The sequence below is a fragment of the Leptodactylus fuscus genome, chromosome 6, assembly GCF_031893055.1.
Source record: "Leptodactylus fuscus isolate aLepFus1 chromosome 6, aLepFus1.hap2, whole genome shotgun sequence".
Lineage (NCBI taxonomy): Eukaryota > Metazoa > Chordata > Amphibia > Anura > Leptodactylidae > Leptodactylus > Leptodactylus fuscus.
The window spans coordinates 124,555,390-124,699,568 of record NC_134270.1 but is presented as its reverse complement, the minus strand read 5'-3'; the positions used below and the strand labels follow the sequence as shown (position 1 = coordinate 124,699,568).

Genomic DNA, 144,179 nt, shown 5'->3' with positions numbered 1-144,179 from the left:
ACAGGTAGAAGAGGATGATGACATGGGTGGATACTAGAAGAATACGATTGAGAAGAACCAAACATGAGACAGGGCATCCTTCAGTGGTGCTTCAAAAAATACTCAAAGTGTTATTCCACTCTCAGCAAATTGCTGCAAAAAACACTGAAATTTTGGGTTCATGGCCATGAATCTCCCCAGATCTCAATTCCATAGAGAACCTGTGGTCAATTTTCAAAGAGTGGGTGGCCAAACTGCAAGCACCGATCTAGCAAGGCCGTGTTATCAGTGTGCTACGCTGGTCCCATAGCTTCTTATTCTCCTTTATGGGAGTTACAGGAATAATGTAGAGCAGCATTGGGTCTTGTGAGCTGTTACTCCCATCTTAGCAGCAATTTCTTGGGATGGAACTGACCCTACAGTCTACACCGTGTTGAAACCAACTTGAAATCCAAATCGAATCAAAGTCAACATCTACTGTACATAAGGTTTATCTCCTTTCCCTAAGTGGAGTTTCTCTGTGTGCCCAAATTCTATCACACATTTCAAAAACATAGATGGGCCTCAAAAAATAGCTGGCCATACATATTAGTTTATAGTTGGCTGTGATGCTGCCAATCAATCAAGAGTGAAAGCATTCATTCGACCAATCCCACCATCACCATGACCAACTAAGATGTCTGATCAGGATGGCATTATGGAAAAATAATTCTCTTAGTCTGCACAAAATGGCAGATCAGTCAGTTTTGCACTGATCATGGGTTTTGGCAGATCTACAGACAAAAAATTACAGTCTAAAAGATCATATCTTTTACAAATAAATCTTTAAAAAACTGACTGCCAGGGCTGGTTTATTCACAAGGCAATCTTATGTTCTATGGCCATATGGAACAGGAAGACACCTTTGGAGATGGGTATAAAAGGGGCCGTACGGGATTAGAAAAATATGGCAGACTATCAAAAAAATAACACTACATCTATGTATGGCTTGTGTCTGATACTGCAGATCACTGACGTGAATGGGCCTAAGATGCAATGTTTAATGTTTTTCTAAACTTGAACAACTCAATTAGAATTGTTTCCGAGAGGTTATATGTACCATTACATCATATGATATGTCATAGCCCTGAATGTATCAGTTACCGGAACGTAAATCTTATTTTAAGGTGTTTACCTGATCAGTGAGCTAGGACAGTAACGCAATGATACTTCCCTATCTGGGCCTCCTGGATGGATCTTCTCAGCAAAAAGCAGCATAAACAGTCCCTTCATTAGCCTGACATCTTCAGTGGCACCGAGCCATCTTCAAGCAGGGTCATGTAGAACAATTACAAGAACTGTTAGTGAGATGTATGAACTACGTATGGTGACCATAGAGATGTAGTACTGACAGTATATGGTAGGTGTAATGCAAAGATGATGTAATGGTGCTATGCACTACACAAATGTACACTGGGTAAGCTTTGCATCAGCGCCTGCCACCAGCTTAGGCCTCATTCACACAACGGTACTTTTTATCCGTTAGATTGAAGAGCTCACCACAAGGCGTCCATACTAGAACCCAACTATCATTGGATTCCAAACGGAACTTGAATTCGTTGTTAAAGACAATACATTGTCTGTCCATAACAGTCCAGATTTCTCATTCATGACTCCAATCCAAGTGAAGGAGGTAGTGGCTGTTTCTTAATGGCAGGACACGTAAAGGGTCTAGTCAATGTCTAGTAGTCAATTAAATACACTACCCAAAAGTAGCCTACGAGAGCTTCTTTTCATATGACAGCAATTTTACGCCCTCTTATCCCAGTGTCTAACCAGACCACATCTGTAATCATTTATATATCTTCCGGAGACATAACTGCATGTTGAGTTTCGCAGTAATCCAATATTTCAATCTGGGTGCGGTATTTTTTTTTGTCATTGAGTATACTTCAGTCTCCCATTTCTTCCTCCATCTTATCAGTTCTATCAATATGAAGGAACTTCTTCCCTATGTAAGGATTTGCTATTTCAGTACATATTAACCTAGAGTCTACAGATCAATGTACCGTGCATGGCAGAGAGTAGCACATCACTGCTGGTTCCCACTAATTCATAGTTACTGACCGAAATATTATCAGTAGCCATGGTGCATTGATGAAAAAAATTACAGGTTCCCATCCTGTCAAGCTATAGAATAGTTGTTTTATAAAGGAGCCATCTACAAAACTAGAAATAGACTAAAAACCTACACCCACCATGCCGTGCATGTAGAAATGCAACACATGGACAGAGGTGGCGCTGTTTTAGAAGAGAGCAGACATGTTTTTCTAACTCTGGCCAATGTTTGGTCACTATTAATCTTGGCTGTTTTGGGGACAGATTACAGGCACTAAATTTTGGTTAGCAGAACAATAGGACAAGAAGTTTTAATAATGGTTGCTCCATTGACACGCTTGCACTTTTGTCTCATCCTAGATCCTAAAGGAGTTGATAGCTCTGACATGAAACATAACATCCCGGTCATAAAACGCAGTAACAAGAACCAAATGTTGGATTTGTTATTTCCTGTTTTAGTCTAATTTAATGAAAGGTTACACGTTTAATGTCCTCAGATGTTTGGGGTTCGTACTGTACATGCAGAAGCTCCTCTTTCCCAGAAGCATTGTAGGCGGTTTCCAGTCTCCCATGTTATCTTCTGCACGTCCCGAACAAGGTTAATAGTCGCATAGGGCTGCAGTATTAATGACTACTGGTACATGGCTGCCTTCTGACCAGTAGTAAACTGTGCTGTACATGGCGTTAAGTCTCGGTTTACATTAGAGCTCCTATGTCATTACACTAGCGCTCAGCTGGAGTTTACATAGTGACTAATGTAAATGATGAGTCAACGCATAAATATTGTCTACCTATATGTGATGATAGAACAGCGGCCATATATGGCCCAGGTTAAAGGGGTTCTTAGCTGTCGTTTTCCATACAGTAAGTTGTGTTATCCTATTTGCATACGAATATTCGGCGCCCCCTGTAATGTATAGCTGTGACGGGGTGAGGTGTGAGGTTTATCAGCTTGCCAGTGTCATCTGTACTCTACACCCGCCAGATACTCACCTAACCATACAAAACACTTGCAGACATTTAGACAAGTGACAGGTCTCTGATTGTTACTGATTTTCCATGTCAGGGCACAGAATGGCCTTGTTGTCGGTTGATTTTTCCATGTATTTTTAGAGCGAATATCCTGAGATAACAGAATGAGCGCACGCACCAGACCTCTAGTCCATGGAAAACAAAATAAAGGGGTATTTATTATCACCAGACGAGTAAGGGGCTCTGTAATAACAGATGGGCTGTCCAGGGGAATTCTGCGGTACTGACACTGGAGGGGTCGGGCAGGATGCAGTCAGTTTATTGAAATAATAGCAATCTAATCACGAAAATGGAAAACTAAAGAGAAATAATTTTGGTACATTTTGGGCTAGTCAGGTTAGAAAAACAAAATTTTAAAACCCCTGCAAATGCTATAAAATATATAAAAAAAAATACTCAGTACTCATCTGTCTCTCTGTCACTCTGTTTTTTTGGCGATTCAGCGCTGCCCTTCTACCAGCCCTCTCTTGTATGCAGATAGCACATGGTTGGCTACAGGAAATAAGTGGCCACAGTGCTCAGGTGCCCTATTAGGGCCAGTGCACGCGGAATAAAAAAAAATAAAGTATTTGAAAAAAAATTTATAAAGTTATAAAGCGCCCAAAATTCCCTTTTTTTTTTTTGTTATATAAAAGAACCTAAAAATGATTAAAAGCAATATATATTTGGTATTGTCGCGTCTGTAACAATCTGTACAACAAAACTGAAATAATATTTAATGTACACGGTGAACGGCGGAAAAACCCCCGGAAAAAACCCGCCGAAAGTAATGATTTTTCGCCATCTCACCTTACAAAATATGCTATAAAAAGTGATCAAAAAGTCATATGCACCCCCCACAACAGTACCAATAAAAAGCGCAGGTTGTCCTGCAAAAAATAAGCCCTCAACCAACACTGTCAACCGAAAAATACAAATGTTACGCCTCTCAGAAGATGGCGATGCAAAAATCACTGAATCACTGTCCCCATATGTGTTTTTGTTCTGCAGAATTAGTATCGCATAAAAAATAATACAAATGAGGATCGCCGTAACCGTACCAACCCGCAGAATAAAGGTCACATGTTACTTATACTGTACGCTGCATGGCGCAAAATTTAAAAGGGAAAACTCAATGCCAGAATTATTATTATTTATTTTAAATCCAGCAAGAAAGTGGTAATAAAATGTATTCAATAAGTTGTAGGCACCCAAAAATGGTGTCATTACTAAATGCATCACATCCCGCAAACAACAAGTCCTTATATGGCCATGTCACCAGAAAAATAAAGAAAATATAGCATCTAACAATGTGAAGACAAAAACCCGCAAAATCGCCAGATCATTAGAACACAACTGGGTGTGGCAGGAAGGGAATATATAAGCTGTGCGAGCGGATATCAGGGGACACCCCAGATTTACAGCTTATGAGTGAAAAGACACCGGAAGTGACCCCCAGAGTGACTCCCCCAATCATAGGAGCTACTGGGACATAGTAGGGAATTTGGTGTCTGCAATGTACTCCGCACAGCTTACATATTCCCTCTTCGCCATCCGTTGTGCAGTCACGTCTGAGATACTAATACTCACTACACCCACTGATAAATTCTTTGAGGGGTGCAGTTTTCAAAATGAGGTTACTCCTTTGCCGAATCCTCTTTTCTGGTACCTTACAGGCTCTACAAACATGACATGGCGTCCGGATACCAAACATCTGACTCTGTACTCCAAAAACCGCATCATGCACCTTCCCTTCTGAGCCCTGCTGTGTGCCCAAGCAGCAGTTTACACCCACATATATAATTTTATTATATATAATGATAATACCCCTTGATTCATTCCCTGAGGGGTGTAGTTTCTACAATGGGGTCACTTTTGAGGGGTTTCCATTGTATTGATACTTTAGGGACTCAGCAAATGCGACATGGCACCAGAAAACTTTACGAGCCCTCCAAAACCCAAATAGCGCTCTTTCCGTTCTGAGCCCCACGATGTACCCATACAGCAAATTATGGCCACATATGGGGTATTGCCGTGTTCAGGAGAAATTGTGTAACAAATTGTGGTGTGTTTTTAATTCTTTAACTACTTGCAAAAATTTAAAATATGGAGCTAAATTTTTGATTTATTGGAAAAAAAAGTAATTTTTCATTTTTGCATCTCAATGGTAAAAAAATCTGTGAAACACCTGTAGGGTCCAAGTGCTCACGAAACCCCTTGATAAACTCTGGACCTTACAGTGTGCCCATACATCACTTTACATCCACATATGGGGAATTTCTGTAATTGGGACAAAATGCTTGACAATTTGTGGGGTGCATTTTCTTTTTTAACCCCTTGTGGAAATGCAAAATTTTGGGTTAAAGCAACATTTTATAGCAAAAAATGTCACTTTTCCTTTTGTTGGGCCAATTCTGTTACACTCTTGTAGAGTCAAAGGGCTCACTATTCCCCTTGGTAAATTCCTTGAGGGGTCGAGTTTCCAAAATGGGGTCACATTTTGGGGGTTTCCACTTTTTTGGCACATTGGGGGCTCTGCAAACGGGACATGGTGCCTGCAAACTATTTTAGCAAAATCTGGCCTACAAAATCCAATTAGCGCTCCATCCATTCTGAGAGCAACCGTGTTCCCGTACATTAGGGTACCAGCACATATGGGGTATTGTCGTGTTCGGAAGAAATTGTGTAACAAAATGTGGGGTGCAGTTTCTCCTTTAACCCTTAGTAAATGTGTAAATTCTAGGGCTAAATGAATATATTAGTGACAGAAATTGAAAAATGTAAATTTGACCTCCATTTTGTTTAAATTGCTGTGAAATGCTGAAAGGGTTAAGAAACTTTCTAGCTGCTGTTTTGGATTCTTTCAGGAGTGCAGTTTTTAGAATGGGGTGACTTATGGGTTTTTTGTTTTTTTTGAGAGGCCTTTCAAGTTCTCTTCAATACATTTCCCTGTTTTTTAATTTTTCAAATCTATAAATGGAAGAAGATGAAATTTGTTCAGTTAGGGTTACTCTGAATTGGGATGCATCGCAGTTATGATGTATTTTAGCTATGTTTCAAAAAACCTTTTTGTATTTTACATCTGTGATTATTGAGTCTTAGGTGGAAAGGTAGTGTGGTTCTTCCAACATATTGTAAATTGCAACTACAACTAAGGAGATAAATGACATAGTCTGATTGGCATGTGAGATGGTGGTGGATTTGGAATGTTTCATTTGTTGCTTTGGGGCTAAAACTGTTGCCTGTTTCTAGAGTTTGGCAACATTGACATCTTTTTGTATTACATTTGAAAACTCCTTTGGATTTTTTTATGGATATCTGTGGGTTTTCTGTAGTTGAAGTCTGACGGAGTTGACTGGGGCAATAATACTTTTAATTGTTCTTGCCCTTCTAAAAGTGAGTGCAGGTTTAGGGGGTAAAAATGGGCCTATTATTGGATCGTTTTTGAGAATGTATCAGAATTTATTTAATATGTGGCATATTTGTGTGTGTTGATAACTGGAGGTTGTTAGGTAATTGTAACAGAAGTTTTCACTAGTGTTTGCTTTGTTTTTTGGTTTAAAGCAATCTAGCTGGCTCATGTTTTCTGCTCTTTTCTTTGCTGCGTATATTATTTTTCTTGGGTACTTCTTTTCTACAAAACGCGTGACCATAATTTTGCTTTGCTCTTGGTAATCAGTAAGTTTAGTGCAGTTACGCCTTAGCCTTTTGAACTGGCTGAACGGCATGTTGGTACGCCATTTTTTATAATGGCTGCTTCTAAAATTCAGTGAACTATTGCCATCAACGTTTTTAAAGAAGGTTTTGGTGACTATTTTGTCTTCTTCATGGCTTAGTATCAAATCAAGGTATTCAATGTATGCTGTTGTAAATGTACTTGTGAATTTTAGCCCTCTGTCGTTGTTGTTCAGGTAGAAAATAAATGATTCAGTATTTAAGTGCTTTTATGTTTGTTCTAGGAAAAAGGGGGGCAATTTAAACTTTTAATTTTTTCCTTTTTTTTTAAATTTTTTTATGCATTTATTAGATCCCTAGAGCACCAATCCCAGACATTAGTGCAAGGTGTCTGTTATATAAAACGTTTGTTTTGGTACCGTGTTAGCCAGTGGTTATGAAATATGAAAAAAAACAAAAAAAACTTTGCAAGTCTTCAGTAGGTGATACCTTTTTTAATGGCTAACTCATAATGATGACAGAATATGACGTTTCGAAGCTTCCTCTGAGCTTCTTCTTCAGATATAACTAAAAAACACTTTCTAGAGGCTGCATATTTATGTACAACAGGACACATAGGGATAGGATTACAGGAGGGGAAGAGGCTTATTACTATATACTTATAACAACAAACAATCAATTGCCAGATCCCAGGTTATCTTAATGGCTGTCTTAATGATTTGTATAAAAAGACATAAACCCACGTGAGATGTTAATTCCATTGTCCAGCGTCTGGAATAGGGTCATGGTCATGGTCACGAAGCAAAATATATATCTAACAACAACCGGGACCACTCACCTGTGGATTTGGAAACACCGAACTGTGTTATCAATCTCTCCACTTATGAACCCACCAAAGCAGAATTTGGGGTACTCTCCAGGGGACTCTCATTTTGTCCTTCTAAAACCATGGATAAAATTGAACTGTGCAGCGACATGGAGGATTTTTTCAGGAGACTGCGCCTGAGGGAATATTTTCATGACACAGAGGAGATCCAACCTACCCCTTCAGAGGTTCCAATCTTAGCAAAAAAGGAGACATCTGATTGGACACCTCCAACTGGCCGAAATTTTGATTTGGATAATTACATAGACTGTTTCAGACACATGGTCAAATCCACTATACTGCATACAAATAAAGCACTGCCATCTAACATCACTGCCCAGGAAAGAAGGGCCATAAAATCTCTGAGAAATAATAACGACATCATCATTAAACCAGCGGACAAGGGTGGCGCTATAGTCATGATGAACACATCAGACTACATACAGGAGGCACACAGACAGCTGAATGACAAGCACTACTACTCCAAGTTGGATTCAGACCCCACAGTGGAATACTCTAAAAAACTGAAAAAGGTGATCTCCGGCCTATCTGATGGAGCCAAAGGCCTAAGCAGCCTCATACCAGCAAGCCCTAGGACAGGGACTTTTTATATGCTTCCAAAACTGCACAAACCTGGGAACCCAGGGAGACCGATCATCTCATGTGTTGGGACTCTCACTGAACAGATCTCTGGATGGGTGGAGGGGACTCTTAAACCCTTAGTGAAGGATACAGCCAGCTACCTTCAGGACACCACAGACCTATTAAATAAACTATCCACTATAGGTCCCCTTCCAGATGGAACTATCCTGGCCACCATGGATGTAGAATCCTTGTACTCCAACATCCCACACCAGGACGGTATAAATGCCTGCCAGTTTTTCATGGAAAAGCGAGGTATGAACGCTGAATCAGTGGTGAAACTCACAAAATTCATCCTCACCCACAATTACTTCTCCTTTGGTGACTGCATCTATTTACAACAGACCGGCACCGCAATGGGGAGCAAAATGGCGCCACAGTACGCTAATCTCTTCATGGCCAAGCTGGAGAGTGACTTCCTCTCCACCTGCACCACCAGGCCTCGGGCCTACTATCGTTTCATTGATGATATCCTAATCATTTGGACCGGATCCGAGGAACAGCTGAAAACCTTCCATGAACAATTCAACCAGTTCCATCCCACCATCAACCTGATGCTCAATCACTCCTTCTCCGAAATAAACTTCCTGGACGCAGTCATCAAGATACAGGACAACAAAATTGAGACATCGCTGTATCGGAAACCAATTGACCGCCCTACCTACCTAAGATGGGATAGCTTTCATCCTAAACACATAAAAAACTCCATTGTCTACAGCCAGGCCATCAGATACCATCGCATATGCTCAGATCCGGTGGACAGAGACAAGCACCTTGGGGGCCTCAAAAACACATTCTTAAGGCAGGGTTACCATCCAAGATCAGTTGATAACCAAATCACCAGGGCCACCAGAATACCAAGATCGGAGTTATTAAAATACAATACCAAACAGGAAAACAATCGGGTGCCCCTGGTTGTCACATATAACCCCCACCTGGAGACGCTGAGAGGAATCACACGCAAACTACATCCACTACTACAAAAAGACAACCGTCTAAAATCCATATTTCCGGACCCCCCTCTCCTGTGCTACAGACAACCACCAAACCTCAGGAATATGATCATTAGCAGCTCACTGTCACCTCCAAATAACAAAGGAACATTCCCATGTGGACAGAAAAGGTGCAAGACCTGCCCGCACATACTGACCACTGACAGGATAGAGATACCAAACTCTAACAGGGAATATAAAATCCCAGGTGTGTTCACCTGTAACACACCTAATGTAGTGTATTTGATCATTTGCACCAAATGTTCCACTGAAAATCTATATGTTGGAGAGACCGGACAGAAACTCAGAATGAGAATTAATTCACATCGCCATACAATCAAACAACAGAGAACTGATCTTCCCGTGCCAAAACACTTCTGCCAGGAAGACCACAACATCATCAATGACATGAAAATCTTGATCTTAAAAGGGAACTTTAAATCAAGGAAACAGCGAATGATTTATGAGTACAAGGCCATGACCCTATTCCAGACGCTGGACAATGGAATTAACATCTCACGTGGGTTTATGTCTTTTTATACAAATCATTAAGACAGCCATTAAGATAACCTGGGATCTGGCAATTGATTGTTTGTTGTTATAAGTATATAGTAATAAGCCTCTTCCCCTCCTGTAATCCTATCCCTATGTGTCCTGTTGTACATAAATATGCAGCCTCTAGAAAGTGTTTTTTAGTTATATCTGAAGAAGAAGCTCAGAGGAAGCTTCGAAACGTCATATTCTGTCATCATTATGAGTTAGCCATTAAAAAAGGTATCACCTACTGAAGATTTAAAAAGTTTTTTTGTTTTTCTTTCATATGTTATATAAAACAGCAGACACCAGGCGGCTATGGAGGCCACCTGGGCTCCCGAGCAGCTGCCATCTTTAAACACGTGACATCTGTCATACTAGTACGGCAGATGTCGGGAAAGGGTTTAAGTTATTCTCTAATAATCTCAATGGCAACAGTCTGTTATCTTGATCAGTTGTAAATGACTGTGACCACAAACACTGGCACTTCCAATACTCTGAAACCCAGCCATGATTCCTTCTTGTGCTCAGATTATCTTCTTGTACTTGTAATGTTCTTGCCTGATAACCTGGCTAAAATGCGGTAACCATGGCTGGGTTTCTGACAAGTCCCAGATCATAGAAAGATCCTGTTGTATTTGTTGGCAACTCATCAAGACAATAGATTTTCTGCAATAATCTTAGTCATGACAATCTTTAAAACTCTAAAAATATTTGAATTACTTATACTTGCATAAATGTTTAACTTTTTATTGTCTGCAAATCTAAATATGGTTATGTTCATGGGAGATCCCCTTGACTTAAGTTTACCACTGGCCCAAGGCTAGAGTGTGACTACAGAGCCAGTTTCACATTGCGTGGTTACACACACCAGGAAGTGAAATACTGTTCAATATCCCCATATCAGTCATTCTTTCACTTAACTAAAAGCAGTGGGGCTACAGTGTCGAAGCAGCACCCTTAAAGGGGTGTAACAGGCTACAATTATTGATGTCCTTGCGGGGGGTCTGAAACCTGACATCCCCGTTGGTCAGCTATTCTTTGCAGCAGATACACAGAAAATGGAGCAGGAAGCAGACAGCTCATACGTCCAGAGGATGCAGATCTGAGTTGAACACATACGCGGCTGAAGCAAGGAGCTGTCACAGCTCAGCTCCTTGCTTTGCTGCTGCTTGCCGTCTACTGGCTGTGTAGACGCGATGTGATGACGTCACATCGCGTCTACAACTGTGCGCGCGCGTGAGAGAGAGAGAGGCGCGGAGAGAGCGTCGGGGGAGCAAAGGAGAAGGTAAGTGTAATGTGTAAACTGAGGTGGAACGTGAAACTGGGGGCAGATGAAGGAGAGGACAGCATGACACTGGGGGCAGAGATGTGGGGACATGAATCTGGGGGCAGAGATGGAGAGAACATGAATCTGGGGGCAGAGATGGAGAGGACATGAATCTGGGGGCAGAGATGTGGAGACATGAATCTGGGGGCAGAGATGGAGGGGACATGAATCTGGGGGCAGAGATGTGGAGACATGAATCTGGGGGCAGAGATGGAGGGGACATGAATCTGGGGGCAGAGATGGAGGGGACATGAATCTGGGGGCAGAGATGGAGAGGACATGAATCTGGGGGCAGAGATGTGGAGACATGAATCTGGGGACAGAGATGGAGGGGACATGAAACTGGGGTCAGAGATGGAGGGGGGGACATGAAACTGGGGGCAGATGAAGGGTGTATATAAAACTGGGGGAGAGATAGAGGGGGGACATATAGTAGGAGGATTATACTGTGTGAGGGCACATGAAAAATTAATGAGAATGGGCAGAGTCAACACAAAAGTGGGCGGGGCTAAATTTGCCGCGGCGCGCTATGCACATTTTGGCCCTCTTTTGGTTCTTCAAAAGTTGGGAGGTATGGACAGCTGCTTAGCTCTCATTTAAAGGGAATGGGAACTGATGTGCAGGACTTGATCTGATCACTACATAGAGAAGATTGATGTTTGCTTCTTGCTCCATTCTCTGTGCATCGGCTGCTGCAAACAGGTAAGCAAAGCAATCAGATATAGCAGAAAATACTATTCCTCAATAAATCCAAAAGTCCCAATAGATAATCCAAAGGTGGACGTCAGCAATGTAATGCACCAACACCAAACAAATGTGCATAAAGGATTTAAAGGGACTGCCTTCTTCCAATGTTGGTTCCTTTGTCTCAATATAATATAGCACTACATACTACCTAAATGCCAAATGGTAAATGTGGGCCCCATTACAGACTTTGCATTGGGGTCTAGGAGCTTCCAGTCACGCCCCAGTCCTTTTCAGATGGACATGGCACACAGCCTCATTGGAGCCTTTAAGAATTAGGACTACATTTGATGTGAGTAATACTGTATAGAATTTTCCCATAGAATATATGTCCTATTTATAGCACCTTGTATTACTGACAATGAGTGGAATGCCACATAGGCTCCGCATATACAGATAGACTTAGTTTATACTCACATCTTAGGTCCTAGTATTCTCAATGGGAAAGAACTGAGTAGCTTTGTGTGTCGAGTATATAACAGGCCATAAAATGAGATAGAAATGTCACGTTATGCACTACTTTTGGACAAGTTCTGGCTAATAAGAGGCAAATGTGGAATATCCTGTGATAAATAACACGAGGAGATACAATCTGTTTAAACAGACTTTTCTTTCTGCAGATTTAGCTAAATAGATGACCTGTTCACCTATCCAAACTTCCGCACAGAAACTGATGAAAAATGCAGATTACTATAAATCTATGAGTGACAACAGTCGTGAGAACTGACAATATCATAAAATAGATTAAACAGGTTACAAGGAGTTGAGGAACCACAGACCACTCCGTGCAGGGAAAGGATGCAGGTGGAGATAGAAGAGCTAGAGAACAAGGGTTATCCCTGAACCCAAATCTCTATCCATTTCCAATCAGTCTTATATTGAACTAGTATTGGGAGTCTAGCAGTGTGGAGACTATGTAGGTGGTGGGAGCAAGCCTCATATATTGGCTACTCTTGTCCCCATAACTTTTGGAATCAAATCCTCCTACAGGGCTTAGGACAGCACAGTCATGAGGAGGTTTTGCTCGTGGGATTATAATGGACTCCCTGATACATGTCTCCTGTGTTTTGGTGTTTTGGAAAGCAAGCACAGGAGATAGTGTGGAAGATATACAGCATTTCTTAAAGCACTTGTCAGATTCCATGCTTACAGCAAGCAAGTTCCACATGTATGGTGGTTTACCAACAAGGACAAGAGTGGCAACTGCTTTTACCAACTTCCTCAAGTCCTCTGACCCTTTCCACCGTGCCAACCTGGGGCAATCCCCCGACATGTAGTACTCTCTTTCCAACCACTCTTGGGGAAAAGCAGGGTTTATCTTGGCCATGGATACCTAAGTGTCCACACTGGCACAGCAAGAAGATGAAGGTGAAGGAGAGGTGAAGATGTTTCACAAAGGCTTAAACTGCAAGCAGAGGGTTCGGTGACATGGGGTTGCCTGCTGAAATCCTAAGTATCACTGGTTAGCCTGGAATGCTGAACCACAACTAACTGCAAGCTACATTAAACCAACTACCGTAACCAGTTTATAGCTGAAAAGTGCAAGAAGAATGAACAAATTAATAGAAAACGATGTAAAACATTATAAAACATGTTACACATCAATAAAACAGTGACTGTTTGGGGGGATTCTGCAGATCTTTGTGCAATAAAGTGAATATCAATTTGAGAGAACAAAAGCAATATATACCTGTCAACATTGAGACTGCAGCACCAAGAAGGACAAGCCATAAGGTAATGCATATCAAGGAAGTAGCTGGCATCACAAAGATCTGCAAAGGATGACATTTCCAAGCATCAGCTCTAATCTCTGACTTATGGGAGGGACATAAAAGCAAAGTTTTATAGCTGCATGAAATGTCAAAAATCAGATGATGTGGTAGGAGCAATAAACAATAAAAAATTAAACTAAAAGGTACATATAAGGGGTCGATTTCCACACACATTCTGAAGATCGATATTAGTTGGATGGAACAGCTGAATAGTACTGTGCCTCCAATTCATCTCGGTGCTATGTACATTCACTAACATCAGAGCTCTTATTTTAACCCACGAGATCTCTTCATACGACCATTCTTTTTTGATGCATTTTCCTTCAAGGTAGGGAACGCACAAGATCTGTAAGGAGGCATGGAAGAAAAGTTGGCACTAGAGTGGGTATCTATAGACAAGCCAGGCCTTGCAGGTCACTGGAGCCTAGATAAGTGGGCCCGAGGAACTGATAACACCTACACATTTAGTTTTCTTTCTCTGCTACAGAAACACTCCAAAAATAACTCTGTATCCCCGAGGAAAGTGACTTTGATGTTTGTCAGAATATAGAAACTTCAGATTTTCCTATGCCACTATTACAGTCAACTGAACTCTGGCAGGTCCTTTTTAGCCCTAGTGGGTGAAGACGTAGGATTCGCACCTGAACCCCAGTGCTAGATGAAGCTAAGACCAGTGAGCAACAAAAGAAGACTCCGGTATTATAGTAGGTGCTGGGCAAGAAGACAGCAGTATTATAGTAGTTGGGGGGGGGCCCAAGGAGACACCAGTATTATAGTAGGTGGGGGGCAAGAAGAGACCGGTATTATAGTAGGTTGGGGGCAAGAAGACACCGGTATTATAATATCTGGGGGGCAAGAGGACACCGGTATTATAGTAGGTGGGGGCAAGAAGACACTGGTATTATAGTAGGTGGGGGGACAAGAAGACACCGGTATTATAATATCTGGGGGGCAAGAGGACACCGGTATTATAGTAGGTGGGGGCAAGAAGACACCGGTATTATAGTAGGTGGGGGCAAGAAGACACCGGTATTATAGTAGGTGGGGGGACAAGAAGACACCGGTATTATAATATCTGGGGGGCAAGAGGACACCGGTATTATAGTAGGTGGGGGCAAGAAGATACCGGTATTATAGTAGGTGGGGGGCAAGAAGACACCAGTATTATAGTAGGTGGGAGGCAAGAAGAAGAAGACACTGGTATTATAGTAGGTGGGGGGCAAGAAGACACCGGTATTATAGTAGGTTGGGGGAAAGAAGACACCGGTATTATAGTATGTTGGGGAAAGAAGACACTGGTATTACAGTAGGTGGGGGCAAGAAAACACCGGTATTATAGTAGGTGGGGGCAAGAATACACCGGTATTATAATAGTTTTGGGGCAAGAAGACACCAGTATTATAGAAGGTGGGGGGCAAGAAGAGACCAGTATTATAGTAGGTTGGGGGCAAGAAGACACCGGTATTATAATATCTGGGGGGCAAGAAGACACCAGTATTATAGTAGGTGGGTGGCAAGAAGACACCGGTATTAGAATAGCTTTGGGGCAAGAAGACACTGGTATTATAGTAGGTGGGGGAAAGAAGACACCGGCATTATAGTAGGTTGGGGGCAAGAAGACACCGGTATTATAGTAGGTGGGGGGCAAGAAGACACCGGTATTATAGTAGGTTGGGAGCAAGAAGACACTGGTATTATAGTAGGTGGGGGAAAGAAGAAACCGGTATTACAGTAGGTGGGTGCAAGAAGACACCAGTATTATAGTAGGTGGGGGGCAAGAAGACACCGGTATTACAGTAGGTGGGGGCAAGAAGACACCAGTATTATAGTAGGTGGGAGAAAGAAGACACCGGTATTATAGCAGGTTGGGGGCAAGAATACACCGGTATTATAGTAGGTGGGGGGCAAGAAGACGCCGATATTATAGTAGGTTGGGGGCAAAAAGACACCGGTATTACAGTAGGTGGGGGCTAGAAGACACCAGTATTATAGTAGGTAGGAGCTGGTCACTGAGTTTCCATTTGCTCCTAGGATATGTTCCATCTATCTTTCCATCTATCTATCTATCTATCTATCTATCTATCTATCTATCTATCTATCTATCTATCGTGAGAGAGTGAAGGGTGTGGTCTGGGTAGACAGGTATGTCCCAGCCAGGCAGCAAAAGGGTGTTTGGTAAAGGTTCACACCAGGGAGGTCAGCTGACTAATCAGGCCCTAATAACAGTCTGAGTGTGAAGACTAGCAGTGTGGCACCACAGAGACAGAGCTGAACTCTCCAGACCGGACCTCCAAAGCAGGTACTGTGCTACCCGTTGTTATTGCCAAGGTGGTAGACTGGTAGCCAGTCTCCTGTATAGTCAGGGAAAAGTTTCCTTACGTTTAAGTTAGTTTCTCAGCCGAGAAGGATTTTGTTTTGTTTATCCTGTAGCTTTGCAAAAGCAGTGTAAGCGCTACATGTGAATAAAGCCTTAACTTGTGTGCAATCCAGTGTCTGTGTCCATTTCCTGCACTGCTACAAGCATCTACCTGAGCGATTCCCCACTATATATATATATATATATATATATATATATATATATATATATGGCATTAACATTTTTTTGAGGACCTGAACCCTTTTGATTTCATTGGCATCCCATCCACTGATAAATTCTTGTCTCCAGTTCACAACAATTGCTTCTGCAAACCAACTTTTTGAGCCAATTTGAATTAATTTTTGAGCAAAATGAAGCAATGGGTATATAGTATTACAGCATATGGCTGGAGAGTGGATCCAGTATGTTGGATAGAACATCTTTTAAGAAGAGCCCTCAGTCATTTAACTAGACTGTGCAGGTCAAGGTTAATATTAATATTAAGTGAACTATTTTATGATCCTACAATGCAATGCAGGGTGTTCTGATACTTTTCCATCATAGTCCTTAGGATGTCATCAAATGAAGATCAGTGGGGGTTCAACACCTAAGACCCCTGTGGATCAGCTTGTCGAAGTGGCAACATTACTCCCAGAGTGCTGCTCCTTCCTCTCAAGCCTTGTGATATCACATTCATCAGTCACATGAACTCATTGCAGCTTAGTCCCATTCAAGTTAATGGGCTGAACTGGTTTACCAAGCATACCCACTCCACAAATATACAGTGCTGTGCTGAATAGGTTGCAACCTCTTCAAACAGCTGATCAGCTGGGGGTCTCGGAGTCAGACCCCTTTCAATCATTAATTGATGACCTAGTCTAAGGATAGGTCATCAATTATGTAGCCTGGGAACCACCTTTTAACTTTTCCAGCAATTTGCGTCACAATTTGTGAGATCAGAGGCCGTCTATCCCTGAGTACACATACACGTCATTGAGCTGTGGGTATGGAGAACTCTATCACTGATTGGTCACTTTTTGGTAGGTACATGGCACTGTACTCTCGGAATTTCCCACAATGCCTGTGATTTTGATGATGCTCTGAGTCAGGTGTCCATCACAAAGTCACAGTGTGTATTGTGTGATAGGTGTATGTAAGTGTTTTATATGTGTATGTATTGTGTAAATGTGTCTGTATCATGCATATAATTGTGAGTAGATAGTGTATGTAAGTGTACATGATCTAGTAGCACTATATAGTACATGTGCACCACTATGTACATATACATTATTGTCAATCTTGGTGGTAATGCACAGTAGCTAACACTTGAAGCTGTGACTGAGATGACTCTGGTTGCCTCTGGCTGTGATGGGATTCTCAGTAACCAGAGGGCCTTCAATGTCTCAAGGGCCTCTCAGGCCTGACAAGAACGTGTTGCTGTCATCGCAGTACGTGTAGGGCCTCGCTGTTAAACTGTTAGAGGGATAATACAGAGGTGTGAATTTTTTCTTAAATTCCTTCCTCTCACTGCACAATGTCTATATCAGAATCAGTGACCTTGATGTCTAAGAAAAGTTTCTCAAAGGTCAACCTGAAATTGAATCTTTGTATTTCTGAGCTGTTGTTTTCTCTTGTATATCAAGAAATGGGTTGTTGACAGCTCTATGTAACAAATGGAGACCAAAAATATGTTATTTAGGCAGAATATAGTAAACTGCAAAGAGGATACAAAGTATATCAGATGTGCTATAAGTAATACGCTTGTGTGTATAGAATAAAACAGTCAATTACCTACCTGTACACCTATCTTATGATTTATGTATATACGTTTAGTAACCGAGTATATGTTTATAGTCAGTCCAACAGAGTAAGGTTGCAACAAACTTCTAAGATGAGCTTTGAAATTAACTAGGGAATCAATTACGTTGAAGATGCAAAAAATGTATAATAAGGCTGTTCTATTGCATTTACTGTACAGTTAGTAATGGCTGCAAATAATATACTGCCTCCCTGTAAATGACATAAGCACAGCTAGTACTGCTTCCCGTAAAGGCTGTGGGCACAGTTAGTACTGCCTCCCTGTAAGTGACATACTCACTTCTAGTAATGCCTCCCTGTAAATGATGTAGGCACAGCTAGTACTCCATCTGTGTATATGAAGTAGACACAGCTAGTACTGCCTCCCTGTAAATGATATAGAAACAGCTAGTACTCCCTCCATGTAAATGTAGGCACAGCTAGTAGTCCCTCTGTGTATATGATGTAGGCACAGCTAGTAGTCCCTCTGTGTATATGATGTAGGCACAGCTAGTAGTCCCTCTGTGTATATGATGTAGGCACAGCTAGTACTGCCTCTGTGTATATGATGTAGGCACAGCTAGTACTGCCTCTGTGTATATGATGTAGGCACAGCTAGTACTGCCTCTGTGTATATGATGTAGGCACAGCTAGTACTGCCTCTGTGTATATGATGTAGGCACAGCTAGTACTCCCTCTGTGTATATGATGTAGGCAGAGCTAGTACTGCCTCTGTGTATATGATGTAGGCAGAGCTAGTACTGCCTCTGTGTATATGATGTAGGCACAGCTAGTACTCCCTCTGTGTATATGAAGTAGGCACAGCTAGTACTGCCTCTGTGTATATGAAGTAGGCACAGCTAGTACTGCCTCTGTGTATATGATGTAGGCACAGCTAGTACTGCCTCTGTGTATATGATGTAGGCACAGCTAGTACTGCCTCTGTGTATATGATGTAGGCACAGCTAGTACTGCCTCTGTGTATATGATGTAGGCAGAGCTAGTACTGCCTCTGTGTATATGATGTAGGCACAGCTAGTACTGCCTCTGTGTATATGATGTAGGCACAGCTAGTACTGCCTCTGTGTATATGATGTAGGCACAGCTAGTACTGCCTCTGTGTATATGAAGTAAGCACAGCTAGTACTGCCTCTGTGTATATGATGTAGGCACAGCTAGTACTGCCTCTGTGTATATGATGTAGGCACAGCTAGTACTGCCTCTGTGTATATGATGTAGGCACAGCTAGTACTGCCTCTGTGTATATGAAGTAGGCACAGCTAGTACAGCCTCTGTGTATATGAAGTAGGCACAGCTAGTACAGCCTCTGTGTATATGAAGTAGGCAGAGCTAGTACTGCCTCTGTGTATATGAAGTAGGCAGAGCTAGTACTCCCTCTGTGTATATGATGTAGGCACAGCTAGTACTGCCTCTGTGTATATGATGTAGGCACAGCTAGTACAGCCTCTGTGTATATGAAGTAGGCAGAGCTAGTACTGCCTCTGTGTATATGAAGTAGGCAGAGCTAGTACAGCCTCTGTGTATATGAAGTAGGCAGAGCTAATACTGCCTCTGTGTATATGAAGTAGGCACAGCTAGTACTGCCTCTGTGTATATGATGTAGGCACAGCTAGTACTCCCTCTGTGTATATGAAGTAGGCACAGCTAGTACTGCCTCTGTGTGTATGATGTAGGCACAGCTAGTACTCCCTCTGTGTGTATGATGTAGGCACAGCTAGTACTCCCTCTGTGTATATGATGTAGGCAGAGCTAGTACTGCCTCTGTGTATATGATGTAGGCACAGCTAGTACTCCCTCTGTGTATATGAAGTAGGCAGAGCTAGTACTGCCTCTGTGTATATGAAGTAGGCACAGCTAGTACTGCCTCTGTGTATATGATGTAGGCACAGCTAGTACTGCCTCTGTGTATATGATGTAGGCACAGCTAGTACTGCCTCTGTGTATATGAAGTAGGCAGAGCTAGTACTGCCTCTGTGTATATGAAGTAGGCACAGCTAGTAGTCCCTCTGTGTATATGAAGTAGGCACAGCTAGTACTGCCTCTGTGTATATGAAGTAGGCACAGCTAGTACTGCCTCTGTGTATATGATGTAGGCACAGCTAGTACTGCCTCTGTGTGTATGATGTAGGCACAGCTAGTATTGCCTCTGTGTATATGATGTAGGCACAGCTAGTACTGCCTCTGTGTATATGAAGTAGGCAGAGCTAGTACTGCCTGTGTATATGATGTAGGCACAGCTAGTACTGCCTCTGTGTATATGAAGTAGGCAGAGCTAGTACTCCCTCTGTGTATATGAAGTAGGCAGAGCTAGTACTGCCTCTGTGTATATGAAGTAGGCAGAGCTAGTACTGCCTCTGTGTATATGATGTAGGCACAGCTAGTAGTCCCTCTGTGTATATGAAGTAGGCAGAGCTAGTACTGCCTCTGAGTATATGATTTAGGCACAGCTAGTACTGCCTCTGTGTATATGATGTAGGCACAGCTAGTACTGCCTCTGTGTATATGATGTAGGCACAGCTAGTACTCCCTCTGTGTATATGATGTAGGCAGAGCTAGTACTGCCTCTGTGTATATGATGTAGGCACAGCTAGTACTCCCTCTGTGTATATGAAGTAGGCAGAGCTAGTACTGCCTCTGTGTATATGAAGTAGGCACAGCTAGTACTGCCTCTGTGTATATGATGTAGGCACAGCTAGTACTGCCTCTGTGTATATGATGTAGGCACAGCTAGTACTGCCTCTGTGTATATGATGTAGGCACAGCTAGTACTGCCTCTGTGTATATGATGTAGGCACAGCTAGTACTGCCTCTGTGTATATGATGTAGGCACAGCTAGTACTGCCTCTGTGTATATGATGTAGGCAGAGCTAGTACTGCCTCTGTGTATATGATGTAGGCACAGCTAGTACTGCCTCTGTGTATATGAAGTAGGCAGAGCTAGTACTGCCTCTGTGTATATGAAGTAGGCAGAGCTAGTACAGCCTCTGTGTATATGAAGTAGGCAGAGCTAATACTGCCTCTGTGTATATGAAGTAGGCACAGCTAGTACTGCCTCTGTGTATATGATGTAGGCACAGCTAGTACTCCCTCTGTGTATATGAAGTAGGCAGAGCTAGTACTGCCTCTGTGTATATGAAGTAGGCACAGCTAGTACTGCCTCTGTGTATATGATGTAGGCACAGCTAGTAGTCCCTCTGTGTATATGAAGTAGGCAGAGCTAGTACTGCCTCTGAGTATATGATGTAGGCACAGCTAGTACTGCCTCTGTGTATATGATGTAGGCACAGCTAGTACTGCCTCTGTGTATATGATGTAGGCACAGCTAGTACTCCCTCTGTGTATATGATGTAGGCAGAGCTAGTACTGCCTCTGTGTATATGATGTAGGCACAGCTAGTACTCCCTCTGTGTATATGAAGTAGGCAGAGCTAGTACTGCCTCTGTGTATATGAAGTAGGCAGAGCTAGTACTGCCTCTGTGTATATGAAGTAGGCACAGCTAGTACTGCCTCTGTGTATATGATGTAGGCACAGCTAGTAGTCCCTCTGTGTATATGAAGTAGGCACAGCTAGTACTGCCTCTGTGTATATGAAGTAGGCACAGCTAGTACTGCCTCTGTGTATATGATGTAGGCACAGCTAGTACTGCCTCTGTGTGTATGATGTAGGCACAGCTAGTACTGCCTCTGTGTATATGATGTAGGCACAGCTAGTACTGCCTCTGTGTATATGAAGTAGGCAGAGCTAGTACTGCCTGTGTATATGATGTAGGCACAGCTAGTACTGCCTCTGTGTATATGAAGTAGGCAGAGCTAGTACTCCCTCTGTGTATATGAAGTAGGCAGAGCTAGTACTGCCTCTGTGTATATGAAGTAGGCAGAGCTAGTACTGCCTCTGTGTATATGATGTAGGCACAGCTAGTAGTCCCTCTGTGTATATGAAGTAGGCAGAGCTAGTACTGCCTCTGAGTATATGATGTAGGCACAGCTAGTACTGCCTCTGTGTATATGATGTAGGCACAGCTAGTACTGCCTCTGTGTATATGATGTAGGCACAGCTAGTACTCCCTCTGTGTATATGATGTAGGCAGAGCTAGTACTGCCTCTGTGTATATGATGTAGGCACAGCTAGTACTCCCTCTGTGTATATGAAGTAGGCAGAGCTAGTACTGCCTCTGTGTATATGAAGTAGGCACAGCTAGTACTGCCTCTGTGTATATGATGTAGGCACAGCTAGTACTGCCTCTGTGTATATGATGTAGGCACAGCTAGTACTGCCTCTGTGTATATGATGTAGGCACAGCTAGTACTGCCTCTGTGTATATGATGTAGGCACAGCTAGTACTGCCTCTGTGTATATGATGTAGGCACAGCTAGTACTGCCTCTGTGTATATGATGTAGGCAGAGCTAGTACTGCCTCTGTGTATATGATGTAGGCACAGCTAGTACTGCCTCTGTGTATATGAAGTAGGCAGAGCTAGTACTGCCTCTGTGTATATGAAGTAGGCAGAGCTAGTACAGCCTCTGTGTATATGAAGTAGGCAGAGCTAATACTGCCTCTGTGTATATGAAGTAGGCACAGCTAGTACTGCCTCTGTGTATATGATGTAGGCACAGCTAGTACTCCCTCTGTGTATATGAAGTAGGCAGAGCTAGTACTGCCTCTGTGTATATGAAGTAGGCACAGCTAGTACTGCCTCTGTGTATATGATGTAGGCACAGCTAGTAGTCCCTCTGTGTATATGAAGTAGGCAGAGCTAGTACTGCCTCTGAGTATATGATGTAGGCACAGCTAGTACTGCCTCTGTGTATATGATGTAGGCACAGCTAGTACTGCCTCTGTGTATATGATGTAGGCACAGCTAGTACTCCCTCTGTGTATATGATGTAGGCAGAGCTAGTACTGCCTCTGTGTATATGATGTAGGCACAGCTAGTACTCCCTCTGTGTATATGAAGTAGGCAGAGCTAGTACTGCCTCTGTGTATATGAAGTAGGCACAGCTAGTACTGCCTCTGTGTATATGATGTAGGCACAGCTAGTACTGCCTCTGTGTATATGATGTAGGCACAGCTAGTACTGCCTCTGTGTATATGATGTAGGCACAGCTAGTACTGCCTCTGTGTATATGATGTAGGCACAGCTAGTACTGCCTCTGTGTATATGATGTAGGCACAGCTAGTACTGCCTCTGTGTATATGATGTAGGCACAGCTAGTACTGCCTCTGTGTATATGATGTAGGCACAGCTAGTACTGCCTCTGTGTATATGATGTAGGCACAGCTAGTACTGCCTCTGTGTATATGATGTAGGCACAGCTAGTACTGCCTCTGTGTATATGATGTAGGCACAGCTAGTACTGCCTCTGTGTATATGAAGTAGGCAGAGCTAGTACTGCCTCTGTGTATATGAAGTAGGCAGAGCTAGTACTGCCTCTGAGTATATGAAGTAGGCACAGCTAGTACTGCCTCTGTGTATATGATGTAGGCACAGCTAGTACTGCCTCTGTGTATATGATGTAGGCACAGCTAGTACTGCCTCTGTGTATATGATGTAGGCACAGCTAGTACAGCCTCTGTGTATATGAAGTAGGCAGAGCTAGTACTGCCTCTGTGTATATGAAGTAAGCACAGCTAGTACTACCTCTGTGTATATGATGTAGGCAGAGCTAGTACTCCCTCTGTGTATATGATGTAGGCAGAGCTAGTACTGCCTCTGTGTATATGATGTAGGCACAGCTAGTACTCCCTCTGTGTATATGAAGTAGGCAGAGCTAGTACTGCCTCTGTGTATATGAAGTAGGCACAGCTAGTACTGCCTCTGTGTATATGATGTAGGCACAGCTAGTACTGCCTCTGTGTATATGATGTAGGCACAGCTAGTACTGCCTCTGTGTATATGAAGTAGGCAGAGCTAGTACTCCCTCTGTGTATATGAAGTAGGCACAGCTAGTACTGCCTCTGTGTATATGAAGTAGGCAGAGCTAGTACTGCCTCTGTGTATATGATGTAGGCACAGCTAGTAGTCCCTCTGTGTATATGAAGTAGGCACAGCTAGTACTGCCTCTGTGTATATGAAGTAGGCACAGCTAGTACTGCCTCTGTGTATATGATGTAGGCACAGCTAGTACTGCCTCTGTGTATATGATGTAGGCACAGCTAGTACTGCCTCTGTGTATATGATGTAGGCAGAGCTAGTACTGCCTCTGTGTATATGATGTAGGCACAGCTAGTACTCCCTCTGTGTATATGATGTAGGCAGAGCTAGTACTGCCTCTGTGTATATGATGTAGGCACAGCTAGTACTCCCTCTGTGTATATGAAGTAGGCACAGCTAGTACTGCCTCTGTGTATATGAAGTAGGCACAGCTAGTACTCCCTCTGTGTATATGAAGTAGGCACAGCTAGTACTCCCTCTGTATATGAAGTAGGCAGAGCTAGTACTGCCTCTGTGTATATGAAGTAGGCACAGCTAGTAGTCCCTCTGTATATATGAAGTAGGCAGAGCTAGTACTGCCTCTGTGTATATGATGTAGGCACAGCTAGTACTGCCTCTGTGTATATGATGTAGGCACAGCTAGTACAGCCTCTGTGTATATGATGTAGGCACAGCTAGTACTCCCTCTGTGTATATGAAGTAGGCAGAGCTAGTACTGCCTCTGTGTATATGATGTAGGCACAGCTAGTACTGCCTCTGTGTATATGATGTAGGCACATCTAGTACAGCCTCTGTGTATATGATGTAGGCACAGCTAGTACTCCCTCTGTGTATATGAAGTAGGCAGAGCTAGTACTGCCTCTGTGTATATGAAGTAGGCACAGCTAGTATTGCCTCCGTGTATATGAAGTAGGCACAGCTAGTACTGCCTCTGTGTATATGAAGTAGGCACAGGTAGTACTCCCTCCCTATAAATGCTGTGGATAGTACTGCCTCCTTGTTTATCAACGTTGGTTAAATAGTAATACCTCCCTGTCTACCTGTCTCTTTTTTGGTATAAAGAACGTCAGTAGATTTTACAGTCAATGTTGAAAGTGTGAAGGCTCTACGTAAAACTTCCGAGCCTTATGCCAGGAACTCTGTGTTACTTCTGATTTGACCCATCACATAAAAGCACAAATGTCTCCTATGAGATTGATGGTGTCGTTGTTTTGATCTATGACTATTTATGTACATGGCACCCCTTAGTGATGGGTCATTCTCTCTCATTGATCTCAGCCACTGAGAAAATAGAAAGAAACCTTGTCATATCACCTATGGGAAATGAATCACTTCTTAAAATAGGTTATTTTTCGTATGGAAACTCTTACACATATATTGTGAATGGTATCGAGTGCCTATTAGACCTCCTTTATTTATAATTTCTTTTAAGGGAAAGTGAGACATACATAATACTCATGGATATGAAAACCCTTGAAAGAATCTGGGAACTTGTGACTTAAAGAATGTAATCTACACTTTAAGGTGTGCGTGTGGCACAGCTTATATTGGCCAGACGTCTAGGTTCATAAACATCAGGCTTAATAAGCATAAAAGTGCCATTCGCTTGCTATAAAACAGAGATGGATGTCGCAAAATGTAAACGAGAGACAGAAAAAGAAGCAGCTGTTGCCAGGCACATGTATTTCCAGGAGCAAAGTGTGTGGAGTGGCAGAGAGCGCCACAATTGACCTCAGGGGCAGTTGTTTGTCCATGTTATGTTCTTATACACTCACCGGCCACTTTATTAGGTACACCTGTCCAACTGCTCGTTAACACTTAATTTCTAATCAGCCAATCACATGGCGGCAACTCAGTGCATTTAGGCATGTAGACATGGTCAAGACAATCTCCTGCAGTTCAAACCGAGCATCAGTATGGGGAAGAACGAAAGATTGTGAATGACAATCTGTTTTCCCTCAGCCCAAACAGCAGCACAACTGGGGATAATCCTGCCCCTATGAGCTGTTAGGACAGGTGGAATATTTAATTACCTAACAGCAATCAACCCCTATAAGAGGTCAGAGGACCAACTCCCCTTTGTGTTAGTAGCAAGTAAAAGGTTTTAGACATCTATTTAACAGGAGTAATATGACATAGTACAAACAAATAGTACAAATACAGCATAGGGAGGGAGCCTTGTGCTGCTGTTTGGGCTAAGGGAAAACAGATTGTCATTCACAATCTTTCGTTCCCCCTACGCCCAACAGCAGCACAACTGGGGATTTAGCAAGTATCGCTTTACCCTAGGGCGGGTGATCCTGGCAAGCTGATGCCAATACTGAATGTCCAAATGCTGTGGACTCCCTTGTTCGCCACTCAAGTCTATAATGTTTGGCGAAAGTTAGCTGAGAACTCCAAGAAGCCGCTGCACATATCTGTTCCAAGGAAAGAAAACGTCTCTCGGCCCATGATGTCGCCACTGCTCGGGTGGCATGGGCACGGATAAGGTCTGGTACCAGGAGGTCCTGAGCACGTAGGGAGCAGATAATGGCTTCTCTAATCCATCTTGATAGAGTTGGTTTGGATGCTTTGGTCCCCTTGGTGTGGCCAAACACATTGATCAGCAAATTCTCCGACTTCCGAAAGGACGCAGTCCGCTCAAGATAGATCTGCAACGCTCTCACCAAGTCCAACTTGTGCATCCTTTCTTCCCACTCAGAGGTGGGAGAGGGGAAAAATGCTGGTAAGACGATTGCCTGGTTAATGTTCTGAGGTGTGAGTACCTTTGGCAAGAATCCTGGGACGAACCTTAGTTGCACTCTGTCTGGAAAGAAGGTTATAAATGGCTCAGAAGCCGCTAGGGCTTGTAGTTCACCGACCCTCTTGGCGGAGGTTATTGCCAACAGGAAAGTTATCTTGTATGCTAGGTACTTCAAATCCACTTCAGCTAGGGGCTCGAAGGGGGGCGCACAGAGCCCCTGCAGAACTGCGGCCAGGTCCCAGCTCGGGACCGGAGACTGCACCTGAGGACGAAGTCTACTAGCCCCTCTTAGAAATTGTTTAATCAGAGGATCTAGTGCTAGCCGGGTCTCCAGGAGAGCGGACAGAGCTGAGACTTGGACTTTCAAGGTAGCAGGTGCTAGCCCCTTCTCCAGGCCGTCTTGTAGGAACTCCAAGACTGCATTCCTATCAGGGTCGCGCTGGTTACTCGAACACCAGTTCTGAAAGATTCGGGCGACCCTCCGGTAGCTCTGGTTAGTTGACTCCGCTCTTGAGTGCGCCAAAGTTCTTAGCACTCCCTGGGATAATCCTCTTTTGCCAGCTAAAGGCTGGCTACCCTCCAGGCAGTGAGGTTGCATCTGTTCAGGCCTTGATAGGGCCGACTGTTCCGGATTACCAGAGTTTACACTGGTGGAAGCCTCCAGGTGTTCCTCCGTCTCATGAGAGTGAAGACGGTGAACCATGCCCTTTCTAACCAGAATGGCGAGCTCCTTGCCAAGCTCTGGTTCTGCCTGCGTTTTGTCAATACCTTCCGAATCCTCAGTTGATGAGGGTAGACGCACTTCCGTCTGAACCTCCCCGGTATTGACAGGGCATACAGCGCCGGAGGATTGTCTTCCCGAACTGGGGAGCAACGTTCCTCTATTGCGGCGCTGTTTGAGGTGGCCATCAGATCCACCTCGGGGAGACCTCATCCTTTGGTAGGAAAGTGGAGGGCACCCTGGTCGGGGGATGACCTGGCTAAGGTCATCCACATTCTGGTGAGTCAGTCCCGCAGACTGTAACCTGGAATTTGAACCGCTGGCCGCTGGGAGATTCATAGATCCGAATAGATGAGGATCCTGGCGTCTGGTAACGTGGAGAGGGCTCTCATCTTCCGTCTGGAATGACCGTAATTGGCTATGATCAGGCTGTCCGTCCTGGTCCTTTACGCCCGAAACTGTACAGTCCACGTCAGAAGCTTCACTTGAGCTCTGGTAATCTCTCGCCAGCTGGGTAAGCGCGTTCTCTTCAGGTAACGCCAGGTGCTCTGTACCAGGGTCTCCCCCAGATGAGCTCCCCTGGACAGGGAGGCATCTGTGGTCAACAGGGTCTAGGTAAACCTGACCGAGGACCTGCCATCGCGAAGATGGGTCTGCCGGGCCAATCATGGCTGGGCACTGATGGTTCACTGGATAGGCTTTTTTAGTCCCTAGGGACAGCGATTCCGGACTCGCAGCTTCTTGACATAGAGAAGGTGCCTCCAGGTAGGAGAGTCCCTGGTGAATCCCCGGAACTGGATTAGATTTGATGGAATCGTAAAAAATCCTAGATCTTCCTTGATCCTGGCTTAGAGAAGCCCTCTGTCCCATTAAAGGGCTCCCCAGCCTTACTAGGGGGCTGGGGGAAGACCCGTGGATACTACTCCCCTGGAAATAGGGGGGGCTGAAGTTCTGCCGTCTGGGAGGGTGGAAATTTGAGGACAAGGTTTTCCATCTGGGTGTTCGTCCCTTTGATCTAAGGTCCTGGGCCGAGCTATGAGAGAACCTGCGAGTATACCTGGCCTGAAGGTCCCTTAAGGAAACCGCATCCCGTGGCGGGAGCGGTCTAGGTCGAAGATGAACCTGAGTCCTTCGCCCAGGATTCTGGAAACCAAGAAGTCTAGAGAGAGATCCTTCTGGACGGGTATTCAAAGATGAAGTTGTTTGGGGCCCTAAAAAGGGCAAGATGTTCTCTCGGCCGGTGGAGCCTTGATGTAGCAAATGACCCTGGGACCTTTGCGTCGGGGCCCTAGATGGACGGGCCCGATTTCTCCCAGGATGGCAGACCACTGATGGGTCAGGGATCCTTCTTACGATCGCGGAAAGTGCCGCGTCCTCTACCTCTGCCCTGGGGAGTGGAGCGTCCACGCCCCCTGAAGCCTCTGGTGGAGGATCCTCGGCCCCGAAAGGCAGTTCTTCTCCTTTCAGGCGGCTGCGGCAGATTTTTGGTTTTAGTGTCCGCCAGATCCTCCATGATTTTGTCCAGGGCTTTACCAAAAAGCCTACCTGGCTCAAAGGGCAGGGTACAAAGCCCTAGTCTGGAGGCGTTGTCCACCCTCCATGGTTTAACCCACAACGGTCGCCTGGCCACAGTGGTGAGGGCCATAGATTTGGAGGCGAGTTTTAGTTGCGACCTGGAGGATTCAGCCAAGTGGTCCACCAGTAAATTAATATCGGTCATAGCCGATAGACACGGGGGTCCACCGGGACGACCTCCTATGTCCCTAGCAAGGGAAGATAGTTCGGCCTGTAGGGCAGAGACCACCTCATTAGCCGATATGGCCACGGAGGCCTGTGACGAGGCGACAGAGTATGCCCGCCTCAGGGACCCCTCTACGCGGCGGTCCAACGGGTCCTGCAGGCTTGAGCCGTCCTCGGCTGGCAGGACTGTCCGGCGGGATAGTTTGGCAACTGCCACGTCAACTTTAGGCGGTGGTCCCCAGACACCCTGCTGGGACTCTGACATAGGGAAGAGTGCCCTGAATCTAGCGGAAGGTGTAAATGCTTTCTCGGGTCGCTTCCACTCGCCCTCCATTACCTGGACCAGGTCAGTATTAGCCTTAAAGGACTTAGCCCTCCTGCTTGGCCCTTCCCCTGCCTCCCGATCACATGATCTGAGGACTCTGAAAAGTCTGCCCATCTTGTCGAGGGGAAACACCTCCTTCTCCACCTCCACAGGGTCCTCCTCAGAGGACTCAACCTCCCCGATGTGAAGCCTCTCAAGAGGCGGGAGGGAGGGCTCCGAAGCCTCCAGCCGGGGCCTCTTGGCGAGGTGGGAAATGGTCTTGTCCACCTTTCTCATGGACTGGGAAACGAAGTCCTTAACCCAGGAGACCATCTCTCTGATCGCGGTAGCCTCAGAGGGAGGCGCTCTGCATCCCTGGCAGTACCTGTATTCACAGGCATCAGGGAGGGGGATTTTACATTGGGCACAAGACAAATGTCTCCTCTTCGCCGTGGTCTTCCTCCGAGGGAGGGTCAAGGATGATGAGGAGGACATACTAAAGGGAGGAAGGAAAGAGACAAGAACCCAAGGAGCACTATATAAAAAATCCGGACCACAGTTACAGCCCCAGCCCACTCTCCCCTCCACCAACCTTGATAGCACGAACTAGCAGTTCCAGCTCTTGAGCTTTGAATCCTGAGGCAGCAATGCTTCAGAAGTACCTGTAACCGGAGCGACAGGTACCATCTTGTGGTGGAGGGGGGTTTAAATAGGCCGGCTGGGGGAGGGACAGTGGGCGGAGCCACGCCCCCGCCACCTGGGTCCGAGCCACTTCCTCCTATTAGCCTTAAAGTTATTCACCAGCAGTGGCTTACCTGCTGATCTTCACTGTCATCCGACAGCCGCGGCATGTAACTCTGGCCGCACGGTCTGCGCATGCGTGGTTTCCCCGGAAACGGTCCCTGGCTCGGGCGGAACCTGGGAACCAAAAAACTAGTTCCCAGGCCCTGCCGGCCGACGAAAGTTCCTACCTGCCGGCACCTGCAGTATCCGACGTCCGCGATGCCGCCGCACACGCTCCAGCGGGGACCCGGACCGGAGCAGGGGGAGAGACTCATCCGGACCACGCAGCAAGGTAAAAAACTTAGGGGGGGGAGAGGGGACCCCTGTAAGAAGCCAGAGCACCTCTCCCCCATCCACCTGTCCTGTCCCACAGGACAGAAAAAAACACAAAGGGGAGTTGGTCCTCTGACCACTTATAGGGGTTGATTGCTGTTAGGTAATTAAATATTCCACCTGTCCTAACAGCTCATAGGGGCAGGATTATCCCCAGTTGTGCTGCTGTTGGGCGTAGGGGGAAAGGTGATTTGAGTGCCTTTGAACGTGGCATGGTTGTTGGTGCCAGAAGGGCTGGTCTGAGTATTTCAGAAACTGCTGATCTACTGGGATTTTCACGCACAACCATCTCTAGGGTTTACAGAGAATGGTCCGAAAAAGAAAAAACATCCAGTGAGCGGCAGTTCTGTGGGCGGAAATGCGTTGTTGATGCCAGAGGTCAGAGGAGAATGGCCAGACTGGTTCGAGCTGATAGAAAGGCAACAGTGACTCAAATAGCCACCCGTTACAACCAAGGTAGCCAGAAGAGCATCTCTGAACGCACAGTACGCCGAACTTTGAGGCAGATGGGCTACAGCAGCAGAAGACCACACCGGGTGCCACTCCTTTCAGCTAAGAACAGGAAACTGAGGCTACAATTTGCACAAGCTCATCGAAATTGGACAATTGAAGATTGGAAAAACGTTGCCTGGTCTGATGAGTCTCGATTTCTGCTGCGACATTCGGATGGTAGGGTCAGAATTTGGTGTCAACGACATGAAAGCATGGATCCATCCTGCCTTGTATCAACGGTTCAGGCTGGTGGTGGTGGTGTCATGGTGTGGGGAATATTTTCTTGGCACTCTTTGGGCCCCTTGGTACCAATTGAGCATCGTTGCAACGCCAAAGCCTACCTGAGTATTGTTGCTGACCATGTCCATCCCTTTATGACCACAATGTACCCAACATCTGATGGCTACTTTCAGCAGGATAATGCGCCATGTCATAAAGCTGGAATCATCTCAGACTGGTTTCTTGAACATGACAATGAGTTCACTGTACTCCAATGGCCTCCACAGTCACCAGATCTCAATCCAATAGAGCATCTTTGGGATGTGGTGGAACGGGAGATTCGCATCATGGATGTGCAGCCGACAAATCTGCGGCAACTGTGTGATGCCATCATGTCAATATGGACCAAAATCTCTGAGGAATGCTTCCAGCACCTTGTTGAATCTATGCCACGAAGAACTGAGGCAGTTCTGAAGGCAAAAGGGGTCCAACCCGTTACTAGCATGGTGTACCTAATAAAGTGGCCGGTGAGTGTATATTGATGTCACTAAGGCTATGTTCACATCTGAGTATGAGACTCCATCACATTGCCTGAAATTGGTGCTGAATGCATGATGCTTTCATTGACCACTTTCAGTTTAAGAACAATGTAAATTGTAGATAGATTGTAAGCTCTTGCGAGCAGGGCCCTCAGTCCCATTGTTTGAAATGACTTTCTTTGTAAATGTATCTGTCTGTATTTGAACCCTACAAATTGTACAGCGCTGCGGAATATGTTGGCGCTATATAAATAAAATTTTTTATTATTATTATTAATAAACCTGTCAGAGTCCATATGTAATTGCTATTTTAGCGGTCCACCTGTTTGTTGTTCTGGTCCTACGACGGACCAGAACAATGGACAAGACAGTGCAGATGTGAACTTATCCTAAGAAATATCTTAAAGTTACTCTCCAGATCACAGTAAAAACTTCACAATTAGGGTGCATTCACACTGAGTATACGCCAGCTTATTCTGAACGTTAAACACGTTCAGAATCTGCGGCGTATAAAGCAGTTCCCATTCATTTCAATGGGAGCCGGCATACGAGCGCTCCCCATAGAAATGAATGGGCTGCTTTTTTCACTGCGAGCACTCCCATTGAAGTGAATGGGAAGTGCCCGCGTGTACGGCTAGCTCTGCTCATGCCGAGCAGCCCGTTTATTTCTATAGGGAGCGCTCGTATGCCGGCTCCCATAGAAATGAATGGGAACTGCTTTATACGCCGCAGATTCTGAACGTGTTTTACGTTCAGAATAAGCTGGCATATACTCAGTGTGAACTCACCCTTAGAGATGAGCGAATAGTATTTGATCGATTAGTAGTATATTAGTAGAATACGTCTCCTGCATAGTTATTGGTTTACTCAGTCGAATACCACGCGGTAACTATTCGATTCCCCTCCCGACTTCTCTGGCGCTTTTTTTTTTACAACAATAACTATGCAGGGAAGGTATTTGATCAAGTATACTCGCTCATCTCTATTCACAATCAATGTATAATTAAAATACTCTGTGTCCTCTTTTAATGGGATTTTTCCAATTCCCAGTCCCCTCTTTATTTCTGTAACTGTCCACCAACTTCCCACACTTTATTGTGCACTGCAGGATCACCTTAAAGACGACCTTTCATGTCCTCTAACCATCAGCAGACAGAGCACTGAATTCAGCGTACTTTCAGCATACTGCTATATGCTACAGATACTTTTGGCACCAATATCCCTGCACTGTCAGAGGGACTGGCCTTCCAGCTCAGCGCCATCACTTGGTGGTGAGAAATGGCCCCCAGACAGTACTCTTCTGTAGTATAGTATAGTCAGGAAGGGGGACGTTATTAAACAACCAGCAATAATGCTGTGCTGTTAGGCCCGCCATTCTGACAGTGGAGAGATATCTGTGCCGAAAGTAATGGCACCAATATCTCTGTGCCGGAATACATATCAGCAATGCTATCAGCACACTAAATTCAACGCACTGTCAGCTTCATAGTGGTATATAATACAACCAATGTCAGGGAACATAAAATGTCCTCTTTAAAGGGAACAGCTCATCAGAAAATAATGGATTTTTTAAATCAAGTTTTTATGCTGAAAATATGTAAGAATCCTGAAATCTTGCAGCTTTCAATAAGGCCACGAAGGATAAGTTCACGTCTACACCGGAATTTCTGTGCAATGTCCGTCTGAATTTGGCAGACAAGAAAGACAGCCCAGAACAACGGATAGGCTAACGCTAGTGTGAACTTAGAACAAGCCTAGCAATATGCTGAGAATTTTTTTCTGTACATTTCTTTGTAGCAGACAGCTTATTATCAGCACAGGCAGGAATATGAGGACAGGTATCATCTATCTATAAACAACATAGGACCATCACTCACGATACTTGGACTCAGTTTATCTCCTCCCCTTCACTACACAATGACCTCTGTAGAGAACACATAGCATGTATAGAAAACTCCCAAAGACCTCAATGAACATCTCCAGATTATTATGTCTTTTGTATCATGTGACTGCTGTAAAGCATATCTCTAAATGTTGTAATCATCAACTAATGGGAGTTGGCTGCTGCATAAAGATGTAGAGAGAAAAAAAAATTCAAAACAGTAAGTAAAACAGATCAAAAGATAAAGGAATACATTTAACTGCCTGGTTTTATCTGTCAAACAAAAAAAACATTGGTGAAACGTTCCCTTTAAGTATGATGTCATTGGAAAATACATTCAGGGCATAAAAAAGATGTAGAAATTGCAGAATTTCAGCTAAAGAAACAGTGACACCTAGTGGCTACATATGGTCTGAGGTGAAAAAAAAAAAAAAAAAAAAAAAAAAAAAGATATCACCGGAAAGTGTCATGGAACATTGTAAAACTATATATACAGTATTTTTAACTGTTTAGCTACTAGTTTTTAAGTATTCACACTGCTATGAGATATTGGGAGACATGAAACAAAAAAGTAGGCTTTCTATTGTAACGTATGGGCAATTATTGGAAAGACAATGCGGGTACATTGCACTCACCTTTTTGGGTTGTGCTAGTAGCAGGAGCAACATCTTTGAAGGCAGTGAATAGAAATGTTCCTTGGCTGAAGATTTGGAGATGTCTCATTTCAATACTGTCAGTACTGTCTTCTCCACGCCGCCGTTCGGTAGAAATCCAGTTTTTCTTCGGTATGCAAATGAGTTCTCTCACAGCAATGGGGATGGTCCCCAACGCTCAAACAGCACTAAGGGCGTCCCCAATGCTGCAAAAGAAATCTACAGTGACGCCTCTATCTTCTTCTGGAACGCCCTTTCCCTGTGTCTTCTTCCGTCCTGGGTTTCAATCTTCTAAGCCTCGGGCAGAGCAGACTGCGCATGCACGGGCCACAAGGAAATGGCCGCTTACATAGTAAGCTGGTGTAAGCGGACATTTTCTTGTGGCTGCTTACATAGTAAGCTGGTGTAAGCGGCCAAGAAATGTGGCTGCTCGAGCAGGGGAAGAAGGCAAAGTGGATAGAAAAAAAATCTTACATTTGGAAGGGAGGAGAACTCGATGGAGAAGCTGGTCGAAACCACCTCTTGAACTCAGGTGTTGTCGATGCTGGCAAGCCCTGTTCATCCTGAGAGAAGGGCTGGCCGGCTTCTTGGAAATGGATCCACGAATGAATCCAAACAGTGGATTGCCCCTGTGTTGTCGGCTGCCTTGACAGAATGGCAAGATGCCTCCAAAGAAGCATCAAACAGCTACTTGGAAGCTTTAAGGTTTTGAGAAATGAGCAGCTGGTTATCCTGGAGGGGAGCCTCATTGGAGAGACTGAACTGGAGCTGTTTGGCCCAGGAAATGCAGGCATTGCTGACCCAAGAAGCAGCAAAAGAAGGACACAGGGAGGAGCCAACAGCTATGAAGGCCGCCTTGTCGAGAGTCTACCCTATTGTCCAAGAGATTGTTGAGGGAGGCGGAGTCTGCTAAGGGTCGATTTTGCAGGATCCACCATAGGAAGCTCCAATCACTTGGAGACAAATTGATCTGGGAAGGGAAAAAAGAACATCTGACTTCCTAGTGGAAAAGGGACAGTCCAGGTGAAGCCATTGTTCCCTCAAATGATGTTCAAACACCCAATGGTTGGGGAAGACCAGATGAAGTCAGTGAATGGGGCAGAATGAGATGTCCTCTGAGATTTGTAAGGTATCTCTGACTGCACTAATGAGCTCCTGTGTAGCAGATATAGATGTTTCTGGCTGATACTCCAAGTTGAAGTCAGAGGTGTCCCCAGGAGAAACAGGGGAAGACAGGGCTCTGCCTGCCAGATTAGAGCCATGAGCTGTGGACCTATCCAGGGAATGCCCAGAGGAAGGGGAGGAGGACCATGACCTGTAGGAAGATTTCCTGATTCTTTTGCAAAGATGGCTCCTACAGGTGGAATGTAAACAATGAGGGTGCACAGGGAGGGGCCAACTAAGCAGCGATCTGGGAAGGAAGCCATTCCAGATTTTCCACCACAGACTAAATAAGTCTGGCCAAGGTTGCCTATGGCCCGGGAAAGGATCTGCCAGAGAGGGGCCACGAGGGTCCTGAACTGGCGTATGCGGAAGGTAGAGAGAGCAGATGGGCTCTTGCTGACTGCATGGTAACCTGTTATAAAACTTATTAAAAAACTTATTATAAAATGTGGCAACATTGAGGAGACCAAGGTGGGAGTTGGCTCTTCACCGAAGGACATAGTGGAGCGGGCCCATGAAAAAAAAAAAAAAAAAAAAAAAAAAAAAAAGGAGAAACCCATCCAGGAGTTTCCCACATGAAGGTGATAGGGGGGAGCAGAGAGACCTCCATGGGGCATGGTTTCCAATAGGAAAGGTCAGGAGGGCCAGGAAACCTGGGGGAGGGCAGACCTAGTACCTAGCCGAGACTGAGGACTAAAGTAGATTACTGCTACTTCTAGAGGGAATTAGCTTTATACAATTATATAATGCTACTCACATTTCACCATGGCGTTTACCAGCACATAGGACTTTTCCTTAACATACCCTTCATAGATTACAAGTTACTTTATAGAATTTCTAATCTGAAATTTCTGACGCATTACAAAATATTCCTTTGTACAAGCAGAGCACAGTCAGGAGCACTTACAATTTCAAGTGAAATCCTTAGTGTATTGTTCCTGGTGATCTATCTGTACAGAGGTCATAACCGGAAAGGACCTAGTTCTAGGAATGATAAGGACAGAATGGAACTTTAAGTATTCCAGTGATGCACATGGGAGTGCGGCAACCTGGTCTCCATGGGGAATATTGACTGACAAGGCTACTAATAATACTATGACAGCCATACATATTATAGCCATTCATCAAAAAAAAAAAAAAACACTTGCTTTCCATGAGAGTGGACTAAGCTGCTGTTAGACACCACTACCATCATATCTACTTAAAGGGATTCTATCATTGATAGCAGTGGTTTTGAGATAGACATTCCTGGATAGCTTTTAAAAAGGCTATTCTACTACTACCTTCTTTTTAACTATTTTCCCCGCCGTTCCGTTGTAATCCTGGTTATTTACTTTATGTAAATGAGCCCACCGAGCACCTTGGGCTTTCCCCAGGGCCAACCCCCCCCCCCCCCCAAGTCATAACTTTATTCATGCCCCTCCATTGCTTGTGCCCCGTCTGACCAATACTGAGAGTCTAGGAGTGGATTGACCCCCTCCATCTATCGCCAAACATAACGCAAAGCATATGAAACTTTCCTGAGATGTGGAAAGATCTGTTTTTACCGACCTCCATCACAACATGGTTGCACAATGGTTTAAGAGTGAATATGATTAAAAAAATACACATGGGTTAATTTCTGATCTTTATTACAAACTGTAACCAAAACACATATAAAACGACAGAACAACATAGAAATATATGCAAGTGACTTCCTCAGAGTCTATGTACACTGGCTGGATAAAATCAGTCTGTGAGATAATACATAGCATCTAACAGGGCATATACCAAATGACAAAACTCAATAAAAGGCTCAACAGTAGGTCAATAAGTCACAAGGATTCTAAAAACGCACTACCGTACACAGCAAGTTAGAGGGAGTCAAGGAGTTAAAAATTCACCTTGCCAGTTAATAAAGTCTTCGTAACTTTACAGTATCCAAAAAGAGATCTGGTACCGACAGAGAGCAAGACAAATGTCAACAAAAGCTGTGAGCTCCGAACACCCACAGTGACTTTGGCGTCATTATAAGGGAGCGGGTGGTAATAAATAACTTGGCAGTGCCTAAAACCCAACAAGCTTAAAACTATATTTAGATTAAGATACACAAATGTCATTTTAAAGGAGCATGTCATGAGACAAACTGATAAGATCTTTCTTTGTGCAGTGCTATTTGAAAGTTAATAGCTGCCTTAATTTTCGTTAAGAACAAGGTGCAGACAGATTAGAACATGTCGTCTTCATTGTCAGAATCTTCTATATAGGTAATGGGTTTTTTTGCCCGAGCTGTCCGGGAACGAGCTGGTGCAGCACTGACAATGGGTTCTGAATCGGACAGGTTGACATCAAAGTCATCGTCATCATCTAATGCCTTGGTTTTCTAAAAAGAAAGAAAGAAAAAAAAAAAAGTTTACAACAAATGTTCAAGAGCTCACAGGAAAGGCCATTAAATCTGGGGTGCTGTCTAGCTCTGTCTTACCTTTGATGGCTTAGTTTTTGGTTTTATTCCAAAATCTGAATCAGAGTCAGAATCGGAATTCTTTCTCTTGCGTGGCTTTGCAGTCTTCTTGGGAGGTGCAATATCATCATCAGAATCTTCTATATGCTTGGATGCAGCAGATTTAGAAGACTTTGGCTTAGACAGTGCATCAATGATGGATGGCTGCTTGTCTAGAAAGAGAGGATGTTTATTACACGACGTATCCAGCATCCGCAGCACAAGGCCAGCATTTAAAGATGTTGGTCTGATATGCCAACCACATTTTCAACTTGCTGATTCCTTTAAGGTAAAGAGGACCTTGCATCTCACCGGGCACACATGGTTTTATATACCACTAGAAAGCCAACAGTGCCCTGAATTTAGTGCACGGTCTGCTTTCCTGTTATGTGCCCCGTGGGAAGAGATAGCGGTGCATTTACTGATTCCTCTTCACCATCAGTAGGGCATTCCTGACTGTCTAGCTGGGAACGCCCCTCCTGACAGTACTCGTCCATAGCCTTATACTGTCACAGGGGGCGTTCCTTACCGCTCAGCAATGAAAAATATATATAATACTTCCAGCACAATATTGGTCCTGCTGCATCAGTGTCTTCTGAAAGTGAAAATGCTCGATCCCATCAGCAGAACTGCACTGTAATACGGAGCCTATGTTGGGAGGGGGGGGGGGGGGGTTCACCTCCCCCAGGCAATTAATTTTTTTTTTATACCTTTATGTTGGCAGATATAGTTGTCCCTCTCTCCCCCAGTTATGATCTTAAAGAGATATTCTAGTAAGTGCAAGTTATCTGTATGATTGGTAAAGTTTTAACCACTTGAACTACCACCAATTCAGGAAAATTGGGTCCCATAAGTTTTACATAAGTAGAGCAGCAAGTCACGCTTGTACAGTGCTACTCTGTGTCTCTATGGGACTGCCAAAGAAAAGATGAAAATACTACTATTCTCTGGCACTCCTCCAGAAGTGAATATAGAGAAAGCAAATGGACAACATGACACTTTACACATAACACAGGACCCCCATTCTCTGATAGGGGTTTTAGAGATTGGATCCCCACCGATCAGTTACCACCTCACCTGTGAATAACACTTTCCCTCTATTCTTGCCTACCTTTCTTTGCAGCAGTGGACTCTGTCTTCTTGGCACGTTTTTTAGGAGCAGGTTTTTCTGCCCCCACTTTCACTGGGGCAGTGTGTAGTTTTTTCTTGGTGGCTGCTGGAGCAGTGACAGTGGGCACTGATGGTTTTACTGGGGCCTCATCATCACTGTCAAGTACAACGGATGCCACTGAAAGGAGTATATAAGAAAAGGTCTTTAAGACATCTTTCATTGCAACAAGTAAAACATTAAGATTAGGCGCTGACATTAAAACTAGATTCATACCTGGTTTAGGTGGTTCAGGGGCTTTCACAGGAACAGTTTCTTTAACTTTGTCTGGAGTAGGATCTTTCTTAGCCTTCCTATGGACAAAAAAAAAAAAAAAAAAAAAAAATACTGCTGTTAAGTGGTTATGAATTACACATGAGTCTGTAGCGGACAGTATAACAGAAGAGTAGATTGCCATCCACACAAACTACAAAAGGAAAATAAAAAAACAAAGCACAAACTAAAAACGATGTAAGACAGAAAGACCCGAGTTAGGTTGTGTCTCCTCAATTAAGTCTACAACAAATTCTTGACACAATACATATGTAAACCATGTGAATTTTGCACCATATTAGTGTGGTCAAAGTCTTTACATTTAAAAAAATTTAAAAAAAAAAAAAAAATCTAAAAAGACAGGGATCTTCATATTCTGTACGTACTTGACAACAGTTTTGGTCTTCTGAGCTGGTTTAGGAACTTCGAAGGACTCATCATCTGACAGTGCGCAAGGGTCAAATGCAGCATCACTGTCAATATCACTGTCATTAGCAATATTCATGCTGTTGTCTTCATCAGAATCCATCACATATTTCACATTTGCTACAAAGGCAAAAAAACAAACAAAAAAAAACAAAACAGAGTCAGACAAGCTATTTAAAAGCATATCGTCCATGAGCTATACCTATGGGACATTGGAGTATATGAGCCTATTGTTGCTATTAGCAAGCAGATTCCAATTCTCAGATTAATTCTGACAACTGAATACCATATTGTTTGCTATAGGCAATACACTTCCTCTGTATTAGTGATTATGCACAAGGCTCTAGATGTAGGTCTGTGGGATTGTAAAACCTCAAATATTACCAGGAACAAACATTTACAATTCTCAGTGGAAGTGCATCACTTTTTTTTGCCATTGTGTCAGGTGGTTTGTGTTATATATTTAATTAATAGAGATGAGCGAACACTGTTCGGATGTTTCCATTCATTTCTATGGCAGCGTGCTGTTCGGATCGGCTGATCCGAACAGTGTTCGCTCATCTCTATTAATTAACCCACCTAACATTTAATAGAAAAACTGAATAGAATAGAAGCTGCATTTGCCAAGGAAAGGGAAGAATAATCACTTTAAAGAAGACCTTTCATGTCACTGGGCACATGCGGTTTTATATACTGCTAGAAAGCAGAGTTACACTTTAAGAGTAAAAGAGGTATGTATTGACTTTCTGCAGACAAAAAAAAACAAAAAAACATGTATTCTGCATATATTAACATCTTACCAGCAGCTCGTCTTGGCTGAGCCGCACGTGGAGCTATCACCTCTGGCTCTGAGTCACTTTGTGAATCTGAATCCATAATCTGGCTTTCTTTCTTCACAGGTTTGAATGGGAGGGTTGCTTGCTTCTTGCCATCTTTGGTTGCTTTTGCTTTAGTGGCTGTTTAGACCAAACTTGAGTTAAACCATTGTACAGTTAATAAAACCAATATGCATGAAATGTATCAGAATTAGAAAACATGATGGATTTCTTCTTCACAGGAAGTCATAGGTTGGTCACGTGGCCATGCTGCGGCTCAGTCCCATTCAGATTAGTGAAACTAAGTGGTAGCCATGTTTTTTAATCCTGCACAAGCTTAAACAGTAGATCACAAACCTGGCTCTTTTTTCACTTTTTTGCTCAGCCTTTCAGCAAGAGACATGCCCTCAGGACTATTCTCAAGGCTGTTCTCAGGGCTTCCCAGCTGGTCGTCATCATCTCCAAAGTCCATCTTCTTAGCAATAGACTCATTCTAGACAATACAAAATAGTCCACAGGGGAAATAAGATTAGAACTTAGAAAGGGCCCGTTTGCTCTTCAAAGACTGATCACATAAGTGCCAGGACAACAATCCCAAACGTTACACCTTCCAGCAAGTAATAATCCAAAGTTTCTAATACAAATAACCACAATGTAGAGATCTCGCTTGCAAAAAATGTAGGAGTGAAAAATCCTCATCACAATGCACTTCATTTAGAATAATTCAAAGAGAAGTGCCACCTAACAATAGGCAACCGAATAAAGGTCTCCTTCCCCCACCCCACCCAAACTGCTATTTGTAGTTTATAAGTGCAAAACATTAAAGGGGTTGTACAGTTATGGACACTCATGCCATATTCACAGGACAGGGATAAGTGTCTGATCACTGGGGTCCCTCTGATCAGGAGGACTAAAAGTCCCCCTAAAAGACTTCTTTTAAACGAAGCACCAGTGTGACCAACACTCCATTCACTTATATGGGGCTACGGACACTGCCAGAGATTATAGTCCTGGAAGTTGCATTGAAGTGAATGGAGAGCCGGTCCTCCTAATCATTGGGGAACCCTGTGTTCGGGCCCCAGCGATCACCTGTGGATAGGTGTCCATAACACAACCCCTTTAAGCACCACCATTCCAAACCAACCTTCACTCTCCTTTGGATCTTCTTCGTAGCTTCTGCTTTCATAGCAGTCGTGACCCTAGGAATGATGCGCCTTCCATGTGGTGATGGTAGGATCTCCTGTAACTGCATCTTTTTAACCTGTGCTCTTCCACTTTTGCCCTTCACCACTTTGCCCTGGAGGGAAAGCTGTTCATCGGCCCGGTCCCTTTCTTCAACGCGCTGTCAATTCAAGAACAAGTCTCTGGTTACTACACTAAAATTTTACATAATGTAAAATGCTGGCAAAGACTGAACATTTCACAAACTACTGTATGGGAAGGGAGTCAATGACATGACCTACATCTAGTTCTTCTGCAAAGGCGGCAAGGTCTTGTTTCCACAGATCAGATGGAGACTTCCTCTGGAGATCGTGCAGCTCTGCAATCTGATAAAGAAATGGAAAGCTTTTATATGGAATACATATGATGATGAACCTAAAATACTAGATAAAAACCAGCTAACGCTGGGTTCACACCTGCGTTCAATGTGTCCGTACTATGGTTTCCGTCTTCTGCATGGCAGAAGACGGAAACCATAGACCGGGTCCGGCCGTGCGCGGCGGTGAGCGTTTTAGGCTCTCCGCCGCGAAACCGGATTTTTTTTATCCGGACACAGAGTACTGCATGTCCGACTCTGTGTCCGGATTATAAAACCCGGTTTCGCGGCGGAGAGCGCAAAACGCTCACGGCCGGACAGCTTTCTCACCCATTCAAATGAATGGGTGAGAAAGTCTCCTGCAGGCTTCCGTCTCCTGCATCTGTTTTATGCAGGAAACGGAAACCTGCAATAAAGAAAGAAGAACGCAGATGTGAACGAGCCCTAATTCATCACAAAAAAAACCCCAAACACATACTAAGCAACAAACACTGCTCAAATTTCTAGGTGCTCATTTGAGGCTAACCTTAGTATCCCTCTGCTTGCACAGCTCATCCTTCTTTTCTTTGGTCAGATACCACATCGGCATATTAAGGAGATAGTTAAAATCTGGCCCACTGGTTGTAGCTTCAGTTTCCTCTTCCTCAATCATCTCTCCAGCTTCCTCCTGCAAAGTAAAAAACACATATTAGGAAGCAGCTTTGTATAAAACTGGTATAGGACTCAAAGTTCACCCCAAATAAAACATATGTCTATAGACCACACTTCTTATAATCAATGGTGGTGCGACTGCTTTTTTAGCATTTCAGCTCAACCAGTGACTGTAAATTTGGCAGACTGTCTAAGCCTGCAGTTATACTTGACTGTTAGCTAGTCAATAAAATATGGAAATGATTGTACCTTTTCTTGAGTTTGTTTCCATGTTTTGACTGGATCAGAGTCATATCCCCTCTGGACTAACATCTGGATAAGTTCTTTCTTTGGCTTGTTTTCTAGGTAGAAAAAATGTGCACGTTAATTTACTGAACAGCTCACATAAACCGCTTTAAAGGGGTTTCCAGCATTTTGACATTTCCCTTTTATTGGATCAATAGATGTGTTAAGGGGGCATTGCGTTCTGACCTTTACCGAGACCCTGGCAAGAGGTTTTAATGAATGCATGCTCACTATGTGGTTGTAGGAAACTGCCAAGCTCTACACTAACCATTACAAGTCTGAAAAGTCAGAGAGGTCTGCAAGCAAGATGATGATGATGATGATGATGATGTGGCCATGTGTCATTATGTAAGTCACCTGGAAATTTTTATCAGCATGTCTATTAGAATGTATTTCTGTCCAAATTTAAATAACTTTATTAAGATTTCTGTCATCATACCGATCACAATTTTGCCCTCAATCTTTTCCAGGATAAATCGAGCTTGGTTGCTCAGCTTGGAGGACTCTGCGGTCAGCATCCCCAGCAACCAATCCTTCCTCAGACCATAATAGCGGAGTCGCAGATCATAAAACTCTCGCAAGATATCCAGAACGGTTTCATATTTCTTCAGACACCCAGTGTGATCAAAGAGAACCTTTAAAATAGTAAAAATGAAATGCGTAAGTACAAAGCAATCTAATAATCTAACACAAAGGCAAGTGAAGTGACTGACTAAGGGGAATACTTACCATTGAGTTACAGGTAAGAGGAGTCTGGAGCTTAAAGATTTTGTGCAAGCCATGAGCTTCCGCTTCAGCCAATTTCTCCTCTGTCATCTTAACAATGAATTTAACAGTGGTGTCTGTATGATATTCTTTATAGTCTGTGATCAGTGCAGGAGTCTTTTCTGTCCCATTCAACATGGGCTCCAGTACCTGTTCCTTGTAATTCTAATTAAAGAGGGGGAAAAAGAAAGGTTTAGAAGTAGCTTAAAAAATAAAATAAAAAGTCTAGTGGAATCACTGATAAAACTGTAGGTACCTGTGTCCATGTCCTGACAGGGAGCTCAGAGATTTCAATAGTGGTTGCATCCAGCACTGAGACTTCACCATTGAGGATATACTGGTTTGGGCCAAGCTCTTGGATGACACCTTTGAAATTCTTGTAGCTTGGGAGCTGTGTAAGAGAAAGGTTATGCCACATTACCAAATTAATTTTGTTTTATAGCTCACAGATACAACTCCAGATATTGTATGCATTTTAAAATTATACAAACCATAGGCTGCGGCTCTTCACCATCCAACATTTTCCGGATATTGTTTACTATCTCACGGACATCATAATTAGGGATTTTACAAGACCAACCAGTGCCAATTCCCTCTGCACCATTCACCAGTACCATGGGGATAATGGGAATATACCACTCAGGCTCAACCTTCTGGTTATCGTCATATATGAACTTCAGAACACTATCATCCACACTGGGAAAGAGGAGACGAGCAAGTGTGCTGCAATAAAAACAAAGTAATGTTACAAAAATACACAGAACACTTCATTTACTAAGCTTAAAAGAACAAGAAAACCCCACAGAAACATGAAATATACAAAATAGGTGTTCCTTACCTAAGCATTGTGAAGATGTATCGAGGGCTGGCAGCATCTTTACCACCATGCAATCTAGTACCAAACTGACCAATAGGTTGCAAGAGGTTGATATTATTGCTGCCCATGAAGTTCTGGGCCAAGTTGATAATTGTCATCATTAGAGAGGTCTGTAGAGGAAAGAAGGAGACTGGAGAAATTAATATATCAGACACAGACAAAAGGTTTAAAGAGATAATTCTAGTACAGAGATACCATTACAATAATTTCCATTACATGGCCATTATGGGATCACACTTGTCACCTATCCACGGGTGATGTTTGCACAATCCATCACATGGATTTACACTGATTGCCAATATGAGTGAATATGAATGGAGTATTGGCCAGAATGCATCCTTACTTTCCATTCAACGTCTATGAGATTGATGTACCCATGTACAGGGTTTTGCCGGTTGACAGTGTACACATTATATAGAGCAACAGGGTGCAGGCATCACTGCTTGCTGCATCCAAACTCCTCCTCACTGCAGTTGTGTAGGAAGCAGAGATGGGTAGCTCAGTACCCCTGCTGTAGTGACCAGGATACAGAGGACATAAAATCTCTGAACATATGATAAGGCAACAATTGACATTGATCACAGGTAGGAATCTCAGAATAGATCGTTTACAGCGATATCACTAAGGTATGGAATGAAATACATACATATACAATAGTCTATGTGGAGGAACAAGAATTTAAATTGGGGTTTTTAATTGGACGTTTCACAATTTGGAAAGGAGGGGAAAGCGGTTAATTGCTAAATGCTCTCAGAACCAGTCATTGGGCATTGTCACCTACAACACACCTTTGTCCTTGTAAATTAGCAAGGATTCAGGTGAAGGAACCTCCAACAATTCTAAAAGGAATATGGTAATCTAGACCAAGATCTTACCTCACCATGATGATATGCTGACATTTCGGCTACAGAGCCAGCCAACTGAGCAACTTTCACTTCTCGCTTATCATTTCTTTTGAAGCAAGTAAACAGGACCTTTCGTTGACCTGGCTTCAGACCTGTCAAACAACATTTATTACTATCTTAATCAAAATCTAGTAGTAGTAGTAGTAGTAGTAGTAGTAGTAGTAGTAGAAGAAAACAAAGTTATATTCTTACCATCGACCAAGGATGGGATGGAACGTTCGTTGTCAGAGTTGGAGAAGAGAATCAGCTCCTTGTTAATGAAGTCATTGTAGGTCAAGTGCTTTGTGGCTTTTCCATACAGGTAATCCTGAATGCAAGAATTAAAACAGCAATTACATATCAAGTCAGTGATCTGCCAGAGAAATATCACCATAGTGAATGTAGCGTTGGAGACAGTACCTCTGGCAAACCATGAATTCTTCTTTGTCTCCTGTCTTCCATGAAATTTGTCAGCCATTCCTTACGGTCATCAACTTTCTTCTTGCTAAAGGCCTGGATGTTTTAGGAGGAAAAAAAAAAAAAAAAAAAGTTTTATCCAAAGTAGTCTATATTCGTATAAAAAAAAAAAACAACCTCTATATAGGCTGGATGGAAACATTACTTAGGGGATAAAAACAACAAAGCCCAAAAACTATTAGATAGCTGGGACCAAAAAAACCTCTGAACAACTAGTGTTGTGACACCTGACAACATTGCTTCTGCAGTAAATAAATTCATTTCAATACTACTATATCCCACGTGTGTGAGGAATAACTTACACCAAGATCACTGCAAACAAGTACAATAACTTACGACAATTGGAGAAAACAAAAATACCCAGATAGAAGTCTTACCAAGGTGATCGCAGCATCATCTATGGGGCCGCTGTATTTAAAAGGAATTCGATGTCTCTCCATATCGGCAAAATATTCTTTAGCCTCTTTAGATGTGCTCGTCCCCAGACCTAGAAAGGTTAGATTTGAGAAGTTATATACTGCACAGTAGTTCCTTAGCAAGTCAGGTAAAACACCAAATGAGGTGTCCCTTATTAAACGTCATACACTATAGAACCATACACAGAATGGCCACTTTATGGGAGACACCTGCCCTTTTCACAATTAAAGCTACCATGTATGAAGGAAGCAAGTTTTGTGTGTAACAATTTCAGAGTAAATACAAAAAAAAATAAAAATCTGAGCAACTGAATAAGAAATAATTATCAGGGTGGGCGGTGGGGTGTCAGGGATTCAAAAACTGCCAACTTTGGGAATCCTATGCACATGAATATTTCGCCAACAAAAGGGATCAGAGAATCTATAGAATCATCCTGATGAACAGTCAGCACATGGTTAAATTGTGTCATTTCTTAGTAAGGATGGGATAGAGCAGCAGATGACCAGATTGAGGGTCATTACTGTCTAATGGATACAGAAAGATAAGACCCCAGTGGACATAAAAAAAAAAAAAAAAAAAAAAAAAAAAGCGAAAATTTGATCACCAACCAATGGAAAAAAAAAAAAGCACCCAATGAGGGGCAACACAGTGGTTCAGTGGTTAGCACTGCAGCCTTGCAGTGCTGGAGACCCGAGTTCGAATCCTGCCAGGAACGAAATCTGCAAGGAGTTTGCATGTTCTCCCCATGTTTGTGTGGATTTCCACCCATTCTACAAAAACATACTGATAGGAAAAAAAATAAATAAATAAAAAAAAATACATTGTGATCCCTATATGGGGCAAAAAAAAAAAAAAAAGCACCCAATGAATCCAGGTTTTAATGGGAGGGGCAGAATGTGAGAACAAGGCTGGTGGAGGTAAGCATAATGGTGTTTGGTGGTATTATTTTCTAGGCACACCATGGGACCTCTGATGCATGTGCTCACCATGGTGTATTGCTGCAGCTCAAAAGGCCGAAGGTGATCCATAAAACTACTACATGGATGTCTCAGATAAAAAGACCATTAAGTCTATAATAGTTCTACACAAATTTAATGAAAATGCATTTTAATGTCTTTAGGTTAAGTTACTTACAAAAATATAAATAAAATCAGTCTTCTAACATGCTTAATGCAATCTATTCCTTACAGTTTACTTTTAGATCATTAAGTGACTTTAGCTCAGTTATACGTGAATACAAGTATCAGGTGACATCAGTGTGAGAACCCATCCACCACAAGAGTATGAAGATGGTTCTTACTTGCCTGCCAGCACTACCACACAGGGTTTTTAGAACAAACCTTTGTAGTACTTTATTTTCCAGCTCTTGTGACTGTCAGTGCTGTTCTTCCACTCCTCAAACTCAGGGATACTGTAGAAAGCCAGTTCCTGCTTATTTTTAGAGACCTGCATGGAGAGGGAAAGAAAGATGAGCAAAGAACACAACAGAAAGATGTATGTATAATAGCGCAGTAAGTAAATATCTCACCTTAATAATAGGAGTGATAAATTCTTCAAGGAAGCGGTGCTTCAGCAGAGATGGCCAATTGTGATGGATGAAGTTTATAAGCAAACCCTTGATATGGGAGCCGTCTTGATCCTATAATACGGTCCAAAGTTAGAGTTAGCAGTTCTCATACTAGAAGCATCTGACTACTTAACACTGTAGTATTACCATCTACTGCCAGTTGGCAGAGAGGCCTCACCTGATCTGTCATAATCATGATCTTTCCATAACGAAGACTTTTCAGAGACTCTGAATCTTCATAGTTTTTCTTATATTGCAGACCCACGATCTTGATAATGTTGTTAATTTCGGCATTCTCCATAATCTGAACATAAAATATACAGAAAGTTAGTAACAGACAGAAAATAGGGGGCAGGAGATTCCAAGTTTCACAACTCAAAGCCCTATTAACCATGCACAAAAATTAAAAAGTGTATTCTGGCCCCAAATGAGTTTCTGATACAGGTGACCTATCCACAGCATTCAGAACTACAGTGGTCAAAGGGCAGAGAGACCAGTCTACTTCTATTCAAACAATAGAAGTAAAGCTGCAGCCCCATGTGTTGTATAGCTCTACTTGAATAGGAGCAGACCGTTTCTGCTCCCCAAACAATGCTGTCGTCTCTGGCAGCCAGATAAGTAGACCTATATCAATTTGGGGGTCAGACTCCAAATGATCAGATACCGACTACTTATTCCATGGATAGGTCATCAGTATCAAAAGTTTATTGGGGACCAGAAAATCCTTTATTATTCAAAAACAGAACTCCCCTTATATGCCCAGAAAGTTACTGATTAACCAACATACAGCAAATGTTATAACAACTCACCTGCTTGTGTGAAGCCTCCCGGACATTTAAAAGTTTGCCTCTCAATGGGAACACACCAAAGCGATCTCTTCCAACAACCCCCAGGCCAGAAACAGCCAATGTCTTGGCTGAATCTCCCTCAGTAAGAATAAGTGTGCAATCTCCAGAGTGCTTGCTCCCTGAAAAGGAAAATGCAAACTTTATAGCTATTCAGGCTAGGCTGTACATGTATTTACCACTGGTTCTACACAAAGTTTTCCTGACAGCTCTGGGACAGTTACCTGCATCATTAGCATCATCCAGTTTGGGGATCCCCTTGATCTTAGTGTGCTTCACTGCTGAACACTTCTTATTCAGCTGGGATTGTGCTTTGAACTTTACCCAGTTTAGGATACTTTCCACAATACCACAATTTGTTGCCTGAAAGGACATCAATAACAATTTAGCCAAAGCCCTCACTGAAAATGGAAAAGTACTTCTTTTTTTGCACCCTAATAGAACAGATACTTACTGCTTTAATGAATTTTTCTGACAACGCACATTTAGATCCAAAGCTTTTTGACTGCAACGTCATATTCTCCTTTGTCTGGGAGTCAAAAGTGGGATTTTCGATCAATGAATTCACAAAGAGCCACATGTGGTTTTTCACCTATGGATGGAAAAAAATTAAATGAAAGTTAAAATTCGACAAATGTAATCTTACAACATTATAGCATAATTTCTACCTTCCCTAAACATTTTAAAAAGGCTACTCTGGGCTAGGTTTCTTTTACTACACACTGTTTTATAAAAATTCCTTCCCTCCAGTACCTGCTGCTATGAGTATTGCTGCATCTAACCAATGCACTGACACTCAGGTCCGTACATACCACTTATGTCAATGTACCTTATACTGAGATGCAGGTACAGCCCTGGGAACAACTAAGAATCTAATGGCATGTGTCACATGAATGACTTGCCTGAAATGGCTTCACAGCAACGCCACCCTTGTTCTTCTTCTTCACAACATCAATAATTTTGGCAATAATCTGATCAGCAACATAGTCAACATGTCTACCACCCTGAGGACAAAAAGAAAAATAAAGTATTTGAGCCATGGTCAAACCCAGCAATTTCAATTTCATAAACTTTACCTCTACTTAGAAAACCTTACCTTTGTGGTAGCGATACTATTGACAAAGCTGACTTGCTGAAAGCCCTTTTCACTCATGGTCAAGCACACTTCCCATCGGTCATTCACTACTTCATGGGTGACCTTTAAAGGGTTACCGGTCTCATCTAACTTCTCCTTAACATACAGATCCACATAACTGCGGAAGCCAGATACCTGAAGGACAATCACATCAGAATAAGAAAATTTGTGGCTCCAAATAACACAGATCAGTTACAAATATATGTAAATGTAAAACTTACAGGGAGTCTCTTGCCGTTCAGAAACACCTTCACCCCCTTGGCAGCTCCAGCTACATCATATGCTCTCCGAGACATAAGTGCCACAATGTCCCTGTCCAGAATCTCCATTTTAAATTTACTGAGATCTGGTTGAAATGTAATGCAAGTGTAGTCCTCCCCATCAAAAGATTTGATTTTAGCCTCTCCAGCGGTGGACATGTTATTGGTCCAGGTCTGTTAAAGAGAATAGTGTGTTATTACAAAAAAATAAAAATGATTATATATAATATAGATATCTATCTAGCAGGTCAAAGAATAGATTTATCTATATATCCTAAACATACCCAGTATATCCAATGTAAGGCGATATAAGCAAGGGCTCGTTCACATCTGCGTCCAGGTCTCTGTTCTGCAGGTTTCCATTTCCTGCACAAACCAGGGCAGGAGACTGAAACCTGCCGGCATCTTTCATACCCATTCATTTGAATGGGTATGAAAAGTGTCCGTCCGTGAGCGCTGGGTGAGCGTTTTATGCTCTCCACGGCGAAACCGGTTTTTTAAAACCGGACAGAGTCGGACATGCAGTACTCTGTGTCTGGTTAAAAAAAAAAAAAAAAAAATGGTTTCGCCGCGGAGAGCATAAAACGCTCACCGGCGCTCACAGCTGGACTCGGCATGACAGGTTTCAGTCTTCTGCATGCAGAAGACGGAAACCTGATAACGGAGTCCAGACGCTGATGTTTATCACAAGTTGTAATAAATACAACATACCTACACCAATCCGCTGCTATTACAAGGCTGTTCTAGGTTTCATGTGTGAGGTCTTCACTTAAGAAATACAAGTCAGGGCTGTCACATTGCAGTCAGCAACTGGTCGAAGATGCATTTCCTGTATCAAGACGTCACACAAGAAGCGGGAACCAAGTAGCCTTTGGATGAAACGGCAGGCACACCATGCTTAAACTTTCTTTTCACCAACTGGCAATTGAGGTTTGCTCTATTTACTACACAAAAAACACTCAACGTCTCCAACATCGAACCCAAACAATCCTTTGAGTCTTCTGACAGACTTGTATACACAATAGGTTACCTATGTGCAATTTGTACCTGTTTGAAGATTTTCTTGTATTCCCTACATGCGGTTTCCACAGTAAACTTGGTACTGAAGATATTACACAATTTGGCACCATAACCATTGCGACCACCTGTAGATATAAAAAGGCATATTGAGAAAGTGGAGAACAACTGCAGAAAAACTGTGTGGCAAATATAAGCCGGGAGAGTACAATTGCAGCAGCATATATAGAAGTGCATCAGAATGATAAAACTGGGCCACCTATTACACTTCCAGATTATGCCATTCACTCGAGTCTAGTGTATTTCACCTTGCATGCCCATTCCATGAATTTTTGCCCAATACCCATCCACAAAAGTGCTCAACTTTCAACATTAAAAGGGGGACAGGACCAAATAGATCTTGGCCTCCCCTCTTTCCAACGTACTTATAGCAACTCCATAGGAAGCCATTATTACACATACACCCCTTTGATCATATTGATTCTCAGAGTAGCTGCTTAGAAAATGTTAAAAATTGTATAAAACATTCAGCCAGCAGGCACTGACCTGTAACTTTTTTCTCCTCATCATCATAGTTACTAGAGGTCAACAACTGTCCAAAGATGAGAGCAGGAACATAAACTTTCTCCACTTTGTGCTCAACAACAGGAATACCTTTCCCATTATTCCACACACTGACCGAATTATTCTCCCTGAAAGGCAAACAGAAAAATACATAGTTAAGTTTCTTTATTACGCTAGGTACACATTGTCTGTTCTGGTTTGTCAGAGGACTAGAACAGAGAGCTAATAGCAAACACATAAACTGACCCCACTGACTATAATGGGGTCCACCAGGTGGCCATTGTTTTAAGCCAAGTGTGCCGGATCAAAAAAAAAAAATTAATTAAAATGTGCATTTTAGATGGACACAGTATAGGGGACTCCTACACAGATGTGAATATAGCCTTAGACCTCAAAAACCATATCATGTGGATATGCCCCACAAATTGTAAGCTACTTACGGGTCAATTGTAATCTTGATGCATGACATTGTTGGATCCCTTTGCTTGTTATCGGCTGCATTTACTGAAAAAGAGAGTTAAAAAAAAAAAGGTTATTCACTAAGGTTAGTCTTTCAACATTGGTTATAGGGTTTCTAGCTCTATAATGCCGGCCTATTCTTATAGGGGTTTTCCAAGCTAAAAGATTGAGGAATAAACCAAGGATCAGATTGGTGGTGCAACACCTAGCACCATCACTGTTTCAGCAACTGATACACAGGGAAGGGAGCAGGAACAAGCCAAAACTGATCTATGTGCAGTGGGAGAACTGAATCACTGCAGCTTAGGTCCCATTCAAGTGAAAGGGTGCCGACTGTTCTGTTCAAATCTCCATTACAGCTTGTCAAACTCCATGGAGTGTAGTGTTAATTTTCCTGTAAAAACAGTGGGACTCAAGACTGAACCTGAGACTCCAAGTCATTGTGGTCCATCAAGTATTATGGTCTCTCGTCAGCTTGGTGTTGTGGATGCAATTATAAATGCAAACTAGAATGCAATTGTGAACTAAGCCTAACCCTGCAAAATAAAAATAAGCGGGTATACAACAACACTAACTTGTGAAGCAGCCATAGTGGGAAAAGGATTCCAACGAAAAATAAAAGAAATTGTACAATTAAAAAAAAATACTTACCTAAGATCTCATCAAAGATCTTATACAAGCCAGGGACAAATGTCACTTCTCTGCTGTTTAGTCCTTCCACTTCATCATACACCCACATTTGCTATAAGATACAAATAGGATTATTTTGGTGCTTTAGTTTCAGCTTCTAGTAGAGCAGAGAACAATTGCAGTAATACTGAACACACAAGTGCTAGTGTCAAACTGTTCAGTCTAAGTCTAGTAATAGGGCCCACTTATATGGCCAAATAGTCTGAATATGTCCAGGGCTGTGGAGTCCGAAGACCAAACCACCAGCTCTCATTGTTCCATAGCCTGACTCCAACTCATCATTTGATATATTTACCAATAACAGTGACCAGGGTTGGGTCTGGTCAGTGCAATATACCAACAAGTCAAGTTTTGACTGCTACAGCCCTCTCAGGTTAAATCTGATCCATTTCATATTGATGGTCACTGTAAACCCCATTCTCACCTGTGTTACAGGCTCTACAGAACCAATGTAGGTGTCAGGACGGAGCAATATATGCTCCAATTGAGTCTTCTTTTGGTAAATCCTCTCAACAGAAAGGCGCTTGTTGTCAGCTTTCTTCACCTTATCCACTGTGGACTTATTCTCAAAGAGAGGCTGGAAGAGAGCAAACATCCATGAGTAAGCGAAACAGGAAACAACAACATTTTGTGCCATTTTTTTTCTCTTGCCCCCACCATTTCTGAGCAATCAATGCTGTTAGTTTTAGTGCCCCATATGCCATTTAGGCGCAGTACAGTCAGCAGATGCTTGACTTATAGCACTTTTTCATATGGCAATTTTTGTAGGTCATCGCAATAAAGTCTCCAGTCACAGATGGAAAGTTTAAAGAAGCAAGTTGGAGTGAGGGAACCATATAAAGCCATAAGGCAAAGGACTTTGTTAGATTTTGGAGTTACAGGGGACCTGCAGAATCTGCCAATCTACTTTCAGTTTTGCTCTGGCCAAACTTAGAAACCAGATCTGTACTGTATTCTAGGGCTGGGTGATTATGACCTAAACCAAAATTGTGATTAAACGGCCATTTTACCTTGTGATTAATGATGATTATTTAGGTCATGCCACTTTTAAACCACACGCCGTGTACAGAATGACTGTGGGTTCGCCTTGCAGTTTCGTTTGGACCCAACACAGCTGCACAGAAACTGCCATCATACTTTGGGGTCTCTTGAGACCCTAAGAGTATAATGATCATAGGCCCAGGTAAAACCAGTGTTACTGACTTCTCCAACTCAACTCCCTGCTGTCATCTGTCTGACATCAAGGACCACGGAGGCCTTGGGCCTCAGTGTCATGTGACATTATGGTACATCAATGCACGTGAACTCTCTGATTTCAAGCAGAAGAGAAAAGGGAGCTGTGCTGGAGCCCAGGAAAGGAGAATAAGGCTGAGGCCACACATTGCGGAAATGCAGTTTTTTTGTTGCAGATTTTGTTGCGGTTTTTGGAGCCAAAGCCAGGGTACACTTATTAGGAGTAGGGATGCAGCCCCATCTACTATATAGCAGTGATGCCAGGGTACACTTATTAGGAGTAGAGATGCAGCCCCATCTACTATATAGCAGTGATGCCAGGGTACACTTATTAGGAGTAGAGATGCAGCCCCATCTACTATATAGCAGTGATGCCAGGGTACACTTATTAGGAGTAGGGATGCAGCCCCATCTACTATATAGCAGTGATGCCAGGGTACACTTATTAGGAGTAGAGATGCAGCCCCATCTACTATATAGCAGTGATGCCAGGGTACACTTATTAGGAGTAGGGATGCAGCCCCATCTACTATATAGCAGTGATGCCAGGGTACACTTATTAGGAGTAGGGATGCAGCCCCATCTACTATATAGCAGTGATGCCAGGGTACACTTATTAGGAGTAGAGATGCAGCCCCATCTACTATATAGCAGTGATGTCACGGCACACCTATTAGGAGCAGGACTGGAGCCCTATCCACTGTATAGCAGTGATGCCAGGGTAAACATATTAAAAGCAGAGATGCTACCAGTTCCATTAGTTTGAAAAAAAAAAAAAAACCCTTTTGGCACATACATATATATATATAAGGGAGCGTTCACACTACCGTCGGTGTCCGACATGTAGTGTCCGCTCAAAATCTGTCACGGACATTAGGAGCGGACACTAGCTGTGTCCGTGACACCTGTCATTCACTTGAATGGGCATCGGGTGCGTTCTTTTGCACTCCATGCCCGTCCTTCCCTGTCCGCAAGAGAAGATGTCCGACTTCTCAAGCGGACAGAGGAACCCTGCATGCAGGGTTTTTCTGTCCGCTTGAGAAGTCGGACATCTTCTCTTGCGGACAGGGAAGAACGCACCCGATGCCCATTCAAGTGAATGACAGCTGTCACGTACACATCTAGTGTCCGCTCCTAGTGTCCGTGACAGATTTTGAGCGGACACTACATGTCGGACACCGACGGTAGTGTGAACGCCCCCTAACAGTATTCTTTGTCAGAGCCCTAATTGTGTTACCAGATAGCACACTAACCCATTGTTTTTTATGGCCCAGTCCACCATAAATACAGAGTAAACCATGTACTTTCAAGGGTCTATACGCCTGGGGGCAAAACTTAATCCTGTCTATTTTATAGGCTCATTAAATATGGACCCCTGCATGAAGTCTTACAGGGCTTATCCAGTTTCCGGTATTGAAATAACCATCTACACCGCTACTCCATCTAGGATTTCCCAATATGCATTGAATGTTTTCTCGCAGTATTACGGCCATGACCCTATCAGAGTCAGTAGTGAAAAAAAAAACATCTTAGCCGTGGTTCACATCTGCATTCGGTATTCCGTTCAGGGAGTCCGCATGGGGACCCCCCCCCCCCCCCCCAAATGGAATACCGAACGCATTGACAAGCGGTTAGCAGTGAAAGCACACAGTCCCCATAGACTATAATGGGGTCCATGTGTTTTCCACGCACTCTCCGCACAAGTTATGCGGAGAGGAAAGTAGCTCATGAAGTACTTTTCTCTCAGTGTGACTGGTGCGGACACTGCATGGAAAATACACGGACCCCATTACAGTCTATGGGGACTGTGTGCTTTCATAAGCTCACCGCTTGTCAATGCGTTTGGTATTCCATTCGGGGGATCCCCAAGCAGACTCCCCGAACACAGATGTGAATACCAAACGCAGATGTGAACCGGGCCTTACAGTTTTTATGGTAGCTGACTCACAAGACAAACTGGGACTTGTAGCGCCAAATGATGCTTATGCACACACACAAGTCTAGTAGTAATCAAGCTGATATATGTAGTACTGCCCCTCAGGGCTGTGCAGTGGGGAGGTCAGAGAAATATTTGATGGAATTAATCATTTTATTAGAAGTCACATTCGCTAACTTTTCTGACTCTGGCCAAAATTGGTGCCAACTCCACATCTCTGCTCTGTTTACCTGCAAATTTAGGTGTCTGGTAGTGACCCTGCTGGGAGTTGTAGTGCCACATCTACCCACAAATATACAATTACATGTCTGGAAGTGACCCTGCTGGGAGTTGTAGTGCCACATCTACCCACAAATATACAATTACATGTCTGGTAGTGACCCTGCTGGGAGTTGTAGTGCCACATCTACCTACAAATATACAATTACATGTCTGGTAGTGACCCTGCTGGGAGTTGTAGTGCCACATCTACCTACAAATATACAATTACATGTCTGGAAGTGACCCTGCTGGGAGTTGTAGTGCCACATCTACCTACAAATATACAATTACATGTCTGGAAGTGACCCTGCTGGGAGTTGTAGTGTCACATCTACCCACAAATATACAATTACATGCCTGGTAGTGACCCTGCTGGGAGTTGTAGTGCCACATCTACCTACAAATATACAATTACATGTCTGGAAGTGACCCTGCTGGGAGTTGTAGTGTCACATCTACCCACAAATATACAATTACATGCCTGGTAGTGACCCTGCTGGGAGTTGTAGTGCCACATCTACCTACAAATATACAATTACATGTCTGGAAGTGACCCTGCTGGGAGTTGTAGTGCCACATCTACCTACAAATATACAATTACATGTCTGGAAGTGACCCTGCTGGGAGTTGTAGTGCCACATCTACCTACAAATATACAATTACATGTCTGGAAGTGACCCTGCTGGGAGTTGTAGTGTCACATCTACCCACAAATATACAATTACATGTCTGGTAGTGACCCTGCTGGGAGTTGTAGTGCCACATCTACCCACAAATATACAATTACATGTCTGGAAGTGACCCTGCTGGGAGTTGTAGTGCCACATTTACCCACAAATATACAATTACTTGTCTGGTAGTGACCCTGCTGGGAGTTGTAGTGCCACATCTACTTGCAAATATACAATTACATGTCTGGTAATGACCCTGCTGGGAGTTGTAGTGCCACATCTACCTACAAATATACAATTACATGTCTGGAAGTGACCCTGCTGGGAGTTGTAGTGCCACATCTACCCACAAATATACAATTACATGTCTGGAAGTGACCCTGCTGGGAGTTGTAGTGCCACATCTACCCACAAATATACAATTACATGTCTGGTAGTGACCCTGCTGGGAGTTGTAGTGCCACATCTACCCACAAATATACAATTACATGTCTGGTAGTGACCCTGCTGGGAGTTGTAGTGCCACATCTACCCACAAATATACAATTACATGTCTGGAAGTGACCCTGCTGGGAGTTGAAGTGCCACATCTACCTACAAATATACAATTACATGTCTGGAAGTGACCCTGCTGGGAGTTGTAGTGTCACATCTACCCACAAATATACAATTACATGTCTGGTAGTGACCCTGCTGGGAGTTGTAGTGCCACATCTAACTGCAAATATACAATTACATGCCTGGTAGTGACCCTGCTGGGAGTTGTAGTGCCACATCTACCCACAAATATACAATTACATGTCTGGAAGTGACCCTGCTGGGAGTTTTAGTGCCACAGTTACCTACAAATATACAATGACATGTCTGGTAGTGACCCTGCTGGGAGTTGTAGTGCCACATCTCCTTGCAAATATACAATGACATGTCTGGTAGTGATCCTGCTGGGAGTTGTAGTGCCACATCTACTTGCAAATATACAATTACATGTCTGGTAGTGACCCTGCTGGGAGTTGTAGTGCCACATCTACCTGCAAATACAACTATAGCAGTCTAGCAAATACACGTCTGCTGGGAGCTGTAGTACCACCTCAACATGTCTAGCAGTGAACATGCTGGGAGTTGTAGTACCACACTTACTTACAAACGTGCAACTGCATGTCTATTATTGAGTGTGCTGGGACCTGTAGTCCTACATCTCCCTGCACATGCGCAATCACATGTCTAGCAGTGAACATGCTGGAACTTGCAGTACTACACATGCCGCAGTACTACGGCAGGCATTTGTCGACGTGAATCAACAATCCCGGGAGAAAAGACGCTGGGACTTGTAGTTCACCCCGACATCAATAAACGACGTACAGTCTCCGCTATGCAGGGGGCTAATGCGTAATATCTACTGTCCTCGTGTATTTTCCCCTACTAATAAGCGAGCTCATACTCACCTTAAGTGGCTCAGTCTCCATATTGAAACGTTATATGATAAGGACAGCCGCCACAAAACCCGATAGAAAACTTCACCCGCGTCGGCTCCTCGCGTCTTCTTGCTGTGTGTCCTCTTGCGATATGGCCGTTACCGCACCAACTTCAAACCTCAGCAAACCGCCGAAAGCCCAACCAATCCGCTGCCAGCGTGGAATAGAATTCTCCAATCACAGAACAAGAGGGCGGAGTTCGTATGAACGAGCCAATGAGCGGGCGAGTAACTTCCGTCGCCTCGGCTATTTACATTTCATAAAACCCTCCAGAAACATATAGCCAATCAGAGAATGAGTTATGGTAAGGGGCGGGTCCTTTGTTATGATTGAAAGAAGAACTGACCAATAGAATGCAGGTAGGACTCCTGCTGACATCTTGTGTTGTAAAGATGTCGTACGTTTCTATTGTGAAGTGGTGTTTTCTGCTGGAAACCCCACACGGTATCGCTGCGGTTGTGTATAAAAGTAAATAAACCTGTCAGAATTTATGGTGCATGAAATTCCAATATACGTATAAGTGGATTGAGGCATATTCACATATTCATGTAAATGTGTGCGACAGTTCTGCAGCACAGCTTGTAATAGGTCTGTCATCTTCACGCATAGTAAAGTGCAGGCAAAATGTGCCAGTATAATATATATACTGGGTAGATTATATATACTGCAGACACACTGGGCAGCTGAGGTGACATCCAGATGCAGAGTCAGGCCAACCACTATTCTTCCTCTCAGGGCCCCATCCTCTCAATCACACTGCAGGGGCCACAATAACCAATCATCTTGCAGTATCTGCGGCTGTGTGGGTACATATCTCTGGATCACATGGCCAAGAGGACCCTAGCTCTGCAACAACAAAAAAAAACTGCGTTTCCGTAACGTGAGGCCTCAGCCTAAAAAGCTGGAGCAAAATCTGCAACAAAAAATCATTTCTCACATTTATAGCAACAAGATATGCTATAAATATGGGATTGACGACATATATCTAGAGTAGAGAGCAGTGTACGTATGACCAACCACATTTCCATTCTAAGGGTTTGTTCACATCTACGTTAGTATTCCGTCTGGGGAAGTCCGCATGGGGACCCCCTGAACGGAATACCAAACGCAATTGCAAGCGCTGGTGCAGTAAAAGCACATAGACCCCATAGACTATAATGGGGTCCGTGTGCTTGCCGCGAGATCTCCGCACAGAACATGCAGACAGGAAAGTAGTTCACAATCTACTTTCCTGTCTGCATGATTCATGCGGGCATCCTGCAGCAAGCACACGGACCTCATTCTAGTCTATGGGGTCCGTGTGCTTTTACTGCACCAGCGCTTGCAATTGCATTTGGTATTCCGTTCGGGGGTCCCCATGTGGACTTTCCCAGACGGAATACCAACGCAGATGTGAACAAACCCTTAGAATGGAAATGTGGTTGGTCATACGTACACTGCTCTCTACTCTAGATATATGTCGTCAATCCCACATTTATAGCGTATCCATCATACGGAATACCAACGCAGATGTGAACGAGGAGTAAGGGTGCATTCACACTGAGTAAACGCTAGCTTATTTTGTAGAGTAAAATTACACTTGTAAATTTTGCTATCCCATTGACTTCAATGATATTTTTTTACAAGTGTAAAAATACGCCAGTAAAAAATACGCCAGTAAAAAATACGCCTGTAAAAATACGCCTGTAAAATATCATTGAAGTCAATGGGATAGCAAAATTTACAAGTGTAATTTTACTCTACAAAATAAGCTAGCGTTTACTCAGTGTGAATGCACCCTAAGTGTGTATGAGACTGTGTGGATCCCAGAGGTCAAGTAGACATGTCATAAATGAGTGAAGTGTTCACATATAGCAACTAGATCACAAAGTGAGGCTTTAATGAGACCAAAAATAATGTTAATGATGCCCGTTGCAGAAAAGCAGTGGAAAAAAAATCTCTGTCACAAATTGTGGGGGAAAAAATGCTACATAAATGCAGCACGTTAAAGGGGTTGTCCAGGAATTGACGCAACCTGTCAGACCAGAAAAGTGTCAAAAAAATAAAAGTCCCCAACACATGCCGCAGTGTTCGTTTGGTCTTGTGATGGTGCCTGAATGTTAGAAGTCCTCAGCCTCATGTCACCGCTGAGGACATTCAAAGGTAGGGCTTGGTGATTTTTTTTTACCTTGGATACAATTAATGTTTATTTAGGGACACTCCCCTTTTTTACATGTCAAGCCCCCTATTTATATTAAGTTATTCACATATCAACAATCTTGAGTGGATCACGTAGAGTCCTTTGTCCTTTAGACAATGGCAGTGTGAGACAGGATGGCATGGATGCAAAATAATTTACATATGTAATGTGAGCAAGTTCACAATGATAGACTGAGCGGACTTTCGAACTCAGTTGCTTTGTGATGACTATCACTTTGCTGTTACTGCAAAACAACATGATTTTTTTGGCGGCGTTTCTACTGTGGGAAAATCGCGGCATTTGCGGCCCGTGGGGCCCTAAGAATTCCTGAAATGTAGCAGAAAAAAATGCTGTCAAAACACTTATTTTCCTGCTTTTCATTCAGTTTTGCTGTGTTTTTCTCAACATTTTTTTTTCCTCCCCTATTAAAAATATAGGGAAACCACTGGTGATTCTGCAGCTAAAATTAACATGCTGCAATTTTGGCCACCTTTGTTCAATGTTGCTCAGCTTCATAACCAGTTCGCTCAGTAGTCTCAGTGAGTCTTAGCTCAGTAGTCTCAGTGAGTCTTAGGCCTCATGCACACGACATAGTGGTTTTTACTGGTTTTTTACTTTTATGATCTTCTACACTTGTCTGTGCTGCAAATGCAGGGAAAAATAGGATGTGCTTCATTATTTGTAGTTCTTGTATACAGTGCAAACACATGTCCACAAAAACTATGTGTATGTTTATGGCTCATAAACATGAATGAGTTTGTAATTTTATCCACAATTGCAAATAAAAACTACAGTCAAGTGTCTTATATCTTCTGACTAGCAGCATACCATATCCTTTGCATGTTATTTGTAGATTCAGTTGCTTTGTAAAACAGTAAAATCAATAGCAAAATCCAGGATAATATTATTAATGTGCAACAATTTAAAGAGGACCTTTCACCATATCTGGGCACAGGCAGTGTTATATACTGCTGGAAAGCTGACAGTGCGCTGAGTTCAGCGCACTGTCGGCTTTCCCGATCTGTGCCCGGTGTGAAGAGCTTACGGTGCCGGTACCGTAGCTCTTCTATGGTCAGAAGGGCGTTTCTGACTGTTAGCCAGAGACGTCCTTCTGCCTCGCGGCGCCAATCGCGCTGTGCTGTGGAGCGGGGAGGAACGCCCCCTCCCTCTCCTGATAATACTCATCTATGGACGAGCGCTGTGAGCAGAGGGAGGGGGCGTTCCTCCCCGCTCCACAGCACAGCGCGATTGGCGCCGCGAGGCAGAAGAACGTCTCTGGCTAATGGTCAGAAACGCCCTTCTGACCATAGAAGAGCTACGGTACCGGACCGTAAGCTCTTCACACCGGGCACAGATCGGGAAAGCCGACAGTGCGCTGAACTCAGCGCACTGTCAGCTTTCCAGCAGTATATAACACTGCCTGTGCCCAGATATGGTGAAAGGTCCTCTTTAAAGGTGCATTTTAGTTCCCTTCCCTATAAGATACTATGTAAGTGAATAAGTGCTTTGTTAAAAACATGGATAGCACACTGATCAGTTATTTTCTATGATCCCTACACACATGTATTATCATGAGTCTGTGTAGAGAGCCACAAGTCCCGAGCAAAACTCAGGACAGGTTTACGGCCTGAGCTCACTAAATGAAATGATTTATTCATGTGCCGTCCGTGTGTTTTCTGACGGACCTCTGAATGCACACATTCATGTGCATGTAGCCTATGCTCCGTTCCCACGGAGTAACGCGCCGCTCATTCTGGCACGTAAACACATGTGAGAGTGAAGCACTTCAAAACAGATCCCATTGACTTCAATGGGTGCTGGCTTACACGTGCTACACATTGAAATCAATGGGAGGCTATGTAACCCATTGATTTCAATGTGTAGCACGCGTAAGCTGACACCCATTGAAGTCAATGGGATCTGTTTTGAAGCGCTTCACTCCGACACATGTTTACGTGTCAGAATGAGCGGCGTGTTACTCCGTGGGAACGAAGCCTAATGAAAATGAGGTTTCATACCAACACCACTGATGGACAATGCTAGTCCTGTTTCTGGTGAACGTGCATATCCAAAGCAAATGAACCCTTTAAAAAACAATGTATAATATAGTGCAGCTTTATTCTAGTTTATATTTAAGTATCACTAAATAAACTTTACAAAAAACGGTAATAACAAATCTTCAAATAATCATTCGGGTTGGTTAAAGGGAATATTTATTTTCTAATAATGTACAGTTCAATAAAAAAAATGTGTTGAGGAAAGAGTTATGGGCTTACGCTGGGTTCACACCAGCGCCTGAACTCCGTTTTCAGGTTTCCGTCTTCTACTTGCAGAAGACGGAAACCTGTCATGCCAAGTCCGGTCATGAGCGCCGGTGAGAGTTTTATGCGCTCCGCAGTGAAACCGTTTTTTTTAAACTGGACACAGAGTACTGCATGTCCGACTCTGTGTCCAGCTTAAAAAAAAAAAATGGTTTCACCGCGGAGCGCATAAAACGCTCACAGGCGCTCACAGCCAGAGACTTTTCAAGCCCATTCAAATGAATGGGATTGAAACATGCCGGCAGGTTTCCGTCTCCTGTCCCTGTTTTGTGCAAGAATCAGAAACCTGCAGAACGGAGACCGGGCGCAGATGTGAACGAGCCCTTAGATGTGTACTTCTTCTCACAAATGGCAATCTAGTCCTAGTTTTCATGTAGTTATATAGGTGTGTGTTAACCTACAGATTCTTATACGAGGCAAACTACAGACTTCAGTAAAACCGTCTAGAGAAAACAGAATATCCAGTTCCATTTTATATACAGTATAAGTAGTTGAATGAGAAAGCCTCAAGAGGTCAGGGAAACACTGGGAAAAATCGCTATAGATCAGCTGCGGGGAATTTACCAATCTGCCAAGGTGAGCCGCAGCAGTTTTTTGCTGCAGTAATTTTACGGTGGAAAACTATACAGAATTGGTCTGTGAACATTCAGCAGCGTTTTTGCTACGGTGGTCTTAGTCTTATTGTCTTATTGTGCCTTTTCCCAATGTATTTGCTTCTATTTATAATGCCCTGTTGTAATGCATTTCCTATTGTGACTGCAGCGGGTAATTGTAACACTATGATGTGTCACATATAGCACTGTGTGATGAATGTCCACCACGATCATGGAGAAAATATCAGAACATCGGTGGTGCGCTATCTCATGGTTTACTATGCAAATTACTCATAATACTAAACTACTGATGGGCATATTGCAGAATAAAACTTTGCTCCGATGTGCACAGATCATAATCCTGTAACCAGCTTTTGTTTCTACGACCATAACAAAGATGGTTACAATGTGGCTCATGGGTTTGATTCCTAGGAGACATGGAATAACTGAGAAGTACTGACATGTTTGCTAGTTACATACATAATATAAATATAGGTGTATAAATATGCAGTTGTCATGGTTTACTATTCCCCAAGAAAAATTATTGGTGACCCGCAATCACCACATATAGTGATATGGAAAGGCTATTTCTATGCATAAGACAGCCAGCGTTTTGGTACAACTGAAAGAATCATTTTCTTGGAGCCAGTGCTTTGTAAATGGTGATGCAAGGCCTTCAGCATTGACTTGGTTTCTCCATTCCATGCAGTTCCTGCCACGTACAGAAGATCCCCTTTGGCTAGAGCCATGCCAAAAAGCCTTATGTGGCCTAAAAGTGAGAAAATACAGTGATGTATATATAAATACTTATTAAACCTTCAAAATAACATGCGTATCTTTATAAGAAAAAATCTGAAGCTCTAATTTTTGTTAAGAAGGCTGCAAGCAACCATTAATAACTACAATATCTGGCATGGTAAAGATATTAAAGGGATTCTTGTGTAAAATCTAATTAGTGATGTATTATAAGATCAGTATTTGTTGAGGAATGCAGGTAAGTTGTGTCCAATGTGGTAGGTGACTACACTAAGCCACTATGCAACTGTAGTGACCAGAACAGTCACCTGCCAATCTGTAGTAGTGTTTTACAAATGGAGATTACACAATCTGTCTTTCTGCACCAAAGATTTCTCAAGAAAAGATGAAAATATATGTTACTATATTTATTTGTATTGCACCTTTGTAGATGTTACTGTGGGGGAAGGAGCAGATAGGAGAGACTTTTCTTACCATAGAGGGTCACTAAGTATATTTCTTCCATTAAAAGAATAAATCGGGACACCAGATTTATGGAGAGACAATTTGCTATCAAAAATAGAGTTCCAGTTTCTAATGAGCATTTCACCCTATAGAGAAAAAGGAATAGTATTTTACATTAGTATTTTACAGTCCACTCAAGGTCAAAGTGGTTATCCCATCAAGAATATTAAGAAAGAATTTCAAAACTGAGTGTTGTGTAACTGAGGAATGGCAGGGTAGGTTTGGATGGAGGAAACAACAAGCAGGTAGAATTTAAAGAGGACCTTTCACCATCTGGGGCATATGCGGTTTTATATACTGCTAGAAAGCCGACAGTGCGCTGAATCCAGCACACTATCGGCTTTCACGTTCTGTGCCCCTGGGGATGAGCTATCAGTGCCGGTACTGTAGCTCTTCACTGTCAGAAGGGCGTTTCTGACCGTCAGTCAGGAACGCCCTTCCTCACAGTAGCACCTGTAGCGCTGTATTGTGAGAGTGGTGAGGAACACACCCCAGTACTCGTCTATATACGAGTACTATCAGGAGGGGAGGGGGTCGCTGCTGTGAGGGAGGGGGCGTTCCTGACTGACTGTCAGAAATGCCCTTCTGACTATAAAGAGCTACGGTACCGGCACCGATAGCTCTTCACCGGGGGCACAGAACGTGAAAGCTAATAGTTTGCTGAATTCAGCGCACTGTCGGCTTTCTAGTGGTATATAAAAACGCATGTGCCCCAGGTGGTGAAAGGTCCTCTTTAACAGGTGGAAGAAGATATAAAAATACAAGTAAAGTGGAAAAACAACAATCTTCTTGCTGATCTCTACTTTGTTGCTCAAGACCCATAGGAAGGGCCATTGTGGCCTGGGCTACCCAACGCCTCACATACTGGATAGTCTGCAACAAGCTGACCAACCAATGTCAGTTACTGTCAGCCTTTTATAGCTCCTCAATGTAACTAAGCATTGTCCTAGTCAAAATTCTGGGCTTCCTTAGACACAACACATTTTCTTACATCTATGCCTTGACTCTTTCACAATTAGATAACAGCAATGTCTCAGTACATTTCTGTTTGTACTATTCAAAGAACTGCAAATACAATAGAGAACTATGTAATGTTCCCTCAACCATAATATAGATCATACAGTGTCTGCTGCAGTACGATCTCTGCCGAGAACATGTCAGGAACAGAGATGACTCCCAAGTGTACTCAAAGTAACAGTGGCATGCATACAGTTCAAAAGGCATCAACATATTCAATACAATACACATCATAAAATACTAAATAAGATGCACTAACAAACCGTATTCAAAGAGCAAACAAGCCACACACTTGGCACACCTCTCATGTAACACAACACATAGTTCATTGCAAAAAACTCAAAGTGCTTTATATACCAATGTAACAGTAAACCACCTTGAGCGCCAATCCACTGCGCAGAGGCTTATTAGCACCGTGCCTCCACTACTGCTCTGTGAGCATTTTTATTTTAATTTAGTCACCCCTCTGCTTTTACATATCCTTTTCTTATCCATCTCCCAGAAATGCATTGTGGGTTTTGGCTCTGTAATGTCACCCTGACAAGATGTGACTCTTTTTGCTAGTATTTCCCTCCCACAGGCCTCCTAAAAATTTCCATTCACCCATTGCTGCGATGACTGCTAAATCTTGGTAAAATTTAATGTAAATTGTGGCATGAATATACAATCTTACTACACACTGTGAAGGTATGCATTTATCTTTGCAGTCCACACTGGGAGCACCACAACTAACACGTAATACCCATCACCAAGCCACAGAGGAACCACACTTGTGTGTCTATCACCTCTTTTTATGCACAGAAATCATTAAAGGGGCTCTCCCATTTGGAAATCGTAATTTTAGATAGTGATATGCCTGAATATCCTTTAAAAACACCATTCAGGAGCTGCTGCTAGATTTTGAAAAGACCCCCCCCCCCCCCATTTTTCTTTACATATCAGTAAAACTGACATGCAAATGAACCTCTTTGTGCACCCTGGACATTCATGAAGCCATCGTGCACCTCCCTGCATCATACCTTTGTAATGCCCCCTCCTTTGCTTGTGCTCTTGTGATGCCCTCCTTCTCCGTAGGTGTAACCGCCTCCATTGTCTTTAGTCTCGACAATAGACAATTGAAGAAAGCGCACAAGAAAATGGTGCTCGGGCATGTGCAGTAGCGCTCAGAAGGGAGCATTACTGTGCATGTCTGAGATTTCAAAGTGCAGGATCGAGACTAAAGAGAAGTATTCTGGTGTTGGACCCCCAGATTAGATATTAATAACCTATCCATATGCATTAGGCCAGAAAATCCCTTTAATGGAAATGGCTTACCTTTAAATTCACTATGGGGAGACCTCTGTCAGTTTTTTTCACTATGGAGGTCAGAGATTGGCTTGAGGAAGACAGAAGTGCTCTGAATGTCCCAGAAAGAGACATCTCCTGAGCCTGACGATAGCACTGTAGGTCAGCTCCCCGAATCCCAGTCATGTCTCCAGTGAGAGGAACATTTAGTGCTATCAGGCGAAGCTGTTAATACGAAGAATAAAAAGATGAACATCCCATATTTATTAACAAAATTTATCTCACTCAGTCCCTATCCTGTTCCTAAGAGGATCTGTCTTGGTTGTCCAAGGTGTGCTATATGCTACACAGACATTTATCTGATCACAGGATATGCCATAGATGTCTGATAGGTTTGAGATAGGATCAGTATCTGTCTCCAAAATTTTGGTTTCCCAACCACCTGTTTTGACTGGTACCATGGCCACTTTGGATAAAGAGGTGGCTACACATATAACAGCTCTCCCCGTTCTCTTCTATAAAAGTTCTGGGGTCACCTAGTCTTGATATGTGGGTTCCAACTTTTGAACGTGGCTCTAGAGACTTTTATGAAAGTTGAGATTCTCAGTTGAAAAAAAACACAGGCTTAGAATCAGCTACATATAAACATCCGGATAAATGTATGTTTAATTGGTGTAAAGAATACAGAAAGAACTGTGATCTTAGTTTCCTATGAAAGCTGAGCATCTCTTCTTTCATAGGACACAAAAACCATCTCAGCACTTGCGTCATTTACATGTCAGAAATATCATGAATTAACAGTCTCTTTTTTATATTATATGGTTACAGGAACAAATGCAATATTATAGATTAAAATATTTAGTTTTCTTACTGAGGGTATTCTTGGAGTGATACTCGGCAGCACTGCTACAATTTCATCAGGTTTATCAGAGTCTTCATCCTGAAAATAGAGAGAATAATAAGAAATAATACTTAGCTATAGCTATAAGTACCGTACATATGAAAATAAGCAAATGGAGCACAATGGGGGATTCTTCAAATGTCTTACAATACTGTTGTGGTAAAAAAAGTAGTTGCAAATTGGCGTTTCTGACTATTTAAGGCTGCTTATAACTAAAAAACTTGCAAGTAGCATTTTTTTTGGTCAAAAATAACAGCAGAATCCTCGGCACCTTAGGGCTGCTGTAGGCTCAAGGGCTCCTAGTTCATGATCAATCATAAAGTAAGTGCTCCGTGCTCTGGTGTAGGAGACATTGAGACCAGCGCAAAATCCATATGTTATGTGACATCTCAGAATTATAGTTCAAAATGGCAAGAGTAAAAAACATGATGTCTTTTACCTACATGCAAGCAAATATTGCACTTACTGCAGCTCTCCCTTTAGTGCAGTGCCATAGTAAAATATAGTATAGTATAGTATAATATAATAGTACCTTTAGTTTATTGCTATAGTATAATGTAGTATAGTTGAGTATAGTATACTTCCTTTAGTGCTATAGTATAATGTAGTATAGTTGAGTATAGTATAGTTCCTTTAGTGCTATAGTATAATGTAGTGTAATATAGTATACTATAATGTAGTATAGTGCAGTGCTATAGTATAATACTCACTGCTACTTCCTCTGGCAGCAAGGGCTCATCAGCTGGGAAATTGGACTCAAACTCCTCCAGCTAAAAAAAAAAAAGTTACAGTTAGATTAGATTATGTTAGGATTACAGGTATGATGAACACATACAATAGTCTTAAATAATAAGTTGAAGTTATATAGACGTTTACCATATATCTACATATGTGGAACATACCATGATTTTACTCCATCCCAAATGGGTCCTGAAGAAAGCACTACTTGGTTCCTTTACATACACCAGGCTCCCCTCCACTACGTCCTCCCATGCCTGAGACATCTCATCTCTGCTTGCAAAGACCCAACTCTGTACCTATTACACCATGATAAAAATATGGGTTCTTAACAAATAAAAAATGTGTAAAACTTCATTTTAACGGTTTTCATTTATACCTCATGTGTCCACACTTATCTGATCCCCAGTTTCATTAAAGATTCTAAATATTCTTGAAACCAATTCAACACAGTATTATGACTTGCCACCGAAAGCTTTGGAAGGCTGCAGTTACACCTTCCTCTCATTGGGTTAGTCACACATTGACACACATAGGATAGTTAACATATCACTTTGTGATGACTTGTCATTAAACTTGTGTTAGAAAAGCTGTTCATTTCTGAGCATGTAAGGGAGGACACATCTGCATGTAGTTTGGACAGGAATATAGAAGCAAACTGAATCTTTTGCTATGTAAGTAACAGCCTAACATATCTGACCACTGACATAAATATTTAGGGATTGGTGCTATGTTTGCAAAATTCTCTCTTTTTCCCCTATAGATTGCAACAATGTGCTCTGGTCTTACCTTCTGATAATGACTCTCTTTGTCTTGCCCATAGTCTGTAGGCAGAAAAAAATGTATTAGACAAGTAAAAGTGCCCAATCACCTTCCATAGCCATCGATCAAACAAGTGTTCAGCCAACAGCTCCTGATTCCTTCATATGCCCTGCTCGCCAAACAAAGGATCAGGTATCTGAAATCCAACATTCCCAATCTGTTTTTCTCTTACAGTGGTAATTCAGGGAGTAATAAAGCTTACTACTGCATTTACTGTACTGGTTAAGCTTTTTTTTTACTAAAGTACACCTCAGTGTCTTCTTCATTACTTTTGAGGAGGGCAGAGGGGAGGCCAGAGCTCTCATTTCTGTCTCTCCTGCAGCCTCTCCTACTCTCATTCACATGACAAACTCCATTTTACTGAATGGTGCTGTGAACATAGTGGGGAGTCAGTGATGTCACAGAACTGGAGCAGCTGTGAAAGAGACAGAGGAACAAGAGTTCCAGCCTCCCTTTCTCCCCCACACTCCACAATAGTTACTTCCAGATAACCCTTTTTACATCTGCCCTAAAGGGGAGAGTTGGCATATCCCCCATACATATATGATAGTCAGATAATCAGTGGGTTCAGCCAACTTTGCACTTATGTGTATGGGCACCTTAAGGTTTGAAGACCAAAGCAATAACAGATGATACTGGATGTGGAGGACTTCAGAAGAATAAAGAAATGCATTTAGAAATTATATAAATGTATGAATAGAAATGAGCACATTACCAAAGATATTATTACCTGGGTCCTTTGTTTCTCCATTGGGAACCTGTTTAAAATGAACAAGGCATGAGTTCTCATCTTTCGTTCTGAGATGGGCCTATCTCAGCACAAGTGGTTGCAAAGACTTTCTCTCACAACTATCAAGTAAAATGTTTTGTATTCTAGGTCCATGAATACTTGTCTGCCTTACCGTTTGTTTGCAATGTGGCCGTGCTGGGACAGGGAACACTCTCTGTGGATGGATAAAGATTCCGATTAAATAATACTTCATATTCTAATATCAGCCTTACTGTTATGTGATACACATTAAAACAATGTGTTTACAAAATCTGGGGCAACATGGTGGCTCAGTGGTAAGCACTGAAGCCTTGCAGCGCTGGAGTTCTGGGTTTGAATCCTGCCAGGAACAACATCTGCAAGGAGTTTATATGTTCTCCCCGTGTTTGCATGGATTTCCTCCCATTCTACAAAGACATACTGATGGGGGGAAAAAAATGTACATTGTGAGCTCTATATGGTGCTCACAATCTACAATTAAAAAACAAAAAAAAGTATTTGCAAATCCTTTGCTAAGAATTAGGGGTGATGTAGCCCACAAAAAGTACCGTAGGATCCAGTAAAAACCAATCACATTCCACTAGGGTCCATTTCTTATACGATGATTGAAAATACGCCAGTCAACCTTATTGATATATGCTATGTATAGAATGGTATGAACAAGCTCTATGATGCAATTAAATGGGGACGTATACATGTTCTGTATATATATATATATATGTATATATATATATATAATGTGATGATATGTAGTGAATTTTAAACAATCAACTCACAATATTTTTCTCTGGTGGGCTCAAGGAGCCTGAGTGTGACAATAGTGTAGTGAACAAGCATTATTCTACCCATATACCCATAAAACTTACATTGAGATAAACAACCCCTGGTGGTCCAGGAGGTCCTGGTGGGCCGGGCATTCCAGGGTTCCCAGGTAAGCCCTGTGGGGAGATTAAGCTATTAAAAATTGACCACTATAGAAAGATATGGAATGCTTTTTGTATTACAACATATCTCCCTTCTATTTAATTGGTGTTATTTCAGAATATAAAATGGTTAGCTCATTCACTCTTCCAACTCCCAATGAACAGACGTTTTAACACATTGGGACATAACTTATATACTTATATTCTGCAAATCATTCAGCTTACAGCAGATGTCTGAATGGAAATTACATTTGTTCAGACTGATGTTGAATAATGGATATTTGTCTAAGTCTAAAAATTAGAAACTGTTTTACTTTTTGTTCTAGAAGTAGTTCACTCCTGCCCATGGGATATGTCTAGTACTGCAGCTCAAACCCATAGTGAAGTGAATGCAGTTCCGGACACAAGCCAGGCAACTCCATAGAAGATAAAGCAGACCCTGTTTTAAATATCAGACATCCCCTTTAAAAATTGCTATAAACCTAAGGGATAAAAATGTATTTCTATATATTATCTTTACATTGAGGTTATACTTTTGTTTTAATCACAGTTCTACTTTTCCTACTACCTGTATCTAAATGTATCAGGAATTGACATTCATGATAGGTAACATAGCAGAAAGAACAGAGGTAACTCACAGAATAGACTACTGATCCATACAACTCTGATCTGCCAGTCTGTAAAAAAACAAAACAAAAACCATTAGATGGGTTGTCTGCATTGGTGTTCATTTTCCCAGAAGCACCACAAGAGACATTAAAGTTGATACTCCATTACAGACACTTATCCTATATCCACATCATAGGCAATAAGTATGACATTATTGGGGGTCCGACTTGCTATAGGGCTGTGAGGACTACAATTTCTGACAACCCGATAACAGTGAATGGAGCGCCGGTCTTGGCACTTCTTTCAGTTTCCCTGTTCATTTGTTTGTTGGGGAACCCAGTCGTGTGATCCCCAGTGGTGTGATTCTTAGCCCCTATCCTGTGGTGTAATAGGACGACCCCATTAAAGGGATTTTCTAGCCTGAAATTGAGTTTTCATACTGATGACCTATCCATAAGATAAGTCATCAGTATGTCATCTGTGGAGGTTCGACTCCCATAATCAGCACAACTGTTCCAGTAGCCCCTATTGGACAGGAACCTGGTGCAGTGGATGGGCCGCAAGTGTAGGCTGCTTCTATTCAAGTAAGCCTCATCCACTGCATAGTGGTGGTTCCAGGGAATTGCAGCACTGCTGCTATTGCTTGAATAGAAGCAGCCTGTGCATGTTTTCCATCCTCTCCAGTAGCTTCCGGAGTGTGCGAGAACAGCTGATTTGTGCAGGGTTCAGGCATTGGACCTCCACAGATCATATGCTGATGTCCTGTATTGGAGAGGTAATCAGTATAAAAACTTCATTTAGGGCCAGAAAATCCCTTTTAGCATTATACAGTTTCCTTTCAAATCAATGGACATTTGTGAGAGAATATTTTCTGCAGTTTTTCTGCTTTAGAGTTGAGTTGCTGATCAAAATATTCACATAGAAATGATGAATGTGTTTATGATATTACTTACCTGATGGTAGATTGTAGGAACCTTTTCTTCAGAAGGAATCATGGGCCCAGGAGAGCCAGGAGGACCTGGGGGACCTGGTGGACCAGGAGGTCCCACAGGACCTGGAGGACCATTGGCTTGCAACACACTCTCCTTATTACATGAACCACAGCCCTTCCAATATAATATGAAATTTTAAGAGTAAATAAATAGTTAAATATTGATTAATATATTTCCGTAAACTGATTGGAATATCGCAGATTTATATACAAACCTCTCCTGGGTCCCCCTTCTCACCCTGAAAGTAAAACACAGAATAAATTACAGACAGTAACAATTATTCTTTGATATGAGAAGTGGTAAGTCAGAGGTAAATTAGGACATTCATTCAGAGTAAATGCAGTCATGAGAAAAACAAAGTACACCCCCTTGAATACTATAGTTTTACATATCAGTACATAATAAAAATAAAAAACCTAGTCTTAAAATTGAGTATACACAACAGATAAACAACAACACATGATAAATCACACTACGTCAAAGACTGCAGCATCTTGCTCTATCTTTCCACAGATTCCGCAGCTTGGGAGTTCCCATTCATCTGGGCCTAATTGGCAGAGGAAAGTCACAACAGAATGGCCATGCCCTGCATCAGCATTCTGTTGTGGCAATACTGCGACCAAAGAGGAAGTTTTAACTAGGGAAAAAAGAAGCTTCAGGATTTATTCTCAGGCACTTTCAGCCTTGCAAATCCCATTCAAATGAATGGAAGGCAGACAAAAAACGAAAGCGGTTGCTCTAAAACTTTTTTGTTCTGCCTCCTATTCCTTTTACTAGGGTGTGCCTGAGGACAGGTCATGACGCTTCTTTTTTTCCTGCAGGAGAAAAATCAGAGGAAAAAAAAATCTGCTCCTGAATGGGAGAGTTGGGAGTCAGATTCTGCCTCAAAATCCGCTTGCAGTAAATTCTGTGTGAACTTACCCTAAGCGTAGAAAGATTTACTTCATTTCACTTCAATATGAGGTTCAGGCAGAATCAGCCAAGAGATTGGGCAGGACGCTAGCAGAAAAAGAAGCGTCTGTTTCCCATTGGAATGACACGGTGGCAGATCACTTTTGGCACATTCTGCTGCAAAAATTCTACCATGTGAACTTACTTATAGGAATTAAGAGACTAAGTAGTCAAATGCCCCTGATTAACTGATCATCAGAAAGTGTAATTTCCTCTATAAAGGCAAAAGTTTTGGCAGTTTGCTGGTCTAGAGCATTTAGGTGTATGTTAACACAATGTCAAGTAGCAAAGACATCAGCAATTCTCTTAGAGAAGAATTTGTTGCCCAGCAATTTGGGAAGGTTCTACGTTAAAAAACTTGCAGGACAGTTGGCAATCTTGCCAAAAGTTGACATCCCAGCAAAATTACTCTAAAGTCTTACTGTACAATGCTCACAGAAATTGCAAAACCTAAGAGCTACATCTCAGACTTTGCAGGCATTAGTTAGCATGTTAAGCTAGGTTCACATCTACGCTCAGATTTCCTTTGAGGACCTTGGGGACGCCCCGAACGGAAAACTAATCCGCATAAAAAAGCGGTTACCTTAGGAAATCCCCGGACCCCATAGACTATGATGGGGTCCATGTGGTGTCCATTTGGTTTCTGGCCAAAAAGGGCGAAAATTGCAGAGAGGGGAACGTAATCTCCATACAGAGTGCAAGCGCAGATGTGAACCGGGCCTTAGATGTTCAAGTTCCTGACAGTAAAATGAGAAAAACACTGAATAAGTATGGTTGTGTTTGGAAGGCTTGCAAACAGAAAATGTGTTCTTTTGAAAAAGGAAAATGGGAGCACGGCTCATGTTTAGAAAGTTGCATGTGAACAGACTTCTGGAACAATGTCCTTTGGACAGACAAGACCAGAGTGGAGATGTTCGGCCATAATGCACAGTGCCACAATTAAAAACCAAACAGGATTATAAGCTCAAATTCCTCATACCAACGGTCAAGCATGGCGGTGGATGGATGATGATTTGGGCTTACTTTGCAGCTCGAGGACCTGGTAAACTTGTAGTCATTAGGTCTATCATGAACTTCTTTGTATACCAAAGTATCCAAGAGTCATTCATAAGGTTATTAAACCATAAACTAAAGCTTGGACAAAACTGGGTCATGCAACAGGACAATGTATGAAAGCATAAAAAGTCGTATGTAAAGTAATAAGTAGTCATGGTGTCGGTGGGGAGGGGAAGCTTCAGCCTTGTCCCCCTCTCTGTTTGCTAATTACAATGGAAAGATTGAAAGTGAATTACTCGATCCTGTGCATGATGGGGCCAGCTTATGATGGAAAAAGTGCCTGAAACGCCTGAATGGTGGAATCTGTTGTGTGTTGTTGTACACCTGAGGTTATATTTATCTAAGTGTAAGATCATCTAAAGAGCAGATTTTTTGTATTATTGTTATTATTATTATTGTCCTGATACATAAAATCATAGAATTTAGAATCTCATGATTGTAAATACTGTATGTTGGCTGTCTTGAAACTGTATCAGCTAAATCTCATCTCAAAATCCACATTTTTTAGCAATATTGCGAAGTACCTTGAGGGGATAGGGTAGGCTCAGACGGGGTTTTTTGGACCGGGACCTGAAGCTGAGCCCGCCTCAGGTTCCAGTGCAAAAGACGGGTAGCCGCGACTGAAAGCCGATGCACTGCAGCGGCATCCAGCCGCGCACTCTGCTCTGGATTAGGCCCAATGAATGGGCTTAGACGGATACGGCCTCAAAATCCTGACCAAAAATCTCCGTATGAACTTACCCTTAGGGATCCCAGTGGCTCAGTACTATACATATATATTAGTTCAAGGGGATCAGCTTTTCCAGTAGAACTTTCTAATAATTATATATTTTCATTAAGTGCTCACCTTAGGTCCTGGTGGCCCAAGAACCTTTTCATTTCGTTCAGGAGATACAGAAGCTGTACCACCCTATGTAGACAATAATAAAACATATAATCATATATACATTAGTTCCTTATAATACCATATTACCTAGCTAAATAGAATTAGGATTGTAAAACTTGATCTTAAAATCAAACAATCACAAAATTTGAATATCTAATGTTCCTTTATGAAGAATCTTATGAGTGTGGATAAAGTCTCACATTGAAAACCGTATATGTCATCTTGTAAGTAGAAATCCAGCCCTTGAAACATAACAAGTTCAGGTTGTCTTTTAATGTGATCAAGGTAATAAATGTACAGAGTGAGCATTTACTTTACAGCATGACTCTCCAGGAGGTCCTGGTGGTCCTACATCTCCCTTTTCTCCAGATGGTCCTTTAACGCCTGGAACACCAAGTGGCCCCATGTCTCCTTTATCTCCCTGTTAGAATAAAGAGAATATTCTATAATGATATTTAGATTGAAGATAACAAGTTCTTAATACACTTCTCTCCTTCACAAAAATGAAAGGGGTTGTCCAGGATAAACTAAGAATTTATCCCTAAACTAAACCCCCTCCCCCCGCCTAATTTATAATTTACTTCAATTAAAAAAAATCTATAATTATGCATATCCCTGGAGCAGTCATGTAACCACCCCAGGGACACTTTCTGAAAATCCGGTGATGTTCCGTTTCACCGCTTCCCAAACGGAACATCACCATTACTCTTTCTCCCATCCTATCCCCATCAATACTTATCAAGCCTTCCTGTGTTCTGGAACAGCTCCTCCCCTCTTCCTGTCTCCTAGTAGTGGGCGGAATAATTTAACTAGGGAGACAGGGGGAGGGTGGAAGGGGCTAGTAATGGGAAAGATTGCTAGGCTAGGGAGACAGTGGAGGGTGGGAGGGTCTAATAATGGGCGAGATCGCTAGGCTAGGGAGATGGGGATGGTGGGAGGGGCTAGTAATGGGCAGGATCGCTAGGCTAGTGAGAAAGGGAGGGGGAGTGTAAGAGTGAGAGAGGGAGGGAAGGGTGGCTGAATGAGAGGGAACTTGTGTAGAAGCTACACAGGAAGCTGCACAGCAGGAAGCTAACACCAGTAAACAAACACAGAGGATGCCAGCAGCTGCCAGAGACCCAGAATTCACTCCAAACACTGCTAAAGGTATATGAGTGTACATATTAACCTATTACTAGCACTAACATACCTGTCTAAAAAAAAAGATCTTCTGCCCGAAAACCCATTTAATGTAGACACATAAGAATATTTTTACAATATCAAAATCGTATTACCTTTGGTCCCGGAAGGCCTTGATTGCCTGGAAAACCGCTTTCACCTGGAAGTCCTGGTATACCCTGAGGCCCTTCCATACCTGGTATACCTGGTGGTCCTGGCACACCAGGGCTGCCTTCTGGTCCTGACAGTCCTTGCAGACCTTGAGTTCCATGGGGACCCTGTGGACCCTGAGGTCCTTCTGGTCCTCTTAATCCTATAGGCCCTTGTTGGCCTTCAAGGCCTGGAGGCCCTGGTGGGCCTGGAAATCCTCTTGGTCCAGGGATGCCCTCGGGTCCTTGGTCTCCTTTTAGTCCTGGTGAACCTGGTGGTCCTGGTAGACCAAAAGATCCTGGGGGACCGGGTGGACCTTGAAGACCTTCAGGACCTTGTGGTCCAGGATAGCCTTGGGGACCTGGTGGTCCAAGAGGGCCCTCAGGACCTGGAGGACCTCTGTGTGTTGGAACCTGCAAGAAGAAAAATAAGGACATATATGTGTGTTCTAACATACTGTGTATAATATCCATATACTTTTACCAAACATAGCTACCTTTTCTTCCGGCAAATCACTAATGATGCCAGACTGTCCTGGAACTCCTGGTAAGCCCCTTGGTCCTGGTGGTCCTGGTGGGCCAGGTAGTCCAACTGGCCCTCTTTCTCCAATGCGTCCTGGAATACCTGGAAATCCATTTTGTCCAGGATCTCCTCTTTCTCCCTAATGAAACAGAGTTTTAAGCAATTCTATTACATAATGAGAAATGCGCCCTAAAATGCTGTAGATACTTCGAAGGGAATCTGCATCTGGGAATAACTGTATTATTGTGTAGAGCTGTATTTACATATTCCCAGTATACCTTTGTTTCTCCCAAACACTGAAATGAGTTGTCTTCAATGTGCCACCCAAGCCTGCCCATGTAGTCTGGGAAAGGACCTTCAGACTTCTCGTCACCCCATCATTACTTTTCTCACTTGTACTCTTGTACCTGCGCTGCTTCGATCGTAGACGGCGCATGTGCTCCCCAGCTGACTTGAACTCTTATACGTGTGAGGAGCAAAAGTGCAGGCATGACAGTACAAGCATGGACAAGAATCACGTGGCCACATGGATAAAGTCCTTACAGGACCTATATACGTGCGTCTAAGTGGGATTAATGCTTGGCAGACAAATACGCACCCATTGTACTTTTACCGTTTACATACCAATAAAAGATTATTTTTGTGACGTAAAAAGCCAGCCCTTTAATTTGTAAGTGTACTTATTTGTAAATTTTTGGTCAAATAATAATAAAATATTATCCTTTATTTCAGAGTATGTTATCACCTCCATTAGAGCAGAATACACGTATTACTTACCTTTGGTCCTTGAGGTCCTGGTACTACAGGACATGCACATTGAGAGAGGTTACCCTGAAGGAAAAATAAATACCGTAGTTCATAAACTCTTTATTGAATATATATCTCTCTGCAACAAACATCTCCAAATTTCGACCTCCTATTTCTCACAAAATCCAAACACTGGAGAGGGGGTTAAATTTGTCACATAATTTTATGTCACTTTACAGAAACCTGTGAACTGATAAGGACCTGTAAGTGTTTACATTGTCTCTACCAATTACTAACAACTCCCCCCCCTCCTCCTGGAAGTCTAACACCCTATGTGCCCTCTCTGTATATAAATATGCATCCTTCAGAAATGTTTTAAATTTACTTGAGAAAGTAGCCGAGAGTTCCGAAACGACGTAATCTGTCATCATTATGAGTTAGCCATTAAAAAGGTATCAACTACTGAAGACTAGAGATGAGCGAACACTAAAATGTTCGAGGTTCGAAATTCGATTCGAACAGCCGCTCAATGTTCGTGTGTTCGAACGGGTTTCGAACCCCATTATAGTCTATGGGGAACAGATACTCGTTAAGGGGGAAACCCAAATCCGTGTCTGGAGGGTCACCAAGTCCACTATGACACCCCAGGAAATGATGCCAACACCTCTGGAATGACACTGGGACAGCAGGGGAAGCATGTCTGGGGGCATCTAACACACCAAAGACCCTCTATTACCCCAACATCACAGCCTAACAACTACACACTTTACACACTCAATACCACCTCTCTGACAGTAGGAAAACACCTTGAAACATGTGTATTTGGCACTTGCAGTGAGGAGAGCTTGTCACCAGCAGTGAATTTGGCCCTTGTAGTAAGTTGAGGTTGGCACCAACATTTGTTTTGAAAATCAGGGTGGATTGAGCCTCTAACCAGCAGAGTTTGGGCAAATTCATGGTGGAGGGAGCCTCTAAAAACCCCAGTTTGGACCAATTCATGGTGGAGGGAGCCTCTAACCAGCCCAGTTTGGGCAAATTCATGGTGGAGGGAGCCTCTAAAAAACCCAGTTTGGACCAATTCATGGTGGAGGGAGCCTCTAACCAGCCCAGTTTGGGCAAATTCATGGTGGAGGGAGCCTCTAACCAGCCCAGTTTGGACCAATTAATGGTGGAGGGAGCCTCTAACCAGCCCAGTTTGGACCAATTAATGGTGGAGGGAGCCTCTAACCACCCCAGTTTGGACCAATTCATGGTGGAGGGAGCCTCTAAACAGCCCAGTTTGGGCAAATTCATGGTGGAGGGAGCCTCTAAAAAACCCAGTTTGGACCAATTCATGGTGGAGGGAGCCTCTAACCAGCCCAGTTTGGACCAATTAATGGTGGAGGGAGCCTCTAAACAGCCAAGTTTGGACCAATTCATGGTGGAGGGAGCCTCTAAAAACCCCAGTTTGGACCAATTCATGGTGGAGGGAGCCTCTAACCAGCCCAGTTTGGACCAATTAATGGTGGAGGGAGCCTCTAACCAGCCCAGTTTGGACCAATTAATGGTGGAGGGAGCCTCTAACCACCCCAGTTTGGACCAATTCATGGTGGAGGGAGCCTCTAAACAGCCCAGTTTGGGCAAATTCATGGTGGAGGGAGCCTCTAAAAAACCCAGTTTGGACCAATTCATGGTGGAGGGAGCCTCTAACCAGCCCAGTTTGGACCAATTAATGGTGGAGGGAGCCTCTAAACAGCCAAGTTTGGACCAATTCATGGTGGAGGGAGCCTCTAAAAACCCCAGTTTGGACCAATTCATGGTGGAGGGAGCCTCTAACCAGCCCAGTTTGGACCAATTAATGGTGGAGGGAGCCTCTAACCAGCCCAGTTTGGACCAATTAATGGTGGAGGGAGCCTCTAACCACCCCAGTTTGGACCAATTCATGGTGGAGGGAGCCTCTAAACAGCCCAGTTTGGGCAAATTCATGGTGGATGGAGCCTCTAAAAAACCCAGTTTGGACCAATTCATGGTGGAGGGAGCCTCTAACCAGCCCAGTTTGGACCAATTAATGGTGGAGGGAGCCTCTAAACAGCCAAGTTTGGACCAATTCATGGTGGAGGGAGCCTCTAAAAACCCCAGTTTGGACCAATTCATGGTGGAGGGAGCCTCTAACCAGCCCAGTTTGGGCAAATTCATGGTGGAGGGAGCCTCTAAACAGCCCAGTTTGGGCAAATTCATGGTGGAGGGAGCCTCTAACCAGCCCAGTTTGGACCAATTAATGGTGGAGGGAGCCTCTAACCAGCCCAGTTTGGACCAATTCATGGTGGAGGGAGCCTCTAACCAGCCCAGTTTGGACCAATTAATGGTGGAGGGAGCCTCTAACCACCCCAGTTTGGACCAATTCATGGTGGAGGGAGCCTCTAACCAGCCCAGTTTGGACCAATTCATGGTGGAGGGAGCCTCTAAAAAACCCAGTTTGGACCAATTCATGGTGGAGGGAGCCTCTAAACAGCCCAGTTTGGGCAAATTCATGGTGGAGGGAGCCTCTAAAAAACCCAGTTTGGACCAATTCATGGTGGAGGGAGCCTCTAACCAGCCCAGTTTGGACCAATTAATGGTGGAGGGAGCCTCTAAACAGCCAAGTTTGGACCAATTCATGGTGGAGGGAGCCTCTAAAAACCCCAGTTTGGACCAATTCATGGTGGAGGGAGCCTCTAACCAGCCCAGTTTGGACCAATTAATGGTGGAGGGAGCCTCTAACCATCCCAGTTTGGACCAATTAATGGTGGAGGGAGCCTCTAACCACCCCAGTTTGGACCAATTCATGGTGGAGGGAGCCTCTAAACAGCCAAGTTTGGACCAATTCATGGTGAAGGGAGCCTCTAAAAACCCGTTTGGACCAATTCATGGTGGAGGGAGCCTCTAACCAGCCCAGTTTGGGCAAATTCATGGTGGAGGGAGCCTCTAAACAGCCCAGTTTGGGCAAATTCATGGTGGAGGGAGCCTCTAACCAGCCCAGTTTGGACCAATTAATGGTGGAGGGAGCCTCTAACCAGCCCAGTTTGGACCAATTAATGGTGGAGGGAGCCTCTAACCACCCCAGTTTGGACCAATTCATGGTGGAGGGAGCCTCTAAACAGCCAAGTTTGGACCAATTCATGGTGGAGGGAGCCTCTAAAAACCCCAGTTTGGACCAATTCATGGTGGAGGGAGCCTCTAACCAGCCCAGTTTGGACCAATTAATGGTGGAGGGAGCCTCTAAACAGCCAAGTTTTGGGAAATTCATGGTGGAGGGAGCCTCTAACCAGCCCAGTTTGGACCAATTCATGGTGGAGGGAGCCTCTAAACAGCCCAGTTTGGGCAAATTCATGGTGGAGGGAGCCTCTAAAAAACCCAGTTTGGACCAATTCATGGTGGAGGGAGCCTCTAACCAGCCCAGTTTGGACCAATTAATGGTGGAGGGAGCCTCTAACCAGCCCAGTTTGGACCAATTAATGGTGGAGGGAGCCTCTAACCACCCCAGTTTGGACCAATTCATGGTGGAGGGAGCCTCTAAACAGCCAAGTTTGGACCAATTCATGGTGGAGGGAGCCTCTAAAAACCCCAGTTTGGACCAATTCATGGTGGAGGGAGCCTCTAACCAGCCCAGTTTGGGCAAATTCATGGTGGAGGGAGCCTCTAAACAGCCCAGTTTGGGCAAATTCATGGTGGAGGGAGCCTCTAAAAAACCCAGTTTGGACCAATTCATGGTGGAGGGAGCCTCTAAACAGCCAAGTTTGGACCAATTCATGGTGAAGGGAGCCTCTAAAAACCCGTTTGGACCAATTCATGGTGGAGGGAGCCTCTAACCAGCCCAGTTTGGGCAAATTCATGGTGGAGGGAGCCTCTAAACAGCCCAGTTTGGGCAAATTCATGGTGGAGGGAGCCTCTAACCAGCCCAGTTTGGACCAATTAATGGTGGAGGGAGCCTCTAACCAGCCCAGTTTGGACCAATTAATGGTGGAGGGAGCCTCTAACCACCCCAGTTTGGACCAATTCATGGTGGAGGGAGCCTCTAAACAGCCAAGTTTGGACCAATTCATGGTGGAGGGAGCCTCTAAAAACCCCAGTTTGGACCAATTCATGGTGGAGGGAGCCTCTAACCAGCCCAGTTTGGACCAATTAATGGTGGAGGTAGCCTCTAAACAGCCAAGTTTTGGGAAATTCATGGTGGAGGGAGCCTCTAACCAGCCCAGTTTGGACCAATTCATGGTGGAGGGAGCCTCTAAACAGCCCAGTTTGGGCAAATTCATGGTGGAGGGAGCCTCTAAAAAACCCAGTTTGGACCAATTCATGGTGGAGGGAGCCTCTAACCAGCCCAGTTTGGACCAATTAATGGTGGAGGGAGCCTCTAACCAGCCCAGTTTGGACCAATTCATGGTGGAGGGAGCCTCTAAACAGCCAAGTTTGGACCAATTCATGGTGGAGGGAGCCTCTAAAAACCCCAGTTTGGACCAATTCATGGTGGAGGGAGCCTCTAACCAGCCCAGTTTGGGCAAATTCATGGTGGAGGGAGCCTCTAAACAGCCCAGTTTGGGCAAATTCATGGTGGAGGGAGCCTCTAAAAAACCCAGTTTGGACCAATTCATGGTGGAGGGAGCCTCTAACCAGCCCAGTTTGGACCAATTAATGGTGGAGGGAGCCTCTAAACAGCCAAGTTTGGACCAATTCATGGTGGAGGGAGCCTCTAAAAACCCCAGTTTGGACCAATTCATGGTGGAGGGAGCCTCTAACCAGCCCAGTTTGGGCAAATTCATGGTGGAGGGAGCCTCTAACCAGCCCAGTTTGGACCAATTAATGGTGGAGGGAGCCTCTAACCAGCCCAGTTTGGACCAATTAATGGTGGAGGGAGCCTCTAACCAGCCCAGTTTGGACCAATTAATGGTGGAGGGAGCCTCTAACCACCCCAGTTTGGATCAATTCATGGTGGAGGGAGCCTCTAACCAGCCCAGTTTGGACCAATTCATGGTGGAGGGAGCCTCTAAAAAACCCAGTTTGGACCAATTCATGGTGGAGGGAGCCTCTAAACAGCCCAGTTTGGGCAAATTCATGGTGGAGGGAGCCTCTAAACAGCCCAGTTTGGGCAAATTCATGGTGGAGGGAGCCTCTAACCAGCCCAGTTTGGACCAATTAATGGTGGAGGGAGCCTCTAACCAGCCCAGTTTGGACCAATTCATGGTGGAGGGAGCCTCTAAACAGCCCAGTTTTGGCAAATTCATGGTGGAAGGAGCCTCTAACCAGCAGAGTTGTGGGAAAGCAGGGTGGAGGGAGCCTCTAACCAGCAGAGTTGGTGGAAATCAGGGTGGAGGGAGCCTCTAACCAGCAGAGTTGGGGGAAATCATGTTGGAGGGAGCCTAGTATTAGCAGAATTGTGCAACGCTTATGGTGGATGAGTATGAGGATGCGGAGGAATTGGAGAGGTTGAGTACAGACATGGAGTTTCATGTTGGGGTGCTTTACACAGGTGGGCACAAAAATGAAGGCTCTATCCAGTGGTGGTTCATTTTTATCAAAGTGAGCCGGTCGGCACTCTCAGCTGACAGACGGGTGCGCTTGTCAGTGATGATGCCACCGGCTGCACTGAACACCCTCTCAGATAGGACGCTGGCGGCAGGACAGGACAGCACCTCCAAGGCATATAGGGCAAGTTCAAGCCACAGGTCCAACTTCGACACCCAATACGTGTAGGGCGCAGAGGGGTCGGAGAGGACAGGGCTGTGGTCGGAAAGGTATTCCCGCAACATGCGCCTATACTTCTCACGCCTGGTGACACTAGGACCCTCCGTGGCGGCACTTTGGCGAGGGGGTGCCATCAAGGTGTCCCAGACCTTAGACAGTGTGCCCCTCGTTTGTGTGGACCGGTGAGAACTTGGTTGCCTACTGGAGGAACTGCCCTCCCGGCCGCCAACGTCACATGCTGGAAACATCTCCATCATATTCTGCACCAATTGCCTGTGGCAAGCATTGATGCGATTGGCCCTCCCCTCTACCGGAATAAAAGACGAGATGTTGTTTTTATACCGGGGGTCAAGGATAGCAAAGATCCAGTACTGGTTGTCCTCCATGATTTTGACAATACGCTTGTCGGTTGTAAAGCACCCCAACATGAACTCAGCCATGTCTGCCACAGTGTTAGTTGGCATGACTCCTCTGGCCCCACCGGAAAGTTCAATCTCCATTTCCTCCTCATCCTCCATGTCTACCCATCCGCGCTGCAACAATGGGACGATTCGAAGTTGCCCGGAAGCCTCCTGTATCACCATCACATCATCGGACAACTCTTCTTCCTCCTCCTCCTCCTCCTCCTCCTCCATTAAACGCAGTGAAGCGGACAGATGTGTGGACCTACTCTCCAGCTGTGACGGATCGGATGCTATCCCTAACTCCTCTGTGTGATCTGAGTTATCCCTGATGTCAATCAGGGATTCTCTCAGAACACACAAGAGCGGGATTGTAAGGCTCACCATCGCATCCTCAGAGCTCACCCTCCTTGTGGACTCCTCAAAGACCCGTAGGATGTCACAAAGGTCTCTCATCCATGGCCACTCATGGATGTGAAACTGAGGCAGCTGACTTTGTGGCACCCTAGGGTTTTGTAGCTGGTATTCCATCAAAGGTCTCTGCTGCTCAACCACTCTATTCAACATCTGAAACGTTGAGTTCCAGCGTGTGGGGACGTCGCACAAAAGCCGGTGTTGTGGCACATGCAGGCGTTGCTGGAGAGATTTTAAGCTAGCAGCGGCTACTGTCGACTTGCGAAAGTGGGCGCACATGCGCCGCACTTTCACCAGTAGCTCTGGAACATTGGGGTAGCTCTTTAGGAAACGTTGCACCACTAGGTTGAAGACGTGGGCCAGGCATGGAACATGTTGGAGTCCGGCAAGCTCCAGAGCTGCTACCAGGTTCCGGCCGTTATCACAAACGACCATGCCTGGGCCCAGGTGCAGCGGCTCAAACCATATTGCCGTCTCATCGAGGAGGGCATCCCTCACCTCGGAGGCAGTGTGCTGTCTGTCCCCCAAGCTGATCAGCTTCAGCACAGCCTGCTGACGTCTACCAACGCCAGTGCTGCAACGTTTCCAACTCGTAGCTGGGGTCAATCTAACAGCGGAGGAGGAGGCGGTGGCGGAGGAGGAGGCGGTGGCGGAGGAGGAGGCGGTAGAGGAGGAGGAGGAGGGGGGTGTTCTTCTCGTGTCCCTGCCAGGAATGTTAGGCGGGGAGACGAGGTACACCGGGCCAGTTTGGGAAGCAGTCCCAGCCTCAACTACATTCACCCAGTGTGCCGTCAGTGAAATGTAGCGTCCCTGTCCGCATGCACTTGTCCACGCGTCGGTGGTCAAGTGGACCTTTGTGCAAAGCGCGGAACTAAGGGCCCGCCTGATGTTGAGTGACACGTGCTGGTGCAAGGCGGGGACGGCACACCGGGAGAAGTAGTGACGGCTAGGGACGGCATAGCGAGGTGCCGCAGTTGCCATCAGGTCCAGGAAGGCGGGAGTTTCAACAAGCCAGAACGCCAACATCTCCTGGGCCAGCAGTTTAGCGATGTTGGCGTTCAAGGCTTGCGCGTGTGGGTGGTTAGCAGTGTATTTCTGCCGCCGCTCCAATGTCTGAGAGATGGTGGGTTGTTGTAAAGAAACGCCTGATGGTGCCTTTGATGGTGCAGGAGAAGGAGATAAGACAGGACCAGGGGAGGATGAGGTAGAAGTCAACAAAGTGGCGGAGGCAGATGAAGTGGTGTCCTGGCTCGTCCTCTGGAGTGCATCGCCAGCACAGTCAGCAGTGGCAGTGGCAGAGGCAGAGGCAGTGGCAGAGGCAGTGGCAGTGGCGTGAACGGCAGGCGGCCTTTGTCCTGCCGTTGCTGCCTGCCACTGATTCCAGTGCTTGGATTCCAAATGACGGCGCATTGAAGTGGTGGACAGGTTGCTCTTCTCAGAGCCCCTAATCAATTTCGAGAGGCAAATTGTGCAGACAACACTATATCTGTCCTCGGCGCATTCCTTGAAAAAACTCCACACCTTCGAGAAACGTGCCCTCGAGGTGGGAGTTTTTCGGGGCTGGGTACGAACTGGAACATCTTGGGAGATTCCGGGTGTGGCCTGGCTTCGCCTAAGCTGCTGACCTCTGCCTCTGCCTCTAGCTACCCTTTTTGGTGCTGCACCTGCCTCAACATCCACACTACTTTCCCCGCTTGACATCCCCCCTGTCCAGGTCGGGTCAGTGTCCTCATCATCCACCACTTCCTCTTCCAACTCCTGTCTCATCTCCTCCTCCCGCACAATGCGCCGGTCAACTGGATGCCCTGACGGCAACTGCGTCACATCATCGTCGATGAGGGTGGGTTGCTGGTCATCCACCAGCAAATCGAACGGAGATGGAGGAGACTCTAGTGTTTGAGCATCTGGACACAGATGCTCCTCTGTTAGGTTCGTGGAATCGTGACGTGGAGAGGCAGGTTGAGGGACAATGAAAGGAGCGGAGAACAGCTCTGGGGAGCAGGGACAGTTTGGGTTATTGTTCTGTAAAGCTTCGGAATTTTGGGAGGAAGGAAGACAAGACTGTTGGGTAATAGGAGGAGAGGAGGCAGAGTCTGACTGGCTGCTGGACAATGTGCTGTAAGCGTTCTCTGACAGCCATTGCAAGACCTGTTCCTGGTTCTCGGGCCTACTAAGGTTTGTACCCTGCAGTTTAGTTAATGTGGCAAGCAACCCTGGCACTGTGGAGTGGCGCAATGCTTGCTGCCCCACAGGAGTAGGCACGGGACGCCCTGTGGCTTCACTGCTACCTTGCTCCCCAGAACCATTCCCCCGACCTCGCCCACGGCCTCGTCCACGTCCCTTTCCGGGAGCCTTGCGCATTTTGAATTCCTAGTTAGAAATTGGCACTGTATACCAGTAGTAAAAATTGTGGGTGCACGTAACCCCAATATATTCTTTGAATTCCCAGTCAGACACTGGCACTATATGGCAGTAGCAAGAAATGAGGGTATTTGTATTCCCAATATACTCTTTAAATTCCCAGTCAGACAATGGCACTGTATACCAGTAGTAAAAATTGTGGGTGCACGTAACCCCAATATATTCTTTGAATTCCCAGTCAGAAACTGGCACTATATGGCAGTAGCAAGAAATGAGGGTATTTGTATTCCCAATATACTCTTTGAATTCCCAGTCAGACAATGGCACTGTATACCAGTAGTAAAAATTGTGGGTGCACGTAACCCCAATATATTCTTTGAATTACCAGTCAGAAACTGGCACTATATGGCAGTAGCAAGAAATGAGGGTATTTATAACCCCAATATATTCTTTGAATTCCCAGTCAGACAATGGCACTGTATACCAGTAGTAAAAATTGTGGGTGCACGTAACCCCAATATATTCTTTGAATTCCCAGTCAGAAACTGGCACTATATGGCAGTAGCAAGAAATGAGGGTATTTGTATTCCCAATATACTCTTTAAATTCCCAGTCAGACAATGGCACTGTATACCAGTAGTAAAAATTGTGGGTGCACGTAACCCCAATATATTCTTTGAATTCCCAGTCAGACACTGGCACTATATGGCAGTAGCAAGAAATGAGGGTATTTGTATTCCCAATATACTCTTTAAATTCCCAGTCAGACAATGGCACTGTATACCAGTAGTAAAAATTGTGGGTGCACGTAACCCCAATATATTCTTTGAATTCCCAGTCAGAAACTGGCACTATATGGCAGTAGCAAGAAATGAGGGTATTTGTATTCCCAATATACTCTTTGAATTCCCAGTCAGACAATGGCACTGTATACCAGTAGTAAAAATTGTGGGTGCACGTAACCCCAATATATTCTTTGAATTACCAGTCAGAAACTGGCACTATATGGCAGTAGCAAGAAATGAGGGTATTTATAACCCCAATATATTCTTTGAATTCCCAGTCAGACAATGGCACTGTATACCAGTAGTAAAAATTGTGGGTGCACGTAACCCCAATATATTCTTTGAATTCCCAGTCAGAAACTGGCACTATATGGCAGTAGCAAGAAATGAGGGTATTTGTATTCCCAATATACTCTTTGAATTCCCAGTCAGACAATGGCACTGTATACCAGTAGTAAAAATTGTGGGTGCACGTAACCCCAATATATTCTTTGAATTACCAGTCAGAAACTGGCACTATATGGCAGTAGCAAGAAATGAGGGTATTTATAACCCCAATATATTCTTTGAATTCCCAGTCAGACAATGGCACTGTATACCAGTAGTAAAAATTGTGGGTGCACGTAACCCCAATATATTCTTTGAATTCCCAGTCAGAAACTGGCACTATATGGCAGTAGCAAGAAATGAGGGTATTTGTATTCCCAATATACTCTTTGAATTCCCAGTCAGACAATGGCACTGTATACCAGTAGTAAAAATTGTGGGTGCACGTAACCCCAATATATTCTTTGAATTACCAGTCAGAAACTGGCACTATATGGCAGTAGCAAGAAATGAGGGTATTTATAACCCCAATATATTCTTTGAATTCCCAGTCAGACAATGGCACTGTATACCAGTAGTAAAAATTGTGGGTGCACGTAACCCCAATATATTCTTTGAATTCCCAGTCAGAAACTGGCACTATATGGCAGTAGCAAGAAATGAGGGTATTTGTATTCCCAATATACTCTTTGAATTCCCAGTCAGACAATGGCACTGTATACCAGTAGTAAAAATTGTGGGTGCACGTAACCCCAATATATTCTTTGAATTACCAGTCAGAAACTGGCACTATATGGCAGTAGCAAGAAATGAGGGTATTTATAACCCCAATATATTCTTTGAATTCCCAGTCAGACAATGGCACTGTATACCAGTAGTAAAAATTGTGGGTGCACGTAACCCCAATATATTCTTTGAATTCCCAGTCAGAAACTGGCACTATATGGCAGTAGCAAGAAATGAGGGTATTTGTATTCCCAATATACTCTTTGAATTCCCAGTCAGACAATGGCACTGTATACCAGTAGTAAAAATTGTGGGTGCACGTAACCCCAATATATTCTTTGAATTACCAGTCAGAAACTGGCACTATATGGCAGTAGCAAGAAATGAGGGTATTTATAACCCCAATATATTCTTTGAATTCCCAGTCAGACAATGGCACTGTATACCAGTAGTAAAAATTGTGGGTGCACGTAACCCCAATATATTCTTTGAATTCCCAGTCAGAAACTGGCACTATATGGCAGTAGCAAGAAATGAGGGTATTTGTATTCCCAATATACTCTTTGAATTCCCAGTCAGACAATGGCACTGTATACCAGTAGTAAAAATTGTGGGTGCACGTAACCCCAATATATTCTTTGAATTACCAGTCAGAAACTGGCACTATATGGCAGTAGCAAGAAATGAGGGTATTTATAACCCCAATATATTCTTTGAATTCCCAGTCAGACAATGGCACTGTATACCAGTAGTAAAAATTGTGGGTGCACGTAACCCCAATATATTCTTTGAATTACCAGTCAGAAACTGGCACTATATGGCAGTAGCAAGAAATGAGGGTATTTGTATTCCCAATATACTCTTTGAATTCCCAGTCAGACAATGGCACTGTATACCAGTAGTAAAAATTGTGGGTGCACGTAACCCCAATATATTCTTTGAATTACCAGTCAGAAACTGGCACTATATGGCAGTAGCAAGAAATGAGGGTATTTATAACCCCAATATATTCTTTGAATTCCCAGTCAGACAATGGCACTGTATACCAGTAGTAAAAATTGTGGGTGCACGTAACCCCAATATATTCTTTGAATTCCCAGTCAGACACTGGCACTATATGGCAGTAGCAAGAAATGAGGGTATTTGTATTCCCAATATATTCTTTGAATTCCCAGTCAGACAATGGCACTGTATACCAGTAGTAAAAATTGTGGGTGTATATAGCCCCAATTCTATTGCTAGGGGACTTGCAGGGTATTTCTGGGGTGAAGGTGGGGGGGCACACCGTTGGAACGGGTATCGGGGTATATATCGGGTATACGGGAATACACTGACAGTGTATTCCATTCAGGATCCTGGGAAAGCTGGGTTGCAGCGATTGAGCCCGTCAGTGCCACGTTACACTGACAAGCTTCTCCCTGGAATTTAGCTCTTACAAGAGCTGTTGGTTGTCTTCTCCTTCCTATCCTAGCCTGTCCCTGCCTACCCAGAATCTAAGCCCTAGCTAGCTGGACGGAAACCTCCGTCCTCGGTGAATTGCAAGCTCAGAATGACGCGAACCTGGGCGGCGCTGTTCTTTTAAATTAGAGGTCACATGTATTCGGCAGCCAATGGGTTTTGCCTACTTTTTTCAACGTCACCGGTGTCGTAGTTCCTGTCCCACCTACCCTGCGCTGTTATTGGAGCAAAAAAGGCGCCAGGGAAGGTGGGAGGGGAATCGAGTAATGGCGCACTTTACCACGCGGTGTTCGATTCGATTCGAACATGCCGAACAGCCTAATATCCGATCGAACATGAGTTCGATAGAACACTGTTCGCTCATCTCTACTGAAGACTATCAAGTTCTTTTGTTTTTTTATATTTCCATCTGCCTTTAGTGAAGAGAGGAGATCAAGCAGTACTCACCCATGTCCATATCAATCCTTTTTGTCAATGCAGCTAATAACATCAGGGAGTCGGTACAAGACAGACTCATAAATGTGTTTATACAATCGACAAGGACTCTTGCTTTGTTCTCTTCTCTACTGTACGTCTCAATGAATCTGAGTACCCACATTCTGACAACACAACTGTTCTCTCCATATATCATGGCATCAGTGAATAACAGTGCCAGTGGACTCTTCCTGCCCTTACCCCTTCCTCTGCCTTTGACGCAATAGACTGCTCTCTCCTTCAAATTTTATTGGCCAAGAACATCAAAAACTTATCTCTTTCTTGACATGCCTTTAACCAAACATTTAGGATAAAACGTATCTATTATTTGTCAGTGCCCCAGTTTTTCTTGCATGAAAAGTAGCAAATATTGGGGGCCAATTGGGGGCCAATCATACTTTGGGACTTTTTGCACTTTTCTGTGCAAATTACAAACTTTTGTAAATTATGTAACTGGTGAAAATTTGCCAAACAATGTAAAAAATTATGCCAAAGTTATAGAGTGATGAGTGTGCATCTTACATCTTATCTCAGTGGTGGAGTGGTGTATGAAATGCCTGTCTTAATACATTCCTGCCATAGGCTAGGACCTCATGTTACAAAGACACAGCATTTTTTGTTACAGATTTTGCTGATTTTTTATGAACTAAAAACCTTCAGCTACATTCTCTATCTATCTCTTGTTCTGGCCCTTGTGCTTATTATACAATCATTGTAATACTTTATTTTTATTTTATTACCTTTTCTGGACGTGTCAGAGACTCATCTGTTCCCAAAATCCCCTCAAATAGTTCAAACACAGTTAGTTCTTCATGCTTCGTGGGTGTCAGTAAACCTGGACAAAGACAGATTAAAACATCTCCCAGTATGAAGAACATTTTTAATAATTTTTAGTTTTAAAGGATTTAATTTTCTCTTACCAGTGTCTCCCCTGTCCTGTTTCTTATAAGAAATTTCTGGGTAGTATGGTGCCACTGGAGTCTGTTCTTCTTCCATATTAGCCTATATATAATAAGGTAATAGATTAGTATAGAGCCAGTGGGGTAACTAAAGTCCTCTGGGCCCAGGGGCAAACTGTGACCAGATCCCCCTACCCTATCCATAACAAGTATTCTTGATAGGGTTGGATATGGTTTCTGTAGTGGTGAATCCCATACAACTATAGTACCCAAGATTACACTGAGTGAGGATCATATCACCCAGCTCCCTGCTAGGAGAAGCGTGTGCTGGGAAAAAGCTGACCTGCAGGGGTCCGAACATTCAGCTTCTACAGATCTTAATGTTAGGCCGTTTTTTTGTTTTTTTTTTTTAAAGTTGATAACCCCTTTAAACCGGTATTTCACTTATTTGCTATTGATTGATGACCTGTTTTACAGTGTAATGCAATTACAGCCCCATACTTTTCACTTTTATAGGAAGAGACTGTAGTTACGCCACATGGCTGCTATAAAACAGACGGTGTGCAATGCTATAGTAAATGGTTCACAACAAATGCAAGTGTATGTGCACCGTGGCAAATTTATCTCCACCCACTTCTATGTTGACTCTATCCGCTCTCATCCATTTTTCTATGTGCCCCCACACAGCATGGTGCTCCTACAGTCACCCTAACATTATATGACGTGATAATATAATGTTACATTCCAATTGCTACAGTATCCTGGTGCCCTAGTTTAAACTAGGGGAAACTAGAAGAGGACATTAAACTGGGGGCAACTAGAGGGGCAGACATGTCCCCCTCCAGCTACACTCACGGTTTAATGTCCTTCTCCAATTGCCCCCATCCAACTTACCCCCAGTATAATGTCCCCATCCAGTGACCCCCACTGTTTAATGTTCCACTCCAGTTGCCCCAGTTTATTGTCCCCCTCCAGCTGCGCCCAGTTTAATGCCCCCCTTCATCTACTCCCACTTTTATGTTCTCCCTTCATCTGGCTCAGTTTAAAGCTTTCCCTCCATCTACACCCAGTTTAATGTCTGCTCTTCATTTGCCACCAGTTTAATGTTCCCCAACCATCTGCCCCCAGTTTAATGTCCCCACTTCATCTCCGCCCAGTTTAATGTCCCCTTTTAGTCTACCCCAGTTTAATATTCACTTCATCTACCTCCAGTTTAATGCCCCCTTCATATGCTCCCAGTTTAATGTCCCCTCCTCCATCCATTTGCCCCAAAGTTTAATATAATAAAAACATTGATACTCACTTCTCCCCATTCCCCTGCTGCTCTGTAGAAGTCTGTTGTCCTGGAGTGTTCAGGGAGCTGCAGACGCGATGTGAGAGACGTCATCACATCGCACCTTCAGCTCCCAGGGCACAAGGATGTGCTTCACACAGAGGGGTAAGGCAGGAGCTGTCTGTGGATGGCTCCTGCTACATCATTGTATTTAACTCATCTGCGTCCACAGGAGTTGATGCCAGGACATACCTCCCAACAACCAGGACAGCGGGACAGGACCCAAAATCTGGGACTGTCCCACTCAATCCAGGACGTTTGGGAGGTATGATGAATGCCCTTTCCTCCGATTGACAAGACTATAGAAATGTACCATCAGTACCAATATTTCTGCAACCAGGGAAGAAACTGGTAAAACAGGCAGTCTGATGAAGTCAGTGTTCTGTTAGCTCTCCAGCAGTGTATAACATGCTCAATTGTAGAGGACATGAGAGGTCCTCTTTAACTTTTATGGGAAAGGCGCCAAAAAGAAGCAGAAATTTTTAAGCTTTCTATTAGTAAAAAAGACCTCCAGATCACATAAAAAGATATAAGTTTAGGGAACCATATTCACTGTCAGAGTTGACCTCCTGCCCGCTAGTGTAATGACTATGTAGCAGTGACAAAGTGTTGTGTCTTGTGGCCTCATCCAATGACTGTAGACTGTCAGGATAATTGAGCTGTGACATTTCATAGATGTTTCACTTCTGTCATTTTAGACTCTTCCCACCAGAGGGCAGAATACTAACTGTGATGTCAAGAATATTAGGCTCTGATTTTTTTTTTTTTTTTTTTTTTAATAAAATGGAGTCTGTCAGCAGAACAATCTCTACTGAATAATAAGCACAGTCAGACAGCTGGGATACATGTTAATAAAACGCTATTTTTCTTGGGTGCTTAGTTGCAAAGATACTAGCAGTTTTTACTGATCTGCTAATGAACTGTTTGGTGCAACAAAGGCGTCACCGTTGCTCTCTTTGTACCTCCCAGTTATGACTGACAGGGCCAGGCAATGTATATGTCAATCACAGTAGGTAGGGATGGAGGGACTGGGCACTGGTAAGCACATAACTTTGGTGCAATAATGTATCAAACAGGTCATTGCATATCAGGAAAAAAAGCCAAAATCTCACCCACAAAGGTGCCAATTGGAAACGCTTTATTCATATGAATCCCAGATATTGGATTATGCTCATAGTTGCAGAAAACTCTTAGGAATAGAACAAAAGCACAACAATCCAACAATATGCAGATATGTAATTTTTTGATCTCTTCTTTTGCTAACTCCAAAAAATTTTTAAGCACTATTGACAAATACAACAATAGCGTCTTGATATGGAACACACTGGAGAGTGTTACTATAACCGTACAACAAAGGAGTGTGTGACTACAATTGCATGCAAGGAGTGGGTTGTTGCCTTATCTTAAGACTTTGCTCCTTGTTTATTTCTGGTAATAATTTCTCAGATTAATATGACTACAAGCATGTCTCCATTGGGGCTGGGTTTAGTAATCTGATCTGTAGTCATACATTTCTACAGAAAACAGATCTTTTTTAAACTAGATCTGCGTGGAATCAGTATATGGCGATATATACAATATATACAATACCTGCTGAATGAGGCTTAGCTACAATAAGACATAAAACATATTCTTAAGTAAATAAACGTTTGGAACAACCTGTAAATATATGCTATGGTCACCAAAGGTTTAATAGTAAGAAAAACAACTTTCCTATACTCAGTTTACCTTCCTTGTAGTTTTGGCATCAACATGCTGTGAAGTAGATGTTAGCGGACGTGTTGTTTGTGTCTTAGGGGTGGGATGTGTAGTCTCCCCCTTGACCTCTAGTTCTGGACTAAGTGAAGTTGCAGGGTGCTCTGGCTGCACCTCTTCATCCACATCTTGTTTTCTAGAAGAACCTGATAATTCTGGTGTATCGTTTTCTTCTATAACTCTCTGTCTAGTTGAAGGAGTAGAAGATGTTGGCTCTTCTTTTTTAATCTCTGCTAGTAGAGAAGAAGAGTGTTCAGGATCATGTTCTTCCTTATCCACATCTAAAGGGTCTTCTGTGTCCTGTATTGTCTCTTGAGAATCTTTGAGGTCATCTAACAACTGCTTATTCTCCGTCCTGATTGTAGACTTCCCTGGTTCTTCAGTTGTTTTTGTCAGGATTGTAGGATGTTGTTCACCAGCTCCTGACTTTCCAACATCTTCGGGAAGTTCATCAAGAAGAAAGTTCTTTGGTGGAAAAGTCACTTTGTTGTCATCATCCCAGTCATATTCCTCCAGGTCTTTGTCTAGGGAAATTTTGTGAAAGTATAATAATTATCTAAAAACCTACTTGGCCTACTTGGGGGAATGAATGATTGATTGGGAAAGTGCAAAGGATAAACTGTAGCACTAAGAAAAGCTACTCATGGGGACAGGTAGTGGCATCTATGTTAACAATGAATGGGATTGCCCCTTTATTGTTCTCATCAGCAGTGGTCCGAGGGGTGGGCGGTTTACAGTTGTAGCCATGTATTACAAACTATTAGTGGAGTTGCTACATGTTTGATTTTTGGTAACAGGTACCCTCAACGATACCTCCACAAGCACATTGTTGCATAACACTTTTTTACACACATGATGTACAGTTCTTACAATTAGTACCCATCAATACCCAAGAGTATTAGCATAGGGCAACTGAATAACATTTTGATACAGTTACACTAACCCAACTAGACTCACAAATGGTTTCGGTTTTCAATGGGACGATAAATATTCAATGCAGCAACATGGCTAAAGCGATATAATCTTAGTCCTCAAGTACAATAATGGGTAAACCTTGAAGCCTTGATTCTCAGCCTGCCCTGTTTATGTCTCATACCTGTGTCCTCTAAGTTGTTAGGAACAGTTGTTGTTGTCTCCTTTGCTGTGTTCCCACGAAATATCAGCCACTGTGCCGGGGCTGGTAGTAGCAGCCCTTCCAGTATTAAAAGCAGCAGTAGAGTCCTGCAGCCTGTTCCCGCCATTGCAGGAGGTGACGGCTGATTTCCAGAGGCTCCGAAACACTTTTGTCCTACGCCGGAGAACAGATTTCTTGCCTGGCTGGATATAGCATGACTGTCTTTATAACCTTTGGCACTTACTTCTCTTATCATTCACTAGACTATAACAGCACACACCCTGAGTTCACCCTTCTTCATCTGAGGCCACAGGATGGAAATGGAGACCTTTCCTCACTTATACTTATGTATATTTAGGCCACCTGCACATGGGGACTGTTCCTCAGAAAGGACACAGCTTTCGTTTGTTTCTATGGTGAACAAATGGTATTAATATGACATGTCTATTAAAAAACATTTGTTTCCATAGTAAGTGTGTGCATTTTGGATGCAAGGCGCGCCCTTACTCATGGCAATATTTTCCATTAATAACTTCACCTAGTGAAAATACATTAAACCGAATTCCTCCCCAAATTTAAAACCATCTATTAAGATACTACAATACTCCTGGGCTATGTATTCCCTATTAGTGTCTGCAAGAAAAGCACAAAAGCACTAATAATACAAAGTTCCTGAGCCCCAATGCAAAATTTGTACCAGGCCCCCCAACTATAATGTATTTCTTTATAGTACAGGTCTCCTCATATTGGTAAGAAACACATTGTACTCAATTGGAAGCATAGATGAAAGCAGGGCGCAGAAAACAGTTTCCTGGCTGTTTCATATACAGAGTCTGCAGCATGAGACATCCCACTGATTGGTTTACCCATCTGGGCCTAGTTAGTGGACGCCCCCAATGCTGTCTGTGTGCTGGAGAACTCCCCAGTGCTGTCTGAAAACTCATTAGCAGAACGACGAAAACCAGGATTTTTACCGAACGGTGGCGGGGAGAAGAATTCTATAAGTATGAGAAGAATATCCTTTCTAAAGGCTATTCTGACGTGGTGTTTGTGGAAAATGGGATTCTAATGATTTTTCTCGATAACACGTAGGAACAGCCTAAAGAAAGGCTATTCTTCTCCTACCTTTAGATGTCTTCTCCGCGCCGCCGTTCGGTAGAAATCCTGTTTTTCTTCACTATGTAAATAAGTTCTCTCGCAGCACTGAGGGCGGTCTCCAGTGCTCAAACAGCACTGGGGGCGTCCCCAATGCTGCGAGAGAACGTCTCTATCTTTGCCTGGAATGGCCTCTCCCTGCGTCTTCTTCCGGCGCTGGCTTCAAACTTCTCGGTATGCGCTGTCAGCTATGCCGTCGGGCCTCAGGCAGAGCTGACTGTGCATGCCCGTGGCAACTTTCCTGTGTAAGCGACCATTTTCTTGTGACTGCTTACAAAGTAAGCTAGGATAAGCGGCCACAAGAAAATGGCCGCGGGCATGGCAGTCAGCTTTGCCGGAGGCCCGACGCCGAGGCCATTCCAGGAGAAGATAGAGGCGGCGCTGGAGATTTCTCTCCCAGCTTTGGGGATGCCCCCAGTGCTGTTTGAGTGCTGGGGACAACCCCAGTGCTGCAAGAGAGCTCATTTGCATACAGAAGAAAATCGTGATTTCTACCGAACGGCGGCGCGGAGAAGACATCTAAAGGTAGGAGAAGAATAGCCTATCTTAAGGCTATTCCGACGTGTTATCAAGAAAAAATGTCATTTTAATGATTGAATCCCTTTAAGTCTCCCTCAAATGTCTCTCCCATTATCCACATAGGACATGGATAAAATATTTCACTAAATGCGTGTAACTTGAAATCTCATTGGCTCAGCTGTAGCTGTCTCTCTTTGCCCATCAATGAATTGTTCATCAGCTGGGCAGGCACATTTTTTTTTGTATTCCTCCATTTCTATCTGACACAGAACATTGTGGAAGATGGTGAACAATCAAGTGGATGACATTTTATGATTTTCTTGTATTGTTTTTCCATCATGGAGCAGATGTTGGTAACTTTCGGTTCAGAAAAATCTTCCAGCAATGACTACTATATTCTCACATCAACAATCTTCAATTTTATTCACGTCACCAAACTATCCTGAGGCTCAGTGTCTCTCTATGGACGAAGTCCCAGATGCATCTGAGAGCCATGCCATCAACGTCTTGGGCAAAATTTTACAATTCACATCTTTTAGGATTAGTTCTGCATAACAATAACCTGCCATTTACCTTCTACACTGCATGGCATAGAATTCAGGGGTAGGGAACGTACGGCTCTCCAGCTGTTGCAAAACTACAACTCCCAGCATGCATACTTACTCTGCTGTTCTTGGAACTCCCATGGAAGTGAATGGAGCATGATGGGAGTTGTAGTTTCACAGCAGCTGGAGAGCCAAAGGTTCCCTACCCCTGGCATAGATGGTTTAGTTTGTAGCAGAACCATGCTAATAAAAGTTGTTCTGATCCCACCCAAATTAGCATTGCTTTACAAATCCCATTTATGTACTGCTGATGGATGTAAAGAAATCAAATGTTCTATTTCTTGTAATAGGCAGCACAACTTACCCATGCTGAAATGTATTTCATTGTTACACACAATACAAGTTTGGTGTGGTCTCTCCAGCCTTATATAGGTGGTCCATTGGTCCATGGTTAATTAATTTTTAATTACTGCTTATTAATCTCTCTCTTCTAATTCTACCCAAGGCGATATCAACCATTTATATTCAGATATTGGTAATTTCATGTGTATGAGTGTCTCTTATGCTCTCCTGCTCTGTTATTGAAAAAGTTTCTTAATATGCCAGTTTTGGCATGGGAGAGAAGACATGAAGCCAAATTTGCTATAAAGTTTAAAAAGTCTTTTGCTGATAGCATGGATCTCTTTCATCGATCTCTTTCTGGACAGGATCTAGTGAGGATTTATCAGAGGCCTGCAACATGGCATGTCCATATTCTGCCTCAGCCATTTCACCCTATCAGCAGTACAACAGCACAGCCTTCTGGGTAATGCTGCTGGGTAATATAGGACACAGATGGGCTGTGCACTGTATGCTAGAAAACTGTATTCCTTCTGCAACAGGGGTTAGTATATCAGCCCCACTTACAGGGAAATCACTAAAAAAATGTAACGTTGAAATACACCCAAAGGTCTATTATGCCCTTGAAGACAAAAAGAAAAACACTACCACATCCATATCACAGGTTCTAGCCCAATTCCCAGCAAAAGAAAACTATGTGTGACTTATATAAATATAGTCATATCATAGAGAGAAAACTTAGATGGGTTCACACTACCCTTGTTAATGTCCAGTGGCGTAACTAGGAATGGCGGGGCCCCATGGCGAACTTTTGACATGGGGCCCCCCCAAACCGACGCCGAAGACCTCAACCGACCCCCTCCTCAGAACTCTATTATGTCCCTTAGTAAGCCCTGCACACAGTATTATGTCCATTAGTGTCCCCTGCACACAGTATTAACCCCAATAGTGTCCCCTGCACACAGTATTAACCCCAATAGTGTCTCCTGCACACAGTATTAACCCCAATAGTGTCCCCTGCACACAGTATTAACCCCAATAGTGGCCCCTGCACACAGTATTAACCCCAATAGTGGCCCCTGCACACAGAATTAACCCCAATAGTGGCCCCTGCACACATAGTATTAACCCCAATAGTGTCCCCTGCACACAGAATTAACCCCAATAGTGTCCCCTGCACACAGTATTAACCCCAATAGTGACCCCTGCACACAGTATTATGTCCCACTGTGGACATCCATAAACAATTATTATACTCTGGGGTCTTTTCAGACCCTAGAGTATAATAATCGGAGACCCAGGGGGAGAAACACATTTTTTTAAAAAACAGTTGCTTACCTGTGCCCGGCTCCTAGGCTGTCGGCTGCCGCTCTTGTCCTGCATTAATGACGTCGGACGTCACATGATCCGGGAAGCAGACCCGGGTCATGTGACGTCAGAGACGTCAGACACGAATGAGGGAGGCCGGAGGCAGGATCGTGGAGAGGTAAGTAACACTGTTTGTAATGTTCCTTACGTCTCCCGGTCCGCTGATCATTATACTTGGGGGTCTGCAAAGACTCCCGAGTATAATGATAGTGTTTGTGGGGCCCGCGGTGTCACTTGCCGATCCCGGCCCAGCCAGGATCAGCAAGTGAATGGGGCCCGTAACGGACTATTTAAAAAAACAAAAAAAACCCGCAGCGGTAGCGGCTGTCACCGGGCCCCCTAATGGCCCGGGCCCTGTGGCAGCTGCTACTGCTGCTAGCACGGTAGTTACGCCCCTGTTAATGTCCTTTGCTGTCTTCTGTGACAGGAAACTGATTTTGTGTCCGTTCCCGTTGACACTAATGTGACAAGTTGACACTATCTTCTCTCATGTTTGTTACTTTTGTAACAGAAGATAAAGTTGTGCATGCACGTGTTATTATGTCCGCTAAAACCCCCCAGATGTGATGGATTTGGTGAAAAACGACACTAACAGACAACAGATTAAATCCCATTGAAATCATTGTAATTTTTAACAAATTTATGATGGATCTGTTACTCTCTGTTATTAACAGTAATGGATGCTAGCAATGAACACTACTAACGTGTGAATACCCCTTAACTTTGGAAATATTTTTGCAGCACTTAGTATTATTAAAAACACTTTAAAAAATGTGGTAATAGTTCTCCCCACCCCACATCAACTTACATAATTAAAGGGGTATTCCCATCTTGCCTGTTCACCAACTTGCAGGCTTTATGCTCTGTTCACTTCCTGGTTTTCTCAGTAAATTGGTGGGCAGGGTTTCACTTGCTCTGCTAGCTCTCTTCATAGCAGTATATGTTTGCAGTCAGTAATGAGGGATGGTTGTAAATAAATTAGCACAGTATCACTGGAAGATGCACAATATGAGGCTGATGTAGCAGAGCTGGATTTGTTAGGTGATGAGCATCCCAAATATACATGCTACAGGACTAAGAGTCAGTTTGCAATATACCCCGTTTTAGGATTGTAATTACATACAGAGGTAGCAGACTCCCTGTCTCAGCCCTTATCAGCAAAATTCAATTAGCCGACTGATAACTGGGAGAGGGAGATAAACGGCTCAGAAATACAAACTCGCTCCGAGCACTCAGCTTCCCTTCCCTCCTGAGAGCAGGGAGCTACGTCACTTACCTGGGTGGAGAGATAAAGAGCTCAGAAATACAAGCACGGAGCACTCAGCTCCCCCTCCCCTCCCCTCCTGATAGCAGGGAGCTACGTCAATTGTCCTGGGTGGAGAAATAAGACCATCCCCAGATCTGTGGTTATGAAAACACAGTGTAAACAATGAAGTGAATAATCTCAGATAGTGGCCAAACAAAGCAGTTTTGCTTAAGCAATGTATTTAGGAAAAGTCTTAAATCCACATAAGCTAGCAGTATAGATAGGATCCTTGAGATGGGACAACCCCTTTAATTATTATGTGGCACACCATCAGCCTAGTTTATAAACAAAATGTTGCCTAATCCTGCATTCATTATTTAAATAACCACTAGATGGCATCAGCATACCTTGATGTAGACATATGCATTGTAAAGTTATGGAAGTCCTTCAGTTCCGTGAAGGCTCTCAACACCAGATCAGCGTGGAATGCCTCTGGGACCCCCACCAATCAGTGGATTGAAGGGACCACCGTGCTCATGTGCATGCCACATTATCTTCAATCTTACCAGGTGCAGCTTCATACTTATCATAGTGGTTGTACCTGCTCTTAGATCTCAATGCAGCTCTCTTCCATTCAAATTAATGGGGACTAAGCTGTAATACCAGGCCAGCTGCTACTGTGGAACACTGCGATCAGTGCAGTTAGTTTTGGTGCCCGGTATATTAATTATGCTCTCTATTGGAAAGTGAGTGGTCTTCAGCCAGAGCAGAAAAGAGGGTGTAATTCTAAGCTCTCTGATTGGTCAGTGTCAGAGAGCTCAGAATCGCTCCTTTTGCCTTCTCCTGCCTGACACCACCCACCTGACATTAAAGAGACTAATTATCATTACAACCATCAAAACTATCTGCACTGATCGCTTGGGAAGTGAGAACAAAAACATATATACTGTATAGCATATATGGCATAGGAGTCACACATCTAGAAACATTACTTATTGTGAGAGAGGGGGCTTCCCAAATGGTTGTTGGTTACTGAGAAAGAGTATAGGCAGATCAGGCAGCTGCTAAGGGGCTCATGGGCAGAGGGGGCTTAAAGCTGATTGTATTCTACTTACTAACACTAATTCACTGCATTTTCCTGCACCCACCACTAGGGGGAGAACAGTGGAAGGAGATTGTTTACAGTTTTCATTGAGTTTAGAAGTAGCTGTATTAATTCCTATGCACTGAGCTCCCTCTAGTGGTGGCTGCAGGCAGGAAGTTACGGTATATTCAGTGCTGCATTTGCCATGGGGCAAGATGAGTATCTTGCCTCAGGCATAAGATGAAAGAGTCTCTGAGGATGGCAGAGCAAATAGCAATAGAGAGAAAGACCAAAAGCAGATCACTGATCCAATCACCTGGATGGACAAGAAGATCTAGAGTCAAGGCACAGCCCTCCCCATATAGCAGCTAAAATAACAATCCTTTATTGAACAGTTAAACCAAAAATACACTGTGTCAAATGGACACAAAAGTCCTGCATGTAGGATTTTTTGTCCGCTGAAAAAAACAGACTTCTGACGGATTGGGTATAAATAGACACTAATAGACACTAAGAGACACAAGATAAAATCCCATTGAAATTAATGGAAATTTTGACAGATTAGTGATGGTTCATCTAGTGTCCATTGCTAAGATCTTATAACAGACAATAGCTACGGACACTGCTGACGTTCACCAACAGTAGTGTGAACACCTTCTAAATGTGAGAGACTGTTATTTCCTCACGTTTATGGTTTTCTAATTGAGACAGTATTACACTATGCACGGCTCGGTGCTATTTTTTATTTTTAGGTGGAACAAATAGGTCAGATGCAGTGATTGCCAATCTGCACCACTGTCTACACATGAGCCTTCTCTCTTGGCACCCCATGCTGCCCCCACAGTGATAGAGTCCCTCTCCTTTATAATTATATCCCACTTACCGCTCACATATATAGTGCTATTGTGTGGGTGTGGGAGAGCTTGCAAATCCAGACTTACTATGAGGGACTAGTTGTGGACCCAATAAAGCTACCCAGACAGCACAGTGATATAGTAAGGCATCATTCCTTTTAATTGGTTTGAAAATGGCAGATGGAAATGGTGTTGTATTTGTCCAAATACACATCATAAAGTCTAAGCCATGAAATCTGCTTTCTTCATTCAGAACTTTTTGTTCTTCTGGAACTGTTTTACCAAATTGGTGAGGACCTCCAGCCCTTCCACAAGTCCATCCCCATTGGCAGCACAACAGCCCTGGACATGCCACTGGTGTGCTTTCATCTTCATCAGTCCCAATGTCTCTGCTAGCTCCATGGGATTCTTGGCACCTGGCAGGTCTTGTTTATTGGCCATCACTACGATGGGAACTCCTCTCATTTCATCATGTTCCAGTATAGCATTGAGCAGTGCCCTGGCCTCCTCAAATCTCTCAGGGTCAGCGATGTCCACCACAAAAACAAGTCCATCTGGGTTCATAAAGCAATGATTCCACAGGGGTCTCATCTTGTCCCGACTAACTATGTCCATCATGGTGAAGGTGACGTTACGGATGGGTTCCAGTGTTTCAACATTGAATGCAATGGTGGGAATTGTATGGACTGTCTCATTCAGCTTCAGTCTATATAGTAAAGTTGTCTTTCCAGCAGCATCAAGACCCATAAGCATGATCCGAGCCTTGGTTCCAGAGAAGCTCATTAGGGTTTGGTAGAGGTTGCTCAGAAGACCACCCATAGCTGTGGTAGATTCTCATCAGTATAAGGATCTCTTAGGTCTTGAGTGTGTAGCTGTGCATGCTTCAGAAAAGTTCTCTGACTACATATACACCGTTCTTTTGCTGGCAACCATAGACGCTCTCAGAGATCTTCCTAGCTGCCCTGTCACACTCCGCTGTGTTGAAACTTTCCTCTGCAACCACTTATTACGCAGTCAGCAGTGACAGAGCACAGGAAGTGACATCACTATATAGACCATAAAGTCACAAAGAAAATAATACTGCTGAAGAATCAATACTAAGTCCTCACTCTGTACCCTCATATCATATATCATGTTGTATTCTAACCTAAAGAACAGACATTGTGAATGTTCTGCATGCAAGTATACAGTGTCCATATAAGGACATCCTCAGATATCAGAGAGATAAGATAAGATAATCCTTTAATAGTCCTACCATGGGGGAATTTCAGTGTGTTACAGCAGCATGATAATACGGATACAGGATAATAACAGTTATATATTACAGAAGGAGACACACATAGGCTCAGAATAGCAGATAGGAGAAAAATACTAGGAGTCATAGCAGCTAAAGAAAAAAAGAAGACTTCAGGATCATTTAGTTCTCTGTGCGGACTGCTCTTCGCTTGTCCTGATGTAGATTATGTAGCCTGACCGCAGTTGGGAGGAAGGTCCTCCGATAGCACTCCTTCTCACACTTGAGGTGAAGCAGTTGGTCACTGACAGTGCTGCCAAGTGCCGTCAAGGTCTCATACATGGGGTGGGATTAATTCTCCAGCATGGAGCTCACAGTATCCTTCTGTCACCCACCACCTGTACTGGGTCCAGGGGGCTCCCCAGGACAGAGCTGGCCCTTCTAGTCAGCCTGTCAAGTCTATTTCTGTCCCTGGCTGGTATACTACTCTCCCAGCAGGCCACACTGAAGAAGATGGCTGAAGTAACCACAGAATTGAAGACCCTAAGAAGTGCCTCCTAGACTCCAAAGGCCCTCAACCTTCTGATCAGGTAGAACCTGCTGTGACCCTTTCTTTGTAGCAAATCCATGTGAACAGCCCAGTCCAGTTTATCATTGAGGAACACACCCAGGTACTTATAGATCATGACTATGTCAATGCTTGTCCCTTGGATCTCCACTGGAATCGGAATACTTCTCCTCTTACTGAAGTCCACTACCATCTCTTTGGTCTTCCCAGCATTAATCCTGAGGTAATTCTGCTGGCAGCATTCCATAAAGTCCCAGTTTAAGTCTCTGTATTCCCTGTCATCTCTGTCTGTGATGAGGCCTTCTATTGCGGAGTCATCCGAGTACTATTGCAAGTAACAGCTAGATGAGTTACACCTAATGTCAGCAGTGTACAGTGTGAAGAGGAAGGAGCAAGAACTGTTTTTTTCTACATACTCTGCCACTGGGTTACTTTATGCCCTCATAAGGCTGCTGCAGTCTCTACGCTCTGACACTGGGTCACTGTATGACCGCCTCACATTGCTGCAATCTCCACACCCTGACACTGAGTTACTGTATGCCCTCATAAGGCTGCTGCAGTCTCTACGCTCTGCCACTGGGTCACTGTATGACCGCCTCACATTTCTGCAATCTCCACACCCTGACACTGGGTTACTGTATGGCCTCACAAGGCTGTTGCCACCTCCTCACTCTGCCACTAGGTCACTTTTTGGCCTCATAAGTCTTTTGCAATCTCTGCACTCTGCCACTGGGTCACTGTATGGCCACTCATAAACCGCCAAGCACACCCTCCTTAAGCTGCAGCAGCAGAACGGCCTCCCACAACATAGGCTGATATGCCATGTTTCCACCTATTGGAATTCAACCCTCCATATATTGGTTTCACTATATGAACAGAGAAAAATCAATAAACAATTTCTTGATGATCCAAGTGCACAGAAGTACTCTCCTGTGTAACTTTAACGTTATGGCCTCCTCACGTTGTTGCCACTTCCTCATTCTGTTACTGAGCACTGTATGGCCTTTCCATTGGTGGTGCCGCCTCCTCACTCTGCCACTGGGTGACTGTATGGCCTCCTCACACTGCTTCCGCCTCCACCACACTCTGCCATTGGGTCACTGTATGGCCTCTTCATGCTGCTGCCTCCTCACTCTGCCACTTGGTCACTTTATGGCCTGGTAAGGCTGCTGCAACCTCCACACTCTACCACAGGGTCACTGTATGGCCTCCTAAGGCTGCTGCAATCTGTACACTCTGCCACTGGGTTACTGTATCACCTCCTAAGGCTTCTGCTACTTCCACATTATATCACCTTGCCACTCTGTGGCCTCCTCATGCTGCTGCTACCTCAACACTATGTCGCCATGTCACTATGACACCCTCTCCACTCTGTCAGGGTGCCTCTACTTGTTTAAGCATTTACTAGAATAAGTTCTGATATCTGTGTGGAATTAGCAGAAGAGGGTGTCAAAGGAGTGCGCTCTTTCACGTTACAGTAGGATCTTGAGACTCTGCATGGTTGTATATACCTGGCACTAACATCGACGTGCAAGACTGAGTTCACACCTGATTTGGTCAGTTTTGGCCCCTTAACTGGCTAAATAAGTGTGCAGTGGTTCTAAGAGCGAAGCCTGTCATTTGCGTGTCATACTGACTCACTGTATTGTTTCACTACCACAGCAGACTCCCTATGCGTGTTACTACAAGGCACAGTGTTCTACACCACTATACAGGCTCTCTGCAGCCAGGAAATACCGTATATACTCGAGTATAAGCCGACCCAAATATAAGCCGAGATCCCTAATTTTACCACAAAAAACTGGGAAAACTTATTGACTCGAGTATAAGCCTGGGGGGGGGGGGGGGAATGCAGCAGCTACTGGAAAATTTCAAAAATTAAAATGGTCGGAGTTTTTGGGTGCAGTAGATGCTGGGTGCTGGGGAATTGGAGGGGGTGTTTTGGTTGTCTGTCTGCCCCTTCCCTGAACTTGAGGACTGTTTTTTTTCCCCCCTACTTGGAACTCAGCCTAGCTGAATATAGCGTATCTTTAGAGCTCCTATTAATCCCTTCCTGATGGAATAGGAGCACTGCAGATAACCTATATTCAGTAGACCGGGCACTTTCAGATACAGGGATACCTAATGTGTATGTTTCACAGTAATTTTCTACTTTCAGGGCAGGTTCACAGCTGCGCCCGATCTCCATTATGCAGGTTTCCATTTTCTGCCTGAGAAACTGGGCAGGAGACGGAAATCGGCAGGCAGTTTTCAAACCCATTAATGGGTTTTAAAAGTGTCCACTGGTTAGCGTCTTCTGCTCTCCGCGGTGAAACCGTTTCTTTTTTTTAACCGGACACAAAGTCGGACATGCAGGACTTTGTGTCTGGTAACAGAAAAACCGGTTTCGCCACGGAGAGCATAAGAAGCTCACCGGTAGACAGTGAATGTCAGTTTCCGTCTTCTGCCGCCAGAAACCGGAAACCTGCATAACAGAGATCGGGTGCTGGTGTGAACCCACCCTTATATGTATTCTAGGGAAGGGAGTGATTTAGAACTTTTATTTATTATTATATTTTTTAAAACTTTTTTTTTTTCACTATTTTATTAGCCCCCCCCTAGGGAACTTGAACCTGCAATCATTTGATTGCAAGTTCCATAGACGGCAATACAAGTGTATTGCCGTATATGGGAGATTCTCTACATTAGTATTATGGATGGTCATAGACCAGCCGCAATAGTAATATAGCGACGACAGGCCTGGGAGCCTTCTTTAGGCTCCCGGCTGTCATCAGAACAGGTTGGCTCCTGCGAGCTTGTCGCGCAGGAGCCGCCCTGCAACTTTTAAGGTATGGGGTTGGTGGGGACCGGCCCCAGGGCTAATTTTAAACTTGGAGGGGAGGGAGGACATCTCCAGAGGGCACCTCCGCTGTAACTCTTACAGCGGAGATACTGAACGAGCTCCAGCATTTGACGGTTTGTATGGCGACCACTCTGCAGTGGCGCCATTACACTTATGCCCAGTTCACACATGCTGATGTGTTCTGTCCGTAAGGGTCCGCATGAGGACCCCTACGGACGGAACACAAGCGCAACTGCAAGCGCTGTGCAGTTCAAGCGCACAGGCCCCATAGATTATAATGGGGTCTGTGGGCTTGCCGTGCACTGCCCGAACGAATCGTTTGTGTGGGCAGTGCACGGCAAACTCACGGAACCCATTATAGTCTATGGGGCCCGTGCGCTTGCACTACAAAGCGCTTGCAGTTGCGCTTGTGTTCCGTCCGGACTCTTAGAGACAGAACACATTAGCATGTGTGAACCGGCCCTTACAGACCCAGCATCCGGACCCGGCATCCAGACACTGGGGCGGGTGCCGGGGCCGCAGCATCGCCACGCTACTGCCAGGAGCATGGCGATGCTGTACATTTCAAACTGCAGAAGTACTTACGGTACTTTTGCTAGCACGCCAGGAAGCAGACACACGCCGCATACAGACACTGGGGCGGGTGCCGGGGCCGCAGCATCGCCACGCTACTGCCAGGAGCATGGCGTTGCTTTACATTTCAAACTGCAGAAGTACTTACGGTACTTTTGCTAGCACGCCAGGAAGCAGATACATGCCGGTTGCGGGCCTGAGCTTACGTGGCCACGTCACCCGGTGTATGATGGAGCAGTGTGTGGGGGGGGAGGGGGCAGGGTCTGCGTTCCTGGCCTGCTAGCAGAAAATTACTGTAATGACTCTAGTATAAGCCGAGGAGCACTTTTTCAGCACAAAAACTGTGCTGAAAAACTTGGCTTATACTCGAGTATATACGATAGCTGTTTTTTAACGCCATTTGTCGCAAATTAATTAGGAGGGAATCAAATCTTTTTGGGAAATCCGGAGAAGTGGCTGAATTGAATTTTTTAAAATTTGCTCATCTCTAATCATAACAGATATCAAACGGTAGTGTGAACTCACCCTTGGTTCAACTAATAACCTGCACCTGAGTGTAATGTTAAGGGTTGTTCACATTACCATTGGATATCTGTTAAAAAACAACAAAAACAACGGACAACTATTATAACCGACATTAACGGACACTAGTAGTATAGAGAGATACAGTAGGAGACTCTTGGTGTGTGAACGTAGGGTCCCAACCCGTGATACACTTGAAGAAAAGGACGTCACACTTAGGTTGTGCTGTGAAGTATAGCTTATTTTATTCACATAAGAAAGTAGAGTAAAACATTTTCCGGTATAACAATACCTTCTTCAGACTTTTAATATAAGTTGTAAGTAATACAAGGTGAAAATCGTCAAGAGCACTGGAATGAGTGTCAGCTTGGACTCCACCCTATTCCATGCAGCGTCCGCTGGGTATGTGTAAAAGTTGGAGTCAGTATTATAGAAGACACTGCTGTATGGGAGTGATGGCGAGCATGCCAAAAGGAGGAAGCGCACGCCTCAGATACCTCTACATTTTCTAGCTCTCTGCCTGCCCTCCTTTTACTTGCTGCTTAGTCTCAGATGAATGGAGATAATCAGTGGATTGGCTTGTGCTGTGAGTTCTGTGGCTGATCAGATGCAGAATATGCAGGAAGATCCAATAGAGCGCTTATTTATTTTCTATTGTGTGTGGGGGGGGGGGGGGGAGAGAGAGCTTGCAAATCCAGGCTCACTATGAGGGCACCACTAGTTGTGGACCCAATACAGCTAACCAGAAAGCACAGTGATAGAGTAGACCACCATTCCTTTTATTTGGCTTGAAAATGGCAGATGGAAATGGTGTTGTATTTGTCCAAATACAAATTATAAAGTCTAAGCCATGAAATCTGCTTTCTTCATTCAGAACTGTTTGTCCTTCTGGAACTGTTTTACCAAATTGGTGAGGACCTCCAGCCCTTCCACAAGTCCATCCCCATTGGCAGCACAACAGCCCTGGACATGCCACTGGTGTGCTTTCATCTTCATCAGTCCCAATGTCTCTGCTAGCTCCATGGGATTCTTGGCACCCGGCAGGTCTTGTTTATTGGCCATCACCACGAAGGGGACTCCTCTCATTTCATCATGTTCCAGTATAGCATTAAGCTCCTCTCTGGCCTCCTCAAATCTCTCAGGGTCAGCGCTGTCCACCACAAACACAAGTCCGTCTGGGTTCTTAAAGTAATGCTTCCACAAGGCTTTGACCTTGTCCTGACTAACTAAGTCCAACACGGTGAAGGTGACATTACGGATGGGTTTCAGGGTTTCAATATTGAATCCAATGGTGGGATTTATACAAACTGTCTCATTCAATTTCAGTTTATATAGTAATGTTGTCTTTCCAGTAGCATCAAGACCCATAATCAGGATCTGAGCCTTGGTTCCAGAGAAGTTCATTAGGGTTTGGTAGAGGTTGCTCAGAAGACCACCCATAGCTGTGGTAGATTCTCCTCGGTGTAAGGCTCTCTTAGGTCTTGAGTGTGTAGCTGTGCATGCTTCAGAAAAGTTCTCTGACTACATATACACTGTTCTTTTGCTGGCAACCATAGATGCTCTCAGAGAACTTCCTGGTTGCCCTGTCACACTGTGACCTGTGTTGAAACTTTTCTCTACAATCACTTATTACACAGTCAGCAGTGATAGGACACAGGAAGTGACATCACTACATAGACCATAAAGTCACAGAGAAGATAATATTGCTGAAGAATCAATACTAAGTCCTCACTCTGTACCCTCATATCATATATCATGTTGTATTCAAATATAAAAAACAGACATTGTATATATGGAAGTTCTTCAGTTCTGTAAAATTTAAGATAGGCCGAATCCCCAGCAAAAGAAAACTATGTGTGACTTATATAAATATAGTTATATCATACAGAGAAAACTCAGATGGGTTCACACTACCGTTGTTAATGTCCTTTGCTGTCTCCTGTGACAGGAAACTGATTTTGTGTCCGTTCCCGTTGACACTAATGTGACAAGTTGACACTATCTTCTCTCATGTTTGTTACTTTTGTAACAGAAGATAAAGTTGTGCATGCACGTGTTATTATGTCCGCTAAAACCCCTCAGATGTGATGGATTTGGTGAAAAAGGACACTAACAGACAACAAATCAAATCCCATTGAAATCATTGTAATTTTTAACAAATTTATGATGGATCTTTTACTGTCTGTTATTAACAGTAATGGATGCTAGCAATGAACACTACTAACGTGTGAATGCCCCTTAACTTTGGAAATATTTTTGCAGCACTTTGTATTATTAAAAACACTTTAAAAATGTGGTAATAGTTCTTCCCACCCCACATCAACTTACATACTTAAAGGGGTATTCCCAACTTGCCTGTTCACCAACTTGCAGGCTTTATGCTCTGTTCACTTCCTGGTTTTCTCAGTAAATTGGTGGGCAGGGTTTCACTTGCTCTGCTAGCTCTCTTCATAGCAGTACATGTTTGCAGTCAGTAATGAGGGATGGTTGTAGATAAATTAGTACAGTATCACTGGAAGATGCACAATATGAGGCTGATGTAGCAGAGCTGGATTTGTTAGGTGATAAGCATCCCAAACATACATGCTACAGGACTAAGAGTCAGTTTGCAGTATACCCCGTATTAGGTCTGTAATTACATAGAGAGGTAACAGACTCCCTGTCTCAGCCCTTATCAGCAAAATTCAATTAGCCGACTGATAACTGGGAGAGGGAGATAAACGGCTCAGAAATACAAGCTTGCTTCGAGCACTCAGCTTTCCTTCCCTCCTGAGAGCAGGGAGCTACATCACTTGTCCTGGCCGGAGAAATAAGACCATCCCCAGATTTGTGGTTATGAAAACACAGTGTAAACAATGAAGTGAATAATCTCAGATAGTGGCCAAACAAAGCAGTTTTGCTTAAGCAATGTATTTAGGAAAAGTCTTAAATCCACATAAGCTAGCAGTATAGATAGGATCCTTGAGATGGGACAACCCCTTTAATTATTTTGTGGCACACCATCGGCATAGTTTATAAACAAAATGTTGCCTAATCCTGCATTCATTATTTAAATAACCACTAGATGGCATCAGCATACCTTGATGTAGACATACAGTCATGGCCAAAAGTTTTGAGAATGATACAAATATTAATTTTTACAAAGTCTACTGCTTCAGTTTTTCTACTGGCAATTTGCATATACTCCAGAATGTTATAAAGAGTGATCAGCTTAACAGAAATTACTTGCAAAGTCAATATTTGCCTAGAAAATGAACTTTATCCCCCAAAACACATTTCAACATCATTGCAGCCCTGCCTTAAAAGGACCAGTTAACATCGTTTCAGTGATTGCTCCATTAACACAGGTGTGGGTGTTGATGAGAACAGGGCTGGAGATCAATCTGTCATGATTAAGTAAGAATGACACCACTGGACACTTTAAAAGGAGGCTGGTGCTTGGCATCATTGTTTCTCTTCTGTTAACCATGGTTATCTCTAAAGAAACACGTGCAGTCATCATTGCACTGCACAAAAATGGCCTAACAGGGAAGAGTATCGCAGCTAGAAAGATTGCACCTCAGTCAACAATCTATCGCATCATCAAGAACTTCAAGGAGAGAGGTTCCATTGTTGGCAAAAAGGCTCCAGGGCGCCCAAGAAAGACCAGCAAGCGCCAGGACCGTCTCTTAAAAGTGTTTCAGCTGCGGGATCGGGCTACCAGCAGTGCAGAGCTTGCTCAGGAATAGCAGCAGGCAGGTGTGAGTGCATCTGCACGCACTGTGAGGTGGAGACTCTTGGAGCAAGGCCTGGTCTCAAGGAGGGCAGCAAAGAAGCCATTTCTCTCCAGAAAAAACATCATGGACAGACTGATATTCTGCAAAAGGTACAGGGAGTGGACTGCTGAGGACTGGGGTAAAGTCATTTTCTCTGATGAATCCCCTTTTCGATTGTTTGGGACATCTGGAGGACAGCTTATTCGGAGAAGACAAGGTGAGCGCTACCACCAGTCTTGTCTCATGCCAACTGTAAAGCATCCTGAAACCATTCATGTGTGGGGTTGCTTCTCAGCCAAGGGAATCGACTCTCTCACAGTCTTGCCTAAAAACACAGCCATGAATAAAGAATGGTACCAGAATGTCCTCCAAGATCAACTTCTCCCAACCATCCAAGAGCAGTTTGGCGATCAACAATGCCTTTTCCAGCATGATGGAGCACCTTGCCATAAAGCAAACGTGATAACTAAATGGCTCAGGGAACAAAACATAGAGATTTTGGGTCCATGGCCTGGAAACTCCCCAGATCTTAATCCCATTGAGAACTTGTGGTCAATCATCAAGAGGCGGGTGGACAAATAAAAACCTACAAATTCTGACAAAATGCAAGCATTGATTGTGCAAGAATGGACTGCTATCAGTCAGGATTTGGTCCAGAAGTTGATTGAGAGCATGCCAGGTAGAATTGCAGAGGTCCTGAAGAAGAAGGGTCAACACTAGAGATGAGCGAGTAGTGTTCGGATCAGCCGATCCGAACAGCATGCTCGCATAGAAATGAATGGACGTAGCCGGCACGCGGGGGGTTAAGCGGCCGGCCGCCGTCAAAGCGGAAGTACCAGGCGCATCCATTCATTTCTATGGAGCGTGCTGTTCGGATCGGCTGATCTGAACAGTACTCGCTCATCTCTAGTCAACACTGCAAATATTGACTTGCTGCAATAACTCATTCTAACTGTCAATATAAGCTTTTGTTACTCATAATATAATTGCAATTATATTTCTGTATGTGATAAAAACATCTGACAAACACACATAAAAACCAGAGGGCAGCAGATCATGTGAAAATATAATATTTGTGTCATTCTCAAAACTTTTGGCCATGACTGTATGCATTGTAAAGTTTATGGAAGTCCTTCAGTTCCGTGAAGGCACTCAACACCAGATCAGCGTGGAATGCCTCTGGGACCCCCACCAATCAGTGGATTGAAGGGACCACCGTGCTCATGTGCATGCCACATTATCTTCAATTTTACCAGGTGCAGCTTCATACTTATCATAGTGGTTGTACCTGCTCTTAGATCTCAATGCAGCTCTCTTCCATTCAAATTAATGGGGACTAAGCTGTAATACCAGGCCAGCTGCTACTGTGGAACACTGCGATCAGTGCAGTTAGTTTTGGTGCCCGGTATATTAATTATGCTCTCTATTGGAAAGTGAGTGGTCTTCAGCCAGAGCAGAAAAGAGGGTGTAATTCTAAGCTCTCTGATTGGTCAGTGTCAGAGAACTCAGAATCGCTCCTTTTGCCTTCTCCTGCCTGACACCACCCACCTGACATTAAAGAGACTAATTATCATTACAACCATCAAAACTTTCTGCACTGATCGCTTGGGAAGTGAGAACAAAAACATATATACTGTATAGCATATATGGCATAGGAGTCACACATGGCATGACACTACATGTCAGGTTTTTCTGTCCGCTTGAAAAGTCGGACATCTTTACAAGTGGACAGTGAAGGGAGGGCACGGAGTGCAAAAGAACGTACCCGATCGCCATTTAAATGAATGACAAGTGTCATGGACACAGCTAGTGTCCGCTCCTAATGTCCGTGCGAGATTTTGAACGGACACTAGGAGCGGACACTACCTGACGTACACTGACGGTAGTGTGAACGCCCCCTAAACAAAAAATACACTATGTGAAATGGACACAAAAGTCTTGCATGTAGGATTTTTTGTCCGCTGAAAAAAACAGACTTCTGATGGATTGGGTATAAATAGACACTAAGAGACACAAGATAAAATCCCATTGAAATTAATGGAAATTTTGACAGATTAGTGATGGTTCATCTAGTGTCCATTGCTAAGATCTTATAACAGACAATAGCTACGGACACTGCTGACGTTCACCAACAGTAGTGTGAACACCTCCTAAATGTGAGAGACTGTTATTTCCTCACGTTTATGGTTTTCTAATTGAGACAGTATTACACTATGCACAGCTCAGTGTTATTTTTTTATTTTTAGGCGGAACAAATAGGTCAGATGCAGTGATTGCCAATCTGCACCACTGTCTGCACATGAGCCTTCTCTCTTGGCACCCCATGCTGCCCCCACAGTGATAGAGTCCCTCTCCTTTATAATTATATCCCACTTACCGCTCACATATATAGTGCTATTGTGTGGGTGTGGGAGAGCTTGCAAATCCAGACTTACTATGAGGGACTAGTTGTGGACCCAATAAAGCTACCCAGACAGCACAGTGATATAGTAGACCACCATTCCTTTTATTTGGCTTGAAAATGGCAGATGGAAATGGTGTTGTATTTGTCCAAATACACATCATAAAGTCTAAGCCATGAAATCTGCTTTCTTCATTCAGAACTGTTTGTTCTTTTGAAACTGTTTTACCAAATTGGTGAGGACCTCCAGCCCTTCCACAAGTCCATCCCCATTGGCAGCACAACAGCCCTGGACATGCCACTGGTGTGCTTTCATCTTCATCAGTCCCAATGTCTCTGCTAGCTCCATGGGATCCTTGGCACCTGGCAGGTCTTGTTTATTGGCCATCACTACGAAGGGAACTCCTCTCATTTCATCATGTTCCAGTATAGCGTTGAGCAGTGCCCTGGCCTCCTCAAATCTCTCAGGGTCAGCGATGTCCACCACAAAAACAAGTCCATCTGGGTTCATAAAGTAATGCTTCCACAGGGGTCTGATCTTGTCCCGACTAACTATGTCCAACATGGTGAAGGTGACGTTACGGATGGGTTCCAGTGTTTCAACATTGAATCCAATGGTGGGAATTGTATGGACTGTCTCATTCAGCTTCAGTCTATATAGTAAAGTTGTCTTTCCAGCAGCATCAAGACCCATAAGCATGATCCGAGCCTTGGTTCCAGAGAAGCTCATTAGAGTTTGGTAGAGGTTGCTCAGAAGACCACCCATAGCTGTGGTAGATTCTCCTTGGTATAAGGTTCTCTTAGGTCTTGAGTGTGTAGCTGTGCATGCTTCAGAAAAGTTCTCTGACTACATATACACCGTTCTTTTGCTGGCAACCATAGATGCTCTCAGAGATCTTCCTGGTTGCCCTGTCACACTCCGCTATGTTGAAACTTTTCTCTACAACCACTTATTACACATTCAGCAGTGATAGGACACAGGAAGTGACATCACTACATAGACCATAAAGTCACAGAGAAGATAATACTGCTGAAGAATCAATACTAAGTCCACACTCTGTACCCTCATATCATATATCATGTTGTATTCAAACATAAAAAACAGACATTGTATATATGGAAGTTCTTCAGTTCTGTAAAATTTAAGATAGGCTGCCAACACCAGATCAGTGGGGCATGACTCTGGGACCCCACCAATCAGTGGATTGAAGGGACGACTGTGCTCATATGCATGCCACATTATCTTCAGTGCTTACCAGGTGCAGTTTCATACTTATCATAGTGGTTGTACCTGCTCTTAGATCACAGTGCAGCTCTCTTCCATTCAAATGGATGGGGACTAAGCTGTAAAACCAGGCCCAGCTACTACTATTGGTGCGCAGTGGAACACTGCAATCAGTGCAGTTAGTTTTGGTGCTTGATATGTTAATTATACTCTCTATTGGAAAGTGAGTGGTCTTCAGCCAGAGTAGAAAAGGGGGAGTAATTCTGAGCTCTCTGATTGGACAATGTCAGAGAGGTCAGAATCACTACTTTTTCCTGCTCCTGCCTGACACCACCCACCTCACAGTACAGAGACTAAATATATCAGGCATCAAAACTAACTGCACTGATCATTCGGGAAATGAGAACAAAGACATATATGTTATATAGCATATATGGCCTAGGAGCCATACATCTAGAAACATTACTTATTGAGAGAGAGGAGGCTCCCTAAATGGTTCTTGATTACTGAGAAAGAGATGAGAATAATAGGTTAGGTCCAGTGAGGTCCCTGCAATGTAGGCAGACCAGGCAGCTGCTAAGGGACCATGGGCAGAGGGGGCTTGAAGCTGATTGTTTTCTACTTACTAACACTAATTCACTGCATTTTTCTGCAGCCACCACTAGGGGGAGAACAGTGGAAGGAGATTGTTTACAGTTTCATTTGAGTTTAGTGGAAGCTGTATTAATTCCTATGCACTGAGCTCCCTCTAGTGGTGGCTGCAGGCAGGAAGTTACAGTATATTCAGTGCCACATTTGCCATGGGGCAAGATGAGTATCTCGCCTCAGGCAGAAGATGAAAAAGTCTCTGAGGAGGGCGGAGCAAATGGGTCAATTGCAGACTGTCATTGCCAATCAGCACATGAGCCATCTCTCCTGGCACCCCATGCTGCCCCCTCAGTGATAGAGACACATCCAGGTGACCACCCCTCCATTTTATAATTATAGCCTACTTACTGCTCGCATATACAGTGCCCAGGACATCCTGTGTGCCAGAAAAGGTCTAGGGTGCTGCATAAGTTAACGGTAAGTAGGATATAATTGTAGTTCAAAGTACATAGAACAACATGTGGGGAGAGGGAGATACCTGTTACCTATTAAGGTAATATTACAGTAATAGTGTTCCCTCACAGGTAACAGCATTACTTACATGGGGGGGGGGGTCTATTATCTGTGGGAGAAACTGTTACCTATGGAGAAATGCTATTATAGCACTATTATAGTAATAGTGCCCCGCACAAGTTATAGCATTACGGGTGGGCATTATTATTGTAATAGTCCCCCCCCCCCCTTCCCTCACAGCTAACATAGTTTATGTTGGGGAGGAGACTATTACCTGTGGGTGCACTACTACAGTAATAGTCCCCCCACCACACAGGTTATAGTGCTCTTATTACCTAGGGGGCACTATAATTCAATGTGGTAGGACCTATTACTTCTGTGGGTACTATTAAGACCCATTCACATGGTGGAATATGAAGAGGAATTAGGCAGACTCCCGCCTCAGATTCCTCTCCATTTCCTAGCCCTCTGCCTCCCCTCTTTTTACTTGCTGCTTACTCTCAGATGAATGGGGCTAGTCAGTGGAGTGGCTTGTGCTGTGAGTTTTGCAGCTGATCAGCGGCAGAATCTGCAGTAAGATCCAGTAGAGCACTTATATTTTCTCTAGTGTTTGTGTTTGTGTGTGTGTGTGTGTGGAGGGGCATTGTAGTATTGCCTCAGGCAGCAGATTACCTAGAATTGGTCCCAGGTATATCACTATAAAACTGAATTTGTGTATAGGGAGGACTGATTTGTGTAAGGCATGTCAAAAGTAGCACATTTTGGTGGTATTCTTAATAAATACGCCCCATGGTGTACACAATGAGCACCATATTACTAAACCAATTGGGTGCATGACTTTATAAAAGTCGGAGACTCATATTACATTTTGCTATGAGGTTCTTTGATATCGGTGTACTACAGGATATCAGGCCAGTTACACATGGTGCCTGATATTAAATTCCTTCACCCTTGATTCCTTGCACACATTGATAGAGTTTACCTGCAGCTACCACCAGGGGGCGCTCATTGCACAGACATTTTTACAGCTTTTGTTAGGAGCTGCTATAAAAATCCACATGCAGTGAAGGCTTCTCTAGTGCTGGCTGCCGGCAGCCAAGGCTGTATCATTAACTGTGTGAAGGAAAGCACGGATATAATCTGGGGTTAGAGTCTAGGGATTTGTGACTAATAACTATGTACGTGGCACACAAACATTGTACAATACATGGAATATTGTCTACGAGAAAGGAAGTGATTGCTTATTTGCAAGACAGTTTCCTAATTCATGTTCATTCATTACATTGAGCCAACTTATCCCACTTTGTGAGTATATCTTTCAGGAATGAACTATAAAAATACAGAATCGAGTTATTCATCTTATAATTAACATTTATTAGCAAAAATAAATTAAATGCATCATATACAGCACAATGTCCGAAGCAGATGTGTGTAGAATCTAATATTTTATACTTAGTATAAACTATATGTAGCACTTACTAAGACTTTTTTATGAGGGTAAAATATTACAATTAGATATTATATAGAAATATAAGGTTATAGGAAACCTTCACAACCAGTCCCATATATTCAGTCCACTGGAGCTTGCAAATCCAGGCTTACTATGAGGGCACCACTAGTTGTGGACCCAATACAGCTAACCAGACAGCACAGTCATATAGTAGACCACCATTCCTTTTATATGGCTTGAAAATGGCAGATGGAAATGGTGTTGTATTTGTCCAAATACAAACTATAAAGTCTAAGCCATGAAATCTGATTTCTTCATTCAGAACTGTTTGTCCTTCTGGAACTGTTTTACCAAATTGGTGAGGACCTCCAGCCCCTCCACAAGTCCATCCCCATTGGCAGCACAACAGCCCTGGACATGCCACTGGTGTGCTTTCATCTTCATTAGTCCCAATGTCTCTGCTAGCTCCATGGGATTCTTGGCACCTGGCAGGTCTTGTTTATTGGCCATCACCACGAAGGGGACTCCTCTCATTTCATCATGTTCCAGTATAGCGTTGAGCTCTGCCCTGGCCTCCTCAAATCTCTCAGGGTCAGCGCTGTCCACCACAAAAACAAGTCCGTCTGTGTTCATATAGTAATGCTTCCACAGGGCTCTGATCTTGTCCTGACCACCTACATCCCACACGGTGAAGGTGACGTTACGGATGGGTTCCACAGTCTCAACATTGAATCCAATGGTGGGAATTGTGCAGACTGTCTCATTCAGCTTCAGTTTATATAGTAAAGTTGTCTTTCCAGCAGCATCAAGACCCAAAAGCAGGATCCGAGCCTTGGTTCCGGAGAAGTTCATTAGGGTTTGGTAGAGGTTGCTCAGAAGACCACCCATAGCTGTGGTAGATTCTCCTCGGTGTAAGGATCTCTTAGGTCTTGAGTGTGTAGCTGTGCATGCTTCAGAAAAGCTCTCTGACTATATATACACTGCCGGCCAATCCCATGTTGCCTAGCAACCATGGACGCTCTCGGAGAACTTCCTGGTTGCCCTGTCACACTCCGCCGTGTTGGAACTTTTCTCTACAACCACTTATTACACAGTCAGCAGTGATAGGACACAGGAAGTGACATCACTACATAGACCATAAAGTCACAGAGAAGATAATACTGCTGAAGAATCAATACGAAGTCCTCACTCTGTACCCTCATATTGTAATGTCCCGGTACTGCTAGTCCAATTCCCTCTAATGCAGACCGAGATAGCATGGACATTTTCATATAAGGTAAATATTTTCCTCCCCCTTCATTCCTTCTATATATTTCTATTCTTCCAGAGCCAGCACACAGGGGGTCTATTAATGCGCCATCTTGTGGATGTTTTTGTGAACTGCACCTGCCTATACTTTGCCATTGTAATTTGAGTTGTAACTGTAAAGGGAGTGTCCATTATGATTAGCTGACCTCCAGGACCAATGAGGCTCCCTTGACTGGCCTGGAGGGAGAGTTGAGTGACCACCCTCTCTAGAGGGGGTTGGGGACGTTTTTGGCTGATGTCTTTTGTGTGGGGCTACAAGTGTAGAGACAGCTGTGAGACAGAGCACATGGAGCATGGATAATGGCTTCCGACTTATCAGGGTGCACCAAGCAGAGATGTCTTCTTCCCTATCTTCAAGGCCCTTCTCAGAGAGCGTTTTCCTCTGAAGCTCTAATCTTACAAGTGCTGAAGTTGATGGACCTGGTTATCCATACATCTGGGACCCCCCACGTATATCTCTATCCAAGTAAGTCTTTGGGACAAATCTATATTTAAAGAAGCCCATAGCTAGTCTGGCAGAAATTGAGAATCTCCCGCTGCTAAGAAAAATTGTATTTGTTCTTCTACATACGTGTACCCAGTTTGTTGAGGACTAACCCCCTGGATACAGGCCATCTTTACAAGTATATACAAGTTAACTGCCAAGCAACCACTATCCAAAGCATTCTGCCCCATCCTCCGCTAATTGGACACTACCTGCAAAGATCGCTGTATTGTATGTGAAGAAGTCCTCCATATGTACATGTGTATTACTTTGTCCTGCTAGTAAAAAGAAAAGCAACGATTACCCCCGAAGCCTGGTTGTCTGTTGTCATTGTCAGATATCACGCAGGGGAGGGTAGTCGGGGACATCAAAAAGGGAAATTTTGTGCACATTCGGGACCCAGGGACTCCCTGCAAGCTGGCCACATCTGATATATTACCGGGATACCAGCCCTGGCCCTCCTGAGTGTTGCAAACCCCTTTTTGTGGCGTCACGAACAGGATTGTGCCTCTGTGCCTGCCTAAAGACTGTATGTTGCTTCTGGAGAACTACTGCTCCAAGACTAACCGATACTCTCTACAAAGTGGGGGTGAAAGCATTCTGCCTCTGTGCCTGCCTAAAGACTGTGTTGTTGTATGCCATGCTGTGTGACTGCATATTCCACCATTTTGGATTGACTAGCTTCTTGAGCAATTCAGCAGGAGTAAACTCCCCCCACCAAACTTCCCCCAGGTGCCAAAACTGGGTGTCGCCATCTCTATCCAACACTGAATCCAAATCCATCCCAGCTGTAACAAGACTCCAACTTCCCTGCCCCCAATTCTTTTTGCAAAGACTCCTTATCTCTTCAAGGATCAAAGTGATCATCCTGCCTGCAGCTCCTGCTCATCACTTCTGCCAGAACCTCCACTGCCATTGTCTGCTGTTACCTGCCATTCCTGGGATACAGATAAGTGCATTTTATAAAGTGACTTTGTATTTGCTGAGATTTGCATTTCATAAAAGAGACAGAAGCCTTATTATTTTACTTAAAGAGACAGTATCCTAATTTTTGCAAAAATGTCTACATCGCCTCGAGATGCCCTGTCTGTCGCAGATAACACTACAACCTCATCCTCCAGTTCTCCTGCACCTCAGGAGACAGCTACCATCTCTGCTTCAACTCCTGTTATAGCGACAGGCTTGCCTTTCTTTATAGGACCCTCCAGTCTTCCAAGTTACAGAGGGGATCCTCATACCCTTGCTCAGTTTCAGGAAAAGATATTGCGTACTCTTGAACTTGTATCACTTTCTCCCAAGCAACAGGTACAGCTTCTCTTAGGACAACTTGAAGGTCCAGCTGCTGAGGAAGTTCGTTCCTGGCCACCGACAGAAAAGACCACCGTTGACCAGGTCCTCACGCGTCTGAGAAAAGAATTCGAAGTCCAATCACCAACTGAGGTTCGTCTTAAATTCTATGACAGACGTCAGAGACCAGGTGAGACCCTCAGAGACTATGCACTTGCCCTCCAGTCAGCATATAGGGCTCTGCGCCAAGTTGACAACATTGATCCTACTGCTGCAGAAAGCATTATTACAGACAGGTTCATAGAAGGTGTGGACTCACGACTAATACAGAGTCAACTCCGCATGCTATCAGCCCAAAATCCAGACATGTCTTTTCTAGATTTTAAGACTTTGGCCCTACGAATAGTGGGAACTGATTCACCTTGTGCTAATTATTACTCTGCCACATATTCCCCAGACCTGGCTGGTGGAATCTCCGCTGCATCTCCATTACCTCCTATTGTGCCCATGCAGGCCACTCAGACTGTACAGGCTCCTACTCCTGCCACTATGCCCTCTACCACCGATGTTCTTGCTCAGGTAGTGGAATCTCTTTGCCAAGCCCTAAAGGAATTAAAAGGCCAGTCTGCATCATGTGAGCCCTCTTTATCTAGAACATTGCCTGCAGAGCCTCACTCTAGCCGCCCAAGTCCTGATAGGCTTCCTCCTGACCGGTCTTCACCACGTGAACGTCCTTATTGTACTTACTGTGAGCGTGTTGGGCATTACAAATACCAGTGCTTTAAGTTAAACGGGACACCACCGAGGCCAAGGGCCGCCCCTCGGGAGGTGAATCCAAAGGCCCAGGGGGACAATCGCCATGGACATCCAGATTCGTCTCCAAGTGCCCGTACATAACTATTTGGATTGAGGGTGTACCATTAGAAGCTTTAGTGGACACTGGGTCACAAGTAACAACTATTGGGCAACAAGCCTTTGAGAAATATTGGGACTCTGACATACTAAATTCTGTGGGCAAAGCGAAGTTACGTTTGATTGCAAGTAATGGTCAGCCTATATCCCAACTAGGTTACTGGGAACCTACCATTCGTATTGGTGATCGTGAATTACCACGACAAGGTGTAATTGTTACAGAGTCTCAGGGAATGGCTACACCAGTGGTATTAGGCATGAATGTTATGCGTCATGTATTCACTGAATTGCTAGATGCTTTGCATGCTTCTCTCCCTACTGCTACTCTTTCTTACAGGCAAGCTGTACAACGTACCATCAAAGTGCTCTGTGCCCAGCAGAAGTTTGCTAACCGTAATGGTGAAATCTGTCGTGTCCGTATCCAGGATGCCAGACCCGTCACTCTGACTCCTAACAGTGAGACTCTCATCTGGTGCCGAGTCCGTCCAGGCATTAACAACGAAGATTACGAAGCTCTTCTTGATCCTATTCAGATTGAAGGACAGCCGCTGGTGAAAGCCGCCAGAAGCATCGTCACCGTCTCCAACGGTAAAGTACCAGTACGGCTAGTCAACCTAAGTGATGCACCTATTGAATTGCACAAGTTTAAGTCAGTTGCTCAACTGTATCAGCTCAATTCAGAAGACATCTTAGATGATGAAGCACTTGCTTATCAAAAGTCAATTCATGTCCCTGCCGGAGGTACTCACAAACCTACTACCTTCTGGTGGAATGAACTCAACATTGGGGATGCGAATACCCCTAGGGAACACATCAATGGTGTCATCAAAGTTGCGAAACGGCACAGCCAAGCTTTCAGCAAGCATCCACTTGATTTTGGGAAAACCTCTTTGATCCAGCATAAAATCAACACAGGTGATCATCCTCCTTTCAAGGAAAGATACCGTCCAATCCCTCCTGCTAACTACCAGCAAGTAAAGAAGCTGATAAAGGAGATGAAAGACACCAAAGTCATCCAAGAAAGTCAAAGTCCTTGGGCAGCACCTATCGTTTTGGTAAGAAAGAAGGATGGTAACATCAGATTCTGTGTTGACTACAGAAGACTGAACGACATCACACATAAAGATGCCTATCCTCTTCCACGGATTGAAGAATCCCTCACTGCTCTTGGTTCAGCTGCATACTTCTCAACTCTCGACCTAACCAGTGGCTACTGGCAGGTCCCCATGGCTCCTGAGGATAGAGAAAAGACAGCTTTTACCACCCCGATGGGACTTTATGAGTTTAATAGCATGCCTTTTGGGTTGTGCAATGCCCCAGCAACATTCCAGCGACTCATGGAGAGATGTCTTGGCCACCTCAACTTCCAGAGTGTTTTGCTGTATCTCGATGATGTTGTTGTGTATTCTCGCACTTATGAAGACCATCTGAACAACCTAGCAGAAGTGTTCCAGGTTCTTATTGAACACAGCCTGAAGATAAAACCTTCAAAATGCCACCTGCTAAAACCAAAGGTCAATTACTTAGGTCATGTAGTCAGTGCTGAAGGTATCCAGCCTGATCCTGACAAGATCTCTGCTGTCAAAGACTGGGAAACTCCAAAGACAGTAAAGGAAGTCAGAAGTTTTCTAGGATTCGCGGGCTACTACCGCCGCTTTATACCTCACTTTGCACAGGTAGCGGAACCACTGACAGAATTGCTACGTGGTTGTCCTAAAGAAAACTCAAACAGAAGACTCCTAATTGATTGGTCTGAAAGACAAGAAACTGCATTCCAGACTTTGAAAGCCTTATTGACTTCTCCTCCAATTCTGGCTTATCCTGACTACAGCCATCCTTTCCGTCTCTATACAGATGCCAGCTATCAAGGCCTAGGAGCTGTACTGTCACAAGTCCAGGACAACAAAGAGAGAGTCATCGCTTATGCCAGCCGAAGCTTGAGAGGTGCTGAGAAGAACGATCACAATTACAGTTCGTTCAAGTTAGAGCTGCTTGGTGTTGTGTGGGCCGTCACAGAGAAATTCAAAGACTACCTTGCGGTTACACCATTTACCGTTTACACAGACAACAATCCTCTAGCTCACCTAAACACAGCACGGCTAGGTGCTCTCGAACAGAGATGGGCTTCCAGATTGGCGAACTATTGTTTCGACCTCAAATACCGCAGTGGTAAGACCAACGTAAACGCTGATGCTTTATCCCGTTTGCCTATAGGAGAAGAACCTCCTGAAGAAGACATGTGGGAAGATGTTGAGATGCCTCCCTTCTATCAGAAGTTTGCTACGCAGAACGTCATTGCTGCTACACAGCCTGAAGAAGGTCCTCAAGAGAAATCTGACCCACTTCAAGAACTATCTAGATGGCAAACCCTCCAGAAAGAATCTCGTGTCATAGGTGAAATCTATGATTACCTAATCACTGGAAGAATACCTGTCAGACTCAGAAGACGGTATACGGATACTGAGCTCAAACGCCTATGGAGGCAGCGCAAAAGACTTTTCATCCAGAAAGGCTTGATTCTGCGCAACACCTTAGATCCTGTTTCCGGTGAGAGGTTGCACCAAATTCTCATTCCTAGGCGGGATGCCAAGATCATTCTTGATGCCTACCACGATCAATCTGGACACTTTGGAGTGCAGAAAACTGAAGCCACCATACGCCAACGCTTCTATTGGATTGGAATGCGTGCTGACATTGAGAGTTGGTGTAGTGAATGTCCAGCCTGCAACCTTACAAAGACTGGTAAGAAGGATGCTAGAGCACCACTACATCCCATCCATACTCAGAGACCAAACGAACTAGTTGCTCTTGACCATGTGAAGTTAGCCCCGACTCGTTCAGGCTACTCATATGCCCTTACCATGGTGGACCACTACTCCAAGTGGGTTGTCGTTGTGCCAGTTAAAGACCTCACCGCACGTACCACAGCCATCACATTCTACCGCGAATATGTGAGACACTACGGGTGTCCTGAAGCAGTCCTAACTGACAGAGGACCTGCATTCGAGTCACAGCTTTTCCAAGAACTATGCCAGTTCCATGAATGCAAAAAGCTGAGAACAACTGCCTACCATCCCCAAGGGAATGGACTTTGTGAGAAGGTTAACCAGATCTTCATCAACATGCTGAGAACAGCATCTTTCACCAAACAAGCAGAATGGCCTCAACTACTTGATGAATTAGTGGAGATCTACAATAACACTACCCACTGTTCTACAGGCTATTCACCATACTTCTTAATGTTTGGAAGACAAGGTCAACTTCCAAAAGACCGTGCTTTAGGAATTCAGATACCAGATGTGATCAACCCTCTGCCAAAGACTGATTGGGTTCTAGAACATCAGCGCCGAATGCAAGAAGCGCAAGAGATAGTCGACTGTCGCATGAAGGAAGCTCACAGACGACAAGAAGAGAACTACAACCAAAGAGCTAATGCTACACCTTTACACATTGGTGACAAAGTATGGTTAAAGAAGTACCACAGAACTGGAAAACTTGATTCTCTTTGGGAAGCGGAGCCCTACACCATTACAGCCATTCCCTATCCAGAGTCCGATGTTTATGAAGTAAAGAAACCAGGCATGGCTCCACAAACAGTGCATCGGAACCGCATCAAATTGTGCACCAGAGAGGACTCACTGAGGATGTCAGCACCACCACAAGCTACAACTGTCTACCAACCAGTTCCTGTGATGGCAACTCCTCCAAGACAGCCTTCTGTAGATGAATCGATCTTTAGATCTCAATTTCTTATCCCCAGCTGTTACCAGTTTGTTCCTGTTCCAGTTCCTATCCCGACTCATGTTCCGGTTCCAATTGTTGCCCCGGAACCAACACAAGATGGAATTCCGGACTCCAGTGTTGCTGCTCCTGAATCAACACAAGATGAAATTCCGGACTCCAGTGTTGCTGCTCCAATTGCTGCTCCTGAACCAGCACAAGATGGAGTTCCAGTTTCCAGTGTTCCTACGCAAGTAGAAGACCAAGTGCTGAGGCGATCAGAGCGAAGTACCAAGGGAACTCCCCCAGCTCGCTATAGAGACTGAGCAACCATATCCTTTCATATATATATATATATATACTTTGCCTCTTTCATATACCTATGTTCTTATTAATTAGTTAGTTAGCAACCGTTTAAGCCTCCATACCTGGGTAATCCCAAGCATTTTGTTATGTTCTTGTTTTGCATTACATATTTCTCTACAGCCTATGGACTACTGAGGACTGTATTTGTGCCACATAGTGCCTACCCTGAGCCTTTCCATGGACAATGCCCTATTGCTGAAAGAGACTCTACCCACCTATTGGCATTATGTTTCTACTGTTTATTATGTTTTGGTTTTGCATATAATCACGGAGTATCGTTCTTGTACATAAGTCATGTCACATTGTTGTTTGCCATTATTCTGTTTATTGTTTCTCAGGTATCCAGCCCTACTACCTGTGCGCATCCCATCTCTCTAGGTTCCTCCGCGCTAGTTAGTCGCCGAGGACGGCTCTTTTCTTAGTGGGGGTGTATGTAATGTCCCGGTACTGCTAGTCCAATTCCCTCTAATGCAGACCGAGATAGCATGGACATTTTCATATAAGGTAAATATTTTCCTCCCCCTTCATTCCTTCTATATATTTCTATTCTTCCAGAGCCAGCACACAGGGGGTCTATTAATGCGCCATCTTGTGGATGTTTTTGTGAACTGCACCTGCCTATACTTTGCCATTGTAATTTGAGTTGTAACTGTAAAGGGAGTGTCCATTATGATTAGCTGACCTCCAGGACCAATGAGGCTCCCTTGACTGGCCTGGAGGGAGAGTTGAGTGACCACCCTCTCTAGAGGGGGTTGGGGACGTTTTTGGCTGATGTCTTTTGTGTGGGGCTACAAGTGTAGAGACAGCTGTGAGACAGAGCACATGGAGCATGGATAATGGCTTCCGACTTATCAGGGTGCACCAAGCAGAGATGTCTTCTTCCCTATCTTCAAGGCCCTTCTCAGAGAGCGTTTTCCTCTGAAGCTCTAATCTTACAAGTGCTGAAGTTGATGGACCTGGTTATCCATACATCTGGGACCCCCCACGTATATCTCTATCCAAGTAAGTCTTTGGGACAAATCTATATTTAAAGAAGCCCATAGCTAGTCTGGCAGAAATTGAGAATCTCCCGCTGCTAAGAAAAATTGTATTTGTTCTTCTACATACGTGTACCCAGTTTGTTGAGGACTAACCCCCTGGATACAGGCCATCTTTACAAGTATATACAAGTTAACTGCCAAGCAACCACTATCCAAAGCATTCTGCCCCATCCTCCGCTAATTGGACACTACCTGCAAAGATCGCTGTATTGTATGTGAAGAAGTCCTCCATATGTACATGTGTATTACTTTGTCCTGCTAGTAAAAAGAAAAGCAACGATTACCCCCGAAGCCTGGTTGTCTGTTGTCATTGTCAGATATCACGCAGGGGAGGGTAGTCGGGGACATCAAAAAGGGAAATTTTGTGCACATTCGGGACCCAGGGACTCCCTGCAAGCCGGCCACATCTGATATATTACCGTGATACCAGCCCTGGCCCTCCTGAGTGTTGCAAACCCATATATCATGTTGTATTCTAACCTAAAGAACAGACATTGTGTATGTTCTGCACACAAGCACACTGTATATCTTTTAACCCTCAGGACGGAGCATATTCACCAGGCTTTGTATTACCACAGTCCACAACTTTCTTACCTCTTCATGTACAATGCAGTGTGAGGTCTTGTTTTTTGCATTTCAACATCATCAGTTTCCCTTACATGTATTATATAGATTAATCTGCATTATTTTATTCGTTGATTATTGGAGTTTTTACTTAATTTTCAGAATACTAGAAATTATACGTCCATTACATGAGCAATAAACAAGATACAGACATTGTTTAGCACAGAAGAAAAAAGTGTCCTATATGATCCAAAACTCTGTAGATTTGGGCTAAGAACCACCAAGGGGACGACAAGGTTGAAATATTCCCATAGATTTTTATATTCTACAGTAGCCAGTGAAGACTAATTAGTAATCTTCATTGTTCTTTTTGAATGTTCATAAAGTGAACCAAACAACATCCTGTCAGGAGAATTATGTGTGTGTGTGTGTGTATATATATATATATGTGTGTGTGTAGTGGGGAAGATAGCTCGGTAGAAGCAGTAGTACCGACTAGAGATGAGCGAACAGTAAAATATTCGATATTAGTTTCAAATAGCCCCTCAATATTCGACTATTCGAACGAATATCGAACCCCATTATAGTCTATGGGAGAAAATGCTTCGTTTCAGGGGATCCCACTCTTCGGCTCAGGAGAGTCACCCAGTCCACTATGACACCCCAGGAAATGATGCCAACACCCTGGAATGCAACTGGGTCAGCAGGGGAAGCATGCCTGGGAGCATCTAACATGCCCAAGTCACTGTATTACGTCGGGATCCCAGTCAGCTTGCGATATGTGCGAGCTGACTTTTTCCCATAGGAATACATTGACCAGTGTTGATTGGCCGAATGCCATACAGAGTACAGCATTCGGCCAATCAACGCTGGTTCTGCCGGAGGCTCGTCTGTAAGGAGGCGGAGTCTAAGATCGGACCAGAATGGAGATTCCGCCTCCTCTGGCAGAACCAGCGTTGATTGGCCGAATTCTGTACTCTGTATGGCATTCGGCCAATCAACGCTGGTCAATGCATTCCTATGCCGAGATGTAGTAGCTACTCCGGAGATGAGCCGAGCTGAACGCATGGCCAGCACTGCTACACCAGAGCTGAGTGTGCAGCAGGGTTCAGCGCATCTCTGATGCAGCAATGCTGAGTGTGCAGCAAGGTTCAGTGGTTCTCCGGTGTAGCAGCGGTTCTCTGGTGTAGCAGTGCTGGCCGTGTGCTCAGCTTGGCTGTATCTCCGGAGTAGCCGAGCTGAGCGCACGGCCAGCTCTGCTTCATCTCCGGTGTAGCAGTGCTGGCCGTACACTCAGTTCGGCTGCATCTCTGGAGTAGCCGAGCTGAGCGCATGGCCAGCACTGCTACATCTCGGCATAGGAATGCATTGACCAGTGTTGATTGGCCGAATGCCATACAGAGTACAGAATTCGGCCAATCAACACTGGTTCTGCTGGAGGAGGCGGAGTCTAAGATCGGTCCACAGCAGTCTCCATTCTGGTCCGATCTTAGACTCCGCCTCCTCACAGACGAGCCTCCAGCAGAACCAGCGTTGATTGGCCAAATGCTGTACTCTGTATGGCATTTGGCCAATCAACACTGGTCAATGAATTCCTATGGGAAAAAGTCAACTCGCGCATATCACAAGCTGACAGGGATCCCGACCAGATAGAGTCCCAAAGAGCTGTGTGAGTAACATTCCCACCTAAATAAAGGTAATCCCTAGCTAACCCTGCCTGTACATCTATCCCTGTCTCACAGTCACATAGTTCACAGTCTCAAATTAACCGAATGTTAAATCCACCATTCATATCAATTGGAGGTCACCCGATTTAGCCAGCCAATTACTTTTTCCAATTTTTTTTCAATGCCTCCGTTGTCGTAGTTCCTGTCCCACCTACCCTGCACAGTTATTGGTGCAAAAAAATCGCCATGGAAGGTGGGAGGGGAATCAAATTTTTAGTGTGTTTGCCTCGTGGTATTCGATTGGAATCGAATACCTCGAACAGCCTGATATTCAATCGAATATCTATTCGATCGAACAATGTTCACTCATCTCTAGTGCCGACCCAAACAGTCAAGACAGGGACACAAAATATGCAGCAAATTGGTTGATTTAGAAAAAAAACCCAGGAAAATAAACCTTGACTTCAGGTACAAAATAAGCAAAATAAAATACAGCCTTAACTTCAGGCAAAAATAAAATAAACCTGCTCGTTTGAGCCACTAACTAAACAATAATAAAACAATAACCTATCTATACGTGTGGCTTGCTTCCAAGCCAGACAAACAAAACAAGCACAATATTGTCTCTCTAGACTCAGGATTACAGGACAGAACCATACACCTTCTTTCACCTCATGGAACTGCACTGGAATGCAGGATCTGCAGCCTTTTCTGGCCCAGTAATGAGTCCTGGATCTACACCTGGGCTGAGGCCTACTCCAGATCTGTCCTGGACCACACATATGTCAGGAGCCTGGGGTTGATTTATCTGGACTCCAGCACTCTGACTGTCACCTTCTCACAATATATATGTAGATATTGTCTATCTATCTATCTATCTATCTATCTATCTATCTATCTATCTATCTATCGGCCCTGGACTGCCTCTTTCTTCAATTGCAATTGATTGCTGTATCACAAGAGTTAAGCGACCAGGATCACATTTTGTATGTAAGCATAAGTCACAATAAGGAAACATCTGGAAACAATGGTGGAATTTATGACTTAGAAAATCGCTTCATTCTGGTGAGCAATTTTAGAAATTGCAGGTCTTGTTATATTATTATAACTGTTTTCAGGCAGATTTCTTCCGTAGAATCTTCTGATCAGAAATTTTCCTTGTTAGCTCACAGAAACATGGGAGTTGTCACGTGGGCACCCTACTTCAATAAAGCAATACCTTCTCCTAGTATACTAATCCATCTCCTTGTGTGCTAATCCAAGTCAGCAGAGAAGGCACATTAGTGTAATTATAGGTATAACATTATGGGTTTGAAGACAGGAAAGGAGAGAGCAGAGACGTCTGTGTATACTTATACGCAGAAAAGCCAAAGACAGATTTCCACAGCTTCCAGCATGGCTGAACGGTTATATAATGACTGGTGGATAGCTTTTATATTGGTTAAGAGCACACTACCAGAGAAAAATTGGCCCATGAAAGATGTCCAAATTATAAAACCCATTTTATATACCCATTTAGGGAATTCAGAATTAAAAGAGTGGGAGAGTCCTCGGTTCTCTTGGTCAGTGTAGAGAGCGCTTGCTAAGAGCGTCTTTTTCTGCTAAGGACTTGTCTTGTCCTGCATGGACAATCCATATATTTGACTTGGCACCTGGCTAATGCTGCTTTTTTTTTTTTTTTTTTTTTTTTTCCTGTGGTGGCGCTACAGGGAAATTCAGTGTTACTTCCAGATAACAGCTTATTGTTGTGGAGTCTTAGTAGGGGAACTCCTTCAGCTAATTGTCAAGGGACCCTTCTAACTCTTGAAAAACTCTCTGTCCTCCAGTGATGGCACAACAACCTTCGATATACTGTGTGGTGCTTCTCCATGGCCACCAATTTATCCACAACCTTTTCTGGTCTCTGGGAAGCAGGAAAAGGTATTCCTGCTTCCCAGAGACCAGAAAAGGTTTTGGCCATTGCTACTAATGGGCACCTTAAATCTTTTTCTTCCATGGTTTAGCCTTAAAGGGATTCTACCACTAAAACACTTTTTTTTCTAGTTACCACGTCGGAATAGCCTTTAAAAAGGCTATTCGTCTCTTACCTGTGGAAGTGCTCTCCGCCGCGCCGTTCGTTCAAAATACCGGTTTGTACCGGTATGCTAATGAGTTCTCTCGCAGCGATGGGGGCGTCCCCATCGCAGGAGCAGCGATGGGGGCGTCCCCATTGCAGCTCGAAAACTGACCGCAGCGCCGCCTCTCTGGTCTTCGGTGTCCTCCCCTTGCTTCTTCAGCGTACTGTCGGACGCCTGCGCAGTACGCTCTGTTCAACGAAGATTGCCGAACGTACTGCGCATGCGCGAAATTGCGATCCCAGCCATAGTGCGGGCACCGAACTTTCGCGCATGCGCAGTACGTTCGGCAATCTTCGCCGAACAGAGAGCATACTGCGCAGGCGTCCGACAGACGCTGAAGAGGCAAGGGGAGGACACCGAAGACCGGAGAGGCGGCGCTGCGGTGAGTTTTCGAGCTGCAATGGGGACGCCCCCATCGCTGCTCCTGCGATGGGGACGCCCCCATCGCTGCGAGAGAACTCATTAGCATACTGGTACAAACCGGTATTTTGAACGAACGGCGCGGCGGAGAGCACTTCCACAGGTAAGAGGCGAATAGCCTTTTTAAAGGCTATTCCGACGTGGTAACTAGAAAAAAAAGTGTTTTAGTGGTAGAATCCCTTTAAAAAAAACTGTTAGGGCATTGTCCAGAAAGACAATTGTATCTACATTTGGATAGCTACAAGGCCATACATTTCTGTTCATTTCCTCGCTACCTAAATCCCATATGGTAAAGTTGTCATTACCAGCTGTCATTACCAGTCTCATTCAGCTCCAACCTGTACAGGGTTAGTCTTTCTAGCAAAATCTGTACCAAACATCAGGATATGAAATTTGGTTCTACATATGTCCACAAGTCCTCTAGTAGATATTGTGTAAAGGGGACCTTTCACCATTTTGCCCCCAGGCAGTTCTATATACTGCCGGAAAGCTGACAATGCGCTGAGTTCAGCACACTGTCGGCTTTCCCAATGTGGGCCCGGTGTGAAGAGCTTACAGTCCCGGTACCGTAGCTCTTCTATGGTCAGAAGGGCGTTTCTGACAGTTAGCCAGAGACGTCCTTCTTCACAGCACAGCCAATCGCGCTGTGCTGTGAGAGCCGGGAGGAACGCCCCCTCCGTCTGCTCGCAGTACTCGTCCATAGACGAGTATTATCAGGGAGGGAGGGGGCGTTCCTCCCGGCTCTTACAGTACAGCGCGATTGGCTGTGCTGTGAAGAAGGACGTCCCTGGCTAACTGTCAGAAACGCCCTTCTGACCATAGAAGAGCTACGGTACCGGGACCGTAAGCTCTTCACACCGGGCCCACATCAGGAAAGCCAACAGTGTGCTGAACTCAGTGCACTGTCAGCTTTCCGGCAGTATATAGAACTGCCTGTGGGCAAAATGGTGAAAGGTCCTCTTTAAAGAGGAGCTTTCATGTCCTCCATCACATGTGGTATTATATACTGCTAGAAAGCCAACAGTGTGCTGAATTCAGGTTTGAATTTCAATATCTAACTATGGTAATAGAAAATTTTATTTTCAATTTCTTTTTTTGTTTATTCCCCCATACACACATTGTTTTTTTGTTTTTTTTAATGCCTTCATACACACATTGGGTTGTTTTTTTTATACCTCCATACACAGATTGTTTTTTTTTTTTGTTTAAACCCCCCCCCCATACACACATTGTGGTTTTTTCTCTGATACATTGTATCAATGTCTTCTGTACATGTATATATATGTTTTTCATCTATTGAGGCTTTTGTATTAAGTAAGGATAGACTTTGTATTGATGCTATTTCCTGTGGTTGGGATATTGTTGATCTGTTTATATATGAAACATTTGCTTCGAAGTAGATACTTTCTTAGTGTAAAGTGGTAGCACAATTCAATCAGATGTTTTTAATTCTTTATAATTAACTAGGTGGAGCTCTTAGTGGTATATAAGTTTAGCTTTTCCCTGTGTAAGACAAGCTATGACTAAGTGGCATATCATATAGTCCCGAAACGCGTAAGCTCCTTTTTGTACATGTGTGGGACCCATGTTCATTTATTTTTAACCTTTTGAATTAAAAGTTATTTTTTAAAGTGGCATGCTGGAGTAACTCTTCTATTTCAGTCTCCTACATCCCGTAGCACAGTCCGGGATTTTCTCCGTGCAGCCTCCCATTGCTGTTGAAGTCTACATCGGCTCTACATTGGCTTTATATCGTTCCAGGTGGTAAGAGCTCCATTATCTTTTTTGTATATATTCCCGTTATGTGCTCCTGGTGTTGGTGAAGAGCTATCAGTGCCGTTACCGTAGCTTTTCAGTATCAGAAGGGATTTTCTGACAGTCTGTGAGGAATGCCCTTCCTGACAGTAGAGTCCATAGTGCTGTACTGTGAGAGGGGCGTTCCTTACCACCCAGCCATGATGCTGAGCGGTTAGGAACATGCTCTCCCTGCTGTCTGATGGTACTTGTCCATAGACTAGTACTGGGGGGGTGTTCCTCACCACTCAGCATCATCACTGGGCAGTAAGGAACGCCCCCTCTGACAGTACAGCGCTATGGACTTTATTGTCAGGAGGGATGGTCCTCACAGATTGTCAGAAACGCCCTTCTGACACTGAAAAGCTACGGTAACAGCACCGAAAGCTCTTTAGCAGCACCAGGAGCACATAACGGGAAAGCCAATGAATTCAGCACACTGTTGGCTTTCTAGTGGTACATAATACTGCAGGTGCCCGAGGACCTGAAAGGTGCTCTTAAAGAATAAAGTCACATTTCATTGACAGTCCTGTCTAGATTATATTGATGGCCTATATTTGATGTATAGATATCACACTGTATAGGCAGTAAATTACTGATATGGTAGTATGGTAAAACACAAAGGATAAATTATTTGGTCTACAAAGTTATTATTTACTTCATTTTTGCAATATACCAATTTATACAGGCTGGATAGAGGCCAGAAAAGACACTCTGCTGACCTCAATTGGCATAATGCAGCCCTATGTATACACTTAGTGTGTACGCCTGGTGGTTTAGATATAAATAATGATCTGAACAGGGCCTTAGATGTTCTGGAGGCGTCTGCTTGCTCTGGTTCATGTAAAGGTATATGTTGAGCTTAACCTTTATTGTTTTATATTTTATCATTTTTTACTGGCTAAGTCTTCTTGTAACGTTGACAAGGATAAGACATAAACTGGATTTTACTGCTCGCTCTGCTTTGTAAGCTCTTTTCAAACAAACTTTATATGTGGTATTACATTTGCCAGATTTGTTGCACTGCAAAGGAATTTCCTGTTTGCTCTGTCATTCTCTGCTGTGTTGGAAGATTCAACCTGTTGTGACAAAACAACTGGTGATGTCATCAGAAGGTGAGACTAGGAAGAATAGAAAGTCACTTCTATTTGTTTCTGTGCAAGCCCTGTGACAATCAAAGGAGTTTCCTAACCAAAGCAAATCCCATATCTCCCATTTCCAGATCTTTAAGGGTTTGACCACTCTCCCATTGATCATAAGAACGGGAAATTTTTGTCCTTCCTTCTGAATGGAACACTGAAAATCCCGTTCTCCCTGTCTGCAAGCTATTTCCTATCCAATGGATAAGGGATAACTTGCTTTGGTTTGCCACCTGATGGTGGTGGTAGTTGTTCCCCGGGGGCGCTTCCAGTAGGAGAGGGGTCCTCTCTTATTAATGCAGGAACGACTCATTAGAAACAGCAGTGTAGCTGAAACAGGTTTAACTTTACTTAACAACTGTAAACTGTGAACCAGCTTCCAAATGGGGGTAGTAGTCTCCCACTGAGTTCTCCCAGCCATGGTCTTGACCCCGGGTTCGTACTCCACTCCAACAAATCTATCTCCACACTTCAGCCTCCTCCAACAGAAGATACTGTGGGCTGTACTCCTAGGCAATCCGTACAAGGTTCTGGTTTCCTTTTCTTCAGGTCCCGGACAACACCTCCTGGCACAGGACTCCTGTGATGGGAAGCTGGAAAGAGGCCAGGGGGAGGGCCCCTATCACACTTATACCCCATGGACTGAACCATCTGTCTGATACTTAATAAAGGAGAGGTGGTGGTGGTGGTGGGGGACTAACATAATAATCCCATGAGTATAAAATACTAGGCTCCGCCCACTAACTAACTAGAACCCCCCGTGCATAATACCGATACCCAGGTAGGCACAGCAACCCAATAACAGAACCACCAAGGGGAGAAGGAGAAGGGAAGGAGGGGTGAACAATAAAGCTGGCCCCTATACCCTGACGTACAGTCAGGAATGCCAGCCTTAAGCGGTTCGGCATTCTTTCAAGAACATTTTCTTTTTGGCCAGAACAAAAAGCAGTTGTCTTATGTCTTTTTTTGCATCTTTTATTTATACTCAGTCTTTTTACTTGTCATTCTAGTCTGTACTCATAGTAATCCTAGCTAGTATTTCCTGGTTGCGCTGTCATTTTGTGCTGTGTTGGAAGATTTCAGTATAACGTGTTATGACAGTGACTCTAGGGAAATGACCTATGGAATATCCTGTGTGCGCTGTACGTTTCAGGTCTGCCTTCTGTTACTGTCTAAGCACCTTATAGCCATCCGGCTTCCCTACTGGGAAGATGCAGTATTACATGGTTGTGGGCTCTTTACTCTGATATACAGAGGGGGTCCTGAGCAGGAGACTTCCCCCAATTGTTATGCCCATTTGTCCTGTATAGAATATGGTTTGGACTCTGGTACTGGATTGGTATGAACTAACATATCAGACAGCGCCAGGAAGAGGATGGGATTCAGTTTTTACCTGACATTAGGAAATGTCTTTGGATCAGAATTATCCACCTTCCAGATAACTTAGTCTGTATTGTAATAGTAGCATTGCCACAGCAGCATTTACAGCTTGTCTCCATCAAACAAGTTTGGTATATGTCTACTACACAGGATATGTCTGGATTTTTTGTTGGTTTTGCCTGAATATATTTTCTGCATTGGAATTTTAGGGTATTCTCCATGGTATGACTCTGTTCTCATCTTTTGCATTGCAAAGGGTGAAAACTACAGTGAAAAAAAGGCTTGAAATAACATGCTGGGGATAGATAACCCATACTGTAAATCAATATATGCTGCAGGGGTTTTTGTGCACTGTGCACACTGCGTTTTTCCTGTTACAGTATAAACAAATGGAAAATCTGCTGCAGGTACTCTTAGCCAGAGATGAGCAAACCTCTGAAGATTCATTTTGTTTTGGGGATGGTGGGTTCAGCCCAGTGGCGTAACTAGGAAAGGCGGGGCCCCGTGGCGAACTTTTGACATGGGGCCCCCCCGACACCGAAGATCTCGACCGAGTCCCTCCTACGCATTCCTGCGCGCTCTATTATGTTCCATAGTGGCCCCTGCACACAGTATTATACCCAATAGTGGCCCCTGCACACAGTATTATACCCAATAGTGGCCCCTACAGGACTAAATACTGTCACGTCACCCGCTGACCGCTATACCAGGACAAATTGTGGATAAAAAAATCTGGTCATGTGCATTACAATTTAGTAACTCCATGTGCCTCATATTAATAGCAGTTAACCCCATCATCTCCCTCACATTAACCCCTGTGTGCCTCACCATAAGAGTTACTGATATGTGAGAGACATGGAGGTAATAATAAAGTATCTTCATTATTATTACCCCCATATGTCTCACATATCAGTAACTCTTATGGTGAGGCACACAGGGGTTAATGTGAGGGAGATGATGGGGTTAACTGCTATTAATATGAGGCACATGGAGTTACTAAAACACAAGTAATCACCCCATATGCCTGACATTAATAAGTAACCCCAGTACGTACCTGTGTAGCTTTAGTTTCATTTTCCTTCTTCCTTTCTTCCTCCAGTGCAGGACGGCAGGAGCTCGGCAGGGATAAGCCCCGCCTCCTCCTCTCATTGGTGGGCAGAGGACAGCAGAGAAAGGGAGGGGGGAGAGAGGGGGAGCATCCTGAAGCACTTACAGGAGCCAGAGCTGCAGCTCCTGTGTCTCAGCCGTTGCTGCAGCTTCGGGGCCCCCTGTTGGTGGAAAGTATTCCACCAACAGGGGGCCCTGATCATTATACTCGGGGGTCCGAAAAGACCTCCGAGAATAATGATAGCAGCGGTAGCAGCTGTCACCGGGCCCCTAATGTCCCGGGCCCTGTGGCAGCTGCTACCGCTGCTATGGTGGTAGTTACGCCACTGGTTCAGCCCAAAGATTCACTTTGAAAACCGTACATTAAATCATGATACTTTGGGCTCTCTTGTGATGCCCAGGGGCGGTATAAAAAAAGGAAGGTGAGTATAGCTATTTATTTTGTATACCTTCCTTGAGCCTTCACCCATTATACTCTGGGGTCTAACAGCACCCCAGAATATAATAATTTCACTTCTGGTTTTTGGGTAAAGAACCCCCAAACATTGGGGTTTGGGTTGAACCCAAACCTTTTGGAAAATTTGGGTGGAATCTTGTTTGATCTCAAGTGGTTCGCTCATTTCTACTCCTAAGGTGATGTCATCAACTGACTTCCCAAGTTCTACATTGAATTTAATATTGTGGATTTATGGGGTGTTTGGGATAAAATGATACTTTTACTCTAAGCTAAACATCCTCCCCCCTACTAAAATATTAAGGGGGCGTTCACACTACCGTCGGTGTCCGACATGTAGTGTCGGCTCCTAGTGTCCGCTCCAAATCTGTCACGGACACTAGGAGCGGACACTAGCTGTGTCCGTGACACCTGTCATTCATCTCAATGGGCATCGGATGCGTTCTTTTGCACTCCGTGCCTGCATGCAGGGTTTTTCTGTCCGCTTGAGAAGTCGGACATCTTCACTTGCGGACAGGGAAGGACGGGCACGGAGTGCAAAAGAACGCACCCAATGCCCATTGAGATGAATGACAGGTGTCACGGACACAGCTAGTGTCCGCTCCTAGTGTCCGTGACAGATTTGGAGCGGACACTAGGAGCCGACACTACATGTTGGACACCGACGGTAGTGTGAACGCTCCCTTACTTAATTACTTTGCAAAATGTATATTTACTCAGATCACTGGGGAGGTCTTGTGACTGCCCCAGACACATTTTTTGATTTTTCCGATGACCAACAGGAAAACAGGTAAGTATGACGGGGTGGGGGGTGAGCTGAGTTAGTCAGATAGAAAGGGCTAGTTGTGGGTAGGCTAGCTAAGGAAACCAGGAGGGGGTTTGAGGGGGATGTAGTGTGAGGCAGCTCTGAGTGAAGTTGTAGGATAAATGAACAGGAAGCTACACCATGTAAACAAATACAGATGATGCCAGGAAAACCCACCCCAAAATCACTCAAAACAATACTAAAGGTATTTGGGTGCACTTATTAACCCATTAACAGCACTAACTGACCTTTTGTTAAAAAAAAAAAAAAAAAAAAAAAATCGCCCAGAAAACTCCTTTAACCAGCATAGGGCAAAGCTTTATCTAGAAGAATACAGATGCATCAGGATATAAGTTTGGGCTCCATAAATGCCCAGTATATGTTGATAGTTGTGTAGGAACACAACTGTGGCTAAAGGAGATGTTGGCATGTTACAGCCTTTTGAGTGTTATATGTAAAAGCGTATTCCATTTGCAACTTTTCCTGTTATATTTTTCAATGTCCTACTAGTAAACTTATTAACCAGAGTAGCCATAAAGTGGTAAACCTTGCCTGTTCTGTGCTTTGTGCTACATAATGTGATTTCTCTGCAGTCATTTATTATTGTTACAATGATGGAAGCTAAAACATCTTATATATAAATCAGCTCAATTAATATTGGTTTATTGGTCTATGTTGTACCTACATATATTGCTAAATTTTTTTGGGAAAAACATCTCTAGCATGTCAATATATCTATGTAATTAGAATAGTTGAATAAGTCTTTCATTTCTAATAATCCTGGGGCTTTGTTATATTCCCTGTTTCTAAGATGCCCTCCTAAAACACATCTTCTACATTATTTATCTTAAGCTAGTGTTTTTCTGGTTACCTCCTCCTTTCTCCATTATTCCTTAGAACTTGACTCTTGTATCCAACAGTTACCCTGCACTCCTTACTCTTAGTATTTGTACATATATAGATACCTGCTGGTGACTGTCTCTTACATCTTCATGTGTACTACCTTATTTATTAAGATGGCCGGACCATTGTACTAAACCAGCACGTTTATTCTTCTTACCCCCTTCTACTTCGTAGACTGTAAGAACTTTTGAGCATGGCCTTCACTGCTACAACATCTGTGTGCACTATATTAATAGTAATATTATTATTTATAATATCATGTGTTCTTTAGAAAAAAACTACAACAGCAATATCCATATATCAAAGATAATTCATTTATTTAGTGCAATTCATATATAGAATTAAAGGTTAATAATGAGAAAAGCAAACCAGTATGGCAGAAAATGATATTGTGTGATACATAGGATATTGTATTATCCCCTCCACCAGTGCTTTGCTGAAAGCCCAATTCTTAAATTTTTGCTTTAAATTATATTAAAAGGTATAAGACATATCTGAGATGTTCTCCTGTTAAAATGGCTTGCCCTTCTTAAATTGTTTCACCAAGTCAGTGAGCTTCTCCAGCCCCTCAGCAAGCCCATCACCAGTGGTGGCACAACATCCCTGGACATGCCACTGGTGTCCTCTCATCTTCCTCAGCCCCAGCTCTTCGGACAGTTCTCCCGGTTGTCTGGAACCTGGTAGATCTTGCTTATTGGCCAACACAACAAAGGGGACCCCTCTCATTTCATCACTCTCCAGGATGGCGCTGAGCTCGGAGCTGGCCTCCAGGAATCTCTCAGGGTCCGCACTATCTACCACAAATATGAGTCCATCTGTGTTTAGATAGTAATGTTTCCATAGGACTCTGATCCTGTCCTGACCTCCTACATCCCACACGGTGAAGGTGACATTACGGATGGGTTCCACAGTCTCTACGTTGAATCCAATGGTGGGGATTGTAGTGACGGTCTCATTCAGCTTTAGCTTGTACAGGATAGTTGTCTTTCCAGCAGCATCCAGACCAAGCAACAGGATCCGAGCTTGGTATCCAGTGAACTTCATAAGGGTTTGCTGGAGGCTGCTCAGGAGAAGACCCATACCTTAAGAATGTTTTCTTCTTGGGCAGAACACAAAGCAGTTTGCTGTTGTGCATTCTTCTTGCAGTTCACCTGTATTTATACACAATCCTTTCACATGTCAGACCTATCTGTGTTCTTAGCAACCACAGCAGTTTGTATCTAGTATTTCCTGCTTGCTCTGTCATTCTGTGCTGCGTTGGAAGATTTCACTGCAGCCTATTCTGACAATGACTTCAGAGCTCGGCAAGGGAAGTGACCTTTTGAAGAATCTGAGTTTGTATTTCCCCAACTTTATTGCAATCAGTAAATACAGAGCAGTTACCCTGTATATATTGTTACTTTACCTGCATCAATAATACTTGCCAAAAATGAGAACATACATGACATTTGTATAGTAAATATAAAAATCTATTTTTGCATTTTTTTTGCACTCCTTCTAGCTATAGTCTTGGCTTTCCGAAAAGGCAGAGTGCAGATAAATATAAATGAGTATAAAAGCATTGTTTTATGTTTCTTTTGGAACTTTGTTTAAAAAATGGCACATGTGGCTTCTTCGGGTCCGTTCACACGGAGTAAAGTGGCGCTGATTCTGACACGATAACTTGCGTAAGAATCAGCGCTGATAAAAAGCCTCCCATTGATTTCAATGTGTTCCGCGCAGAAAATGGAACCCATTGAAGTCAATGGGAATCTTTTTATCAGCGCTGATTTTTACGCGAGTTATCATGCCAGAATCAGCACCACTTTACTCCATGTGAACGGACCCTTAAACGTTATTACTCATTACTTGTTGGATTATTGGTCCAGTGTGCAGTGAGATAAATCTATGTAGTTCTATGTGCAGGGTATCAGAATACCGGATGATGGCCCACACCTCAGCCAGACCTGAGTAGTACTTAGTAATTGGTTTAACAGAGCTGTAGCTGGGCATTCCTGTATCAGGGGCACACGTACAGTTCACTGCCCTTACTCTGTATCTAAATACATAAAGGTTCTTTGCGGGCGCTCTCTGACAACTAACACCAAGGGCACATGCCCTGCTTGCCCCTCAGCTACACCTCTGAGTTTAATTGCGTGGGATTAAACCAATTAGGGCGTGTGTACACATTCAGGTTTTCAGATGCAGTTTTTGAAGTCAAAACCAGGAGTGAATGTGAAAAGAGAGGAAGCACCCGTCCTTTATACTTTCACTCCCTTTACTTGGTTTTAGCTTCAGAAACTACATCTGAAAACCTGAATGTGTAAACCCGCCCTTTAGCATCTAACCACTATAGTATTGGGAATACTACTTAAAGAGGACCTTTCACCTCCTAGGGCACATGTGGTGTAATACACCGCTAGACAGCAGACAGTGTGCTGAATAAGCTTTCACGTTCTGTGCCCCTGGTGAAAAGCTATTGGTGCCGGTACAGTAGCTCTTCAATGTCAGAAGGGCATTTCAGACAGTCTGTCAGGAATGCCCCTCCTCACAGTAGCGTCTGTTGCACTGTACTGTGAGAGGGGGCGTTACTTACCGTCGCGTCATCGCTGGGCGGTAAGTAACGCCCCCCCTCACAGTACAGTGCAACAGACGCTACTGTGAGGAGGGGCATTCCTGACAGATTGTCTGAAACGCCCTTCTGACAGTGAATTCAGCGCACTGTCGGCTTTCTAGCGGTGTATTACACCAGATGTGCTCCAGGAGGTGAAAGGTCCTATAGTAAAATCAGGGGGTCCTATAGTAAAATTTTGAATACAGCATCCTATTAGCTCTTTTTTTCTGTATTGTCACTTTCTATACGTATATGTACAAACATGACACATGACTACACATTCATATGTATACAAACAGTGGCGTAACTAGGAATGGCGGGGCCCCGTGGCGAACTTTTGACATGGGGGCCCCCCCCTTCCTGACCGACACCGAAGACCTTGACCGACCCCCCCCCCCCACGCCGCATTCCTGCGCGCTCTATTATGTCCCATAGTGGCTCCTGCACACAGTATTATACCCCATTGTGGCCTCTGCACACAGTATTATGTCCCATTGTGGCCTCTGCACACGGGATTATGCCCCATAATGAACACCCACGAACAATTATTATACTCAGGGGTATTTTCAGATCCCAGAGTATAATAATCAGAGACCGAGGGGAGATACAGACATAAAAAAAAAAAGTTACCTGTCTCCGGCTCCGCGGCAGTCTTTGGTTGTGTTGGCCATCTTTAATAACACACTGATGTCACATGACATTTCATACCCTCCCTCCATCTGCCCCCAGTTTCATGCACCCCTCATCTCTACCCACATTTTCATGTCCTCCCCTCCATCTCTGCCCCTAGGTTACTGTTGCTCCTCATCACACATACATACATACACACTCACACACATACACACTCACACACACTTACACACAGACAGACACTCTCCATCCTGCATCTCCCTTCCCCCTCCCCTTCATTACCTTGCAGCACACCTCTCCTTCTCTTTCCAGGACTGTACGGGCTATAGACACGCCCACCCAGTCATGTGACAGATGACGTCACACAAGGTTCTTTCAGCTTTCCCCCGCTCTTAGCACAGTTAAAACAGTTTGTCTGTGATAAGAGTGGGGGTAGCAGAGGTAGCTGTCGCCGGGCCCCTTATGTCCCGGGCCCTGTGGCAGCTGCCTCTGCTGCTATGGTGGTAGTTACGCCACTGTATACAAACATGCATGAACAACAGGCATACTAATATACAGACATGCCTATATATTAAATAGTTACTGCTGCGGTGTATCATAGACTTGAAAGGGATACAGCTA

General features: G+C 43.9%; 7 protein-coding genes across 7 annotated transcripts; all 7 read right to left on the bottom strand.

Annotated features, from left to right (window-relative positions):
• Nucleotides 1–37,500: 37,500 nt before the first annotated feature.
• Nucleotides 37,501–58,502, bottom strand: TOP2A (DNA topoisomerase II alpha). Its single transcript, XM_075278398.1, has 35 exons — nt 58,436–58,502; nt 53,317–53,469; nt 52,854–52,944; nt 52,184–52,247; nt 51,726–51,871; nt 51,210–51,307; nt 50,124–50,336; nt 49,864–50,037; nt 49,670–49,771; nt 49,222–49,359; nt 48,992–49,130; nt 48,732–48,889; nt 48,101–48,226; nt 47,884–47,994; nt 47,696–47,801; nt 46,316–46,425; nt 45,882–45,974; nt 45,675–45,789; nt 45,453–45,574; nt 44,539–44,687; nt 44,192–44,423; nt 43,957–44,091; nt 43,665–43,865; nt 43,375–43,570; nt 42,900–42,991; nt 42,526–42,666; nt 41,926–42,009; nt 41,607–41,804; nt 40,820–40,955; nt 40,448–40,603; nt 39,608–39,767; nt 39,186–39,262; nt 38,913–39,089; nt 37,784–37,974; nt 37,501–37,684 (listed from the first exon to the last, which is right to left on the bottom strand). Exons 1-35 carry the CDS (start codon nt 58,454–58,456, stop codon nt 37,529–37,531), a joined length of 4,761 nt encoding a protein of 1,586 aa, XP_075134499.1. The 5' UTR covers nt 58,457–58,502; the 3' UTR covers nt 37,501–37,528.
• Nucleotides 58,503–62,900: 4,398 nt separating this feature from the next.
• LOC142209311 (uncharacterized) lies at nt 62,901–96,276 on the bottom strand. Its single transcript, XM_075278266.1, has 22 exons — nt 96,070–96,276; nt 94,947–95,497; nt 91,907–91,988; nt 91,727–91,821; nt 78,374–78,427; nt 77,571–77,735; nt 77,041–77,487; nt 76,080–76,187; nt 75,728–75,790; nt 73,088–73,111; nt 72,835–72,987; nt 71,911–71,949; nt 71,216–71,287; nt 70,483–70,524; nt 70,311–70,338; nt 69,548–69,582; nt 68,923–69,057; nt 68,731–68,790; nt 67,991–68,059; nt 67,150–67,344; nt 64,789–64,904; nt 62,901–64,327 (listed from the first exon to the last, which is right to left on the bottom strand). Exons 1-22 carry the CDS (start codon nt 96,212–96,214, stop codon nt 64,117–64,119), a joined length of 2,889 nt encoding a protein of 962 aa, XP_075134367.1. The 5' UTR covers nt 96,215–96,276; the 3' UTR covers nt 62,901–64,116.
• Nucleotides 96,277–103,404: 7,128 nt separating this feature from the next.
• On the bottom strand, nt 103,405–104,016 carry LOC142209665 (uncharacterized). The gene has a single exon (XM_075278691.1). The coding sequence runs from the start codon at nt 104,014–104,016 to the stop codon at nt 103,447–103,449; it is 570 nt and encodes a 189-aa protein (XP_075134792.1). The 3' UTR covers nt 103,405–103,446.
• Nucleotides 104,017–109,806: 5,790 nt separating this feature from the next.
• Nucleotides 109,807–110,376, bottom strand: LOC142209664 (uncharacterized). Its single transcript, XM_075278689.1, has one exon. The coding sequence runs from the start codon at nt 110,374–110,376 to the stop codon at nt 109,807–109,809; it is 570 nt and encodes a 189-aa protein (XP_075134790.1).
• Nucleotides 110,377–115,288: 4,912 nt separating this feature from the next.
• On the bottom strand, nt 115,289–115,902 carry LOC142209663 (uncharacterized). Its single transcript, XM_075278688.1, has one exon. It carries the CDS (start codon nt 115,856–115,858, stop codon nt 115,289–115,291), a length of 570 nt encoding a protein of 189 aa, XP_075134789.1. The 5' UTR covers nt 115,859–115,902.
• A 3,284-nt stretch (nt 115,903–119,186) lies between these two features.
• On the bottom strand, nt 119,187–119,761 carry LOC142209662 (uncharacterized). The gene has a single exon (XM_075278687.1). The coding sequence runs from the start codon at nt 119,754–119,756 to the stop codon at nt 119,187–119,189; it is 570 nt and encodes a 189-aa protein (XP_075134788.1). The 5' UTR covers nt 119,757–119,761.
• A 21,000-nt stretch (nt 119,762–140,761) lies between these two features.
• LOC142209660 (uncharacterized) lies at nt 140,762–141,421 on the bottom strand. Its single transcript, XM_075278686.1, has one exon. The coding sequence runs from the start codon at nt 141,413–141,415 to the stop codon at nt 140,846–140,848; it is 570 nt and encodes a 189-aa protein (XP_075134787.1). The 5' UTR covers nt 141,416–141,421; the 3' UTR covers nt 140,762–140,845.
• Between the last annotated feature and the right edge of the window lie 2,758 nt (nt 141,422–144,179).

What these genes read in the sequence shown, in the direction of transcription:
- TOP2A (XM_075278398.1), bottom strand. Translation starts at nt 58,456, where the DNA reads ATGGAGACTGAGCCACTTAAG. An exon ending in TGAACGGCAAGAGACTCCCT is followed by an intron (nt 50,038 to 50,123) that starts GTAAGTTTTACA and finishes ATTGTCCTTCAG; the next exon opens with GTATCTGGCTTCCGCAGTTA. An exon ending in GGATGATGCTAATGATGCAG is followed by an intron (nt 48,890 to 48,991) that starts GTAACTGTCCCA and finishes TTTCCTTTTCAG; the next exon opens with GGAGCAAGCACTCTGGAGAT.
- LOC142209311 (XM_075278266.1), bottom strand. Translation starts at nt 96,214, where the DNA reads ATGGCGGGAACAGGCTGCAGGACTCTACTGCTGCTTTTAATACTGGAA. An exon ending in CAGGACCTCAAGGACCAAAG is followed by an intron (nt 77,736 to 78,373) that starts GTAAGTAATACG and finishes CTGTTTCATTAG; the next exon opens with GGAGAAAGAGGAGATCCTGG. An exon ending in CAGGGGTTGTTTATCTCAAT is followed by an intron (nt 70,525 to 71,215) that starts GTAAGTTTTATG and finishes ATCCATCCACAG; the next exon opens with AGAGTGTTCCCTGTCCCAGC.
- LOC142209665 (XM_075278691.1), bottom strand. Translation starts at nt 104,016, where the DNA reads ATGGGTGGTCTTCTGAGCAACCTCTACCAAACCCTAATGAGCTTCTCT.
- LOC142209664 (XM_075278689.1), bottom strand. Translation starts at nt 110,376, where the DNA reads ATGGGTGGTCTTCTGAGCAACCTCTACCAAACCCTAATGAACTTCTCT.
- LOC142209663 (XM_075278688.1), bottom strand. Translation starts at nt 115,858, where the DNA reads ATGGGTGGTCTTCTGAGCAACCTCTACCAAACTCTAATGAGCTTCTCT.
- LOC142209662 (XM_075278687.1), bottom strand. Translation starts at nt 119,756, where the DNA reads ATGGGTGGTCTTCTGAGCAACCTCTACCAAACCCTAATGAACTTCTCC.
- LOC142209660 (XM_075278686.1), bottom strand. Translation starts at nt 141,415, where the DNA reads ATGGGTCTTCTCCTGAGCAGCCTCCAGCAAACCCTTATGAAGTTCACT.